General features: G+C 36.2%; 6 protein-coding genes across 7 annotated transcripts; 3 read left to right on the forward strand and 3 right to left on the reverse strand.

Annotated features, from left to right (window-relative positions):
* Positions 1–25,277: 25,277 nt before the first annotated feature.
* Positions 25,278–38,115, reverse strand: LOC132556199 (TATA box-binding protein-associated factor RNA polymerase I subunit B-like). The gene is made up of 14 exons (XM_060220591.1): positions 37,891–38,115; positions 37,346–37,457; positions 36,819–36,919; positions 35,463–35,569; positions 34,353–34,455; positions 33,431–33,592; positions 31,866–31,981; positions 31,322–31,418; positions 30,048–30,180; positions 28,654–28,807; positions 28,331–28,377; positions 27,908–27,992; positions 27,654–27,745; positions 25,278–26,047 (listed from the first exon to the last, which is right to left on the reverse strand). The coding sequence occupies exons 1-14, from the start codon at positions 37,975–37,977 to the stop codon at positions 25,278–25,280; spliced, it is 2,166 nt and encodes a 721-aa protein (XP_060076574.1). The 5' UTR covers positions 37,978–38,115.
* Positions 38,116–38,215: 100 nt separating this feature from the next.
* On the forward strand, positions 38,216–52,819 carry LOC132556183 (lipid droplet-regulating VLDL assembly factor AUP1-like). Its single transcript, XM_060220572.1, has 12 exons — positions 38,216–38,336; positions 39,601–39,735; positions 40,261–40,423; positions 40,684–40,795; positions 41,332–41,401; positions 42,601–42,637; positions 43,756–43,797; positions 44,186–44,259; positions 44,725–44,918; positions 45,437–45,577; positions 47,973–48,094; positions 48,326–52,819. The coding sequence occupies exons 1-12, from the start codon at positions 38,305–38,307 to the stop codon at positions 48,458–48,460; spliced, it is 1,257 nt and encodes a 418-aa protein (XP_060076555.1). The 5' UTR covers positions 38,216–38,304; the 3' UTR covers positions 48,461–52,819.
* Positions 52,820–54,706: 1,887 nt separating this feature from the next.
* Positions 54,707–58,490, reverse strand: LOC132556224 (L-seryl-tRNA(Sec) kinase-like). Its single transcript, XM_060220617.1, has 5 exons — positions 58,048–58,490; positions 57,427–57,697; positions 56,888–57,083; positions 55,533–55,705; positions 54,707–55,017 (listed from the first exon to the last, which is right to left on the reverse strand). Exons 1-5 carry the CDS (start codon positions 58,348–58,350, stop codon positions 54,827–54,829), a joined length of 1,134 nt encoding a protein of 377 aa, XP_060076600.1. The 5' UTR covers positions 58,351–58,490; the 3' UTR covers positions 54,707–54,826.
* Positions 58,491–59,773: 1,283 nt separating this feature from the next.
* Positions 59,774–72,915, forward strand: LOC132556177 (eukaryotic peptide chain release factor subunit 1). The gene is made up of 11 exons (XM_060220567.1): positions 59,774–60,100; positions 62,342–62,517; positions 62,942–63,081; positions 64,306–64,444; positions 64,681–64,871; positions 65,418–65,547; positions 66,095–66,250; positions 67,033–67,097; positions 67,338–67,410; positions 68,354–68,428; positions 68,947–72,915. The coding sequence occupies exons 1-11, from the start codon at positions 60,003–60,005 to the stop codon at positions 69,030–69,032; spliced, it is 1,329 nt and encodes a 442-aa protein (XP_060076550.1). The 5' UTR covers positions 59,774–60,002; the 3' UTR covers positions 69,033–72,915.
* A 1,298-nt stretch (positions 72,916–74,213) lies between these two features.
* LOC132556174 (bridging integrator 3-like) lies at positions 74,214–87,338 on the reverse strand. 2 transcript variants are annotated; one of them, XM_060220564.1, is made up of 10 exons: positions 87,298–87,338; positions 86,227–86,278; positions 85,589–85,629; positions 85,020–85,081; positions 84,668–84,804; positions 83,607–83,647; positions 83,163–83,223; positions 82,228–82,308; positions 78,856–78,990; positions 74,214–78,080 (listed from the first exon to the last, which is right to left on the reverse strand). In XM_060220564.1, the coding sequence occupies exons 1-10, from the start codon at positions 87,306–87,308 to the stop codon at positions 77,934–77,936; spliced, it is 768 nt and encodes a 255-aa protein (XP_060076547.1). In that variant the 5' UTR covers positions 87,309–87,338; the 3' UTR covers positions 74,214–77,933. The 2 variants fall into 2 exon arrangements, with proteins under 2 accessions (XP_060076547.1, XP_060076546.1); XM_060220563.1 differs by lacking the exon at positions 87,298–87,338 and adding an exon at positions 87,043–87,078.
* A 43,855-nt stretch (positions 87,339–131,193) lies between these two features.
* On the forward strand, positions 131,194–133,018 carry LOC132556200 (uncharacterized). The gene is made up of 3 exons (XM_060220592.1): positions 131,194–131,289; positions 131,778–131,889; positions 132,738–133,018. The coding sequence occupies exons 1-3, from the start codon at positions 131,194–131,196 to the stop codon at positions 133,016–133,018; spliced, it is 489 nt and encodes a 162-aa protein (XP_060076575.1).
* Positions 133,019–136,043: the final 3,025 nt, after the last annotated feature.

Here is a 136,043-nt window from a genome sequence, read left to right on the forward strand (position 1 = left end):
AGGACACAAAAGTGCATTTGTTTGTGTATGAAGAAATACAAGATGTTAAAAGAAAATATTTGTTTGAATTTCAAGTAATATGTTTCCATTGGACAAGTGAAACAAATACTTCCAGTGCAACCACCGATGTAGAGACATGTCTGTTGAAGGATGTGACATTCATTGTGTAATCAAAGACGGCCAACTCTGTGATGATATTTGTCCGTATATAATAATTGATATACACATATGGACTTTCCTAGTGTTAGCAAGCATTAAAGTGTACATGTATTGTGTAGATGCAATGCAATGGGAGAGACAAGATGGGTGACTGGAAATCTGTGTGAATGTTTGACTATTCAAAGTGAGAAAATTGCCAGTGTGCTTGCATGTGTATGGGAGATATCATAAGTAAAATAGGATTAAGAAAGTGGTATAGAAATGTAGTGGATGAAAGTAGGACAATCACTGGAGATCTTTTCTCTGTATCACCATTCTAGAACAAAGAACTGGGCATGCTCAGTAAGCTTCATTCTAGAACAAAGAACTGGGCATGCTCAGTAAGCTTCATTCTAGAACAAAGAACTGGGCATGCTCAGTCTGTGTCATTCAAGAACAGAGCAGAACTGGGCATGCTCAGTAAGCTTCATTCTAGAACAAAGAACTGGGTATACTCAGTCCGTGTCATTCAAGAACAGAGCAGAACTGGGCATGCTCAGTAAGCTTCATTCTAGAACAAAGAACTGGGCATGCTCAGTAAGCTTCATTCTAGAACAAAGAACTGGGCATGCTCAGTCTGTGTCATTCAAGAACAAAGCAGAACTGGGCATGCTCAGTAAGCTTCATTCTAGAACAAAGAACTGGGTATACTCAGTCTGTGTCATTCAAGAACAGAGCAGAACTGGGCATGCTCAGTAAGCTTCATTCTAGAACAAAGAACTGGGTATACTCAGTCTGTGTCATTCAAGAACAGAGCAGAACTGGGCATGCTCAGTAAGCTTCATTCTAGAACAAAGAACTGGGCATGCTCAGTAAGCTTCATTCTAAAATAAAGGAGAACTGGGCATGCTCAGTAAGCTTCATTCTAGAATGAAGAACTTGGTATGCTCAGTGAGCTTCATTCTAGAACAAAGAACTGGGCATACTCTACTTTACATTTTAAACTACTATATATAAGAATATCAGTAGAGACAATTTTTTGGAATTTGTTAATTAATGCGTCGTAAATCCTTGTTCCTTATTTGCAATGCTGAAACAAATAATTCATAGTGCACTTTTTTTTATATAAACTTTTCTCTCAGATTATCTTTGAATTCTAAGATCCAAAACAGAAGTATCTTTTTTCTAGTTTTCCTTTTTCAATTCTTTATGTTGTATGTGAAATGCTTTGGTCTTCTAAATTTGATAAAACTACATACATTTTTCATAGAATTTACTTTGTGTTGTAAAGTTTTCAATAAATACATTAACCTTTCCTTAATAAATTAAGTTTTTTCAGTGGCATGTTTTTATATTACAGAAATATTAGTGTTTCTTTGAATTTTCTCTTTCTATTGTATTTATGTCTTATTGTCATAATGAAGCATGAAGTGCATGCCTTTTTTTAAATGTTAGATTTCAATATTTCCAAAGTGATGTGCAAATTTGAGTAAAAAATGCTACTCTGACTCAATGTAAGCAGATGGAAGTAAATCTCATGTTCTCATACCATATGATAAATTGATAACCTTTGACCTTTAACCCTAGAGTAATGACCTTAAATGATAACTTGCAATTCCAAAAGCTAATCAGCTGGTACACTAAGTGCCTCATAGCAGTTTAAAACTGAAATCAGTCTGTCACTATAACATGTTTGTTTATCAGTCCATTTAAATGAGGAAGTTTATGATTTCAAAATTATATTTATATGTATAATTACCTTCAACAATAGGTTATTGTTCTGGAGGGTTTTTTAAGTGTGTCCCTGTATAAATTTGTCTATGTATTAATAATATTATTCAAATTAAAACAGGACAATGGTAAAGGGAAAACTGGTTTTGACAGTTATATCCTGTCTAATATATAGGATGGCATCTATAGGTGTCAACACCACTAATACTTCATCAGGTTAGTAGCATTTCACCTTAATTGGGCAAATTACCCCATAAAATAGGTCAAACTTAGTTCAACATGTTGGGAAACAGTGCTGGTTCAACAACATGGTAGGCAACGGTACTGAAATCAGTTTAATCTGACAAAATATGAGGTTTAGCATATTATGTGTACATCACTTCTGGAAGGAAAAATTCTGATTTAGGGACATATGAAGGTTTTTGGTGATTGTATTAAAATCTTTAGTGAGTGTTAACTGATCACAACTGTTCATATCAATAAGGACCAGATAAAGAAACATTTTTTTACGGTGATCATTGAGTGGATGTTTGATGTGTATAATTGTTGGTTGGATCTTCATCACTTTGGACATACTTACCATATTCATCCCGTAAAAAGCCCAGGGAGCCAATGCAAATACTCCTGACTGAAATCATGTCTGTTTGCATTTTAACTGAAGTGCAATAGACGTGGGTTCGCTTATTACCAGGCTCATTGTAAGATAAACACAGTATCTTGAAAAAAAAAGACCTTTAATCAACTAAGTGCTAATGACCTTTCTCAATCTATTTCTGCTTTTCTCTTTAAAATCTTGTGAGTTAAATTGTGAGTGATTGATGTTTTACCTAGAGGGCGCTATATAGTATTCTATTTTTCTAATGTTTGGAAGTAATACCAAAGAGAGTCGATAACTGTAGGAAGCATTATAAAGTATTAATATTGTTGATGTTTGTTTTTCTGTGCAATACTATGTCAGCTGTCTGAGTGAGGCATGAGGAGGGTTGTTTTGTTAGCAGTTCAGTAGATCTTACATGCAAAGGTGGTATACATATTTATAAATAACTTCTCATTTGCTATATCTGTAACACATATCACACTTGTATTGGTGAATCTACCCTTAGAATACTCTACATTATTTTGAAACTCTTCCACTATTTTGAAGACTTGTATGTTTTGTTGAAGTTAACAGGGTTTTCACAAAATTTAATGTTTGTTATTATTTGGTAAACAGAAATGTATGCAAAAAGATGAAAATCAAAGTTTGATATTTGATACAAGCAGCATATGAAAAAAAAACTGAAAATGAAAGTTAAATGTTAAATTGAAATGCTTATCTCCCTTTGTACGTAAAAGAAGACTGGACGTAGGATGTCTACAGGAAGTAGATGTTTGTTATGGATTTGGTCAGATGTTTTGTAGAAAAAAACATTTCCATGCAGTGCTTTCATGTAAATATGGCATTAATCATTTGTAATTTATTTTCATTAATTTCTATGTATTTCACAGAGAATGTTAAGTGATGGTGATTGTGAACTGACAGTAAAACACAGAATGTGTTTATATAAACTGAAGACTTGTGTTGTTTATTTTCCTAAAAACAGAAAGAACTTTATAGGCAATATTTGTGTTTAATTGTCAGAAACTTCATCAGCAGAATAAGTGTTCCTCTGTCACATGACAAACTTCATCAGCAGAGTTAAGGTTTCTTTGTCACATGACAAACTTCATAAGCAGAGTTAAGGTTTCTTTGTCACATGACAAACTTCATAAGCAGAGTTAAGGTTTCTTTGTCACATGACAAACTTCATCAGCAGAGTTAATGTTTCTTTGTCACATGACAAACTTCATAAGCAGAGTTAAGGTTTCTTTCTCACATCAAATAAGCAGAGTTAGTGTTTCTCTGTCACATGACAAACTTCATCAGCAGAGTTAGTGTTTCTCTGTCACATGACAAACTTCATCAGCAGAATTATTGTTTCTCTGTCACATGACAAACTTCATCAGCAGAATTATTGTTTCTCTGTCACATGACAAACTTCATCAGCAGAGTTAGTGTTTCTCTGTCACATGACAAAATTCATCAGCAGAATTATTGTTTCTCTGTCACATGACAAACTTCATCAGCAGAATTATTGTTTCTCTGTCACATGACAAACTTCATCAGCAGAATTATTGTTTCTCTGTCACATGACAAACTCCATCAGCAGAGTCAGTGTTTCTCTGTCACATGACAAACTTAACAGCAGAGTTAAGGTTTCTCTGTCACATGACAAACTTCATAAGCAGAGTTAAGGTTTCTTTGTCACATGACAAACTTCATCAGCAGAGTTAATGTTTCTCTGTCACATGACAAACTTCATAAGCAGAGTTATCACATGACAAACTTCATAAGCAGAGTTAAGGTTTCTTTGTCACATGACAAACTTCATAAGTAGAGTTAAGGTTTCTTTGTCACATGACAAACTTCATCAGCAGAGTTAATGTTTCTCTGTCACATGACAAACTTCATAAGCAGAGTTAATGTTTCTCTGTCACATGACAAACTTCATCAGCAGAGTTAAGGTTTCTTTGTCACATGACAAAATTCATCAGCAGAATTATTGTTTCTCTGTCACATGACAAACTTCATCGGCAGAGTTAGTGTTTCTCTGTCACATGACAAACTTCATTAGCAGAGTCAGTGTTTCTCTGTCACATGACAAACTTCATCAGCAGAGTTAGTGTTTCTCTGTCACATGAGAAACTTCATCAGCAGAATTATTGTTTCTCTGTCACATGACAAACTTCATCAGCAGAGTTAGTGTTTCTCTGTCACATGACAAACTTCATTAGCAGAGTTAGTGTTTCTCTGTCACATGACAAACTTCATCAGCAGAATTATTGTTTCTCTGTCACATGACAAACTTCATCAGCAGAGTTAGAGTTTCTCTGTCACATGACAAACTTCATCAGCAGAATTATTGTTTCTCTGTCACATGACAAACTCCATCAGCAGAGTCAGTGTTTCTCTGTCACATGACAAACTTAACAGCAGAGTTAATGTTTCTCTGTCACATGACACACTTCATAAGCAGAGTTATGGTTTCTTTGTCACATGACAAACTTCATCAGCATAAGCAGAGTTAAGGTTTCTTTGTCACATGACAAACTTCATCAGCAGAGTTAATGTTTCTCTGTCACATGACAAACTTCATCAGCAGAGTTAGTGTTTCTCTGTCACATGACAAACTTCATCACATGTCACATGACAAACTTCATCAGCAGAATTATTGTTTCTCTGTCACATGACAAACTTCATCAGCAGAGTTAGTGTTTCTCTGTCACATGACAAACTTCATCAGCAGAATTATTGTTTCTCTGTCACATGACAAACTTCATCAGCAGATTTATTGTTTCTCTGTCACATGACAAACTTCATCAGCAGAGTTAGTGTTTCTCTGTCACATGACAAACTTCATCAGCAGAGTTAGTGTTTCTCTGTCACATGACAAACTTCATCAACAGAATTATTGTTTCTCTGTCACATGACAAACTTAACAGCAGAGTTAATGTTTCTCTGTCACATGACAAACTTCATCAGCAGAGTTAGTGTTTCTCTGTCACATGACAAACTTCATCAGCAGAGTTAATGTTTCTCTGTCACATGACAAACTTCATAAGCAGAGTTAGTGTTTCTCTGTCACATGACAAACTTCATCAGCAGAGTTAGTGTTTCTCTGTCACATGAATACGTTATCAGCAGAGTTCATGTTTCTCTGTCACATGACAAACTTCATCAACAGAATTATTGTTTCTCTGTCACATGACAAACTTAACAGCAGAGTTAATGTTTCTCTGTCACATGACAAACTTTACAGCAGAGTTCATGTTTCTCTGTCACATGACAAACTTCATCAGCAGAGTTAGTGTTTCTCTGTCACATGACAAACTTCATCAGCAGAGTTAGTGTTTCTCTGTCACATGACAAACTTCATCAGCAGAGTTATTGTTTCTCTGTCACATGACAAACTTCATCAACAGAATTATTGTTTCTCTGTCACATGACAAACTTAACAGCAGAATTATTGTTTCTCTGTCACATGACAAACTTAACAGCAGAGTTAAGGTTTCTCTGTCACAGGACAAACTTCATCAGCAGAGTTAGTGTTTCTCTGTTACATGACAAACTTCATCAGCAGAGTTAGTGTTTCTCTGTCACATGAGAAACTTCATCAGCAGAATTATTGTTTCTCTGTCACATGACAAACTTCATCAGCAGAGTTAGTGTTTCTCTGTTACATGACAAACTTCATCAGCAGAGTTATTGTTTCTCTGTCACATGACAAACTTCATCAGCAGAATTATTGTTTCTCTGTCACATGACAAACTTCATCAGCAGAGTTATTGTTTCTCTGTCACATGACAAACTGTCACATGAAAAACTTTATCAGCAGAATTATTGTTTCTCTGTCACATGACAAACTTCATCAGCAGAGTTAATGTTTCTCTGTCACATGACAAACTTCATCAGCAGAGTTAAGGTTTCTTTCTCACATGACAAACTTCATCAGCAGAGTTCATGTTTCTCTGTCACATGACAAACTTCATAAGCAGAGTTAGTCTTTCTCTGTCACATGACAAACTTCATCAGCAGAGTTAGTGTTTCTCTGTCACATGACAAACTTCATCAACAGAATTATTGTTTCTCTGTCACATGACAAACTCCATCAGCAGAGTCAGTGTTTCTCTGTCACATGACAAACTTCATTAGCAGAGTTCATGTTTCTCTGTCACATGACAAACTTCATCAGCAGAGTTAGTGTTTCTCTGTTACATGACAAACTTAACAGCAGAGTTAATGTTTCTCTGTCACATGACACACTTCATAAGCAGATTTCATCAGCAGAGTTTTGTTTCTCTGTCACATGACAAACTTTCACTTCATCAGCAGAGTTAGTGTTTCTCTGTTACATGACAAACTTAACAGCAGAGTTAATGTTTCTCTGTCACATGACACACTTCATCAGCAGATTTAGTCTTTCTCTGTCACATGACAAACTTCATCAGCAGAGTTAGTGTTTCTCTGTCACATGACAAACTTCATCAACAGAATTATTGTTTCTCTGTCACATGACAAACTTCATCAGCAGAGTTATTGTTTCTCTGTCACATGACAAACTTCATCAGCAGAGTTCATGTTTCTCTGTCACATGACAAACTTCATCAGCAGAGTTAGTCTTTCTCTGTCACATGACAAACTTCATCAGCAGAGTTAGTGTTTCTCTGTCACATGACAAACTTCATCAACAGAATTATTGTTTCTCTGTCACATGACAAACTTCATCAGCAGAATTATTGTTTCTCTGTCACATGACAAACTTCATCAGCAGAATTATTGTTTCTCTGTCACATGACAAACTTCATCAGCAGAGTTAGTGTTTCTCTGTCACATGAGAAACTTCATCAGCAGAGTTAGTCTTTCTCTGTTACATGACATGACAAACTTCATCAGCAGAGTTAGTGTTTCTCTGTTACATGACAAACTTCATCAGCAGAGTTAGTGTTTCTCTGTCACATGACAAACTTCATCAGCAGAGTTAGTGTTTCTCTGTCACATGAAAAACTTTATCAGCAGAATTATGACAAACTTCATCAGTTTCTCTGTCACATGACAAAAAGCAGAGTTATTGTTTCTCTGTCACATGACAAACTTCATCAGCAGAGTTATTGTTTCTCTGTCACATGACAAACTGTCACATGACAAACTTCATCAGCAGAGTTAGTGTTTCCCTGTCACATGAAAAACTTCATCAGCAGAGTTAGTGTTTCTCTGTCACATGACAAACTTCATCAACAGAATTATTGTTTCTCTGTCACATGACAAACTTCATCAACAGAATTATTGTTTCTCTGTCACATGACAAACTTCATCAACAGAATTATTGTTTCTCTGTCACATGACAAACTTCATCAGCAGAGTTAGTGTTTCTCTGTCACATGACAAACTTCATCAGCAGAATTATTGTTTCTCTGTCACATGACAAACTCCATCAGCAGAGTCAGTGTTTCTCTGTCACATGACAAACTTAACAGCAGAGTTAATGTTTCTCTGTCACATGACAAACTTCATAAGCAGAGTTATGGTTTCTTTGTCACATGACAAACTTCATCAGCAGAGTTAATGTTTCTCTGTCACATGACAAACTTCATAAGTAGAGTTAAGGTTTCTTTGTCACATGACAAACTTCATCAGCAGAGTTAAGGTTTCTTTGTCACATGACAAACTTCATCAGCAGAGTTAAGGTTTCTTTGTCACATGACAAACTTCATCAGCAGAGTTAATGTTTCTCTGTCACATGACAAACTTCATCAGCAGAGTTAAGGTTTCTTTGTCACATGACAAACTTCATCAGCAGAGTTAATGTTTCTCTGTCACATGACACACTTCATCAGCAGATTTAGTCTTTCTCTGTCACATGACAAACTTCATAAGCAGATTTAGTCTTTCTCTGTCACATGACAAACTTCATCAGCAGAGTTAGTGTTTCTCTGTCACATGACAAACTTCATAAGCAGAGTTAATGTTTCTCTGTCACATGACAAACTTCATACGCAGAGTTAATGTTTCTCTGTCACATGACAAACTTCATAAGCAGAGTTAGTCTTTCTCTGTCACATGACAAACTTCATCAGCAGAGTTAGTGTTTCTCTGTTACATGACAAACTTCATCAGCAGAGTTAGTGTTTCTCTGTCACATGAAAAACTTCATCAGCAGAATTATTGTTTCTCTGTCACATGACAAACTTCATCAGCAGATTTATTGTTTCTCTGTCACATGACAAACTTCATCAGCAGAGTTATCGACAAACTTCATCAGCAGAGTTAGTGTTTCTCTGTCACATGACAAACTTCATCAGCAGAGTTAGTGTTTCTCTGTCACATGAGAAACTTCATCATCAGAATTATTGTTTCTCTGTCACATGACAAACTTCATCGGCAGAGTTAGTGTTTCTCTGTCACATGACAAACTTCATTAGCAGAGTCAGTGTTTCTCTGTCACATGACAAACTTCATCAGCAGAATTATTGTTTCTCTGTCACATGACAAACTTCATCAGCAGAGTTAATGTTTCTCTGTCACATGACAAACTTCATCAGCAGAGTTAGTGTTTCTCTGTCACATGAGAAACTTCATCAGCAGAGTTAGTCTTTCTCTGTCACATGACAAACTTCATCAGCAGAGTTAGTGTTTCTCTGTCACATGACAAACTTCATCAACAGAATTATTGTTTCTCTGTCACATGACAAACTTAACAGCAGAGTTAATGTTTCTCTGTCACATGACAAACTTCATCAGCAGAGTTAGTGTTTCTCTGTTACATGACAAACTTAACAGCAGAGTTAATGTTTCTCTGTCACATGACACACTTCATAAGCAGATTTAGTCTTTCTCTGTCACATGACAAACTTCATCAGCAGAGTTAGTGTTTCTCTGTCACATGACAAACTTCATCAACAGAATTATTGTTTCTCTGTCACATGACAAACTTAACCTGGTTTCTTTGTCACATGACAAACTTCATAAGTAGAGTTAAGGTTTCTTTGTCACATGACAAACTTCATCAGCAGAGTTAATGTTTCTCTGTCACATGACAAACTTCATCAGCAGAGTTAATGTTTCTCTGTCACATGACAAACTTCATCAGCAGAGTTAGTGTTTCTCTGTCACATGACAAACTTCATCAGCAGAGTTAGTGTTTCTCTGTCACATGACAAACTTCATCAGCAGAGTTATTGTTTCTCTGTCACATGACAAACTTCATCATCAGAATTATTGTTTCTCTGTCACATGACAAACTTCATCCAGAATTATTGTTTCTCTGTCACATGACAAAATTCATCAGCAGAGTTATTGTTTCTCTGTCACATGACAAACTTCATCAGCAGAGTTATTGTTTCTCTGTCACATGACAAACTTCATCAGCAGAGTTATTGTTTCTCTGTCACATGACAAACTTCATAAGCAGAGTTAAGGTTTCTTTGTCACATGACAAACTTCATCAGCAGAGTTAATGTTTCTCTGTTACATGACAAACTTCATAAGTAGAGTTAAGGTTTCTTTGTCACATGACAAACTTCATCAGCAGAGTTAATGTTTCTCTGTCACATGACAAACTTCATCAGCAGAGTTAGTGTTTCTCTGTCACATGACAAACTTCATCAGCAGAGTTAGTGTTTCTCTGTCACATGACAAACTTCATCAGAGTTATTGTTTCTCTGTCACATGACAAACTTCATCAGCAGAGTTATTGTTTCTCTGTCACATGACAAACTTCATAAGCAGAGTGAGGGTTTCTCTGTCACATGACAAACTTCAGAGTTATGTTTCTCTGTCACATGACAAACTTCATCAGCAGAGAGTCACATGAAAAACTTTATCAGCAGAATTATTGTTTCTTTGTCACATGACAAAATTCATCAGCAGAATTATTGTTTCTCAGTCACATGACAAACTTAACAGCAGAGTCAGTGTTTCTCTGTCACATGACAAACTTAACAGCAGAGTTAGTGTTTCTCTCACATGACAAACTTCATCAGCAGAATTATTGTTTCTCTGTCACATGACAAACTTCATCAGCAGAATTATTGTTTCTCTGTCACATGACACATGTCACATGACAAACTTAACAGCAGAATTATTGTTTCTCAGTCACATGACAAACTTAACAGCAGAGTTAGAGTTTCTCTGTCACATGACAAACTTCATCAGCAGAGTTAGTGTTTCTCTGTTACATGACAAACTTCATCAGCAGAGTTAGTGTTTCTCTGTCACATGACAAACTTCATCAGCAGAGTTAAGATTTCTATGTCACATGACAAACTTCATCAGCAGAGTTAATGTTTCTCTGTCACATGACAAACTTCATCAGCAGAGTTAAGGTTTCTTTGTCACATGACAAACTTCATCAGCAGAGTTAAGGTTTCTTTGTCACATGACAAACTTCATCAGCAGAGTTAATGTTTCTCTGTCACATGACAAACTTCATCAGCAGAGTTAATGTTTCTCTGTCACATGACAAACTTCATAAGCAGAGTTAAGGTTTCTTTCTCACATGACAAACTTCATCAGCAGAGTTCATGTTTCTCTGTCACATGACAAACTTCATCAGCAGAGTTAGTGTTTCTCTGTCACATGAGAAACTTCATCAGCAGAATTATTGTTTCTCTGTCACATGACAAACTTCATCAGCAGAGTTATTGTTTCTCTGTCACATGACAAACTTCATGACAAACTTCATCAGAGTTAGTGTTTCTCTGTCACATGACAAACTTCATCAGCAGAATTATTGTTTCTCTGTCACATGACAAACTTCATCAGCAGAGTTAGTGTTTCTCTGTCACATGACAAACTTAACAGCAGAGTTATTGTTTCTCTGTCACATGACAAACTTCATCAGCAGAGTTAGTGTTTCTCTGTCACATGACAAACTTCATAAGCAGAGTTATTGTTTCTCTGTCACATGACAAACTTCATCAGCATGTTTCTCTGTCACATGACAAACTTCATCAGCAGAGTTATTGTTTCTCTGTCACATGACAAACTTCACAATTGTTTCTCAGTCACATGACAAACTTAACAGCAGAGTTCATGTTTCTCTGTCACATGACAAACTGCATAAGCAGAGTTAGTGTTTCTCTGTTACATGACAAACTTCATCAGCAGAGATAATGTTTCTCTGTCACATGACAAACTTCATCAGCAGAGTTAAGGTTTCTTTCTCACATGACAAACTTCATCAGCAGAGTTCATGTAGAGTTAATGTTTCTCTGTCACATGACAAACTTCATCAGCAGAGTTAGTGTTTCTCTGTTACATGACAAACTTCATCAGCAGAGTTAGTGTTTCTCTGTCACATGACAAACTTTATCAGCAGAATTATTGTTTCTTTGTCACATGACAAAATTCATCAGCAGAAGTATTGTTTCTCAGTCACATGACAAAGTTAACAGCAGAATTAGAGTTTCTCTGTCACATGACAAACTTCATCAGCAGAATTATTGTTTCTCTGTCACATGACAAACTTCATCAGCAGAGTTAGTGTTTCTCTGTCACATGACAAACTTCATCAGCAGAGTTAGTGTTTCTCTGTCACATGACAAACTTCATCAGCAGAATTATTGTTTCTCTGTCACATGACAAACTTCATCAGCAGAATTATTGTTTCTCTGTCACATGACAAACTTCATCAGCAGAGGTAGTGTTTCTCTGTCACATGACATCAACAGCAGAGTTATTGTTTCTCTGTCACATGACAAACTTCATCAGCAGAGTTACATGTTTTGTTTCTCTGTCACATGACAAACATGACAAACTTCATCAGCAGAGTTTGTTTCTCTGTCACATGACAAACTTCATCAGCAGAGTTAGTGTTTCTCTGTTACATGACAAACTTCATCAGCAGAGTAAGTGTTTCTCTGTCACATGACAAACTTCATCAGCAGAGTTAATGTTTCTCTGTCACATGACAAACTTCATCAGCAGAGTTAAGGTTTCTTTGTCACATGACAAACTTCATCAGCAGAGTTAATGTTTCTCTGTCACATGACAAACTTCATCAGCAGAGTTAAGGTTTCTTTGTCACATGACAAACTTCATCAGCAGAGTTAAGGTTTCTTTGTCACATGACAAACTTCATCAGCAGAGTTAATGTTTCTCTGTCACATGACAAACTTCATCAGCAGAGTTAAGGTTTCTTTCTCACATGACAAACTTCATCAGCAGAATTATTGTTTCTCTGTCACATGACAAACTTCATCAGCAGAGTTATTGTTTCTCTGTCACATGACAAACTTCATCAGCAGAGTTATGTTTCTCTGTCACATGACAAACTTTTCAGCAGATTTTTTGTTTCTCTGTCACATGACAAACTTCATCTGCAGAGTTAGTGTTTCTCTGTCACATGACAAACTTCATCAGCAGAGTTAGTGTTTCTCTGTCACATGACAAACTTCATCAGCAGAGTTAGAGTTTCTCTGTCACATGACAAACTTCATCAGCAGAATTATTGTTTCTCTGTCACATGACAAACTTCATCAGCAGAGTTCATGTTTCTCTGTCACATGACAAACTTCATCAGCAGAATTATTGTTTCTCTGTCACATGACAAACTTCATCAGCAGAGTTAGTGTTTCTCTGTCACATGACAAACTTCATCAGCAGAGTTAGTGTTTCTCTGTCACATGACAAACTTCATCAGCAGAGTTATTGTTTCTCTGTCACATGACAAACTTCATCAGCAGAGTTATTGTTTCTCTGTCACATGACAAACTTCATCAGCAGAGTTATTGTTTCTCTGTCACATGACAAACTTCATCAGCAGAGTTAGTGTTTCTCTGTCACATGACAAACTTCATCAGCAGAGTTAGTGTTTCTCTGTCACATGACAAACTTCATCAGCATTGTTTCTCTGTCACATGACAAACTTCATCAGCAGAGTTATTGTTTCTCTGTCACATGACAAACTTCATCACAGAGAGTTATTGTTTCTCTGTCACATGACAAACTTCATCAGCAGAGTTATTGTTTCTCTGTCACATGACAAACTTCATCAGCAGAGTTAGTGTTTCTCTGTCACATGACAAACTTCATCAGCAGAGTTAAGGTTTCTTTGTCACATGACAAACTTCATCAGCAGAGTTAATGTTTCTCTGTCACATGACAAACTTCATCAGCAGAGTTAATGTTTCTCTGTCACATGACAAACTTCATCAGCAGAGTTAATGTTTCTCTGTCACATGACAAACTTCATCAGCAGAGTTAGTGTTTCTCTGTCACATGACAAACTTCATCAGCAGAGTTAGTGTTTCTCTGTCACATGACAAACTTCATCAGCAGAATTATTGTTTCTCTGTCACATGACAAACTTAACAGCAGAGTTAGTGTTTCTCTCACATGACAAACTTCATCAGCAGAATTATTGTTTCTCCGTCACATGACAAACTTCATCAGCAGAGTTAATGTTTCTCTGTCACATGACAAACTTCATCAGCAGAGTTAAGGTTTCTTTCTCACATGACAAACTTCATCAGCAGAGTTAGTGTTTCTCTGTCACATGACAAACTTCATCAGCAGAGTTAGTGTTTCTCTGTCACATGAAAAACTTTCTCAGCAGAATTAGTTATGTTTCTCTGTCACATGACAAACTTCATCAGCAGAACTTCACATGACAAACTTCATCAGCAGATTTATTGTTTCTCTGTCACATGACAAACTTCATCAGCAGAGTTATTGTTTCTCTGTCACATGACAAACTTCATCAGCAGAGTTATTGTTTCTCTGTCACATGACAAACTTCATCAGCAGAGTTAAGGTTTCTTTGTCACATGACAAACTTCATAAGTAGAGTGAAGGTTTCTATGTCACATGACAAACTTCATAAGTAGAGTTAAGGTTTCGTTGTCACATGACAAACTTCATCAGCAGAGTTAATGTTTCTCTGTCACATGACAAACTTCATGACAAACTTCAGCTGTCACATGACAAACTTCATCAGCAGAGTTAAGGTTTCTTTGTCACATGACAAACTTCATCAGCAGAGTTAATGTTTCTCTGTCACATGACAAACTTCATAAGCAGAGTTAAGGTTTCTTTGTCACATGACAAACTTCATCAGCAGAGTTAAGGTTTCTTTGTCACATGACAAACTTCATCAGCAGAGTTAAGGTTTCTTTGTCACATGACAAACTTCATCAGCAGAGTTAATGTTTCTCTGTCACATGACAAACTTCATCAGCAGAGTTAAGGTTTCTTTGTCACATGACAAACTTCATAAGCAGAGTTAATGTTTCTCTGTCACATGACAAACTTCATCAGCAGAATTATTGTTTCTCTGTCACATGACAAACTTCATCAGCAGAGTTAGTCTTTCTCTGTCACATGACAAACTTCATCAGCAGAGTTAGTGTTTCTCTGTCACATGACAAACTTCATCAACAGAATTATTGTTTCTCTGTCACATGACAAACTTAACAGCAGAATTATTGTTTCTCAGTCACATGACAAACTTAACAGCAGAGTTCATGTTTCTCTGTCACATGACAAACTTCATCAGCAGAGTTAGTGTTTCTCTGTCACATGACAAACTTCATCAGCAGAATTATTGTTTCTCTGTCACATGACAAACTTCATCAGCAGAATTATTGTTTCTCAGTCACATGACAAACTTCATCAGCAGAGTTATTGTTTCTCTGTCACATGACAAACTTCATCAGCAGAGTTAGTGTTTCTCTGTCACATGACAAACTTCATCAGCAGAGTTATTGTTTCTCTGTCACATGACAATCTTCATCAGCAGAATTATTGTTTCTCTGTCACATGACAAACTTCATCAGCATCGGCAGAGTTAGTGTTTCTCTGTCACATGACAAACTTCATCAGCAGAGTTAGTGTTTCTCTGTCACATGAGAAACTTCATCAGCAGAATTATTGTTTCTCTGTCACATGACAAACTTCATCAGCAGAATTATTGTTTCTCTGTCACATGACAAACTTCATCAGCAGAGTTAATGTTTCTCTGTCACATGACAAACTTCATCAGCAGAGTTAGTGTTTCTCTGTCACATGACAAACTTCATCAGCAGAGTTAGAGTTTCTCTGTCACATGACAAACTTCCTCTGTCACATGACAAACTTCATCAGCAGAATTATTGTTTCTCTGTCACATGACAAACTTCATCAGCAGAGTTAGTGTTTCTCTGTCACATGACAAACTTAACAGCAGAGTTAATGTTTCTCTGTCACATGACAAACTTCATAAGCAGAGTTATGGTTTCTTTGTCACATGACAAACTTCATCAGCAGAGTTAATGTTTCTCTGTCACATGACAAACTTCATAAGCAGAGTTAAGGTTTCTTTGTCACATGACAAACTTCATCAGCAGAGTTAAGGTTTCTTTGTCACATGACAAACTTCATAAGCAGAGTTAAGGTTTCTTTGTCACATGACAAACTTCATCAGCAGAGTTAATGTTTCTCTGTCACATGACAAACTTCATCAGCAGAGTTAAGGTTTCTTTCTCACATGACAAACTTCATCAGCAGAGTTCATGTTTCTCTGTCACATGACAAACTTCATCAGCAGAGTTAGTGTTTCTCTGTCACATGACAAACTTCATCAGCAGAGTTAGTGTTTCTCTGTCACATGACAAACTTCATCAGCAGAATTATTGTTTCTCTGTCACATGACAAACTTCATCAGCAGAATTATTGTTTCTCTGTCACATGACAAACTTCATCAGCAGAGTTAGTGTTTCTCTGTTACATGACAAACTTCATCAGCAGAGTTAGTGTTTCTCTGTCACATGACAAACTTCATCAGCAGAGTTAGAGTTTCTCTGTCACATGACAAACTTCATCAGCAGAGTTATTGTTTCTCTGTCACATGACAAACTTCATCAGCAGAGTTATTGTTTCTCTGTCACATGACAAACTTCACATGACAAACTTCATCAGCAGAGTTATTGTTTCTCTGTCACATGACAAACTTCATCAGCAGAGTTATTGTTTCTCTGTCACATGACAAACTTCATCAGCAGAGTTAGTGTTTCTCTGTCACATGACAAACTTCATCAGCAGAGTTAGTGTTTCTCTGTCACATGACAAACTTCATCAGCAGAATTATTGTTTCTCTGTCACATGACAAACTCCATCAGCAGAGTCAGTGTCATGACAAACTTCATCAGCAGAGTTGTTTCTCTGTCACATGACAAACTTAACAGCAGAATTATTGTTTCTCAGTCACATGACAAACTTCAACAGCAGAGTTCATGTTTCTCTGTCACATGACAAACTTCATCAGCAGAGTTAGTGTTTCTCTGTTACATGACAAACTTCATCAGCAGAGTTAGTGTTTCTCTGTCACATGAAAAACTTTCTCAGCAGAATTATTGTTTCTTTGTCACATGACAAACTTCATCAGCAGAGTTAATGTTTCTCTGTCACATGACAAACTTCATAAGCAGAGTTAAGGTTTCTTTCTCACATGACAAACTTCATAAGCAGATTTAGTCTTTCTCTGTCACATGACAAACTTCATCAGCAGAGTTAGTGTTTCTCTGTCACATGAGAAACTTCATCAGCAGAATTATTGTTTCTCTGTCACATGACAAACTTCATCAGCAGAGTTAGTGTTTCTCTGTTACATGACAAACTTAACAGCAGAGTTAATGTTTCTCTGTCACATGACAAACTTCATCAGCAGAGTTAGTGTTTCTCTGTTACATGACAAACTTCATCAGCAGAGTTAGTGTTTCTCTGTCACATGACAAACTTCATCAACAGAATTATTGTTTCTCTGTCACATGACAAACTTCATAAGCAGAGTTATGGTTTCTTTGTCACATGACAAACTTCATCAGCTCTCTTACATGACAAACTTCATCAGCAGAGTAGGTTTCTCATGACAAACTTCATCAGCAGAGTTATTGTTTCTCTGTCACATGACAAACTTCATCAGCAGAGTTATTGTTTCTCTGTCACATGACAAACTTCATCAGCAGAGTTAGTGTTTCTCTGTCACATGACAAACTTCATCAGCAGAGTTATTGTTTCTCTGTCACATGACAAACTTCATCGGCAGAGTTATTGTTTCTCTGTCACATGACAAACTTCATCAGCAGAGTTAGTGTGTCTCTGTCACATGACAAACTTCATCAACAGAATTATTGTTTCTCTGTCACATGACAAACTTCATCAGCAGAGTTATTGTTTCTCTGTTACATGACAAACTTCATCAGCAGAGTTAGTGTTTCTCTGTCACATGACAAACTTTATCAGCAGAATTATTGTTTCTCTGTCACATGACAAACTTCATCGGCAGAGTTAGTGTTTCTCTGTCACATGACAAACTTCATCAGCAGAGTTATGGTTTCTTTGTCACATGACAAACTTCATCGGCAGAGTTAAGGTTTCTTTGTCACATGACAAAATTCATCAGCAGAATTATTGTTTCTCAGTCACATGACAAACTTAACAGCAGAGTTAGAGTTTCTCTGTCACATGACAAACTTCATCAGCAGAGTTAGAGTTTCTCTGTCACATGACAAACTTCATCAGTAGAGTCAGTGTTTCTCTGTCAGATGACAAACTCCATCAGCAGAGTCAGTGTTTCTCTGTCACATGACAAACTTCATAAGCAGAGTTAAGGTTTCTTTGTCACATGACAAACTTCATCAGCAGAGTTAATGTTTCTCTGTCACATGACAAACTTCATCAGCAGAGTTAGTGTTTCTCTGTCACATGAGCAAAGTGTTTCTTCACATGACAAACTTTCAGCAGAGTTATTGTTTCTCTGTCACATGACAAACTTCATCAGCATTGTTTCTCTGTCACATGACAAACTTCATAAGCAGAGTTAATGTTTCTCTGTCACATGACAAACTTCATCAGCAGAGTTAATGTTTCTCTGTCACATGACAAACTTCATAAGCAGAGTTAAGGTTTCTTTCTCACATGACAAACTTCATCGGCAGAGTTCATGTTTCTCTGTCACATGACAAACTTCATCAGCAGAGTTAGTCTTTCTCTGTCACATGACAAACTTCATCAGCAGAGTTAGTGTTTCTCTGTCACATGACAAACTTCATCAGCAGAGTTATGTCACATGACAAACTTCATCAGCAGAGTTAGTGTTTCTCTGTCACATGAGAAACTTCATCAGCAGAATTATTGTTTCTCTGTCACATGACAAACTTCATAAGCACAGTTAAGGTTTCTTTGTCACATGCATGACAAACTTCATCAGCAGAGTTAAGGTTTCTTTGTCACATGACAAACTTCATAAGCAGAGTTAATGTTTCTCTGTCACATGACAAACTCCATCAGCAGAGTTATTGTTTCTCTGTCACATGACAAACTTCATCAGCAGAGTTAGTGTTTCTCTGTCACATGACAAACTTCATCAGCAGAGTTAGTGTTTCTCTGTCACATGACAAACTTGATCAGCAGAAGTGTCTCTGTCACATGACAAACTTCATAAGCAGATTTAGTCTTTCTCTGTCACATGACAAACTTCATCAGCAGATTTAGTCTTTCTCTGTCACATGACAAACTTTATCAACAGAATTATTGTTTCTCTGTCACATGACAAACTTCATCAGCAGAGTTAATGTTTCTCTGTCACATGACAAACTTCATCAGCAGAGTTAGTGTTTCTCTGTCACATGACAAACTTCATCAACAGAATTATTGTTTCTCTGTCACATGACAAACTTAACAGCAGAATTATTGTTTCTCAGTCACATGACAAACTTAACAGCAGAGTTCATGTTTCTTCACAAAGATATACCCCCATCCCCAATATTGCAAAATTAGAATTTTTTTTTTTTTTTTTTTGTAAAGCGGTCAAAGGAGTCATTGACCTTTAGTCTTAACCTATGACCAACAATGTTGTGATGTTATGGCATGAATCATAACTAAATCTGTTTGGGGATTCATGAGATAACATGTACACAAGCTGTTTATTTTGAAAAAAAAGTGGTCATTGGTGACCTTTGACCTTTAACCTTCACCAATGACATAGATTTATTTAGATGTTGGTTGTATAATGCTTTAGTGTGAATACAAACTAAATCTGAGATATCATGTACGCATGTTTATCACAGACACACATATATGTATTTACACATAGACAAATGGATTATGATTTACCGACCTTTAAAAGGTGGACCTCAGTTGGTGGGGGGAATTCTGACCTTTTAGTTTATTATTTTTAGCATTTTACATGGCAATGACACTGACTTTGACAAACATTAAAGCTGAAGTTGAGACAACCATGACCTTGACAGCAATTGGCAGTGCATGACCTTCACACCAAAGGTTAGAAAAGATCACCATGGCTTCTACAGTGACTCTTTTCAGCCAATCATCTGAAAATGACTGGCAAAGACTAAGTATTACAAAATGAGTTTCTAGAATACTGATGGTCATTTCCCCTTTGTAACCTATTCTGGCATACTGGTTAGCAAAGTAATACATAAGAAAGATCAGATCTATTTTACACACAGAAAACTTGGTAGCCTCATGTGTTGGATGGGCAAGCAAATATATCATACATTTCTAAATTACAAAAATATGCCAGACACATATACATATTTTATATAAAAACAATCTGTCACATTTTTGAGGCAGAATAAAAGATACTGTAACACTACTATCAAAGAGTGGTGTTTAAAGAAAGATAACTCTTCATGTATTCAACAACAGCTTACGAAGGGAGACAATTCATGTATGTTAGTCTGTAAAGTGAGAGAACCTTACATCAGTATTGATGTGATTTGAAATATATTAAACATGTTTCATAATTTGACTTTCCATATCAAATTATTAACAAGTTTAATAAATTCAATCTCACCCTTAGCACAAGTGTAAGATTCTATTTATCATCTAACCCATATTTCTGAAAAATAAGTGAAAATACTCTGATGAATTTGACATAGACGGCATGTTTTTTTTACTATAGAGACAGTCAGCTATCTATAAAGACCTATATATAATAGTTGTAGGAACATTTACAGATAATTTAGCAGTAAAATTAATAAACACATTTCATTTTAGTTTCTCAACATTAAATTCCTACAAAATTACAGCTCTATGGCACCAATAGAATGGAGAATTTTTAGAACATGTTTATCAGATTGGCGACCATAATGGATTTCATGCCAACATAGAAAATAAGGACACTTTGGAGAGCTTCTTAGGATCATTTCGGCACGATGACAGAGGAAATGGGATGGCTACAGGTCATCCTGACCCTTCAGGTCATATGACATAATAAAGCTATACCTAAGCACCATTAAAACATACCTGACACATGGGTGTTAAGCATTCCCTAATCACCTGACACATGGGTGTTAACCATTCCCCGCAACACTTAAACATACCTGACACATGGGTGTTAACCATTCCCCGCAACACTTAAACATAGCTGACACATGGGTGTTAACCATTCCCCGCGACACTTAAACATAGCTGACACATGGGTGTTAACCATTCCCCCGCAACACTTAAACATACCTGACATATGGGTGTTAACCATTCCCCGCTACACTTAAACATACCTGACACATGGGTGTTAACCATTCCCAGCGACACTTAAACATACCTCACACATGGGTGTTAACCATTCCCCGCGACACTTAAACATACCTGACACATGGGTGTTAACCATTCCCTGCAACACTTAAACATACCTGACACATGGGTGTTAACCATTCCCCGCGACACTTAAACATACCTGACACATGGGTGTTAACCATTCCTCGCGACACTTAAACATACCTGACACATGGGTGTTAACCATTCCCCGAAACACTTAAACATACCTGACACATGGGTGTTAACCATTCCCCGCAACACTTAAACATACCTCACACATGGGTGTTAACCATTCCCTAATCACCTGACACATGGGTGTTAACCATACCTGAAACATGGGTGTTAACCATTCCCCGCAACACTTAAACATACCTGACACATGGGTGTTAACCATTCCCCGCAACACTTAAACATACCTGACACATGGGTGTTAACCATTCCCCGCGACACTTAAACATACCTCACACATGGGTGTTAACCATTCCCTAATCACCTGACACATGGGTGTTAACCATTCCCTGCAACACTTAAACATACCTGACACATGGGTGTTAACCATTCCCCGCAACACTTAAACATACCTCACACATGGGTGTTAACCATTCCACACGACACTTAAACATACCTGACACATGGGTGTTAACCATTCCCTAATCACCTGACACATGGGCGTTAACCATTCCCTGCAACACTTAAACATACCTGACACATGGGTGTTAACCATTCCCCGCAACACTTAAACATACCTGACACATGGGTGTTAACCATTCCCCGCAACACTTAAACATACCTGACACATGGGTGTTAACCATTCCCCGCGACACTTAAACATACCTGACACATGGGTGTTAACCATTCCCTAATCACCTGACACATGGGCGTTAACCATTCCCTGCAACACTTAAACATACCTGACACATGGGTGTTAACCATTCCCCGCGACACTTAAACATACCTGACACATGGGTGTTAACCATTCCCCGCGACACTTAAACATACCTGACACATGGGTGTTAACCATTCCCCGCGACACTTAAACATACCTGACACATGGGTGTTAACCATTCCCCGCGACACTTAAACATACCTGACACATGGGTGTTAACCATTCCCCGCAACACTTAAACATACCTGACACATGGGTGTTAACCATTCAACACTAAACACCTGACACATGGGTGGCGACACTTAAACATACCTCACACATGGGTGTTAACCATTCCCTAATCACCTGACACATGGGCGTTAACCATTCCCTGCAACACTTAAACATACCTGACACATGGGTGTTAACCATTCCCCGCAACACTTAAACATACCTGACACATGGGTGTTAACCATTCCCCGCGACACTTAAACATACCTGACACATGGGTGTTAACCATTCCCCGCAACACTTAAACATACCTGACACATCGGTGTTAACCATTCCCCGCAACACTTAAACATACCTGACACATGGGTGTTAACCATTCCCTAATCACCTGACACATGGGTGTTAACCATTCCCCGCAACACTTAAACATACCTGACACATGGGTGTTAACCATTCCCCGCGACACTTAAACATACCTGACACATGGGTGTTAACCATTCCCCGCAACACTTAAACATACCTGACACATGGGTGTTAACCATTCCCCGCAACACTTAAACATACCTGACACATGGGTGTTAACCATTCCCCGCAACACTTAAACATACCTGACACATGGGTGTTAACCATTCCCCGCAACACTTAAACATACCTGACACATGGGTGTTAACACATGGGTGTTAACCATTAATCACCTGACACATGGGTGTTAACCATTCCCCACGACACTTAAACATACCTGACACATGGGTGTTAACCATTCCCCGCAACACTTAAACATACCTCACACATGGGTGTTAACCATTCCCCGCGACACTTAAACATACCTGACACATGGGTGTTAACCATTCCCTGCTACACTTAAACATACCTGACATATGGGTGATATCCTTTCCCTTATCACCTGACACATGGGTGTTAACCATTCCCTAATCAACATGCAGCACGTAAAAGTAAGCATCAAAAGCAAGTTAACAAATAATACCCCATCTATCTGCCCTATTATTTTCAAGAAGAAACTGAAACCAGATTTATTTTTCAAGTCTAATGGGTTTATCTTTCTAAATGAGATCCACTAATGTGAAGATCATGCCTCTATAAAGTACAACACATTCTGTTTTCTTACTCAAATTTTGACTGAAATAACAAAACATCCACCACGTAAGGGTTTCAACGGTGTTGGGAAAATATATTTGGTACTGTTTGATGCTTTAATGATCACTTTTTCTTTCGGCATCAAGACAAATTTATTCTGTCCTTGAAACTATGTCCATTCATTATGATAAGAAAAATATAAAAATTCTGATATTTCAAGACAGGCGATTCTCAGGAGAAATTTGCAAAATTTGTCCATTTGACATTGAATGTGGCCTTTTGATATTTTTATAGGCTTTCATCCCTGCCAACTTTTTACGCTAAAAGCCATCTCAACTAATTTAAAGTTCTTCAGACAAATGTAAATAAATGGTAAAGTATTTTCTGGATGAGTTAATACTAGATAACAATTCAATATATATTCATAGACTCCCCATGTCACTGTAGCCAGATATAATACAGTGTGATAGAACACTAGGGCATTCAAAGACTCCCCATGTCAATGTAGCCAGATATAATACAGTGTGATAGAACACTAGGGCATTCAAAGACTCCCCATGTCACTGTAGCCAGATATAATACAGTGTGATAGAACACTACGGCATTCAAAGACTCCCCATGTCAATGTAGCCAGATATAATACCGGGCATTCAAAGACTCCCCATGTCACTGTAGCCAGATATAATACAGTGTGATAGAACACTACGGCATTCAAAGACTCCCCATGTCAATGCAGCCAGATATAATACGGTGTGATAGAACACAAGGGCATTCAAAGACTCCCCATGTCAATGTAGCCAGATATAATACAGTGTGATAGAACACTACGGCATTCAAAGACTCCCCATGTCAATGTAGCCAGATATAATACCGGGCATTCAAAGACTCCCCATGTCACTGTAGCCAGATATAATACAGTGTGATAGAACACTACGGCATTCAAAGACTCTCCATGTCAATGCAGCCAGATATAATACAGTGTGATAGAACACTAGGGCATTCAAAGACTCCCCATGTCAATGTAGCCAGATATAATACAGTGTGATAGAACACTACGGCATTCAAAGACTCCCCATGTCAATGTAGCCAGATATAATACCGGGCATTCAAAGACTCCCCATGTCAATGTAGCCAGATATAATACAGTGTGATAGAACACTACGGCATTCAAAGACTCCCCATGTCAATGTAGCCAGATATAATACCGGGCATTCAAAGACTCTCCATGTCAATGTAGCCAGATATAATACAGTGTGATAGAACACTAGGGCATTCAAAGACTCCCCATGTCAATGTAGCCAGATATAATACAGTGTGATAGAACACTACGGCATTCAAAGACTCCCCATGTCAATGTAGCCAGATATAATACCGGGCATTCAAAGACTCCCCATGTCACTGTAGCCAGATATAATACAGTGTGATAGAACACTACGGCATTCAAAGACTCCCCATGTCAATGTAGCCAGATATAATACCGGGCATTCAAAGACTCCCCATGTCACTGTAGCCAGATATAATACAGTGTGATAGAACACTACGGCATTCAAAGACTCCCCATGTCAATGTAGCCAGATATAATACCGGGCATTCAAAGACTCCCCATGTCACTGTAGCCAGATATAATACAGTGTGATAGAACACTACGGCATTCAAAGACTCCCCATGTCAATGCAGCCAGATATAATACCGTGTGATAGAACACTAGGGCATTCAAAGACTCCCCATGTCACTGTAGCCAGATATAATACAGTGTGATAGAACACTACGGCATTCAAAGACTCCCCATGTCAATGTAGCCAGATATAATACCGGGCATTCAAAGACTCCCCATGTCAATGTAGCCAGATATAATACCGGGCATTCAAAGACTCCCCATGTCAATGTAACCAGATATAATTCAGTGTGATAGAACACTACGGCATTCAAAGACTCCCCATCTCACTGTAGCCAGATATGACACAGCGAAAGGTGTACTATATGTTTTATTACTGGTGTGGCCCATCCCTTTGCATCCTTTAAGGCAATATAATGATTCATCAAAAACTCTATCAGAAAAACTGATAATGCATTGTACAAAATAAATCAAAACATCAATTTTCCTCATTCATCACATAATTTACTTTTACGTACCATATGGTAAAGAAACCCTACAAAGCGTTCATTGAAATACTTCAATTGTGACCTCTGGCTTGGAACAAAGAACTTGAGTAAAATGTTCTGGATTTGATTGACATGCCTGTTGAGTTCTGTGTCTGAGGTTTCTATAAGTAAAGCACACTTGTGGACTAGCCATCTGTAACTACAGTTGCTAGTCAACATGGATTTCTTCCCAAAGTTCTTGTCTAACTGTCTCTCGCTTAATATCATTACCAATTTCTGTATCATTATATTATACTGTTCTTGATCCTTAACATTTAATATCTCTTCACCATCACCAAATATTCCTTCACTAGAATCCCCTACTGTTTTAGTGTGATTAGTAGAATGTACAACTGTAACATTTCCCAATGTCCCTTCCACTGTATCATTTGCACTTGTGTCTTCCACAGAATTGTTTCCAAAACGGTCTTCCCTGGCAGTATTTACAGTAGTATAATGTCTACTCTCACACAACTCCTGCTTTAGGAGGTCTAAAAAGTGTTCTGGCTGTGTGATGTGTTTCAGTCTGCAAGTCCTGTAGTTCCTGTTGTCATCTGATCTTAATTCTGATGTCTGATCCGTTGATTCATGAGAAGATGATCCTCCAGTCTCAGTATTGTCTTTCTCCTGATTAGCAGCATCCCTCACAGATAAAGCTGACTCTTCAACCTCTGATAACTTCTTCAATGGCAGAAGTAATGCACTCTGAGAGCTTTCCTGGAACTTCTTTACTACAAAAACCATACAACAAATTGTTAACATAGTCTTGGATGACTGACAAAAAAATTTATGGAACACTGAAAAAGGGTTATGGATGATTGCTGACTGAGTAAAGGATCATGAGTGACTGTGTTATGGAACATGAGTGACTGTGTTATGGAACATGAGTGACAGTGTTATGGAACATGAGTGACTGTGTTATGGAACATGAGTGACTGTGTTATGGAACATGAGTGACTGTGTTATGGAACATGAGTGACTGTGTTATGGAACATGAGTGACTGTGTTATGGAACATGAGTGACTGTGTTATGGAACATGAGTGACTGTGTTATGGAACATGAGTGACAGTGTTATGGAACATGAGTGACTGTGTTATGGAACATGAGTGACAGTGTTATGGAACATGAGTGACTGTGTTATGGAACATGAGTGACTGTTATGGAACATGAGTGACTGTGTTATGGAACATGAGTGACTGTGTTATGGAACATGAGTGACTGTGTTATGGAACATGAGTGACTGTTATGGAACATGAGTGACTGTGTTATGGAACATGAGTGACTGTGTTATGGAACATGAGTGACTGTTATGGAACATGAGTGACTGTGTTATGGAACATGAGTGACTGTGTTATGGAACATGAGTGACAGTGTTATGGAACATGAGTGACTGTGTTATGGAACATGAGTGACTGTGTTATGGAACATGAGTGACTGTGTTATGGAACATGAGTGACTGTGTTATGGAACATGAGTGACTGTGTTATGGAACATGAGTGACTGTGTTATGGAACATGAGTGACTGTGTTATGGAACATGAGTGACTGTGTTATGGAACATGAGTGACTGTGTTATGGAACATGAGTGACTGTGTTATGGAACATGAGTGACTGTGTTATGGAACATGAGTGACTGTGTTATGGAACATGAGTGACTGTGTTATGGAACATGAGTGACAGTGTTATGGAACATGAGTGACTGTTATGGAACATGAGTGACTGTGTTATGGAACATGAGTGACTGTTATGGAACATGAGTGACTGTGTTATGGAACATGAGTGACTGTGTTATGGAACATGAGTGACTGTGTTATGGAACATGAGTGACTGTGTTATGGAACATGAGTGACTGTGTTATGGAACATGAGTGACTGTGTTATGGAACATGAGTGACAGTGTTATGGAACATGAGTGACTGTGTTATGGAACATGAGTGACTGTGTTATGGAACATGAGTGATTGTTATGGAACATGAGTGACTGTGTTAAGGAACATGAGTGACTGTGTTATGGATCAAGAGTGGCAGAGTTAAGGATCATGAGTGGCCGAGTCAAGGATCATGGTTTACTGAGTCAAGGATCATGAGTTGCTGAGTTCAGGATCATGAGTGACTGAGTCAAGGATCATGAGTGACTGAGTCAAGGATCATGCGTGACTGATTTAAGGATCATGAGTGCTGATTTTCATGTCATAGGTGATAATCCTATTCAAGAAGTCATGTGCAAACACATTATTTGATCATCAAGTAGAAAGAATGTAAAACTGTGAAAAATGTTATGAATGTAAGATTCAGGAAAACAAAAGTTCCAAAATTAGCACAGATGTTAGACCACTTACAAGTTTGTTTGTCTGTGTGTCGTCCAACTCGTCTCCTAGCATGTCTGAATGATGTAGTAATTTGATCAACATTATCAAGGACCCGCATATCACTGAAAGATAAGAAAAGTTGATGACTTGTGTAAAATATCCACAGTTTAATGGATTATGTTGATAAGAGACAAGCTGGGTTCACGGCACGATGAACTCTATAAATAAACCAAACAAGTTTCATTATCTGATGAAGCCTTTTTCATGTATATTGGAATACTCACAAGGCGTTTGTCATTAGACGAGTCAAGGTCAGTTTCTGTTTTTTGTCATGATGGCAAACCCAATCATCCCAGACAAACAGTCGCACTACAAAGTAGAAACAGTCAATGACAATTCTTTCTGTAATATTAAATGCCATCATTCATACCAGACAAACAGCCACCATACAACACAGAAACAGTCAATGACAACACTTTCTGTAGTAAAACTCATGATATTTACACACTCAGTGCAATGGTGCCTGACCTTAAGTTTATATTTCTAAGGCAAGGTCAAATTTCACAATTCACATTTTCTTTTACACGCTAATATTTTGTAGGCCAAGATTTGATGTTTGCAGAAATCTAAGATTTTGAGCAGCAGGCAACAAACTAAAATCAGAATTTTTCATCAACCATCTTACATAACAAAGTAGAATCACATACCTCCTGGAAGCAAGGCTTCCATCTTCTTTGAAATCTTTGACAACTTCCTAAACAAAAGAACTATTATGTTAGGTTTTTATCTCAGATGTTTAAATATCACAATGAAATACAAGGTATATAAAAACTAGATGCGTGGGTATCATAAGCCTAAAATAAACAGATATATGTACAAGATGTCTGTTAATGAAATCACTAGTCATGGTCAATGACTGAAGCAAGGAAAATGACAAAAATATCTATATGCATGCACTTGGCACTGCATATCTGATTTTTTTTTTTTCATATTAAAGATAAGATATAATGTTATGATATACAATGTGTACCTTTCTGTGGAGCCATCCAGGCCCATCAGAGTCTCCACAGTGATGATTATAAATGCCATGGCTACACTGTCATAACTACGCAGAGTTACATTCTTATAACGTTTCTTGTACTCTGTAAGATCATGAATCTTGTGTACAAACCCGTGAAGATCACCTACAAATATACGTGTATAGGCACCAGTTTCATACAAAACAATGGAAAATGCTGAGAACCTTTAGAATGTGTATTATACAGAATTCTGTAAAAATGTTCAAATTAATCTGATATGTAAACTTCATAAAAAAACCACTCAAATCAAATGCAATGCAAATGCTTATTTTACATTCTTCATTGTTGCAAGTAAATGATGTCATGGAGAATTATTTAAAGTTAAAGCATCAGTGATGAACAGGATAACGTTTCTGACTTTCAGATTTACATATCCAAATTTAACAACTTGTTAATTTACTTTGAACAGAATCGAACCCAGGACACTTGCATGATAACCAACAGCTCTACCAACTGAGATTGCAAGCCCTAAATTTAGTATACTGCATATTTTCTTAGTATGACCTACACCAAGTTTCATGATCCTGGTTTTAATTCAAGCAAATAGATGCCATGGACACAAAATTTTAACGAAGGGCAATAACTCTGTAATTAAGGGGTTGAAGGCCCTGAAATTGGTACACTGCCCACGGTCAATGATCAATATATACAACAAGTTTCATGATCCTAGATTAAAAACAAGCAAAGCTATGCTCTAGACAAGATATTTTTAACAAATTTTGATAACTCTATAATCTAGGGGTCATGGGCCATGAATTTGTTACACAGCACATTGCTTTAGTATGATAAATGTATAAATTAGGTCTCATGACCATTGCTAAACTATGGTCAAAGTTATGCTCCAGACATGAAATTCTTAACAAAGGACAATATCTCTGTATTTAAGCAGTCGAGAGCCCTGGATTTGGTACACTGCATATTGTCTTAGTATGATCAATGTATCCACCAAGTTTCTTTATCCTTGTTTCAATGTAAGCAATTAAATGTTGTGATCTAGACACTAAATTTTAACAAAGGGCAATAACTCACTAATTAAAGTTTGCAGGGCCTGAAATTAATACACTGCACATCATCATCATAGCATGACTAATGTGTACACCAAGATTCATTATCCTAGTTTCAATGCAAACAAATCTATGTGCTGGACAAGTTATGCTCCAGACACAAAAGGCAGAATGGACAAGGCAATGAATATATGCTCCCTTCTGAAAATTTCTGGAGAGAATAAAATAGCTTCTCCATCAAATAAGTGACACAGACCATAAATAAGATTATGTACATCCCACACTGACCTGCACCACATTTACTCTATTATAACACTATAGTAATACTATGAGGGACCTACCTGGCAACTCGAGGGCGACCACATACTTATTAATGAGGTCTCTGATCGGGGTCGTGGGAACATCCTGGAGGTCAAGATATTTGATCATTTGACCAGCGTCCTTTCTCAGCATCTCTTCATATACAGGTAAAGGCTACATCAGAAAATTCAATTCAATTAAATTCAAGAAAACTTGGAAAGAAACAAGGAACCAGATCACTTTCATGAAGTACAGAAAAAAGTACACTTGATTAATCTGTACTCGCAGACTTTGTTGTTAGCATACAAAAAATTGATAGCATTAATTTCTTGGAATGAAAAGAAGAGGTAAGAAACAATTTGGTTTCCTTACTGGCAGTCAAACATAGACCAAGCATCCACGCTGCTTTAGACCAGATGTAATATCTCCAGTAATTCACATTACTGTATTTTCCTGGTTACAAATTGCACCGATACATAGGCCATGTGCAATTTTTATTAATATTTTTTCTTATTTGATCCATATATTAGCCACGTCTGAATAGAAGCCACATTCAATTTTTTATTGTTGACCTAAGGTTGTATATACAAGAGACAACGGCAGGCAATTTATCCAGATCATCAGTGAAAAATTCAATAAAGTTTGCAATTGAATTATATATGAATTATTCTTTATCTTATTGAATTTTCTACAAAATCATTCTGTTTATTCAAATTACATCAAATATTGAATTTGTTTGAGGCCTTCAGATATTGTCTACGTGTAGTATAAGGCCTAACATTATGTACGGTAGAACATTTTACTATAAACAACTCTCCAGCGGAGTCTGTACTGTTAGATATTAACTGGCCATTAAATGGTAACAAAGTTCCTATAATCCCATCATAATATTTCTCTGAGTGTGTAAAATGCATAAAATTCTATTCTCTCCATTCCTTTTATTCTCGTTCACACATAACTGACACTGGCACACATCTGACCAATGAGGAAAAAAAAAAAACATTTCCCACCTGTTGCTGTCATCAGTATATCTACCACATAAAATGTGTTGTTGTCATCAGTACATTTACCACATAAAATGTGATGCTGTCATCGGTATATCTACCACATAAAATGTTTTGTTGTCATCAGTATATTTACCGCATGAAATGTGTTGTTGTCATCAGTATATTTACCACATAAAATGTGTTGCTGTCATCAGTATATCTACCACATAAAATGTGTTGCTGTCATCAGTATATTTACCACATAATATGTGTTGCTGTCATCAATATATTTACCGCATGAAATGTGTTGCTGTCATCAGTATATTTACCGCATGAAATGTGTTGCTGTCATAGGGCCCAAACTTCATATCCTCAGGAAGGAGTTTAGATGCCTTCTCATATGGTAGGTCCTTCTGATGTACCCATCTGTAATAAAGAAAAAGTTACTGTAAGCTTAGTTCATGGCATCAGATGTGATTTTAAGAGTTTTGGCAGATCAATGGTCCCTTTTTTGGCAGATCAATGGTCCCTTTTTTGGCAGATCAATAGTCCCTTTTTTAGCAGATCAATGGTCCCTTTTTTGGCAGATCAATGGTCCCTTTTTTAGCAGATCAATGGTCCCTTTTTTGGCAGATCAATGGTCCCTTTTTTGGCAGATCAATGGTCCCTTTTTTGGCAGATCAATGGTCCCTTTTTTAGCAGATCAATTGTCCCTTTTTTAGCAGATCAATGGTCCCTTTTTGGGGCTTTTTTAGGAAAGTTTTCTAGTTCCACTGATTTTAGTTTTTGAACAGTGCAGAGATATTTCAAAAATTGGAAAAAAAAAGAAGCTCCTTGTTATTATAGTTACAATGTGGTGGACAACAATCTGACCTGACAATATCCACTGCAGTGGTGACGGGATTGGTGTACAAAAGACCAATATAACAGAATACCAACGTCTTCTTCACGTTCATGAAACCTGCATGTTGCGCATAAGACCGTCTTGTCTGAAAGTACAAAGAGACTAATAAGTTCTGGTAAAAAAAAAATAGAATTCAGAAATCTATGCTTTCATTAAAACACTAGTCAGCTACACTAGATGTAATGTTACTTCATACTCTAACATCTCTAACACTCTCTAAAGCTTCCTCTATAGAGATCAAAGTGCTAATTAGCTACACTAAGCAGTGATAAATGGTGTATGTACCTTGGTAATTTAACATCTCTGACACTCTCTAAAACTTCCTCTATAGGGATTAAATGCATTGGAGTCAAGGTATCAGAGATGTTAGAGACAAAGTTTGATTAAGGAATGCATGGTTTATCAGAATTTTAAAATTTTAGTATTTCAAAAAAATAGTCAGCAGTAAATGTCACAGTTATTGACATCATATATTCACCATTGAAGTATAAGCAAATGTAACATCAAATTGTCTGTTTCTATTCATATCTGAGGACTATTCCTAAATAAACATCTACCCCACCCCAGAACCCCAAAGTTTGTTTAGAGTACCATCCATAGAATTTGAGAGAGAATTTGCTTAGAGTAATAGGCAGGACACAAAACCACAAATAGAAGTGATTCATTTTGGAGTTCTGGGGTCAAGTAGATGTTTTACTGGAATAGCCATAATACTAATGACTTGAGCTACTGCAAATACAGAATACACAACTGCAGGACATAATAACCAATCAGAAAGCTTAAAACCTGGGTGTCCCAGACTGTGATGTCACAGATATCTACCAATGACATAATGAGATTTCAACACAACGATGCTTTCAAATAGTAATACAGAACAAGAGGCCTAATGGGCCTGCAGTGCTCACCTTTTAGTTCATGAAAATTATTTAAAGGTTTTAATAAATTTGACCCCTGTAACCTTGAATATAAGTCATTTGTTTTCCCAAGCTTTGTCAGGCTTCATCCTAAGAACAATTCAGCCAAATATTAAGCTTCTAGGCATTTAATTTCGTGAGAAGAAATCATTTAAATAATATAACAAATTTAATCCCTGTGATATTGAATATAACTCAAGGTCATTTCTTTACACAAAATTTTTTGGGCTTTATCCTAGCAACGTACCAACCAAATACCATGCCGCTAAGCATTTTCATCCATGAAAAGAAGCTGTTTAATGATTTTAACAAATTTGACCTCTGTGACCTTGAACATAAGTCTAGGTAATTTATTTTTGCAACTTTGTCGAGCTTCATAATAGAAACATACCAGCCAAATATCAGAACATTTGGTTCATAAGTTATTAAGAAGAAGTTGTTTAAAGGACAAAGTTGACGCTGGACGACAGACGGACATTGTGCCAAGGCATAAGCTCAATAGATTTGGTTTGCCGCTGAAATTATCATATTCATATTTCATTAATTTGTTAGAATACTTCAGTATCATTATGTTTAGTCATCAAAACATTCAGATTTTCTTTTTTTTAACATGCACATACCAAGGATGAAGAGGTTTGACCATCCTGTTCACATTCAATGTTGTCATCAGAGTCAGTATCATATTCATCATCCAAGTCATGGTTATCAGTGACACATTGGAATGGGTTGTCTTCATCATAAAAATCTTCATCTCGTAAAGAAAACTGCAGTTCTTGATTCTCCTGTAAATCAGAAAAATAAAATATGATTTATGTGGTCACTGAAGTGTACTTCAACACAGACAACACTATATCATACAAATCATGATGTCAACTTCCTAAGACAAACCACTCTCAGAAGGCATCAAACCACACACCTTCTACATTCACCTGAGTTTGAAAAGGCTGGTGCTCTATTTAATATAGCCATAATTTTTGTATTATGTTGGAACTGTATCGTTCAATGCCTCTTTGTCTATCTGGAATGATCATAATAATGAAATTGACACTACCTTAGTTATCTCGAAAAACCAATTGAGATCAAATTAGAGTGATGACCCAGTTTTATATACATAAGACCATATCAGAGTGACAACCCAGCTTTATATACATAAGACCCTATTAGAATAATGACCAAGTTTTATATATATAAGACACTATCAGAGTGATGACCCAGTTTTATACATATAAGACACTATCAGAGTGATGACCCAGTTTTATACATATAAGACACTATCAGAGTGATGACCCAGTTTTATATATATAAGACCCTATTAGATTGATGACCAGTTTTATATACATAAGATCCAATTAGAGTGATGACCCAGTTTTATATATATATAAGACCATATAAGAGTGGTGACTCAGTTTAAAATACAGTACCTGTAAGACCCTATTAGTGTGATAACCCATATTTATCTATACTTAAGACACTATTGAAACTACAGGATATCACCAAATTAAAGAGAGTTTTATCAGCAAATAAAAAGAACAAGTTACATACAATATTGGTTGTAGCATCAGCTACAGTAGACTTTTTCTTCCATATTTTGTGTAACTTTACTGGTTTTATGTCAGGGTCATCTGTGGTTCCAGGATACTTCTCTCTAAAGATAGAAGAAATCCAAGTTGAATCATCAACATCAGTGACATGAACCTTTATAAACATCAGTGACATGAACCTTTATCAACATCAGTAACATGAACATCAGTGACATGAACCTTTATCAACATCAGTAACATGAACATCAGTAACATGAACATCAGTAACATGAACATCAGTGACATGAACCTTTATCAACATCAGTAACATGAACATCAGTAACATGAACATCAGTAACATGAACATCAGTGACATGAACATCAGTAACATGAACATCAGTGACATGAACCTTTATCAACATCAGTAACATGAACATCAGTGACATGAACATCAGTAACATGAACATCAGTGACATGAACCTTTATCAACATCAGTGACATGACCCTTTATCAACATCAGTGACATGAACCTTTATCAACATCAGTGACATGAACATCAGTGACATGAACCTTTATCAACATCAGTGACATGAACATCAGTGACATGTACCTTTATCAACATCAGTGACATGACCCTTTATCAACATCAGTGACATGAACCTTGATCAACATCAGTGACATGAACATCAGTGACATGAACCTTTATCAACATCAGTGACATGAACATCAGTGACATGAACCTTTATCAACATCAGTGACATGAACCTTTATCAACATCAGTGACATGAACATCAGTGACATGAACCTTTATCAACATCAGTGACATGAACTTTTAACAACATCAGTGACATGAACCTTTATCAACATCAGTGACATGAAACTTTATCAACATCAGTGACATGAACCTTTATTAGCATCAGTGTCAAGAAGTTTAAAATGTGTTTTTTACTCTGATTGGGCAATTGTATCAAGTAAAACAATGGATATAAGTCATACTGACCCTCCGGATCAGCTCACCTAAAAATCCAGTTTGGGGCCAAAAATTTATCCGGAGATTGTTAAATTCACTATAGGGAACTAGAATCCAAAACTGCAGACTACACAAATACAAAATGTAAGACCTTTTCATTACCTGTGTCGCTCAAACTTCTTTAACAAAGGGTCAACCTTTTCCAAGTCTTCAGTGAAGGCTACCTTGATTTTGGCTAGATATTTACACCAAAGTCGGAACACAACATCCTGTCAATGGCAAGCAATGCTATTTACTATCAATCTGCAAACATGAGAACCACAGAGCACAACAATATGTGCCCATCACATGCCACAGAAATATTTAGAACTTATGCTGACATGAATACAAAGGAAAAAACAAAGTTATCTATTTTAATAATTAATCTAAGCATATCATACTTTAAAAGAATGTTAAAATGCTGAAAAAAATTAATCAGTTGAAATAGTGTTGAATCTAAATCTACAAAGTTTCAAAGAAATTAGTTAAAAACTGAAGGAGATATCCAGACAAGATTAAATACTAAATGCCCCGTCAAAATTGTTGACAGGTGAATAAAAATACATGGTAAATAAAATGAATTGATTATACCTCACTGACAGGATGTAGATTGATTTCATCATATACTGAAGGCAAAAGGATCAATTTCAAACATGTAACTATGGTTTTCTATTCACTAACTTTTAACTACTGGTATCTATTTTTTTTTGTTAAGAATTTTACTCAATTATCATTAACAAATTATCAATTTAAGAAGAAAGACGTAAATGACTTATATTTAAATTTGCAGGACATTACACTCACATAAATCTGTTAGATAAAGGTTGAATATTTCAGACAGGAATAATATTACTTGCATGACCACCATTATTACATCATAAGTGAGCAGCGGAGATGGCCAGGGAATGTATACCATCAAAATGTGTTACTCCCACAGGAGGTCAGTAATAAGCAACTTATTTTTATGTATGAACAGAATTTGTAAGTATATAATTCAACGAAATATGAAGATAGAGTAAAAAGTGTCTAAATTGGATATTCTGTGGCCAACAGAGTTATGGTTAGCTATTGATGTAGACACTACATGTGACATAGTCTAAGTTGAACAAAGATAATCATCTGGTCATGTGACATAGTCTAAGTTGAACAAAGATAATCATCTGGTCATGTGACATAGTCTAAGTTAAACAAAGATAATTATCTGGTCATGTGACATAGTCTAAGTTGAACAAAGATAATCATCTGGTCATGTGACATAGTCTAAGTTAAACAAAGATAATCATCTGGTCATGTGACATAGTCTAAGTTAAACAAAGATAATCATCTGGTCATGTGACATAGTCTAAGTTAAACAAAGATAATCATCTGGTCAGGCTGGATATGAATCTGGACTGAGTATTTTCTGGTTCTCACAAAGAATAGATAATTAACTAACAATATAAAAAGTGAAATATCAATTTCAATGTCTATTTCTTATACCTTAAGTTTTGGATCTGCTCCTAGCCTTATTAATGCTTTTACTTGCTCCTTTAAAATGATCTGAAACCCTTCATAGCAGCTCCATGGACGCCCCTTATCTCCTACAGAACAAAACAGTAGACTTTTCAATGTGATGACATGTATCCTCTTTTCAACAAACATACAGTTTATACTGAAAACAAAGGTTGGTAGTTACCGGTACCCAGGGTCAGAAAATTTTCATTATCCCTTCCTATTTTGTTTGAATGTTTTCTCAGTAAGCAACTAACTCTGCTTTATAAAGATGGCTGAAATCAAACAAGATGATAAAAAGAGTTAAACGTACATTTTAAGCAAAAAGATTTCACTCTCTTTGTTAACTCTGTGCTGCACAAGCAGCTCTAAAAGTATCCTGGCAATGACTTTACATCTATGTATTATAAACTTAATATGTTTCAAAATTGCTGTCATTCCTAAACATCAAAATCCTATTCTGCCACAATACATTAGTAAAATCTTTCATTGCTGTGGTACATGCAGTTACTAACGTTTGGTTCCCTTGTCTCCTTTCTTTTGATGCTCTTTGCTCTTTATCAAATGCTTGAATCCAGGATTTGACACATCCATGATAAATTCGGCAGCCTCCTCCTGTCTCATGTCCTTCAATTAAAACAAAAACAGTATTTACCATTAGACCTTTATTTGTGTTAACCTCAATGTAGTCGCCCGACAATAATATCACTTTGATAGAACTATACATCTAGATGCAAAAGAAAAGGTAGATTACCCATTTTTTATGTTCATCCCTCCAAAAATATAATATGCAGAGAAAAGTACTATGTAAAGTGTATACCCTATCAAGTCGTTTCAGACTGAAGCATTAATACCTGATTTGATAGTGCTACTATGGACAATTTATCGTTTTTCTATGCATGGTGCTATCCACTGAAAAGAGAAGTTATGATTCAACACTAGACCAGCGACATATTAGTATTTTATCCTTCTTAAAATCACACTTGTTCAAAAATGTGTCTAACGGTAGTTGAGACTTGAAGGAGGTCGTGTTGGTTTTCGATAAGTTTATCTCACTGACCTGTGACTGTGTCATGCACATGGAACAAAAAAACAGGCCATCTCTGGCTTCAAATTCGTTTTCTCCACATACAGTACAGGATGGCATCTTGTTAACTACAAACTGTCCTATCAACAAAATATTGTGTGTCACACAAGGATATCACAAAAAGAGATACTACTGGTTCATTTTTCCAGTTAACAACGACTGCATATAACAGTTACATTCAAAATAGAACAACTGTTTATCTTTGTTCCTGTGGTATTCACAACTTGTTTTGTGCAAATCAAAACCGGAAATCTCACGTGGAATTCCCATCATGCATTTTTCAAAATGGACGCATCCAGCAAAATGTTTCCGAGTGTCTGATGACTGTTTTTTCTTCGAGTATTTCCCCTTTTCTTTTTTAGTCTGTTTTGTTTTTTTTAATCAATAATGCATATAAGAAGACTATTCGACCATACCAGGTAATGAAACTTAAATATTAGTCTAAATGTTGAATGAAAAGTTGAAAATTAGTCCTGTAAAACGTTGCAAGCCTTTGACAGAACAGACCTATTCTGCTCAGAATGATTCTACCATGTTGGTGTTTATTTAGTTATACAAGTTATATTGCATATTACTTTGTTATGAAATACTACTATTAAGTTTTTTTCCGTGGCAATTATTTTCAAGGTTAATAAGTAATCTCTTTTTCAAGAACATGTTTCTGAAATGTCTTATGTTTACAGCTGAACATGTTAATATATTTATCGACTTTTTGTAAAATTAAAATGCAGGTATGTTACCATATATTGAAGCAGAACATGACTTGGCCACTAGCATGTGGGACCAACAGTAGCCTCTGTCAGATCACGTGTACCGCCCTCCTCTGTCAGTGCACCCTAAATCGCCTTAAATGTGTATTCATAATGGTCCTGCATTTGAGGGACAGTTACTGCTTTCAGTAATTAATTGGCAACTCAAATGAAAACTGTAATTCAATCGATCAGACCAGATGGTGTGAGGTCTTTATGTACTTTAGTTGGAAGATTTTGTTGAAGGAGGGAGTGTTGTAGGAAAACTTGTCAAGTCTGATCATGGTTGGTAGCTAGGTAGCACAATTACATATAGAAAGGTGGTTTATATTGAGTCGTTCAAGTACAAACAATCTGATCACTAGATTTCTTATTGCATAATCTATCTGTCAAAAATATACCTATGTATGAAAAATTATGTTATATTATGTAATGTCTTATTATAATATGCTAAAATGCTATTCCAGATCTAGGTCAGCATGATATTTCATGACAAGATGAATGTAAAGCCTTACTTAACAATGTATCATGAGCACTCAAAGATTTGTCTGTCCATGAAGGATTATAGACTTTTCATGTACTGTTTCTCTCAGTTTATCAGATAAAATCATGTTATGTAATTGTAATTGTGTCTGATCTGACTAACACTTGGTTCAAATCCATTACTTTGACAGTAGATGACAATCATAGCTTTAGTACCTTTATGATAAATATAGGTCAATATATTACTCCTCATTTCACAATTGTGGTTTGAACATTTTGATTTTACATTACTGGGTATGTGTATTTATTAAAGCATGATGTTAAGCTTTATCCTATGCTTCATCATTGTAAACCCACGGAACAATGCTCTGTATTCAGATGCAAAGGACAAAGCATGTCTTAAGGGCCTGTGCTTTCAATTATGTTATGAAAATTATTCATTTTTTCATAGATTTCCTGATGGAAGTTCTGTGGTGCTAACTACAGTCTTCTTTCCATTTGGGTTGGCACTGGTAATCATTCGAATATTCATCATGATGCATGCCTTACTGGTGTCTTGTATCCTACCCAAGTGTCAAGCTACAAGGTAAGTCACAGAGAACAGACTTAAACATTAAGTGTTAAAGAGATAGGGGTGACCTAAAAATTTTCAATATTTATCTGTGCTTAATTAGATAACTTTAATGTTTTATAAAAGTTAAGTCTTGCGATCTTGTAGCACTTGTAATATTGATGTGTTTATTCTGTGACAAATAGATGTAATACTCTTTAGTATTTGATCCATACATTTGTGATCTGAAAATTAATCCAAATAAAATGTTTATTTGCCAGATGTTTTCGAAATTACGATGTATTATGTCATAATGCTGTTGATGTACTTATCCAGGATCATGAATAAAAATTCCAACAGTAACAGTCAACCCATATCTATCCTGCAGAAAGCTTAGGAAACCAACACACTATCTGAATCTAAATCATGATGGGGTTAATACAGGCCAATAAACCAGTGGCAGGGTTTCCTACCAGACTTAATGTTGAATATATATGGTTTGCATGTCAAATATTTCAATATGATGCAGATTTCTTTTCTCATTTTTTTAAAATTCAATAGCTTTATCCTGAAATCACTGTTTGGAGTTGTGGGTATTCAAGTTATGGTTCAGGAGGATAAACGCAACAAACACCCCAACAAAATTAAACCAAAAATAGTTGTAGCCAATCATGTGTCTTATCTAGATCACATGGTCATCGATCTTATCCAGCCGAGTGTTGCAGTAAGTTATGACTCTGTTTTTGTTGTCTCAAATTTTATACATTGATCAGTGTTGTCAGAACAGTTTGATTTATATACTAGTTAACTCATTGCTGAATATGAACAATAAATCCTACTTTTTTATGATCAATCTTCAACATCATCAGTATTTCAATGCAGCAGTAATACATTCAGGAGATGCCATTTAATTCAGATTTGGATAAAAAAAAATCTCATCAAATAGACAGTTTTTACAAATAAATGCTACCTTTCTTTTTCCAGCCTGATGAAGTGGGTTTCTCTTCTTTCTACCGATGGCTGTTTTCTTACCGTGACTTTGGGATAGCTCAGGGAAAGGAACGTCTGGAAGAAAACATAAAGAAATATCTTCAAGGTATGATCAGATAAATTGTACACACAGGTCTTCACTGTATCAAAGTGAAATTTATGTATACTTCTGTAATCTGGACACCTGTATAAACGTGACTACAAAACTACCGGTAATTCTCTCTCTGTAATCTAGACACCTGTATAAATTAGACTGATAAACTAGGTCCCTCTCTGTAACTGGACACTTGTATAAACGTGACTACAAAACTACCGGTAATTCTCTCTCTGTAATCTTGACACCTGTATAAATTAGACTGATAAACTAGGTCCCTCTCTGTAACTGGACACCTGTATAAACTAGACTTATGAAATAGGTTCCTTTCTGTAAACTCATTGTCTAATCTTTTTCTCTGAGGAAAATGTACAGAATGCATATATATGTAGATATCCACAACACAATGATTATATGTTACCATATCTTATCTTTCTTCATGACTTTTATATGAAATAGCAGATATTTAGTATTCATCACTTTAAAGTCACCAACAGTATTATGTATGTATACAACATTGAATAAAATACTTTCATGTCTTTTCACAGATCAGAATATACCAGTATTGTTTCTGCCAGAGGGAACTCCTACCAATGGATCAGGAATTCTAAAATTTAGGTAAAATAACAACCCAGCTCTTATTGGATTAGAAATCATAGAGAATCAAAGTTTCCAAGTTTTAGTGTTAATGGAATCCCTTTTCATTCAAAAACAAAAGAGGTTTTAGCCACACTTTGATCTTCCAAATCTCTGCCATCATTTGAAACAAGAAACCAGTCATTCTCCACACCTTGTTTTATCATCCATTAAGTACTGATATAGGGAATCAGAGTTCCTATAGGGGTTAACTATCCCTTTATGGAGTGTGACTAAATGAATTCAAAAAAAAAAATAACAAAAAAACAAAAACAAAGACCTTTTGACATTCTCCACACCTTGTTTTATCATCCATTAAGTACTGATATAGGGAATCAGAGTTCCTATAGGGGTTAACTATCCCTCTATGGAGTGTGACTAAATGAATTTAAAAATAAAACAAAAAAACAAAGACAAAGACCTTTTGACATGTTTTTGATTTCTCCTTTTTATGTTTTGTAAAATATGAAGATTTTGATGCCAGTGTTGAAAGCCATCAGTGCATTACTTTATTATACTATTGTACTGATAATTATTACCAGAGTCCCTTTGAGGTTTGAGTCTCCCTTCCTAGTGTCTGTCTAAAAGATTTCATGTAATAGGGAAAAAGATATTGTTTAATATGTTTAAACATATCCTTGACACTCCTAGGATTATGATCACCTTTGCTCTCTGCACCCCTGGAACATGTCTTAAGCAAACTTGAAGGAAGTTGGATGTGGCTCCTTTGTGATCTTCAAAAGGAGGGTATCAACATGTGATTGGTCAGTTTTTTTTCTCTGGGAACCAGTCAAATTACTTAGCTTGTGCCTTCAATTTTGCCATGACATGTTCCAGAGGTGCAGAGGGCGAAAGTGATCATAACCCCTTTAGTATCATGGATGGTTTAAATGTGGAATTGTTTGTTTGTGCAAAGTCATACATAACATTAAAAGCTACGTAATTTTTTTACAAAGTTGGTAAAAATGCTGGCTTCAAAATTCATTAATGTTACCATTTCAGAGTAAATCAGTTTGCACTCTGGGTGCACAATAGGTGAAATCTTATCTTCATTGTTAGCACATGAAGTAAATAAAATAATGATAAGAATTGGATGTATTTGTATATACCAAGTGTTACAGGGTTAATCTGAATTTATTTATAGAAACAATACTAAAACAGACATTGTCTTTAATTTACAGAACATTTCCATTTTCACTTAAGGTTCCAGTGCTGCCTGTAAGTATCACTAAGTTTTCAAATTATCTTAATTTATTTTTTAGCCCACCATCTGATATTCAAATTGCCTTTCGTCCATGGTCCATTGTCTGTCTGTCTGGCCTTACATAGACAATTTTTGTTATTTCTATTTCTTGAGAAGTACTTAATAGATCTTTCTCAAATTTCATCTGTAGGTTCTCCTTTGTCCCTAGTTGTGCCTGTTTGATTTCGGGACTGATCAGAAAAACAAAAAGGCTGACAGATGGCCATCTTGATTTTTTTCAATGAAGTTTGTTATCGCTTGTGAAGTAAAGTACTTGATAGATCTCTCTCAAATTACATGTGTAGATTCCCCTTGGTCTCTAGTTAGGCTCATGTGATTTTAGTTCTCATCAGAAAAACAAAATGGCCAAAAGGCAACCATCTTGGATTTTGACTTTGAAAGTTTTTTATCACTATTTCTGGAGACATACTACATAGCTTTTTCTCAAATTTCATGTATAGATTTCTCTTGGGCCCTAGTTGTGCCTGTTTAAGTATGGGACTGATCAGAAAAACAAGATGGCATACAAGCAGCTATCTTGGATTTTGCCTAGTAAATATTGTTATCTTTATTTTTTAAGAAGCACTAAATGGATCGTTCTCAAATTTCATATGTAAGTTCCTTTTGGTCTCTAATTGTGCTGTTTGATTTTGGGACTGATTAGAAAAAACAAAATTGCTTCTGGGCGACCATAGTGGATTTTGAAGGTATATTCAAATTTCTTATCGTTGAGAGCAAAAGAAGAGAAGAGAAAAGATCAAACATAAGTGGGCACAAAGATTGGGATCTCTTGTTTTTCATTGTTCATATAAATATTGCTTCTCATTAGACAATGAAATTATTCAGTGGACACTGTTCTGTTTACAAGGAAATGAAGTAATGAAATTTATGAAATGTCTCATTTCGTTGTACTGGTAGTGTTGTTAACAGAAAAGTTCATACAGTTTTAATTACATTTCGTTGTTATTCTCAGTGAATTTTGCTATTCAATAAATCTCCATACCATGTGGTAGAATTTTTGTATCAAATATTTTAACTTAAAATTTATGACAAAATTTGTCTCGGATAATAGTTTCTTATTATTGAAATACAGGTGAGCATCTCTTACACAAGATGGCCTCTCACTATGCCAGTGGTAAGTAATATTTTATACTTAAGATGGCCTCAAACAATGCCTGTGGTAAGTAATATTTTGTTCTAGAGATTGCCAACAACAATGCCTGTGGTTAGTAATATCTTGTTCTAGAGATTGCCAAGAACAATGAGAATAATGAGAATTAAACTTAAGCCACAAGCCAGGGTCAACCATGTAAACAATCTGCCGTTGAACATGTAACATCACTGTTCATGTTGTTTCACAGATATGCATAAATCATTACTAATTTGATTGTATGTTGAGTTGCTTTAGGGACAACAAATGATCATTAACAAAAACTGCATGTAGATTTACTTATGACAGTTTATTACAACATTTCTTCTGTTATGTAAGGGTGTACTATCAGTGAGATTCTGTTCTATTTCAGTCTACTATTAAAAGTACAAGATTGAGTGAATGCTTCTGGATACTTTTCTACCCGTACACGATCTTCAAGCTCCGGTAAGTTTATACTCTTTTATACTTCATCAAACTCTTTATATAAATGACAAAAGAAAATGCATGTCGACAGAATATTTATTCAAACTCATATTTAATGAAACTGGGGCAAAATATGAACAAAAGAAAGACTTACATGGAAACCTGTGAAAAGTGTAAGGAGAATATGACCACGCACAATTTTGACAATGTATATTGATATATTATGTGACAAATGTTTAGCAAGAAAATTTTAACAAGAATATTTGAGATGTTGTTTAGAAATTTAAAAACAGATTGGTCATTTTGACAGTTATCTGCCTGGTTAATTAGTGACAATTTTGAGTTGAACAAATATATGATATGGACGAAATGCTGGAATCATAAGAATATGAAAGTTATAATAGCATTGAATTTCAAGTCTTTGACATTTTAAAAATTATTGAAAAGATATCAACTGTTCGCTAAGCATGTGGTATTGACTTTCAGGTTATTGGAGCCAATGGAACAAGAGGAAAAAGAAACAACAGAGGTGTTTGGGGAGCGAGTGAGGAAGAAGATTGCTGTAAGTTTGGGAGTACCTGCAACCAATTACACAGCTGGGGATAAAGTAGAATACCTTAAGAGACTCAGTGCTGATCAAGTAAATCAGGCCCAACGCATCAGACAGATAAATCTACAAAGTAAGTGGTGCTTGTATAGATTATACTGTTGCTTGAACTATAAAGGTGTTACTACCTTACAGTTTTCAATATTACAATATTCGTGGAATGGACAAGTGTATGTGATATGCAGATGGTATGTTATGTAATTGTGATCTCTATTTAAATTTTTTTTTGTTTATGAAGATTTAAAAAAAAGATTAGAGCTGTTATAGAAATTAGAAAGGTTTTTATGTACATACACTGTAAACATACATATTATAACAGTTATCATATCTTTTGTGCTTTCCCGCTGAAGGTATTCCTGAAAATAGTGATTGTGCTAATTGCCGTTTTGGAAATAGTGAATGTGCAAATACGTCATTGCTCTTATTGACCAAAAGGGGATAGTGAGCTAAAATTACATCTTGCCAAATTAAGTACTTTTACAATATCTCAATATTTTAGTATCTTAGGTTTTTCATTTGTACTGAAACCTTGGCATTTATCTTTCATCTATAAAGTACATCATTATCAGTAATTTCCCCCCACCCTGATAGGTCAAAGAGACAATGGCACCAAGGAGAGTCAGACAAATGGAGACAACTTTGTGAACACCAGCCCAGAAATTAGAAAGATGGCCCAGCAAGTGAAAGATGTGTTGCCTACTGCATCAATGCCTCAAATAATTCGAGAGCTTGGTACGTATGTCAGTGTGAGGTTGTCTTAAAAAACAGGTGATATCTTAATACCTCATTGTTTAGTGATGACAATACTGGCACAACATATTGCACAGTAAATGACCCCATTGCTAATTGTAAATGAAATAACTTGATTCCCATTTGTAAGCATGATTTGATCAAGAAAACATTAGTTGTCACATTAAATGCAATTGTTCATAGTAATGCATTAGATGCTATCGTTCATAGTTATCCTTTTGAATGCTGTTGTTCATAGTTGTCACATTAAATACTGTTGTTCATAGTTGTCACATTAAATGCTGTTGTTGTTCATAGTTGTCACATTAAATACTGTTGTTCATAGTTGTCACATTAAATACTGTTGTTCATAGTTGTCACATTAAATACTGTTGTTCATAGTTGTCACATTAAATGCTGTTGTTGTTCATAGTTGTCACATTAAATACTGTTGTTCATAGTTGTCACATTAAATGCTGTTGTTCATAGTTGTCACATTAAATGCTGTTGTTCATAGTTGTCACATTAAATGCTGTTGTTCATAGTTGTCACATTAAATGCTGTTGTTCATAGTTGTCACATTAAATGTTATTTGTTATCATGTTTTTGGGACTTATTTGTCATATGAGGCATAGAACAATAACATTTTCAGGTGGATTTTCTATTGTCATAAAAAACTTCAAATATACCAAGTAATATTTATTTACAAATCATGTGATGCATGCAATCATGTGTTTTTCCTTAAATTGATTTTTACTCCATCTCTTAATAATTACCTTCATTATCAATACTGTTTGCCGTGCTACATAATTGTCCCTGTTTCAGTTAAATTCATTTTATTTCAAATATTTTTATTGCACTGAGTATAGAAATAATGTCCATTATTATATTAACATTAAAATTTGATTGGATTATTAAACACACCATAATGATATCTGAGGTGGTACATTTTCTTTTGCTTAAACTAATTGTCGTAAATTGAAACAGCTGTGTTAGTGGAGATGTTGTCATTGTCGTCAACATTTCACACTATTTTACATTTAGAACATCAGAAACAAGAACTCCAATTTAACCAAATTTCATCTGAAGTTAGATCACATAATTGAAACTTCAACTTATCTATCATTCACAGAATCAACATCAAGATACAATGAACTCTTAAGATATCCAAGATTTTGATAAACTGAATTTCACATTTAGCTCTTTTTATTGGAACATAACATTTTACAGTGTATAATAGAAATCACAAAACCAAGAAATTATTAAAAAGAATTTTATTTTGGGTACACTAAAAATGTCTAGAAAAGGGAGAATTCAGACTACAAAATATATACCAAATTTTGTTAAATTCAGTTACAATGGAAACTTGTTATCTCAAATTCTAGGGACCATTGAAAATGTTATGATTTAATGCTAGTTTCATTGACAATATCAGTTTCATGACCTGGATTACTTTAGAACAAAGCACTTGCTACAATTGCACAGTACCCTGTGCTTCAAACAGTGTAAACTAATCTGTTATTTTAAAAGGGCTCTAAATTAACACAAGCAGATAGATTTCTACTTTCTCTCTTTTGTTTTTTGATTTATCTAAAATAATTTTGAATATTTTGCTTTTGATACACTTCTTGGAACGATGTTTAAAGTTACAGATCATGTTAAAACGACTTTACTAGAATAAATATATGAAATAAGCAGCACAGGTCAGAAAATTGTGTAGTAGGCCAGGTTGCATGCATCTTAAGGAGCAATCAAAATGAAAGTTTTTTTAATGGTGGTACAACAATAACATGAAGAAATTGACACAGGTAAAGGAATTTCAGTCTATCACATTGATTTTAAAACATGATAACTTTTTGTACAGGTAAGTCATTGCTACATTACAGTGACACTAATTAAGCCATCATTTTAATTTGATAACTGGTAACTTTTTGTCAGAGGTCAACTGTTGTGTATTCTCTGGATCAATACATTTTAGCCATGTGTTATGTACAGGTGACTTTCGATTCTTCATATGTGTTGATCAAACTCTTTAGAAGACATGCTAATGTTTTGACAAAAAATAATTTTGAGACAACGAATGATTTTTCACTTGCCTTATTTACAATTGAAGGGAATGAAAAAAAACTTAGACCCAAATGAAATTTGAGTCATCAGAACTAAAATTACATAGATGAAGAGGGGAAAAAAATCAGGACTTAAGATTATTTTGACTAAAATAGAATTTCAACTCAAGCGATTTTGAGACAACCATTTTCAACTGTATATCCAGCTTAATGCTGTAGTATATTGTATTTAACAGTAGATTTGCCTGAGTAAACTTTGTTTTGAAAACTAAGGGGTGCAAATGTGATGATAACCTGTAGTAAAATAAGTGCTCATCTTGAATTCTTTTCAGAAACAACTAAAGATGTAGATGCAGCAATAACTAATATACTAGAGGGAAGCACAGCAGAAGATACTAAAAAATCTGATACAAAAGACACCCCAAAAATGGAGGATATAAAAACAGGCATCTGTGTAAGTATGATTTCCTACTGAATTAGAAGCAATGGCTGTCTTCAGGTGATCAGTGGATACATGTAAACCTACATTGTATCCATCAATATGGTTAGGATTTCATACAATAACTAGAATTTAAGGCATATAAAATTGAAATATCATATCGAAAGTAGTTCTGTATTTCTTTCATGTATATCTTAAAATTCTGATACCACTTTTAGATGAAATTGTACTTTTTGATGTTTTCAGGCATCTCAACAAAAATACAAATCCAACATATTTCCACGTACAGCACCTGATCGCCAGCTATCACTGGATGAACGAAAGAAACTTATGATTGCAACAGCACGACAGCGCTATAAGGAAAAACATGGATTGTTGTGATCCTATAGCCTGTAAACTATTGTCTTCTGGTGCTTCTTGTTTTCTATCATAGATTTATATTGACCTAATGACCCAACAACTTAATTTGGTTGTATAAAAGTCACCTAAAACAATGGATTATGTGGCAGTCTCTACACAGAGTATGGTTTGCTGCGAACAGGAGGTATAGTGCTTGTGTCATGGAGTTTAAGTCTCTTTACTTGAAAACAGAACATACACTGTAATTTCACTGAAGTATAGGTCTGTATGATAGTACACATACAGTTCAAATACTGCTTGTAAATCAGCACAGAGAGTAGGCCACTTGTATTATAATCAAATACTGTATTACAGAGACATTTCCTCAACTTCTGAGATGTTCTTACGTGACTTGTTGTCATTGGTGAATCGTAGCTTTGTCAGAGGGCACCATTTTGTTTACTGGAGGATACTAGTGACCATTGACTTTGGTGTGTGAACCATTTGCACACAGGATAGTACAGAACACAGCTTGAATGTGTCAATTGGATTCCCTTCTTCATTTTGTTATTGTCAATGTGAATTAGGTCAATGAAGTACAACAGATAGTGTTACAGATATACTCTCAGTGATCATTGGCTTGTTTATAATTAATTATTCGCAATAATGACTGGTATTTGCCTTTCATTGTAACTTGTATAAGATATAGGTCACCATAACTTAAACAGGATATAGGTCACTGTGACTTTTACACTATATAGATCACTTTGACTTGTACATTAATATTGGTCGTTGATTACATTATATAAGGTTGGTGACATTCACAGGATAAAGGTCACTGAAATATACAAAATACTAGTAAATGTGACATGTGCATGATATTGGTCACAGTGACTTGTACATTATATAGGTCACTGGTCACAATGACTTGTGCATTACATAGGTCACTACAACTTTAACAGGATATAGGTGTTGCAGTTGCACAGGATATAGATCACAGCATACAGATACATTATGCTGGTCTCAGTGACTTGGACAGGGTAAGTTTTACTAAAACAGTTTATAGGTCACTGAGACTTGTACATGATTACAGAAATATGTAGAGAATAGGTCAATATGACTATAGAGGATATAGGTCACTTGACTTGTTTGCAAGGTACAAGTAATTGTTTGTAGAGATTGATATCATACAAAAACTAAATTTAGGAGTACAAAGACATCTTAGTTCAACAATACTTATCTTGTTCAGAAGATTACACTGAGGGAGCATAAAGCGAGTGTTGTAGACATCAGTGCTGCAATAGTGTGCTAGTGTTAACCTTGATCACTTATACAGGTAGGTACTTACTGTACTTCTGTCACATCAGCCAGTGATGTAGACATCAGTGTTGTACTAATGTGTGCGAGTGTTGACCTTAATTACTTATACAGGTAGGTAATTACTGTACTTCTGTCACATCAGCCAGTGATGTAGACATCAGTGCTGTACTGGTGTGTGTGAGTATTAACCTTAATTACTTATACAGGTAGGTACTTACCATACACATTATGCATGATCACAGTGCAGATGCATTAGTAGTGCTGTCTCGCAGTGACTGTTGAACTAAATTGGATTTCTTGAAGTTATTTTAGAGCTCTTATGATAGCATGTAGTAGATGTTGGAAAGAATGAAGTTTCCTGGGGACTTTGTTGGAGAATTTGATTCCTGGAGATGTTTGGGAGAACAAATTTTCTTGCGACAAAGGTGGAGAAATTGTTTTCCTTCCAACTTGTTCAGAAGTTGATTCCTGGGGAAAGTAAAACGTATCTATTTTTTCCCGAAGAGCATGAGAAGAATGAGATTCTTAAGATGTGAGTAGAATGACTTTAGGGACTGTAGAGAAATAGATTCCAAAGATATGAGAAGAATGATCCTGGGGACTGTATAGAGGCAGATTCCTAAGATATGAGAAGAATGATCCTGGGGACTGTATAGAGGCAGATTCCTGTGAGAAAAGTGATTTGAGGGCCTGTTTAGAAGGAGTTTCCAAAACCAAAGATGTGAGAAGAATGATTGGGGAGACTATATAGAGGCAGATTCCTTAGATGCAAGAAGAATGGTTTTAGGGACTCTATAGAGGCAGTTTCCTGTGGAAACTGTATGTAAAATACTTGGTGATTGTTAGAGTAAATCTGATTCCTGTTGAGAACAGATATCAATAAACAAATTTCTTCATTTTAGTCAGAATCATTTTAGTCATCACATATATAGGTGTTGTTCTTTTCTGAATTTTTGACAAGGTAACATATGTCTACAGAAGGACATTGGTCTCTAATCCATCAAGCTCTGTTTCTAATCAAAATCATGGAGTACAATATCAAGTCCTGGACTTTGATAAGACTGTTGACACAGTCTGGTGTTCCAGCTCTGCAATTTGGGTGTTTTGATAATGTTTCATTTCATATCAAAATGTTCATATTTCACACAGCTGTAATCCTGTTCTGTATTTTATTGGAAAATGACTTTATTTGTGTCTTCAATACATTTAATGTACAATGAACTTCAATTCACGGTTGTCTCCCTTTGCAAAATTTATACAATAATAAAAAGAAGTTTGTATTCATCTTTATTTTAAGCTTAAAAAAGCGTGTCAAATGATAGCAATACATTTGTACATAATTTATTATCATTGCTTAGATCAAGAACCATCTTCAATCCCCACAAATTCCTTAAAACTATGGTACCTATAGAGGGTTTCTACTGGTGCACCAGGATTCATTTTCATTCCTACAAATTCCTGTTCTTAAAACTATGGTACCTGTAGAGGGTTTCTACTGGTGAACCAGGATTCATTTTCATTCCCTCAACTTCCTGTTCTTAAAATTATGTTACCTAAGTTAAAGAACTATCTTACAAATTTCAAATTAATGATGCCTTGTTGATAAACATAATAAATTTTCAAACTCAGAATTTTTAATGCTTGAAGTTAAAAAGAAACTGGATAATGGGCCTGTGATTTCAGGCCTGATGAAGTCCCTGCAGTATTATAATAGTGTTTCACTCGGACATCTTTTAAGGTGACACCATATACATAATATTGTGTAAATGATGTCGCATGATTGTTTTGGTGGTGAAAAATGTATCGTCTGAATTAAAATTCAGTTGTCTGAAAGGGAAATCAGTGTGAGAGTTTATGTTGGATTTCTCAAAAACATGAGAAAGACATTTATATCAATGAAATATGGAATTTAATACATTTCATCAGACTACTTTTTGATAAGGCTTGGAACTTTTCAAAACATTGAACTTTTTGTATAAGCTTGTCGAAGTGATTCCAGTGACACACTGGTCTTGTTTTCAAAATCATTTGAAAGAATTGTTGGATTTCTGCAACATGTATAACAATATTGGTGTGACTTACCATTTTTAATTTTTATCAATGATATGGATAATTAGTAGATTTTTTTTGTCTTTAGTAACTTTGATTTGAGGATGGAGGTAAATATTTTACAAGTTCTAGTTTTTCTAGTACTTGTAGGTTGATGTTTCATCTGTTAGGGTATTGATTCACCACTAATTGATGAAGTTACGTATACTAGAACGGGTAATTACTTTATACATCTATACTAGTGTGTAATTATTACAGCCAGGAGTCTTCTTTTTTTTATGTATGTTACATATGTTACACAATTTCACAATGAAGTACTGGTATTTTGGTGAAGTATTTTGTTTTAAACCTTATTTAATTAAAGCAGTATTTTTTCCCCTAACAACGCTTTTGTTCTAAAGTGTTTCATGCTAAGACAAGAAGGCATGAAATCATTTTTAGATTCAGCCATCTTTGACAACCAAGGGACCTGCAATTGATATGCCAATTTTCCAATCTTATCTATATTCTTGTTAAATGTTTCTTAGCAAATTAAAATGTTCTACATCTTTAAATAGGCCTGTTAATTAAGCAGTGATACTGCAGTTATCATTATGAAAGACATCACAAGTAATTCCATAACATGTTCAAGACCTTTCTATTTGTATCATTGGCAGTTGTACACAGCCTTTACATTTACTTCGACATACTTTAGAATAGAAGGTAAGGCTATCAAGTGTGGGACCCATACTTTAGAATAGAAGGTAAGGTTATCAAGTGTGGGACCCATACTTTAGAATAGAAGGTAAGGTTATCAAGTGTGGGACCCATACTTTAGAATAGACGATAAGGCTATGAAGTGTGGGACCCATACTTTAGAATAGACGATAAGGCTATGAAGTGTAGAACCCTTGTGTATTGAAGATTCATGCTGTCTTTTTTCTTCTATCTGTAGCAATTTATTCAATACCACAATATCCATCTCTGTTTAGTTCCTTGTTCTTTCAGAACTTAACTATTTTTTGACAATAAATTGAATGCTATGAACTTGAATTTGGTTATTCCTCACTCTCTGTATGCTTACATTGATAATCTTTTGTAATAACTGACTTATTGTTTTAGCAACAGCCCAAGACTACTTCCATCATAATGGCATTAAACTAAACCTTTCAATTTGTCTACAGGTAAAACTTAACATGTATTTATATTCAGACTTTGCATTTTACAATCAATCATGTTTCAGGAGTAATGCTAAAGTTATTATTTTTAAGATGTTCTGTATCAAAATTGAAATTGTGAAAAATAGATACTTTAGAATAAAATGAAGAACGAAAAGAATACCTAGTCTGTTTTGGGTGGTCGGGAGGTGTAGTGGTAATTCACCTACATGTCCTGGTTCGATTCTTGGAGCAGACATGAATAGGTATGGGGTCACTTTTCCGACCACATGGATTTTACCCGGGTCCTCCAGTTTTCTTCCACAGTAAGACTTCCATATGGGACCACAGGAGTCAGTAATACAAGTATGAATGATGTGTTTTGCAATTGTAAAATAAACAAGGGCTATCAGAAATGGGTTATGCACCCCAAATGGGACAAAATTTTAGTATGAATAATTAACAAAGGGCAAAATGAGTGATTCTTGTGCACTGCCCTCCTACTCATTCAGATCTATTTCCCAAGGAAATTTCATGTTAATACCTCTTAATAGATTTAGCTTTGGACAAAACTTAAGTTTGAAAAATGACAAAGGCCAATAACTCCTAAATCATGCAAAGAGAGTGATGCTTCTTGTCCACTGCACTTCTCCTTGATGAGAACTATCTATGAAGTTTCATGTTGATGTTGATACCTCTTACAGTGTAATGCTCCAGATAAAATTTAAAGTATGAAAAATAACAAAGGGTAATAACTCCTAAATTATGCAAAAAAAGAGTAATTGTTCTTGTGCACTGCACTTCTCCTTGTTGAGATCTATCTACTTATGAAGTTCCATGCTGATACACAGTACCTTTTATATTTTCATGAAATCTAACGAAGTGGAAGAGAACCAAAGCCCTGGTTGTACAAATGACATAGAGGATGGAGCATCAACATCTGGATTCCATGGCTTTGTTATTATTAGTTGACATGTTTCGGCTAGCTAGGTGACGTCGTCAGAACAACGGTAAAGATATTTGAATAGCTGAAGTAAAAATTATGTCTTAGCCATGACGTAATTACAATTTTTACTTTAGCTATTCAATTATTTTTACTGTTGTTCTGATGAAGGCAAGTCTAGCAAGCCAAAACATGTCTACTTATAATAAAACTACAGAATCCAGATGTTTATGCTCTATCTTATATTTTTAGTGTAATGCTCCAAACAGAATTTAAGTATGAAATATAACAAAGGGCAATAACTCCTAAATTATGCAAAAGAGAGTGATGATTCTGGTGCACTGCACTTCTCCTTGTTGTGATCTATCTACCTATGAAGTTTTATGTAGATTCCTCTTATAGCATTTGAGTTATACTGCGGACAAAGTTATGACGGATGGATGGACAGACAAAGCAGCAACTATATGCACTGACTTTCGAGAGCATAAAAAAGGTTCAATTTTTTTCAATAGTCTGTACCATGACTTTCGCAGGAAAAAATATTTTTCACTGCATGCTTTTTATAAAATGTTAAATGTATAAACCATTAAAAACTCAATACAGTGTTGGGAGTGTGAAGTAAATTTTCAAAATCTTGACATGTTATGGAAACAAAGGAATGATAAGAAATTCTGATATTCAAATATAACCACTTCAGTCACCCACCTTTTTCCCACTTTTTCGGTCTTTGTATAGTCCTTCAATGTGGGATCTTTGCTGGATTATGGGTAATACTTTAGTAGGTAAGGTCCATTCAAAAGAGTGACTAAAGCAAAAAACCACTACAGAAACAACTTCAGATATACCTGTATATTTTAAAATAACTTGTAAACATAATGTAAAATAAATAGAAACGGCTCAATTTACATTAACATTCAGAAAGTAACTTGAATGTTAAAGTGTTAATTAATGACCTCTGTCTCAGGTCCTTTTGTTGAAAATAGTTTCAACAAATTTATAAAACTGACAGTCCTCCATCTTCGAGGCATCCATAGTTGGCATGTTTGTTGGCACAAGAATGGTCCCAGCTCGCAGCTCCTTGAGGATCTGTGATTTTAACATACTGCAGAATTTGGCAAACTGGCTCTTTTCCTGCTGTGACATGGCAGTGCCTGCAGAAAAGGAAGTACTGACTGTATTTATCTGACAATAAACCTAAGCCTGGTAATAAACTAATCTAATGTATATGGAAATCACCAGAGATCACCCATCCCTTCCCCTAATCAATTTTCCATTTTTACCCAGTGTTAAATGTGCTAAATTTATGTTTCAGTTTTAACATCAAATGTAAGCTTATTGGGAACAGATTACTGTAAGGCGGAACAATATATGCCCATCCCATGCCAAAGAAATATAATGAAATGGTAATAATGAGTCAAAATGTCAAGAGGGAAAATAGTGCTATATGTTTTACTGATAAATTAATCCACATCACATTTTAAAGAGATGGGCTGATAGCTCTGGTCAAACAGATAAACAAAACAGTCTCAGACACAGCCAGAAAGGTGAACATTGATAATTACTGAACTGTATTCCCCTATTTATTCTGCTATTGTAACACATAGCTACCACCCTTTCTCTAACTTGTACCCACATCTGTATGATATTTTAATATTTTGATGTTTACCTGTTTGTTTGATTCTACTACTGACAAGTTTGCGTAATATCTGGTCCGCCTGATGAAGCTGATTGACAGAACAAATCTGTCGACTCTCCTCTTTGCCCTGGCTGTCCTCTACAGGTGAATGTGGCGGGTTCAATATGGCCAACTGCAATAGTCTGTCAATGTCACACAGCTGACTGAAGGAAAATACAACCAATTTTAATCAGAAACCTTCTACCTGGCTCACCTTTTTGTTTGGCATCAGCTTTTTTTCCAATTTAAAAAACCTCTTCTCTACAAGCATGAGGTAAAAGATCATGATATTCGACCTGTTGCAAGCTGCGAGGGCTTCTGAATGACACTGTAACCTTTTCAAGGACAAATTGGTCAAATGTGTTAAAATCTATGATGCCCATTCCTCAACAACAAGATGGTCCAGTGCCATATTATTGGGTTTGTAGCATCATAGAAAGAAGTGCTACTAAGTAGTTTAAATGACAAACTTTCAATGCCATAGAAGTGAACTGTTTCAAAATTATAAAAAGGACTTCCTCACAATAATCATGTGGCCCCAGGTCATGATGTTGCACCAGTAATACTCTGAGATTAAGGGTTACTAAGTCTGACCAAATGAATAACCTTGGCATTCTTTCAAGGTCACAGAGATAATGTGTTAAAATCTTTATGACTTCTCACTAAACAAGAGGTCCAGGTTATGATATTCCACCTGTTGCTTGCTAAGGTGAACATCCTCGATACCCCAAGGGTTATGATCTGTACCCTAGAATATGTCATGGTAAAGTTTAATGTTCCTTATGCGATAAGTTGTGCATAGGACGAAAAGACTAGTTTGATCCTTTGATGTACATCAACAAATCTCGAGGTTACATAATGGTATATTATAATGGATTTGAAGCTGGGTGTTCTCCTTTGTAATGTTCAAAAGAAGAGTATCAGCCCATGATTGGTCAGTTTTGTTCACTTGGAACAAATCATGTTACTTCACTTGTGCCTTAAATTTTTCCATGACATGTTCCCAGGGTGCAGAGAGTGAAAGTGATTGCAATCCCTGGAGTATCGAGGATGTATGTTGGAGGGCTATCAAGTTTAACCTATTGGTCCCAAAAGATTACTTTTATTCACATGCCAGGTTACCAGAATCAAATCTGAATACAACCTCATTTAACTTTCATCTTCAACATAGATAAAAAAAACTGCAAAAGAACGGTAAAATGTTTGAGATAGTTACCAGAATTGCATGTACTTTTCCAATAATGTCAACTATTCAAAGGCAGTGAAACAGGTGAGTGATACAGACCCTTTCGACCTTTTGTTACATTATTTTAAGGATAAATGTACAACATTTCATTTACCATTACCTTTGAAAATCTGTAGAACCTTCTAACACAGCAAAATATTTTTCCCAAGGGTCAATGGAGGGATCTGGCACCTCCATTTTGGTTGCCATAGTAGTGATGACCTCATCTGTAACACGTCTAACTTTCCTCTTGCTATTTCGTTCTTTAGCTATGTTTTCTGTACAGTGAAGATGTACCTGGCAGAAACCCTGCTCAACTAAAAAAAATAAAGAGACTGACTTAATTGACAGCTGAACTTAACACATGTAAGTTCGGAGACATTAAACTTGTAAGAAACAGGATAATTGCACACAATTTTCCCCAAGTATTACGGAATCAATATCAAATGAAGGAGAGCAGTTATAACAGCTAATGAAAAGTCTGGGATGCTGCAAAGCACACAATAACCAGTTACAATTACAATCCTTAAAATATAAACACATTTCCAAGCAACCCATTAATTTAGGTTTGCTTAATCTAATGTCATAAGCTCAAAGTGCAAGCTCTCGACAAATTATTCTTGACAATGCTTTTTGTCACAATAGAGTACACATGCTTACATTTACGAGCCAACTGGAAATATCTATATCTCATACTCCTGTAGTACATGTTGTCATCAATGATTAAAACATATGAGCTGGATTTATCTCCCTTTTGTTCCATTGAATCATCTTCCTGATTATGTATAACATGACAAAATCTTTCCCATAATGCTTCATCATCAGTTGGTTTGACCATATTCTTTAGTAGTTTATTAGATAACAAACAGTGCACCAGACTTTCAACACAATTTACAATCTGCTCTCTACATGTCTTCCATTCTGAATCAATCTGTAAAATCAGTTAATAGAATATTAGATATAACATTTCAAATTATGCCTCTGTTTGTATTATCGCCTTGAACAATTGTAAAAGTCAATGTACATCAATTTCAGTCCTAAAACCAAGAAATTAAAAAGTTATTCTAAAATTGTTACTCTTGGATACAGTTGCAAAAACTTATAATTGTATTGTCACAGTGTTGTTGTTTTTGAGTATTTTTTTTAACCTAGACATATATGGATTTTACTAGAAAGACATGGCACCACATTTCACTAGGGATAAACAAGAAAGATTTGATAAATTTATGGTCCTGTATTGCAACATTAAAACATCCAGGATGATGATAACACAAGACTTACACCACTTTGAATCATCTGAGCCTCTTTTTCTTCTGGTATTAATTCATCATAAGAAATAAGAATCACATTGAAGTTTTCTTTCCTTGTGTCATGTGCCACTTCTTTGTCCAATGATGCTCTGCCCTCCAGTTTCCATGGCAATTCACCCGACACAGATTTAATGTTTTGAGGAATGCTGGGAGATGATGATTTAACATGGCTAGTCTTGAAGGATCTAGCTAATGATGATTTACCACTTCCAGGTAATCCAGAAAGAACAAGAATGCACACTGAAGGTGATGGAACATTTTCAATCTCACACATCAGGATTGTCTTCCTTGGTATTTTTCAAAACTTCAACCAGCTGATTGCCTGTCTCAATTATCTTCCTAATCGGCAGCACAAAATAGACTACACCATCAGTTCAAGTCATCATCCTTTGGTACTTTACACAATTGTTTCCTCAGAACCTTTTAATGAAATGACAAATAAATATCAAAACAAGTTATTAAATCACAAATTCTCAATGTTTTCTTATATGCTTACATATCATTGATACATAAGTGTAAGACTTTGATAGTGCTAATTACCTTTTATCCAATTCCATATTATTTATTGGTCTTTTTTATATTGAAGTTATGATATAACTTCCATAAACAAGACATACCATTATCAAGTAACCAGGGGATTTGGTGAGAGTCATGGTTTGATTGGAGATAACAGTTCACAGGAGTGGAACATTATGAATTCACTGAATGAAATAAACAATGAAGTAAATTCCATTGATATCTTTTGTTTTTTTCAACAGACATGTTGAGTATAGCCAATGATTTGATAGTGTTAAGTTCCAGACAAGATGATCGCCAAAATTAGCAATAGCTGTGAAAGGTAAATGCCCGAGGCATGAAGGGCACTGTGTAAACAATGATAAACAGCACCCATCAGATTACAAAATCCCAAGATGTACTTAAAAACAAGCCAACTGCTTATACGTGTGCTATTTCCCAGACACGAAAAAGAAAGGGCAAGTTTACTTTGTGAACTTTGGACCATATATAGATTAATCTCCTGACTGCGTCGTTCGGGAATGATGCTGGTGTCGAGAAGATCCCTTAAACATGTCAGAACGACAGCTTTATACAAAACATCATATTCTTTAGAGAAATCTTACACAATGTACAGCCAACTGACGTTTTTCAAATTATGATTTGTATGATGCTGTAGTAGGATTTTCCCTGTGTTGTTCACGTTCCAGATACAGGTGCCCGAAACCTAACTTATCCATAAAATTATCAATAAAAAAGTTATGATCAATCACATCACTAACAGCATTTATGACTGGTAACATTAATTAGCATGAATTGAAAATAATGATGTATATTGTAATTTTTAAAATCTAAAAGTTACTGAGCTATCGCAGCGATGCTTAAATCTTAAAATCATAAATATAAACACACAATAAACACTCACGTGCAACAGCTATTTTGATGGAAGCCGCCATTATGACCTATGACCTCTTGAATGAATCTTACACTGATTAGTTATTAAATTAAAGTAGGAAATGTTAAATAAATATCCTATATCGTTTTTGTTGTTCTGCACTAAATATTTATGTAAACGTATTTTCTGATCAAAATAATCTCGCTCAAAATTATAAATGCATTTTGATATCAACCAATGAAATAAGCACCAGGTTTTGCCCGGGCAGCGTTTGACGTCAGAAATTTCACATGGTCAATGGCGAAGAAGGAACCCACGGCTTTGATTGCACAATCACACAACAAAAAGTTCTATTTCGGGTTCTTACGATCTTAAACATAGAAATATAACACAAACAGTCTTGAAGTGTTTCGGTAGATCAAAAATATACTTGTGGACTTGAGATCTAGGATTTTAGAGGCGGGTTTCTGTGATTATTCCCGCCATACGGCAGATCATAAGACTTGGTTTCGGGGAAGTTTTCTAAGCCAACAGAGATGGCATCAAATGGTACAGAAGGAGAAAGCAGTGCTGATAGAAACGTCGAGATATGGAAGATCAAAAAGTTGATAAAAAGTTTAGAAGCAGCGAGGGGGTAATGTTTTTAATATCTTCTGTCAAAAAGTGTCTCGTATTGGACGATTATGTCTTGAATAATACGTGTCACGATATTGCGTGCTCGTTAAATACGTTACAGTTGCTATGTTCTTCAAATATGCAAAAAATAATTTTCTGTTAACATTTATTAGAAAGTGAGATATATAAAACATAATGATTTCAATGTGTTGTTTACATTGAAATCATTATGTTTTATATATCTCACTTTTTTGGGAAACTTTAAAATTCCTTTTAAATTCGGATGAGCAAAGATTTCCTCAAGCACACCCTAACCAATTTTTGCTAAGAACGATACAGTGCTCGTTTGTCTCGAAAAGGGTTCTTTTTATGGGCGTATCAGGAAAAAAAATAAACACACGTACAGAATAAATATCCAATAGGTGAAATATTTTTTCAGGGAATGTTTGAGATTGTAAGTGATGAAATGTTCATACAATGTTCTTCTTGAACATTGTGTTATTGTTAACCTCGTCTTTAAAAAAAAAAGTAATGGTACGTGGATAATCATGTTGGCTGGTTCATCCGTAAACCTGCCGATAAATATGCCATCAATATCTTTGTTTTCTACTAAAAACACATTTTTCTTTTCAATAGCAGTTGATTGTTGCCATTCAGTATCTTGTTTTCCACAAATTTCTATTTGAACAGCTGTTGATTATTTCTTTGGCAAACTCAAATACAAATTCATATGAAATGTTCTGATTAAGATTTGCAGATGGCCACTGTTAATCACATTATCTCCTATCTTTTGAGCACCTTTATAAAAGAAATATGAACATCTGAACGAATATGAATTTTGGGACTTTGGGGTATTCATGGAATAATGGTTCAAGGAATCTTAAGGTCCAGTAACAAGAAATTTATAAAACATGGTTGGGACTAAGTGATCAGTTTGACAAATAAGTATTAGAGTTAAGAGGTTTGAGAAAGTGGGGTTTTATAGATAGTTAAAGATTTGGTATATATTGGGGAGGAAGGGGGAGGTACATGAATTTTTGGAATATTTAAATGTGAACTTTGCTTTAAAAAGTGATATGTGCAAAGCAGAGGACAAACGAGACATATTATTACAAGTTTAAACAACGTATATTTTCATTTTATTGTAGCTTTTTATGAGTAAATTTATACTCATTCTCAATGCAAATAAATATTGCTTTTTACTTTCGTAATTAATCAGAAACTTTTTTCAATGTTTGATAACATTGTATTACATTTTTATGCATTATTGAAACTGTTACCAGATGGGGTATAAGGTTGATATGAAGCAAATCTGGGGAGAAGGAAAATAGAATAGGTGCCATGAATATTTATCTTTCACTTGTATGGACTTCATATCAACTGTATACCCCACCTGGTAGCAGTTTATTGTTTATATTTCCATTCTCAAATATCTATATAAAGGTCAAAACAAAAGACAGGAAAACATCAGTTAAGTTTCCTGCTTAACCAAATATTGACATCAGCATGTTCAAATCCAAGAACAGCTACAATTATATGGTCCCTTGTGTTGTCATAAATAGTAATTGTATGAAATAGTATAGTCACAAATTTTGCTTGCTTATTAAGATATAAGTGTAAACTATCCCAGTGTTTTTTTTTTTTTATGTTTTGCATCGTTTTGAAATAAAAGCAGTTCATTGTGTATTTATATTTCATTAAAAGGTGATGCTGCTTTCAATCAGATTTCACAAAACAATGTGTCTAGTGTTTCTTAAGATATAATTATGTTTGACTAAGAATTTGTTCTGTTATAATTTGTAACCAAGTAAAGTTATCTATTTTTTGTGAAGGCCTCTTACTTAAGTCCAACAACTTTGGATATGTCAGTACACTGTATAAGCTATTGATACTGAATGTAACCGGCAGCCAATTCTATTTACCTGAAAGACATAAAGATTTATTCATACCTATACTGAACAAATTACTGTAAATATTATACAGACTCAAATACTACAATTTGGCATAGTAATGATATTTAGCCAAATACAACACAGAATGTAAATATGATATTTGTATATCAACCAGGATTACTTTTTGACTGCTGAATGTGTAATCATATATATGAGATGGGTGTGTATAGCCTGATATACTAACATCTGGTTTAAATAGAATTAAATGGAAAACTAATGGTAGAATGGAAATATAGTACTGTATATGTATTTATGCATTTTAGCACTTTATACAGATATTTTAATTTAATTACTCCTTCTCTCCATAGCAATGGTACAAGCATGATTTCCTTGATCATTCCACCCAAAGACCAGATATCTCGGGTGTCCAAAATGCTGGCTGATGAGTTTGGTACTGCATCTAACATCAAGAGTAGAGTCAACAGGTTATCTGTTCTTGGTGCCATCACATCAGTACAGCAGCGACTCAAATTGTATAACAAAGGTGTGTATACACAGACTAAATGGGGCCAGTATCTTTGGAAGGATTTTTTATGCCAAGTCTGGACCACTATTTCCTGAATTATTGAAAGTTCTATTACTTCATATATGATGTGTTTTTAAAAAAATTGATTAATCCAGGACTCAGATATCCAAGCCTCAGATAATTAGTTGTTTTAAGATAAATCAACAAGATATTTGATGAAGACTTTAGGTTACATGTTGGTAAGTTTTGATTTTAAATTATACCATGTCCATTGTTTAACCATTGAAATTGAAATCAACGTAATCTCTGTTTTTGAAAATTTCTTATTTGTCCATATTTTCTTTGAGTTTTTCTTGATTAATTCTGTCCTGTTATTTCGATTTCAGGGTATTTTTTCAATTTATCGAGTGTGAATGCTAACACAATTTAATTGCTTCCTTAGTTCCACCGAACGGCCTTGTGATATACTGTGGTACCATTGTGACAGATGAAGGAAAAGAAAAGAAAGTTAACATTGACTTTGAACCATTCAGACCCATCAACACATCCTTATATCTCTGTGATAATAAATTTCATACCGAGGTAAATCAATTCTCACAATTTCTTTTTCAAAAATGAGTGAAAAAATCTAATAGTTGAAGCTGATGAATGTCAAATTAAGGTCATGGTGATTTTATAATGCAATTTCAAGTAGAATACGGTAATCTTCCGGTCAGTTAGAATAACTGGGTAGTCTGAACATGTGATTATTTCAATATAAACAGGGATCTTTTGTCTAGTGATTGTTTGAACCCTTTCTAGTTTGTTTAACTTACATTTTGAATTGTTCAAACATATTGCGAGACCGCATGTTTAACCATTGATAAAGACATTGGTGTCACAATAATCGCTCCATGTGGTCACTATTCATATTGAGGTTAAACATTGGGTAGCAGGTTGTAAATGACCACCATAAGCAATTGTTAGCATCAGATTATACACATCCATGTCATTTAATTAGCATTGATGTGTGTATGTAGTATGATTTCTTTCACATCTTGCCATAACATCTTGTGTGCATCAGCTGACGCAACTCGAAGCCCCAACTCTGTATTACAAGCTAAGTAATCACTAAATATATATACAGACCACTTGATGTTGCCATTTGTTTTGTGAAAGGATAACATGGTTTTCACTAAACATTTTGATAACTAATCATTCAAGACTATCTCAATAATTGTAAGATTCATACAGATTTTAACAGACTTTAATCATCTTAAGTCTCAATCCACACTCTGCATACAGATATGTCAGTGCTAACTTCCACCAATACACAAGCAGAAATGTGCGTTTTATAGGCTGATTTTGTCAGGGTATCCAAAAGTTATGAAAAATGAAACCTGTGATTTCTTAACAGTCAGTTAACATGTATTGCAGTACAGTAAGTGTTTCGAAAGATGATAATTCTAGAAACAACCTTCCACCCCTCTAGACCGATAGATTCCTGCCTTGCTATGACACTTTCAAACACTTCATCATGATTTTTGGCAATGTCAGCCCAGATAGTTTGAACTCTAATTTATCTTCACAAGCATAATTTTGTATAATTCAAACAGGTTCAACAATATTTTGATAATTTGTTCAAACTCACCAAAGGTTTACCATAACTCTTAATGCCCATTTATGTTTTGAAATGAAAGATTTGGGGTATAATGGTAATGATTTTTTTGGTCATGGGTATTTCAAGGCTTATTACTTCAAAAAGCAGTCAAATCTGATAAATTACCAATTAGAACCTATAAAGAAAATGTTTTATTGACTTTGTAGGCCCTAACGGCCCTGCTAGCAGATGACAACAAGTTTGGCTTCATTGTTATGGATGGAAATGGTGCCCTGTTTGGCACACTCTCAGGAAATACTCGAGAGGTTCTCCACAAGTTTACAGTCGATTTACCCAAAAAGCATGGTGAGTAGTTTTGTTTTGTGTTTATTTGCATATTTAGACTGGTAAGTGAAATTTTTTCAATTATGATGGAGTAATGGATTAAGAAACTCTGGTCTTTAACTGATATCTTAACAGCTTCTCTACTTCATTTCGAAAGTATTTTATTTGTAAAACTAAAAAACCATCTGTTTTGTTAATACAAAAAAGTTTTAATTTGAATGTAAAGTCATATGTCACATGATTACTTGTGTTATCAGGAAGAGGAGGACAGTCTGCTCTGCGTTTTGCACGTCTCCGTATGGAAAAACGACACAACTATGTCCGAAAAGTTGCTGAGGTTGCCGTGACGCTATTCATCACAAACGACAAACCAAATATTGCAGGCTTAGTTTTGGCTGGTTCTGCAGATTTCAAAACGGAACTGAGTCAATCAGATATGTTTGATCCTGTAAGTTTGTTGGACATGTAGTGCTAAAAATTCTTTGTTATACTATGTTAATTAATTCAATGTTGTCATTCATTTGTATAAATGTGATCGCTGTGTTTAATACTGTAAATGAAGGTCAACACCGCAGTCACCATGATCTGAACATGACTGTTAACTTACTGTCTGAATAACAATAGGCTAAATGTGTTTTGTCTTTGAAAGTAATTGTGAAACTATTATATGATATAACTTTTTATTTATTTATGTATATATATAGTTTACTATCTTATCACACTATTTTTGACCTTAGTTTACCTAGGATTATGGTACAGCCAAAAAAGTTGGTCATTTCTTTACCATCTGGTACACTATATATGCCAGTGCTAATATGCTTTACACTGGTCATTTGTCTGATAATGGTGAAAATGTAGTCATCAAAAGGGCACTATCAAATCTTCTACTATTTGTGTTAAAAGAACTTTTATTTTAACAAAATGCATCTTGTTTATTTCTTGGAAAGTAAGACGAAGAAGAATCCTTAACTAGATATTTTGATTGAATTTACAGAGGCTGCAAGCAAAAATCATCAAGATAGTTGATGTGTCATATGGTGGGGAGAACGGATTTAATCAGGCCATTGAACTGGCAGCTGATGCTTTGGCAAATGTTAAATTTATTCAGGAAAAAAAACTCATAGGTAAGTCATTAAACAGAAAAGAATTTCTGAAAGTTCTATTGAGAACATGTAAACTGTATAATGAAGTTTTAGACATTATGACCCCCGTGTGTTCACAGATGAAAATATCCTTCATGTAATGTTATACCTAATAATTGATCACCACCTTGATTCCTATTTAGTAAATGTTTCTGAGATAGAACACCTATTAGTGATTGGATAAAGGATATGGTGAAAAGTAAAAATTGAAATATATTAAGTTGCTTTGGTTAAATTCAGCCTTTTATTATTAAATGTATGTCCCAGGGGACAGAATGAAAAAGCATGGTGTGGTCTAGAGAAGAAAATTTTATTTTTGTGTGTGTTTCAAATGATGGGTCTCTTGTTAAACAAGACAAGCACCTATGAGAATTGTAGGGTAAATATATTACTTGAATTTCACTAAAGCAAGAGTTGAAGCCTTACATAGATTGAAAGTATACTACAATAGTTGATGATTTTGTAGACATTAACTCAGATATCCAAATTTTACTATAGATGTATTTTACATATTTTGCCTTGATTTCAGGGAGATACTTTGATGAAATCTCACAAGACACAGGAAAATACTGTTTTGGAGTGGATGATACACTTAGAGCTTTAGAAATGGGAGCAGTTGATATCCTCATTGTTTGGGAAAATCTGGATATTACGCGATATGTGTTGAAAAATCATCAGACAGAAGGTATAGGATGAAATTGCCCTTTAATAAGTCAAGGCACAGTTGTTTACTGTTTGAAAACATATATATGATTTTAGCAAAATTTTATGAATGATTGGGTATTCCTGATATTTTTGATAATCATTTAATATCTCTATCTCTAAAGTTCTAATATATTGATAAAATATGCATTTCCTACTACCTGGGCAACTTTCATCAAACAAATCAATTTTTGAGCGTCTTGTTACTAATGTAAGGATTTTTATTGCAAACCCTAGTTAATCAATAATTGTATAGAAAGTAGGTCGTTGTAACAGTCTTAATGATTTGATTACTTTAGACTATTCCTAATAGTACCATTTTGATTAGAAGCAAATATTACAGGCATTTTAAAATTATGTATAAGACTGTAAAAAACTCACTTTATCTTTGCATATGTTTTAAAGACTTTGATGTGATTGCCATTACACATTTCTATGTAAATTCATAAAAGTATATCGTCAGTGGAATGAGATGTAAGATAACAAACATAAGTTTATAGATCAGTAGTAGCTTCATTTAATTCATTTTCAGTGTGCATTAAAAAATGTTCCATCTGTCTGTCCCTCCACATTTGCATTCCGCTCATTATCTCAAGGACGACATCACCGGCGATCACCATTTTCGCTGGGCATGTTGGGTCTATGGACCAACACAACCCTATTGTTTTTCGTTGTTGCCCGATATCCAATATGTCGGTTACGGCCGCCATCTAATTTAATCTAATAATAAAACAAACTTCATAATTTTGAAATTTTATTTTGCAGTTGAAAATATTCTTCATCTGAAACCAGAACAAGAGAAAGATAAAACTTACTTTATAGACAAAGATGTAAGTAGTAACTTTTTTAAACTATTTTTTCCAATAGATATACAGAGAAATAAAACATTCTACTTTACAGAGACTTGACAGTGAGGGAGAGGCTTGTCCCTATCAGTATAGTCTGATGTAATGAAATGGGGAATGGGTTTCAAAAGATGAAACTTGCATCAAACAGTATTCAATATGATCCAATTTAATCTGCTACTGTCCTGTATGTTTTCTGTATTGTGTTTTATTGTTTTTGAACAGACGGGTGTAGAGTTGGAGTTGTCAGAACAGATGCCTCTTCTGGAATGGTTTGCAAACAATTATAAGAAGTTTGGTAAGTCTACACATTTCAATTACACCAGAAAAAAATTGATGTTTTTCCTGAAGCAAATATTGAAGAAAATTTTATACTGCACATCACTTCTCAATTTTAAATGCCTCTCAGGGGTAGAATTTTAATCAAATGATACTTGTACTTACAGGGGTTGGGAAAAGCACTCGTCCGGTCGTCATTGACGAGTGAAAATTGTCTCGGACAACCAGATTTATCTTTGTCAGTTGTCCATCGGACGAGTACTTTTTTCCAATGAAATCAATGTTACTAAAAATGCAAAGAAAATTTAAAACAAAGAAACATGTTTACGGTACTTCAAAAACAAAATATTCCAGTCTGCACTCTAACTTTTGATTACACCGGAACTCCCATGACATTAAATATAGCATTCGGAATACCTTAGTCATTTTCCCGCGGTCATACTGATGTCAGGTGCTCTTGGGCTGTACCATCATATACCGGTCTGTATTTAGCAGCACCTAGTCCGTAGGATAACTCAACAGCTAGGCCTAAGTCGCGCACAATGTCTGACACAAAGCAGCGATCACTGCAAAGTATTTTTTCACTAAAACTTAAAATAAAAATAGAAAATAAAGTCACATATCACATCCTCGCTGATTAAGTTGCCATTTCATGGCTGAATTTGGACAAGTAAATTTCCAATCCAGACGAGTAAAGTTTTCAGTCCACTAGTCCTGTGCCTAGTGCTTTAAAATATTTTTCCAGACCCTTGACTTATATCTTAAATCACCAATGTTTTATTTGGGAGAGGGGATCCCAAAAATACAAAGAATGTCTGAGACAAGGTGTAAAAGGTATTACATCTGCTTATTTTGGCCCTTCCGTACACAAGACCATTGATTTATGATAGACATACATAACATTTTCACACCTGTTTTGTTAACAAGCACTATGATCTCATACTTTGATCATTTTCTGACAGGTGCCACATTAGAAATTATCACAGACAAATCACAAGAAGGAGCGCAGTTTGTGCGAGGTTTTGGTGGAATAGGAGGTAGGTGGTTCAAAATATACTGATATCACAATTTCTTTTTCTTTTGGGATGGCTTAAAAATATTTTTCTTGGATTGGTGTATCGAAAGAAATCCAGATTGATTGATGTTGTACTTGATGCACTGTAACGTTATTGAAAATTCTATGTGATGATCGAAATTTTCTTCTACCCCGATGGTTTTTCTGAACTTTTAATTCATGGTCACTGGTGGGCATGAAGATGAATCTAGATATCTGCATAACCCTTATAATATAGCATGTTATGATGAAATATGGAAGGTGAAATTTGACTACTAAGCTTTTTGATCATTATGCTACACCATTTTTAATAATTCATAAAAGCTACGACAAGTATTGGTCCATTCCATAGACTTGGTCACTAGGTCAGCAGACAAACCAATCTGTGCCAATTCATACTGGAGGGCTTCTTGCGTTAATAAGAATCTAAGTTAGAGTATAACTCATTTGTCATTGAAGCTACAGATAGCTAATGAGTTTTTTTTGTACTTCCATTTTCAGGGATTTTACGGTATCAGGTCGACTTCCAGGTCTTTAACACCCCTACATTTGACGACTATGAGGATTTTGATCTTGATGACTATTAGACTGTGTCACTGCAAATCACAAATACTGTTGCCGGATAAATCCACATACAAGGCCTTTAACAAAGAATGTGTACATTTCTGTCTTCATCCCTGTGCAAGTGTTTGAAGATGAAACAATTCTCTGGAGCCAAATTCCTGTGTAGACTTTTTGACATATGACTGCAGGAAGGAGAAAGTGTTTTTCTGATTTTACAAAATACATGATTGACAAAATCGCCGTAGAGGATTTGACTTATTGCTACTATTCTACACTTTTTAAAGCATACAAGTAAAAAAAATTGAAGTCTGTTGAATGTGATCTTAATTTCTGATATCTGCTGTGGTTGAAATCTTGGTAGTATTTTTCACTATTGTATTGTATATTACAGTTTGACATCTACAATGGCTGAAAGCTAGATGAAGCTTTCATGTGTAAATGTTCTAAGCAATTTATTCTCCATTGCTTCAGATATCTGTCTTTCAGATGGCTTTCATTTTCATAACTGGAGTATGGGATAATGCTTCAACTTAATAGGCTGATTAGGGCAGTTCTTTATTCTGTTTCACAGTTATAGAATTAAATACCCCTATGCTTTGAAAGTAATTACAAACCACAAAATATAAACTTTAGTTCTAAAATATTTTAGAATCTCTACTTTTCTGGACAAACTTGTATTTTTTTCCACAGTTGAGCTGCCACTAGTTCCGATATGACACATGAATACTACATGAAATATTAAGTCTTTACAATTTTCTTATTGTTTCCACCAAAAGATCTCCACAGATACTTCTTGTATAAATTGTATTCAAATGTTTTCAGCTGCAAAGAAACCTGTTTCTAGATGTAACAGAAATGTTTTCTAGCTAAATTATATTTAATAGGCAGCTTTCCAATTTGACAGTTTCCAAAATACAGAGTAGACAGAATCAGGAAATTGATTTAAAAAAAAACATCTACAAAAAAAATCTTTCTTTGTGGAGAAGTAAACGAAATATTCTTGTCTTAACCTCAGGTAACAATGTCAAGGATATTACATTTGAGATTGATTTAATTATACTTAAATCATAACCAATTATTAGATTGCATACAAATTAATTTTTTTTTATTGAATCACAGCTCCCTCCAGATCTTGCACAACTTCTGTACATAGGAGATTTTCAGAGATATTAATTTAAATATGAGAGTTGAATTGTGTACGAAAGTGTTGATGCAGGGATTAACATATTTATTTCAAACTTTGTCAATCAAATCAGATCATTATTCCTTTATTTTGTGTATTAAGCATGCATAAATAAGGACTATCGGTAGCTACTGATCAATCACAACAGCAGTGTGTAGCCTTTAATCACTGTGGAGCTGCCAGATGATTTCAGAGTATACTATGTATACTAATCTTTTGATGTAGAAATATATTACAGCAAAAAATAGTATATAATGCCAGTAGCAGGGGAACTGGAGAAACAATTAACTGTGCAATGGTGTTAATGTAATATAATCAATTATAAGAACAAAATGTCTCCAAATCTGTGAAAAATGATACAAAAGTGCTGATGATTTTTGAGGGCATTTATTTTGCCTTGCTCTGGTTTACAGTCCAGAGTATTCACATTCTAAATCAATATTTACAGGACCTAGCAATACACTAAATATAAATGGACGTAAACACAAATGCCTTCGTCTTAAATTGCACATAAGTTTAAATTGTAAATACTGATGTTTATGCTCTGGTATGTTTTCATATCAATGCGAAAAGGGCTATGGTATCTTGATGCATTACGCAAATCAGTTTGTGTTTCAACTAATTGTTTGATGTCCTGTGAACACTGTGAACAGATGTAGCAGGAGGGTGTTGTTGTAATGTGAATGTTCTGTTTAAAAGGATGTTAATTATTGAGACTAAATGTGATTGGGCCTCCTCAGTCTGATTTCTAATGGCTTTGTCACACTGTTTTAAGCCATCTCCTGACACAAGTATCCCTTTAGACATGTTGCAGGTATTGTATGCCTAAGTAAAGGACAAAACTCCTGCAATATCTATATGACTATATCATATACAGTTACAAAATACTTTTAAAACACCAAAAGTAGCTCAACCCATTGAATAAGGATATAGAGAAGAGTATGACACTTTTTTGTGTAGTAAATTTTCCGTATGACATTTCCGAGTTTGTGATTTATACCAGAGATATCGGAGACTAGAGTGATAGACTGTTGAGGAGTTACCAAGTAGACTGAACAGCTTTCAAGCGCTCAAGTTTTCGTTTTTTTTCTTTTGTGCGGGGAGGGGGTGGGAGTGCTGGGGATATTTTGTATGTACAGTAAATGAATTGTGGTTGAACTATTACCGTGAAATGTTTGTATCCTATAAGTTTCCTATTAAAATATTCTTTATGCAGTTACTGATTGAAATATATATATATATATTAGGATTCAGTGAAGAGTCCATGTTGAAGATTTCAAACCAGGTCATACATATTGTACATGTATATGCAGGAAGTATGCTTAAGTTTCATTTTGTTTGAAGTTAATGTGATGAAATGTGATGAGAGATGGTACCCATTTGTCATCCTAAATCTTACGGTAGTGTTGTATGTCTTTACAAGGAGGTCCAAAGTCTCCCTAACCCTCCCTATCACTCTCTATAATCAAAGAACTTGAAGTCTTGATTCTTGATTGATTTAGGACATTTGATATCTTGTTCATGAATGAAGACATTTACAGTGTCATCTGACTGTCCATTGCTTGTTGATTCATTTGACAAGTTCAGAGATTTGCTATATTCTTTTTAACTTCAAACAGTATTTATAGATTTGATATCAAAACATCTAAAAAATCACATGATTTCTGGTATTTTACTAATGGTTAACATGAGTTTCTTTCATTCTAAAAAACAGCAGTTGATTTAAACACTGTAAGCCTTACCTTTTGTCAGTCTTGAAATTGATAAACATACAGGTGTATTTACTTCATTCATGTTGTAAAACATTGCTTCACAACACTCATACCATCATTGTGGTGACAATCCTCTCCTACCTTGTATAATATTATACCATCCATATCTTGGCAATTTCCTCATGCATTCTCCATATTGGGAATCCTACCAATCTTGTGGGGGCAGTCTCTTCCAGCTCTTTTCATATCAAGAATCCTACCACCCTTGAGGGGGCAGTCTCTTCCAGCTCTTAATATTGGGAATCCTACCAACCCTGTGGGGGCAGTCTCTTCCACCTCTTTTGATATCAAGAATCCTACCACCCTTGAGGGGGCAGTCTCTTCCAGCTCTTTTCATATTGGGAATCCTAACAACCTTGTTGGGCCAGTCTCTTCCAGCTCTTTTCATATCAAGAATCTTACCACCCTTGAGGGAGCAGTCTCTTCTAGCTCTTTTCATATTGGGAATCCTGCCATCCTTGTGGGGACAATCTCTCAGCTCTTTTCATATCAAGAATCCTACCAACCTTGTGGGGACAGTCTCTTCCAGCTCTTTTCATATCAAGAATCTTACCACCCTTGTGGGGACATACACTTCTGTATGACATATTCAGGTAGCCATATCTATTTATGCTTGTTCAGCTATGTGAATTAACAAGTTTTATTGTCTAAATACATTTGTTTGACACTTTCTTTAGAAATCAGAATTTAAAGTACTTCACAAAATATAATGGCATAAAAAAAAAATTTGAAAGGAATTAATCAAATTGATATGCCAACATTAAATTTGATTTTTTTTTGACTCAGAATATTTGTTGTGTTTGTACCATCTTTCAATGATGAAGATTACCTCAGTGTACTGAAAATATATTGTATGAGCTAAAAAAATGAGGAAAAGTTTCAGTTTTGTTCAAATGTTTTGAACTAAATGTACTTTAAGCCACCATAGGAATAAAAATGTAATACAAGAAATATTCTGTTATCTTGTTTGCTACCTTGTTAAGCAGATCTTGAATGTATCAAATCCTGTTAATTTGCTATCATACCAAAGGGACATTTCTTCCTAATAAAATGGAGTATTTGATGTTGACAGATTAGAAGTACCTTGTTACAAATACATACAAACTTTGACACCAGCTGTTATACTTTGCTGAGTATACATTGAGTTTATATTTCTGTAGTAATAAAGATATTGATAGTGCATTGTAATGTTGAAATTTCCAAAAGATGCCTGCCTGTCAGCCATTTCATCTCAAATCAGTCCTAAAATGGGCCATACATTATCAGAAAACTGCAACTTATCAAATTTGGGAATGATCCTATCACCACTTTTTAGTAGCAAATTAAATGAGCAAAATCCCAAATGACCGCCTTATGGCTATTTTCTTTCTCCAATCAATCCCAACTTTGAGCATGTACAACTAGGGACACTGGGACACATAGTCTACGTAGGAAGTTTGAGCAAGATAAATTGAGCACTTGTGATAATAAATATCAGTCGTCAAAATCCAAAATGGCTGCCTTGTGGCCATACTCAAACTCAAAATGCAAAGTACAAGGAGAATAAGACCAGGTGTTCTGGAAGAGAGGCGTCTCCTGTTTCATTGACGACATTTGCCATGTAAATATTGGTTATTCCCAGTAAGTAATGTTGCGACAACAGGCACACTTCTGAGCTTCAAACACACCCATCTTTATATCTCGCAAAGAAACAGAACATATCTATGAGATAACTATAATGACTGTAAAACTTCATCATAGAAATCCAAGATGACTCACTTCATAGTTAAGAGTATTATTAACAAATGAGTCGAGAGGTAACTGGCTAGGCAGATTCAAGACTGTGTTCTCCATATAGAAGCTGCTGGAACAGTCTACTGTCTTTCTATGTGACATCACGGAAAGTCCATGTGGCTTAAGCTTTCAGCAGGGGAGAGTACATGCTGCACAGACCAATTTGAATCCAGATTTCTATTCATCAGATACTCTCTTACCATCTTGCATGGAAAAAGTCTTCAGCAATAGCACAGCTGAAAGTGGTCAAGCTCCTTCAAATGTTGTCTGTTTATAGACAGACCAGCTCTCTCTGGCATTCCGAAGGGTTCTGAATTAGACCAATTAAGAAGGAGTCCCAGTACATAAAATTTGAGAACGATGAGTTAGTACTTCTGAAGAAATAGCAAAACAAAAGTGTGAGACAATAGACCCTGAACAAAGGGCAGATGGAAAAGTCATGTGATTATCTGAAAATCAGAAAAAAAATTGTCTAGTTTGTTTTACCTTTACTTTATTAGCAGTACTTTATATATATTGTATTAATTTCAAGACATAAAAATATAGTTGTAAATAGCATGAAAACCAGGTATAGGTGCTCTTGGCACATCAAACAAATAGGAACAAACACTCATTACATCAAACCAAAAAAGCAGATAAGTTTTTTCTCCTAAAACTAATACAAAAATGTTTAAAATTATTTGATATTCACACTTCTCAATAACTACAATGAGTCTAACTTTCATTTTTAAGAGACAATTGCCAAGAAACTACCTCAAGATGGACCAACTGACAAGTTAAAACCAAGACGCTCACATTCCCCGATACTGAGGTATATGTTTCACTTGAAGCTTCAGCATCTTTTATTTGAATTTTTATCAACATAGGCTTTATATAAAACCTGAATAATGCTATATTTACATCATTACAAGTTATTTGCAGGAAGCTCAATACACAATATAAACTAAATGTAAATAATTTTATCACATACAAAACTCAATAGTGTAAGAAAGACATTTCATACAAAAACTGATATTACAATCTAAATTATTACAACCATATAAGGGTGACATGCTTTGATCTTTACTTAAAACCAAATGACCCTTAATTACTGTTATGCAACCTATGTAACCTAGAGTATTTATATGATGGAAAAAAATGGTGTCTCTTGCAAATTCTGAAAAGTTTACAATACAGAAATGATCAGCACCATTTCACCAGACAAGAATTTGTAGATTATGTCACACTGATACTGAAAAACAAAGAAAACATACAAAACTATTGAGCTGATTAAATAAAGAAATGGATTATTAAAGATCACTTCAACAGAAGTCACAAATAACATCAGCAATGTGTATCCCAACAGATACAGGTATCAGTGATGTGTATCTAACAGATACAGGTATCAGTGGTGTGTATCCAACAGATACAGGTATCAGTAGTGTGTATCCCAACAGATACAGGTATCAGTGGTGTGTATCCAACAGATACAGGTATCAGCAATGTGTATCCCAACAGATACATGTATCAGTGGTGTGTATCCCAACAGATACAGGTATAAGAGGTGTGTATCCCAACAGATACAGGTATCAGTGGCATGAATCCCAACAGATACAGGTATCAGTGGTGTGTATCCAACAGATATAGAACAGATACAGGTATCAGTGGTGTGTATCCAACAGATACAGGTATAAGTGGTGTGTATCCAACAGATACAGGTATTGGTGATGTGTCCCCATTAGACACATGTATCAGTCAGGTGCAGAAATAGATACAGGTATCAGTGATGTGTATCCCAACAGATACAGGTATCAGTGGTGTGTATCCAACAGATACAGGTATCAGTGGTGTGTATCCAACAGATACAGGTATCAGTGGTGTGTATCTTACTGATACAGGTATCAGTGGTGTGTATCCAACAGATACAGGTATCAGTGGTGTGTATCCAACAGATACAGGTATCAATGGTGTGTATTCAACAAGAACAGGTATCAGTGGTGTGTATCCAACAGATACAGGTATCAATGGTGTGTATCCAACAAGTACAGGTATCAGTGGTGTGTATCCAACAAGTACAGGTATCAGTGGTGTGTATCCTACTGATACAGGTATCAGTGGTGTGTATTCAACAAATACAGGTATCAGTGGTGTGTATACTACTGATACAGGTATCAGTGGTGTGTATCCAACAGATACAGGTATCAATGGTGTGTATCCAACAAGTACAGGTATCAGTGGTGTGTATCCCAACAGATACAGGTATTAGTGGTGTGTATCCAACAGATACAGGTATCAGTTGTGTGTATCCAACAAGTACAGGTATCAGTGGTGTGTATCCTACTGATACAGGTATCAGTGGTGTGTATCCAACAGATACAGGTATCAGTTGTGTGTTTCCAACAGATACAGGTATCAGATATGTGTATTTACCAGATACATGTATCAGATGTGTGTATTTACCAGATACAGGTATCAGAAATGTGTATACAACAGATACAAGTATCAGAGTTGATACAGGTATCAGATGTGTATTTAACAAATACTGGTATCAGATATGTGTATACAATAGAGACATGTATCAGTGATGTGTATCAAGAAACATGGCAGCCCTATAGGTATTGGAATGGTCTCAGCAACACTGATCACAGTAGATTTTGTACAAACAGAAATCTTAACGACAGTTAGATAATACATCAACATTCACTTCTCTTGTTCCTCATCAAACTTACATTTAATCTAAGGTTAATTGTTGCACATTTACAACCTTCTCTCAGTCTTTAACAATTTACCTCCTTTACACAAACTCTAATCTTTTGTATAACTTCCACTCAGCTTTGTAAGACACACATTATTTAAATAAGCAGATTTGTACAGTTTTTAATTTACATAACAGAGCTACTGTTCTGTTCTACAATCTCGTTGGGATAAGAACAAACATGGGATCATAAAAACCCTTCTATAATACGAGTATATTAATATTAATAATATAGATGTTTATAATGCTACTAACATCATCATTAAAAGATTAGCATACAATACACTACACTTATAAACTCTTTGTGTTCTCTCCATCCCTCTTTCTTTTTCCCTCAGTCACTTTCTCATTCCGCCTCTCCCTCATCCTCTCTTAACTTGATTATATCTAACATATATTTCATATTTAAGATATATTGCAAATTTACAGCAAATCTAATTCATAATCAGTTTAATATTTGATTTTCTTATTTCTATAATTCTACCCTGTACTTATATCTGTGTGTCACTTGTGTAGTGTTATATATCTGTGTGTCACTTGTGTAGTGTTATATATCTGTGTGTCACTTGTGTAGTGTTATATATCTGTGTGTCACTTGTGTAGTGTTATATATCTGTGTGTCACTTGTGTAGTGTTATATATCTGTGTGTCACTTGTGTAGTGTTATATATCTGTGTGTCACTTGTGTAGTGTTATATATCTGTGTGTCACTTGTGTAGTGTTATATATCTGTGTGTCACTTGTGTAGTGTTATATATCTGTGTGTCACTTGTGTAGTGTTATATATCTGTGTGTCACTTGTGTAGTGTTATATATCTGTGTGTCACTTGTGTAGTGTTATATATCTGTGTAACACTTGTGTAGTGTTATATATCTGTGTGTCACTTGTGTAGTGGTATATATCTGTGTGTCACTTGTGTAGTGTTATATATCTGTGTGTCACTTGTGTAGTGTTATATATCTGTGTGTCACTTGTGTAGTGTTATATATCTGTGTCACTTGTGCAGTGTTATATATCTGTGTGTCACTTGTGTAGTGTTATATATCTGTGTGTCACTTGTGCAGTGTTATATATCTGTGTGTCACTTGTGTAGTGTTATATATCTGTGTGTCACTTGTGCAGTGTTATATATCTGTGTGTCACTTGTGTAGTGTTATATATCTGTGTGTCACTTGTGTAGTGTTATATATCTGTGTAACACTTGTGTAGTGTTATATATCTGTGTGTCACTTGTGTAGTGTTATATATCTGTGTGTCACTTGTGTAGTGTTATATATCTGTGTATCACTTGTGTAGTGTTATATATCTGTGTATTACTTGTGTAGTGTTATATATCTGTGTATCACTTGTGTAGTGTTATATATCTGTGTGTCACTTGTGCAGTGTTATATATCTGTGTGTCACTTGTGTAGTGTTATATATCTGTGTGTCACTTGTGTAGTGTTATATATCTGTGTATCACTAGTCCAGTGTGATAGATAGGGCTTTTATACTATCCAGGCTCTGTTGGATCTTACTGGCTCTTGTGTCCTTGGTACTTTTCTCACTGCCCTGCAACTGGTCTGACAGTTCAGTACACATACGATAAACTTCTGAATGGTAAGTCACCTGAAAAAAACAATCAATGATCAGAAATGTTCTGTACTTCAAATGAGAATAGGCAAAAATCATCTTGACATTTGCATTTACATATTGAGAATTACTGGATCTAAATGTTAGATTGAGCTAAGCTAGCTGAAATCCTCCAGACATTAAACAATTATTGAAATGCTATAGATGAACAATGTGTTTAGAGTTAAGCCCTTGATCATTTTCTGTTGAAAACCAGAATTCTGTGTTTGACCTTGTAAGCTGGACAAAATATCAACATAAGTGTATTGCTATTGGAAGTAAACAAAGGGCAATAACTCTGTACACAATGTATAATGTAATGTGTCTTATCTATGCCTCAGTATAGCACTTAAATAATTGTCATGTGAATTCAATCATTGACTAGTGTATTCACTATAGTCAGACTGTTCCATCCAATGCAGAAATCTACACCAATAACCATCAACCTATCACTGCATCACTGTCATGTTTCAAAATGATTGGTCTGGTTCAACCAAAGTGAGATGAATCTTACCATAGTGAAACCAAAACCACCATAGTTGGTGACTGAATTCGGTGGACATGTGAAGTGTAAATTAAATATTACAATTTATTTGAAATAACACTGGTATTTCAATGGCCATGTCAGAGGAACATGCCATTTTAGATAAGTTAAGGACATACAGGTCAGTAATGGGGTTGAATTTGGAGTCTATAGAAGATCAGTCACTATTGGACTAGCCAGATAATGACATTTCTTAATAATCAACTCACAGCTAATGACGAATAATACCTGAGATTTGATGAGGGCTTCTAAGCTTGGCTGAAAATAATCCATCCGACCATCAATCATCTTGGGGAGATCCTCAGTCAAGGCACTGTTCTGTGTCTCAAATTCATCCTTAGCAACCCGAAGGGATTTCCTACTCTATAATAGAAATATACACAACTGGTAGTCGTTGGCTAACATTGTCTCAACAAGGTGGACCATATCCCAAGTATGAAGTTCCCATGGTTACTTGTGTAGAAGATAGTAGAATAAAAGTTCTTATAACACAACCAGTAGAAGATTAGGGTGTACTAGCACTGATGTATGTAATGAAGGAGATGGTAAGGCATCAACCAACTGTTTTGGCTTTACTATAATCCAATATGCACTTAGGTAGTAAATAGTGTAACGAGATGGTAAACAGATTATAGACCCCAAAAAATACACAAGATCGTAATAATGTGCTGTAGCCAATTCGCCTACACTTTGTTTAACACTTGGTCACAGATGTGGGAGAGTTTGTAGCCCCTCTCGTCCCTGTTTAGTACTGGCGAGCTGCAGTTTACCAAGATCTGCTTACCATCTTGTTACACTATCATTGACTAAATGATATCATAAATGAACAAAAAACTGTCTACTAGGAAATTGTTTTCAAAGCAAAAGAAATGCATTGAAACCGTTAATAAAAAAAAAATATAAGTTTCCCAGAAATCTACAAGAAATACCAAGAAACCATTCTAGCTGGAAAAACAGGACACAGGAACATGTAAAGTTGGGAGTCTTCCACCATTTTTAATTATGGTCAATTTTTACAAACATTGCTCTGAGAAATATCATGGAGCATTTACATCTGTCAGCATTATATTCTCTGTAGCATGTTCCTTGTTTACCGTCATTTTAACAGAAATTCATTATCAGTGAGTTATTAGTAGATATATGGGGAAAAAAAGAGCAAAGACAAAAAATGTTAGATAATTGGAATTAACTGGAAAAATTGTGAGTACTTTACAGATTAAAGACAGGAAATGTTAAATTCAAATAGATAGGGACTTACTGAAATAATGTGAGTACTCTACAGAGTAAAGACAGAAAATGTTAAATTCAAATAGATAGGGACTTACTGAAATAATGTGAGTACTCTACAGAGTAAAGACAGGAAATGTTAAATTCAAATAGATAGGGACTTACTGAAATAATGTGAGTACTCTACAGAGTAAAGACAGGAAATGTTAAATTCAAATAGATAGGGACTTACTGAAATAATGTGAGTACTCTACAGAGTAAAGACAGAAAATGTTAAATTCAAATAGATAGGGACTTACTGAAATAATGTGAGTACTCTACAGAGTAAAGACAGAAAATGTTAAATTCAAATAGATAGGGACTTACTGAAATAATGTGAGTACTCTACAGAGTAAAGACAGGAAATGTTAAATTCAAATAGATAGGGACTTACTGAAATAATGTGAGTACTCTACAGAGTAAAGACAGGAAATGTTAAATTCAAATAGATAGGGACTTACTGAAATAATGTGAGTACTCTACAGAGTAAAGACAGGAAATGTTAAATTCAAATAGATAGGGACTTACTGAAATAAGAACAGGAAATGTTAAATTCAAATAGATAGGGACTTACTGAAATAATGTGAGTACTCTACAGAGTAAAGACAGAAAATGTTAAATTCAAATAGATAGGGACTTACTGAAATAATGTGAGTACTCTACAGAGTAAAGACAGAAAATGTTAAATTCAAATAGATAGGGACTTACTGAAATAATGTGAGTACTCTACAGAGTAAAGACAGAAAATGTTAAATTCAAATAGATAGGGACTTACTGAAATAATGTGAGTACTCTACAGAGTAAAGACAGAAAATAATTCAGATAGGGACTTACTGAAATAATGTGAGTACTCTACAGAGTAAAGACAGAAAATGTTAAATTCAAATAGATAGGGACTTGCTGAAATAATGTGAGTACTCTACAGAGTAAAGACAGAAAATGTTAAATTCAAATAGATAGGGACTTACTGAAATAATGTGAGTACTCTACAGAGTAAAGACAGAAAATGTTAAATTACTTACAGAGTAAAGACAGGAAATGTTACAGAAAAACAAGAAATGTTAAATTCAAATAGATAGGGACTTACTGAAATAATGTGAGTACTCTACAGAGTAAAGACAGGAAATGATTAAAGACAGAAAATGTTAAATTCAAATAGATAGGGACTTATTCTTACTGAAATAATGTGAGTACTCTACAGAGTAAAGACAGAAAATGTTAAATTCAAATAGATAGGGACTTACTGAAATAATGTGAGTACTCTACAGAGTAAAGACAGAAAATGTTAAATTCAAATAGATAGGGACTTACTGAAATAATGTGAGTACTCTACAGAGTAAAGACAGAAAATGTTAAATCTATATTCACAGAAACTGTCTTGGTCAATATCAGTACTTTATAGAGTTCTGATCAGAAACATTCAATCTAGAAAGACAGGAACTATCTTGAATTATAAAGAGTAACTTAGAAATCGATGAAGATGCCAAGCACATACAAAACAGACAGTATTTTACATGCAATTTGCAGCCCGCTCAATCTCTCAATTTTGGTAATAACAAAAACATTTAACTGAAGCTGTGATAAGTTCTTCCTAATAAAAAATGTTACATGTTTAACACTACAAAATATTGGGATCTAAAATGTATAAACACACTCTCCAAAGTAGCTACAAGTAGTGGTGTTTTGATTATACTATACTACAATTTCAGTATTCAGTGAAAATCCTGAAACAGTGATGGGTCATTTACAATATCACTTAGTGTGTTGCACAGATAAGTGGTGTCAATCCATCAATCAAAACAAAAACGGAACTTTGGAAAGGTAATTTTAGTGTCAAGAGTCTCATGCCCATCTCCAGGAATATTCCTGTCACAATTCACAGATTTTCATGTCTATTACTTGGAGATCACAGCTTCAGTTTTTAATGAACCTATGAAACCATTCCAAATGCAAAGCAATGAGTTTTAAAAATGAAACAATCCTCTCTACCTTGCTAAGGACCTGAAATTGAAAAATCGTGAATTTAAGACTCTGATACCTATCCTTAGTTTGTCTCCCTTTGCAAAGCTATCACTGTCAAGAGTAGAAAAAGCTTGCTCCTAATATGTAGATATTAATAAATGTAATGCAATGGTATATGAAAATGTTCAATGGTTATACTGAAAAACAGGTTGGTTGGTATTGTTAATTACACATACAAATAAGGTTTTAAAAATTATGAATGTGAAAAATCATATTGAAATGGATATACCTAGTGACAAAATTGTTAAAGTAGCGAGGAAATCACACAGGCAAATTCAATGGAAAATAATAAAATTCTAAAAAGTTACTAACTGCGTCCAGTTTGACAACATTTTGTCCAGTTCTTTCACGACTTTGATGTTTTTCAACCTTGGCTTGACATCTATTATACTCCTGAAACAAATTGAAATGCACAGCATAATCTCTACCGAAGTTTATTGTGGTACATAATACCCTCATAACCTTTCAAGATTTTAAAAACATACGTGGTATACATCATGAGCTAAAATCTTGCATTGATATTTTGATTGGAAAGAATGATGTTGATTACATTAATTATTACCATGTAAGATTATTTTGGTGGAAATATTTTTGAGTCTGTCGAAGGATTTATTCGATACACAATTCTTTGGTCAGTCCAATTAATGATTGTTGTTTTAATTGATTTATTATTTCAATTTGTCTAAAATTTCAATTGAAAGAAATGAAAAACAAGAGGCCCAAAGGGCCTGCATAACTCACCAGCTATATATACCAACCCAAATATCATGCATCTAGGCCTTTTAGTTTATGAGAAGAAATTGTTCAAATGTTTTAACAAATTTGACCTTGTGATCTTGAATATGAGTCAAGGTCATTTCTTTACACAAATTTTGTCAGGCTTCATCCTGGGAACCTATCTCCCAAATATCATGCTCCTACGTCTTTTAGTTAGCAACAAGATGTCATTTAAAGGTTTAAACCATTTGATCCCTGTTATTATTAAACATGGGTCAGGGTCATTTCTTTTTGCAAACTTTGTCAGGCTTTATCTCAGTAACCTATCAACCAAATATCATGATATTTGGGTTGCTGGTTATTGAGAAGAAGTCATTTAAATGGAAAAGATGATGAACAGGTTACAAATGCTATGTCACGGCATAAGCTCACTCATCCCTTTGGGCAAGGTTAGCTAAAAGACTCTTACATAATAATCATGTTTCTGATCTAAGATATTGGTTAGTTCTATAGTACCATTAAATACAAACCTGAAGACTCTGTTCCCTTTTCTTCACTGCACTTTGTATACTAGGAAATATACTATTAAATCTATAAAAAAGAATTAAGAGAAATCCTAATTAACTATGAAAATAATTAAAAGTAACCTGATGATATGAGAATTTTCACATCTTAAATATCTTAGTTGATGATTCTTCAAATATATCCTATGTATTATCAACTTCATTGGTGTTAACCAACATAAAAAAAGGGATAGATTTATAGACCATACCAACAAATTGTCAAAGCATCATCGACAGCTGAAGAAATTTTAAGTACACATACAATGCAATTGAAAATTATGTCCTTTACAAACTAATTGGTGCTAAGAATTTTTTTCATCCCATCAGAAATCTTGAATTTCTTCTCAATCTTGAATGGCTGCCTTGTAGATAACCTCAATACAAGGGAGTTTACTAAAACAAAATACTCACTTTTTCATTGGCTCCAGAACAACTTTTTGGACAGTGGTATTCTGTAATAGAAAATGTCAAAATACATTGTTTCAAAAGCAAATGAACTTTCATCTTAATTATCTTGCGTTTAAAAGACTGGATAAAAACTATATAAAGATAACTCAAATCCAAAATTATTTTTAAGTTCCTCAACACTTTACAAGTTCTGATAATGATGAGCTCTGTAGTAAGAAGTTATCATAACTAAGATAATTGGGATGAATTGAGCAATGCAATTATTGCCAATATTCGAAATAGAATTCTTAGCTGGAGTTGGAGATTTTTAAGCAGGATTTAATGTTACTTGGGATTCCCCTGAATCTTACTTATATTCTACAACAGTGTAAAATAACCAAAACAGTCCAGCAGAAAGCATCACTGCCCGGCTGGTGTATGCACATCCTATGGATTAGTGGACTTTTAGCATTCCTAAGACTGTGGATGTAAAAGTATAAATAAGGGCCAGGATAAAGAGCCTGTATCACACACCTGCTGATAGGTATATATTTAATGGTATAATAAGCAAGTATCACTTACCTTTGGACTACCTGCTTGTGTACATATAATATATGCACAAATGGGCCTATATCACACATCAACTGGTATATATAACTAGTGGCCAGATGGGCCTGTATTACACACTATCTTGTGTACATATGTTGTATGGCCAGATGGGTCTGTATCATACATTAGCTGGTATATATATCTAAATGCCCAAAGGACCTGCATTACACACCAGCTCAGGTATATATATTTAATGGCCCAATGGGCCTGTATCACTCTCTAGCTGAGTTATATATATTTATGGTCCAAAATGCATGCATCCAGTCTATTGGTTTGATTTATGTCCTTCATAAACAATATTTTTCTGAGTATGAACAGCAGCAAGTAATAAAAAGTTCACACAACATCCACTTCATAGAACCTATATCATATGTAAGAAGATGTACTACATAAAAGCCAGAACATAAATAATTGGATATCCACATATACCTTACAGAAGAGTGGACATAAATTTGTGTATTATCAGACAAACATACCAGTTCTTTCATGTAGAGTTCCTGTTTGTCCAGTGAGCGATCCCAGTCAGCAATCTGGGTAGAGAATTGTGGCTCTGCCTGACATAACTGACTGGCCAGTAGGTTCTGTGTTATCTTATGTTCACTGGATATCACACCTACATCACATAATAAAGACTGTCAAAAGTATAGAGTTGTTACCTATCAAACCATCAAATGCAGCAATGCTGATGTTCTGTGTTATTCTCTAAGATATCAATTTGTTTTGTAGTACAAAAAATCTTGATGTTTTCCCAATCCCATTGTCCTCATACACACTTCATTTACATAGAAATGATCATTATATATGACAGTTCTCCAGCTGATGTCTAACCTTGGTTTGACTCCACCCATCTTTTCGTGTCTTTATAGAGTTTCCTACTTGTTTCTTCTAGTCTGAAAAAATATATATACATGAGTTATTTTGATTTTAAACTTACTGTTTTCAAAAGATTTAGTTCATAGACTGAAAAATAGGCTGAAAAAATCCATTACCTAGTAAACAGTATCTAGAAATTGTACATCCATTAAAACAATTTGACATCTTTCTTTATTTATGTCAAATTGTATGTTTATACAGACTCAGTACATGTATACATGTCATTTAAACTCTGTCCAAAATAAAAGAAAATTATTTAAGACCAAAAACTCAGACCACCATTAATCTTTCTGTAACGACCAATGAGCAGAAAATGGATATTTATTGATGTCTTCAAAAAGAGGCTTTACTTTGTGTCTAGATTTTATGAATCAATGACACTATTTGCTATCTTAACTCAAAATTTGATATTAAAATTTGTTGGTTCAGTAGTTCATCAATACAGCTAGAGGTGTTTGAAACAGTATATTTGTCAGTGTCATTCTTCTAATACACAGACATTACATTAGCTATCACAAAGTTACCTTTCTGCTTTCTTGACCTCCTTCTCCAATTCTCTCTCAGCCTACAAAATGGGATAAAAAATTTCTAAAATAATCAAAAGGATAACTTTGGATCAAGATTTCAGAACTCTACAGAAGTTATCAAAATTCACTAGACTATGTAAAAAATGTTTTTAAACTTCCATTCACAACCCAGAATTGGCTTGTCAGTGCCCATCTAAATCTAATGAATAGATTCAGGTACATGAAAATATTTTTACAGATAGAATGATTTAATATTTATTCTTTCATACACATATTACACTGGAACACTAAGTCACTTGCTCCCAAAATCTTGCAGTATGTTGAACTGACTGACATCTTCATAACTCAGACACACAAGTTTCAAAGAAGGGAAATGATTCCTTCACAATTGCAACTACTCCTGTTGGCCTTGGGCATGCACAAATGATATCAGACAAAAATCTGCAAACACATTCATTAAATCAGAGTACAGAATTAATATTGGTATGATTACAGTTACATACAGATTCTTGGTATATTTTAATTGGTAATATGCATTCAAGAAAATGTTTTACTTTATCCTTTCATGACTTAGTAAAATCATAATATCTTTGTATAATACATTTGTATATATATGTGATATATTTTATACTTACAATCCTTGATACTACATTCTTTTTAGGTACAGAATGACGACTAAAAGGATTCCTGCAAAAAAAATGTAAGAAAAAATGTAAAAACAAGAAAAGAACATTTCCATCTGTCAACAATTTTTTTTTCTTGGAGTATCTAATCTATAATTAAATAATTGCTCAGTTAACATTTCATCAACATATTGATCTTTCAAAAATTCATTTTGATTATATGAACTCATCACATATTACTTTTAGATCGATGATCTTTCAAATATTGTATTGATGGTAATTAATCGTAAAATCATGGGTATCAAGTTTTTAGTTTGTTTTTTGCTCTTATGAATTACTGTCATATAGTTCCTGCGTGTATCTGCTTCACTAAGCTCAGGTTAAGTTGGTGTTTATCTATTGTTCTTAAAGCTACAGGTATACATCGCTATTATAGCTAATGGCTATATAAAATAGAAGAAAAAATAAACTGTTTTAGAGGTAAAAATACATGTGCACAAAACTTGAACTTAAAACTTACTAGGGATGTTTACAAATAACCGAGCATGTTGCAACTAATTTTGATACAAAAGAATATATCTATTACTGAAGCAATCAACAAAATAACTCAATTGTCATTTAAAGATGAGCTATTTTTAAGGGCACACGAGAAAAAAAGCCAAACACACATACCGAATAAACATGTATATGGTCACATGTCATTGAACGGTTATTTAGGGAATGAATGTGTTTGGCATATTTTCTGAGTGTGTGTGGGAAAGGGGGGAGGGGGTGAGTACGCCAGACACAGGAAGTCAGTATTTCATGTAAGGCACAAAGACAAAATACCTCATCATATTTTCAGGATACATTTGGAAACAACTGTTATCATTGAATTATATATGATATCGTATGATACTAACCAAGTAAATAATACCAAGCATGATCAAGTCAAACGAAACGAAACTTAAAGCGAAAGTCCGGCGAGGGAGGGATGAATTTAAATCTGATTACACGCATGTAATACATATAATTTCGGAAATTTTTGAAGCAATTGAGTAAAATGTTTACGAAAGTTGTCTTCGGGATTTTTTTAATACATACCAACTCATCATGAAGCGGTGATGACTTCATGACGCTCAGCAAAAAATGTCAACAAAAATTCGTTGTGTGACAGACTCAGCGTTGCAGCAGTACTTAAAATAGGCGGCACTTGCAAACACCCCATTGACACAGAACGGTTTGTTCGATAAGGAATACACAGCCGAGTGCGTTCGACACAAGCAGAGACGTGGGACCAATTTTTAACCATTTTAACATAATTTATGCCGGACATTCTGATAACACATATCTTTGTTAGTATTTATCAAGAATCACCAGAAAACAGAATTCCGTGATCAACTTTGGATGAACCGGTTAACGATTTTAAAATTACAGCGAAATACAAGATTTTCTTCTCCATATTCACTTTGTGATTATATACTAAAGGGATAAGGAAACGCAGGGTGGCATTATTTTCAATATCTTGTGAACGCGTTGACATAGGTCTGGACGTCCGCGTGTGACTTCAAAACGTCAGGACAGGGTTCGCGCATTTGCACAATCGGCACGTTACTGCCACTGAATCTACCCTTCATACCACAGGTACTCATAACCGTCATATCCATGCAAAAACTGTAAGGAAGCGATTGCGGAAAGCTGGTCTGCGGGAACATCACCCGTTTCTATGTCTGCGCCTTACCGCTGCTCGTCGCCAACGTCGTATGGCCTGGCTGGCGGCACATGCCCCCAGAATATTTTCATTGAAACAGTGGAGACGGGTCTTGTTCACTGATGAGTCCCGATTCACCCGTTTCGAGCAGACGTTCGACGTCGTGTATACTGACGTCGTGGAGAACGTTTTGCCGACTGTTGCGTAGTAGAGACGGATAGGTTTGGGATGGATCGGTTATGGTGTGGGGAGGAATCTCACACGGAATTAAATCACCTCTGGTTGTGGTAGTGGATAATTTAACTGGCGCTAGGTATAGAGATGAGATCCTCCGACCCCATGTTGTCCCACCAACAGGATAATGCTCGGTCCCATGTCGAGGATCTGTCGCGACAATATCCATCCACTGGCCTGACCGCCATACAGCCCCGAGTTATCCCCTATTGAGCACTTGTGGGACCAGACAGTTTCGACGACCCCAGCCTACCCTGTTACTCTGGCCCAACTGAGAGCGACCCTCTTGGAAGAATGGGCCAACATCCCAATGAGGAGAATAAACCTTCTCATGAACTCCGTGCTGAGGAGAATCAGGACTGTGGAGAGAGCGAATGGGGAACATACCCGGTGTAGTATGGTAAAGTGAAGCCCATGGTAAAGTGAACTGCGGTTCATTTCATCATTATTGTGGTAATGTGAAGCCACTTTATATTTTGTTTTCAAATGCTGAATCTTCACTTAATTTTTTATTAGTTTACTTAATTATGTTCCCCAATACGCAATAAAACAAAAAAAAACCTAATTACTAATATTTTTTTCACCAATTGTTTTGCAATTCATGTTGATTCAATCATATAAACACATATATGGGTGGGAAAATTTAGGGGGAGGGGGGGTTTCACTTCACCATGGCCATAGTTAAGTATTACACTATTTTCTCACTAAGATTTTTCACAAATATTTTGGCTATTCACCCTGATGCAATCATATAAACACATGGCCATGGTGAAATGAAACCCCCTGCCCCACCCTAAATTTCCCCACCCAGACCTATTTTTTGTTATTTATGTGTTTATATAATTGAATCAAGATGAATTGCAAAACAATTTGTGAAAAAAGTCAATAAGTAAAAAAATAGTGAAATGCTTCACTTTAGCATGGCCTAGCCCCACCCAACTATTGTTATTTTTCAGTTTTATTAAGTATTGAGGAACATAATTAAGTAAACTGGTAAAAAATTAAGTGAAAACAGCAATTGAAAACAAAAGATAATGTGGTTTCACTTTACCATGGGGAGTTCATTTCACCATAACGGTGAAGTGAACCGCGGTTTATTTCACCATTATGGTATTTTGACCCCGGTTCATATCCCCATGCTCCACAATACCATGCTACACCGGTAATGACTAGCCAGCTCCCACAATCAGTCCATTTCGGTTTCAGATTACAGAGTTCTCTCTCACTTCCCAGATCAAATCGTTGATTTTGCAGTTTGTTCTGTATGGATTAATCTTTGTTCTTACCTTAATGTATTGAACATTATCCTCTACGCCTTGCCTTGAATCATCTTCAAATTTTAATCTGTGTTTATGCCGGTCATAATACCAAATCCATTCCATAGAAAATGTTTGCATGCAAAGCAAGTCATTCGATTTAGCTTTAACATCCATTACATGTCTACAGTCTAGTGTCGTCAACACACCCGATTCGTCAAGTCAACCTGATATCGGCAGTATTATGACTTCTGACCCAAGTGCTAAAATCGTGGGGAGGGGGGGGGAACTAGAATCACCTGATATTTCTTTATTTTGACCAGTGTTTAAACTTTCAAAATACACTTTTTTTTGGATCAAATAAAGTCAAACTAACATTTAAACATATATTTGAACATCATCTCAATACCAACAGTTGTAATAACTATACAATAAAATTGAACATAAAGTATTCTCTTCCCTTGATGTCCCTTAAACATCCTGTTGTCCTTAATTTTGATGGCCATGACATGATATGACTAGGAGTTACCGACACTGTAATCCATCCTCTTATTGGCATTCCGCAATCCATTACTTCATTGCCTTTAAATTCAGCATAAACTCAATTATCTTTCATATAAAAGTTTAGCACACAATTAAATCTCATGAATAAATAATCCTATGTACAAAAGTTGACCACTGTATCAATGATTAAACATCTGTTGTTATTTGTCTTTCAATTTCTAAGGATTTGGATGGATTTAATTGATTCGTCGTGCGATATGACAACGTCGGTAAAAGTTATTACATGTACGATCTCATGGCAAAACCATCCAATAAGAAACGATGGCTGTTTGGCGACATTTTTACTTCGAGGCGAGGAAATTGATTTTAAATGACAAAGTATAGTCGATAGTATTGGTATATAAGTAGAGTTTGCACGCTTTCTGAACTGACCCACATTGCCAAAACAAGATATCCTATTACCGGCACCACAGACACCACTGGCACGCAGCCAAGAGAGCAAGTCGTTGTAATCCAAGATCTATATAATAGTCCTTCTTGGTACTGGGATACTTCGGTATTTAACTTGAATTAGATTTAAAAGAAAGATAAGAGGTAGTTAAAAGACATCAACTTCAAAAAACAAGGCGGATGATCTCTTGATTTCTGATATCTTTGTTATGTTGTAATGGCGTAGGCCAGTTGTTTGCCTGCGACAAAATTTACAATAACGTGGCAACGATACCAAATTGATGACAAAATGTCTACCTGTAAAAACTGATTGTCCACACACACGTGAAGAAACGGCAATCTACTTATCATCGGGTTGGTACACTGTCACCATCATCAGGGTACACACTGTCATCATCATCAGTCAGTACTGTCATCATCATCCGTGTCATCATCATCATCAGGGTGACTACACTGTCATCATCATCAGAGTGACTACACTGTCATCATCATCATCATCATCATCATCATCATCATCATCATCATCATCATCATCATCAGGGTGACTACACTGTCACCATCATCAGGTAGACTACACTGTCACCATCATCAGGGTGACTACACTGTCACCATCATCAGGGTGACTACACTGTCACCATCATCAGGGTGACTACACTGTCACCATCATCAGGGTGACTACACTGTCATCATCATCAGAGTGACTACACTGTCATCATCATCATCATCATCATCAGAGTGACTACACTGTCATCATCATCAGAGTGACTACACTGTCATCATCATCAGGGTGACTACACTGTCATCATCATCAGGGTGACTACACTGTCACCATCATCAGGGTGACTACACTGTCACCATCATCAGGGTGACTACACTGTCATCATCATCAGGGTGACTACACTGTCACCATCATCAGGGTGACTACACTGTCACCAGGGTGACTACACTGTCATCATCATCTGTCATCATCATCATCATCATCATCATCATCATCATCATCATCATCATCATCATCATCATCATCATCATCATCATCATCATCATCATCATCATCATCATCATCATCATCATCATCATCAGAGTGACTACACTGTCATCATCATCAGAGTGACTACACTGTCACCATCATCAGGGTGACTACACTGTCATCATCATCATCAGGGTGACTACACTGTCATCATCATCAGGGTGACTACACTGTCATCATCATCAGAGTGACTACACTGTCATCATCATCAGGGTGACTACACTGTCATCATCATCATCATCATCATCATCATCATCATCATCATCATCATCATCATCATCATCATCATCATCATCATCATCATCAGGGTGACTACACTGTCATCATCATCATCATCATCATCATCATCATCATCATCATCATCATCATCATCATCATCATCATCATCAGGGTGACTACACTGTCATCATCATCAGGGTGACTACATCATCATCATCACACTGTCATCATCATCAGGGTGACTACACTGTCATCATCATCAGGGTGACTACACTGTCATCATCATCAGGGTGACTACACTGTCATCATCATCAGGGTGACTACACTGTCATCATCATCAGGGTGACTACACTGTCATCATCATCAGGGTGACTACACTGTCATCATCATCATCATCATCATCATCATCATCATCATCATCATCATCATCATCATCATCATCATCATCATCATCATCATCATCATCATCATCATCATCATCATCATCATCATCATCAGGGTGACTACACTGTCATCATCATCAGGATGACTACACTGTCATCATCATCATCATCATCATCATCATCATCATCATCATCATCATCATCATCATCATCATCATCAGGGTGACTACACTGTCATCATCATCAGGGTGACTACACTGTCATCATCATCAGAGTGACTACATTGTCACCATCATCAGGGTGACTACACTGCCATCATCATCATCATCATCATCATCATCATCATCATCATCATCATCATCATCAGGGTGACTACACTGTCATCATCATCAGGGTGACTACACTGTCATCATCATCAGGGTGACTACACTGTCATCATCATCAGAGTGACTACACTGTCATCATCATCAGAGTGATTACACTGTCATCATCATCAAAGTGACTACACTGTCATCATCATCATCATCATCATCATCATCATCATTAGGGTGACTACACTGTCACCATCATCAGGTAGACTATACTGTCACCATCATCAGGTAGACTACACTGTCACCATCATCAGGGTGACTACACTGTTATCATCATCAGGATGACTACACTGTCACCATCATCAGGGTGACTACACTGTCATCATCATCAGGGTGACTACACTGTCACCATCATCAGGTAGACTACACTGTCACCATCATCAGGTATACTACACTGTCATCATCATCAGGGTGACTACACTGTCACCATCATCAGGGTGACTACACTGTCATCATCATCAGGGTGACTACACTGTCATCATCATCAGGATGACTACACTGTCATCATCATCAGAGTGACTACACTGTCACCATCATCAGGGTGACTACACTGTCACCATCATCAGGATGACTACACTGTCACCATCATCAGGTATACTACACTGTCACCATCATCAGGATGACTACACTGTCACCATCATCAGGTTGACTACACTGTCATCATCATCAGGTAGATTACACTGTCACCATCATCAGGTAGACTACACTGTCACCATCATCAGGTATACTACACTGTCACCATCATCAGGTATACTACACTGTCACCATCATCAGGTATACTACACTGTCACCATCATCAGGTATACTACACTGTCACCATCATCAGGTGACTACACTGTCACACTGTCACCATCATCAGGTATACTACACTGTCACCATCATCAGGGTGACTACACTGTCACCATCATCAGGTATACTACACTGTCACCATCATCAGGTATACTACACTGTCACCATCATCAGGTATACTACACTGTCACCATCATCAGGATGACTACACTGTCACCATCATCAGAGTGACTACACTGTCATCATCATCAGAGTGACTACACTGTCACCATCATCAGGGTGACTACACTGTCACCATCATCAGGGTGACTACACTGTCACCATCATCAGGGTGACTACACTGTCACCATCATCAGGGTGACTACACTGTCATCATCATCAGGTATACTACACTGTCATCATCATCAGGTATACTACACTGTCACCATCAAGACAGTATTTAACACTATGTGTAATGCGGTGTACAGACCACGCTGACAAGCTCCTTTTACAGTATTTTCCATAGTCAACTTCTGAAAATGATAAGCTGTGTGAGTTAATTGACATTCATTAATTTTTCAGCGCTTGTTGGGTCCGGTTTAAGTTCTCCAACGTTCTCACTAAATTAGACTGTCCCCTGTCTCTAGAATATCTGAATAAATAAAAATTGGGTTTTATAATTCTAGCTTGTTGAGAGATGTCTGATCCTTCGTTTTAAAATAAGTGGAGCGATAATTTTGTAAATGCAATTTTCCAGTGGATGGTAGTCTGTCTACATCTGAATGTATACACTATAAGGAAGAAACAGCTATGTAAAGAAGGACGAAACATTTGTGAAATGGTTTTTCATTCATTCTTTGTCAGATGTAAAGGTGCTATTCACATCTTATTTATACAACCTTGAGAGAAAAGTGGTCTCGTAAACATTTTGACCAATGCAAAGAGATCAAAAACGTGTTTTTTAAATTGAACGGTATAATAATTCAATTGCATGTGGCACATTGCTTATTATACAGTTCTGTGTGTTTATTCATGATGTGATAATTGTCTTTGAATGAATCAGACAAGACTAGGAAATGTATCAAGGTATTTTTAACGGCCACCATCAACCCCTCCAGCTTTCTAAATCCTGGACCCGTCCCACTTGGCCTGGCCACCATCAAGTTGCAGGGTCAAAACTGTGCTTTATTTAGGTTTTCTTACCTTAACGAATGACATGTCACTCCGGGGTAAATTTCTAATGTCGCGAATCGTGGGTGAGATGTGTAAGTGATCAAACCACAACTCGGACGAACTGTGTTATCATGACAAAGTACAGCTGTCGGACATTGTATGACACGGACACTTTTATATCGCGACTGGACAGTTCGTATTGATGATATAAAAGACAAAGGATCAGTTTCTCTCCTACACAGGTCATGTATCAGTCCCCCACAGGTCATGTATCAGTCCCCACAGGTCATGTATCAGTCCCCCACAGGTCATGTATCAGTCCCCCACATGTCATATATCAGTCCCCCACAGGTCATATATCAGTCCCCCACAGGTCATGTATCACTCCCCACAGGTCATATATCAGTCCCCCACGGGTCATGTATCAGTCCCCCACGGGTCATGTATCAGTCCCCCACGGGTCATACATCAGTCCCCCACAGGTCATGTATCACTCCCCACAGGTCATATATCAGTCCCCCACGGGTCATATATCAGTCCCCCACAGGTCATGTATCAGTCCCCCACAGGTCATGTATCAGTCCCCCACGGGTCATATATCAGTCCCCCACAGGTCATGTATCACCCCCCACAGGTCATATATCACTCCCCCACAGGTCATATATCACTCCCCCACAGGACTTGTTTGTGTTGAACAGACCATGACACAATAAAGGTAGGACTTGATTTATTACACAGACCATGACACAGCTAAGGTAAAACTTGTATATGTCATGACACAATAAAGGACTTGATTTATTATCCAGACCATGACACAGCTAAGGTAAAACTTGTATATGTTAAACAGACCATGACACAATAAAGGTAGGACTTGATTTTATTACACAGACCATGACACAGCTAAGGTAAAACTTGTATATGTTAAACAGACCATGACACAATAAAGGTAGGACTTGATTTATTATCCAGACCATGACACAGCTAAGGTAAGACTTGTTTGTGTTAAACAGACCATGACACAATAAAGGTAGGACTTGATTTTATTACACAGACCATGGCACAGCTAAGATAACACTTGTTTGTGTTAAACAGACCATGACACATTAAAGGTAAGACTTGCGTATGTTAAACAGACCATGACACAGCTAAGGTAAGACTTGTTTGTGTTGAACAGACCATGAAACAATTAGGTTGAATTGCATCCCAAAGCCACATTTGAGTTTCAAAACTGTTATAAATATTAAACGCCATCGCACTGAGTTTGATAAACATCCTGGCTATATAAACTCGTGAACTTTGTGCAAGCATGAATTGTGTCGCTCTGAACACTTTTTCCCCGGCCATCAAACTCCACGAGACCTATGCCACCCTGACAAGTCCTTCACTTGACCACCGTCAAGGTTCGGGGTCAATAGTGTAATTTATTCACTACCTGTCCTTTTATCGTATTGCATTAATATTGACTGTTGTATGACCCATAACAAATCCTGAATGGATTGAAAACCATCGTAACTGTGAGACAATTGAAGTGTATCGTTAATATCAAACAGAAGTGAGATTGACACTTTGGATGCTCTTGTGATATATTTCTAGTGGTAAAACTACCCTTATATTTTTTAGATTACAGAAAACAGTTCACATAAGTCTACTACGACTGCTCTCGTCATATATCTTCGAGATATATATTTTTTTCATTGAAACAGGTTTTTCCGAATGTTTTTATATTGCTAGATGGTGGGTGGTGGTCTTTAGTAAGTGCTGTCTTTTTAAAAATTTTAAATTTTCAACTTGCAAATTATCAAAATATCGCTGAAGTTCGCTCCTCCCTCCCATCCTGCTCCGTATTTCATCTCTGTGTACACCGCATTTTGAATATCGTAAAGTTACACCTACTGGATTGTTCACACCTTTTGCCAAGCTTCGCAAAAGATCTGTACAATCACATAGATTAATGTTGGCAGAGGTAATTTTTATGGCTGTACCTTAGTGCACGTGTAAGCTTTTCATCATCTTGACAAAATGTCTTTACAAACAATTGCATGACACTTTAATAAGAGACCCCCGACATAAATTTGTTTGTCTTTACAAACAATTGCATGACACTTTAATAAGAGACCCCCGACATAAATTTGTTTGTCTTTACAAACAATTGCATGACACTTTAATAAGAGACCCCCGACATAAATTTGTTTGTCTTTACAAACAATTGCATGACACTTTAATAAGAGACCCCCGACATAAATTTGTTTGTCTTTACAAACAATTGCATGACACTTTAATAAGAGACCCCCGACATAAATTTGTTTGTCTTTACAAACAATTGCATGACACTTAAAATAAGAGACCGCTAACCTTTATTTGTTTGTTTCTACTAACAACTGCGTGGTCATTTAAAAAGGAGACACCTCTACATTGATGTGAATATGTTGACGAACAACTGCGTGGTCATTTAAAAAAGAGACACCTCTACATTGATGTGAATATGTTGACGAACAACTGCGTGGTCATTTAAAAAAGAGACACCTCTACATTGATGTGAATATGTTGACGAACAACTGCGTGGTCATTTAAAAAAGAGACACCTCTACATTGATGTGAATATGTTGACGAACAACTGCGTGGTCATTTAAAAAAGAGACACCTCTACATTGATGTGAATATGTTGACGAACAACTGCGTGGTTCATCAAAGAAGTTCACATTTAATTATGTGTTATTTAGCGTCATATAAAATCAGTGTTTCTTCATCAAATTCTTCATCAAGCTTCATTTAAAACTGACAGATATTTGTAATAATACCCGTTCTTTTTTATTTTTTACCTAAATCAAAATACTATTCTTAGTTATGTAATCTTGTTTCACCTCTAGCAATTTAAGTTTTTTAATATCATGTAGGAGACCTAAATAACGCGGAACATTTACAGTATTACTTATAAGAATTCTATCAACTACACTGAGAACTTTAAACTGCAAGCGTCAATATTTCATGTCGATTGTACTATAATACATAAACACGAGAAGAGTAAGCGTTTTCTCTATCGGCGACATCCCTCCATGTAAATCTTGGTCAATCCAAGTAATGTCACATTCCCAGCATCTCAATGCGATCACGATGACGACCGTAAAACTTCCCTATAATTTTCGTCAGCCGGCATCTTTTGAAACCCTGTCAGTTGATGACTTCTTGCGTGAAAATCGTCATAACTAGAACAGGCTCAAGATAATGTAGGCATAGTAGAATTTCATATCGCATTGGTTAACATGGCCCCGAGGCCACTGGAATATGAACAGGTGGCATAGATATGCAATGTACAGGATACTTATATTTACCTTTAGTAACTAATAGCAAGTACACACAAATACTGTGAACGTACAGTATCTAAGCGGTAATTTGGTATTAGCGCATTGCGCCAAGATATAACTGCACTTCTTACAGTCAGTAGTTTCTGAATGCTATTTGTATATCAAACATAGTAGACGCTCTATTTTGCTAAAAATAGAGTAGGCCAAAATTTGACTGTCCCTAATAGCAGTACGTTTACAGTTTTATAACTCGTCACAATCAGTCGAGGTTTCTCACTGAATAACTAGACAAAATGAATAAATTTCGTTTTGTAAATCACCTAAAGTGAATAAGGACAAATAACCAAAAATTAAAAAAATCTGCAAATAACAGCTATAAACACATACCAACTATTCCGGTTTGCTATTTCATGATATCGGTATTTTGTCTAGATAAGGACCATATGTTTATGAGCGCCAACAAAAAACATCAAGAAGTTACCAACATATTAACAAAATCATAATCCAAACTCAAATTCCTAGACAAATTCTGGAGCGAAATATTAACAAAATCATAATCCAAACTCAAATTCCTAGACAAATTCTGGAGCGAAATATTAACAAAATCATAATCCAAACTCAAATTCCTAGACAAATTCTGGAGCGAAATATTAACAAAAGAAAGATTACTCAAAAACTCCCGAAAAAGTACAAAAGAGAATAAGACCGTGTGTTCCGAAAAAGTAAGCGTCTTCGGCTTCATCGACGACACCTACCGTGTAAACCGTGGACAATTCAAGTTAGTAATAGCACGTTCTCAAATCAAACCATGGTATACAAGAGCGGCAAACACTTCCAGCTTTATATCGCACAACAAAATAGAATATTTCTCAATGCGGTCATTAAGTGGACCGTAAAACCCCCCATAATTTCCATTAACTGCATCTTATGAAATCCTGTGTTACGAGTTTGTCAGTTGACGACTTCTTGCACGAAAATAGTGAACAAGCCCTTGAATACCGAATCAACTGTGACATGTAAATACCATATGTAGGGAATGCAGGGATAACGCTATTCAGAAAATGAAAAATTCACAACAGGAAAATTGAAATCATCACATCTATTACACAGCTTGGCTTGTCCATGTTGGTTTCTCTGAAGGAAAAGGTCGAGATAAGCAGCTGATGTAGAAGGGTCTGTCGTGTCTTTGATTTCCAATTCTGGTTGATATACGAAGTGTGAAATGCCGCGATATAGTGAAGTCGATATGGGTAAGGTCGTTGCTCTGATTATGCAAGGGAATTCGCAACATCATGCAGCACAGTAATATGGTGTATATGAGACAACAATATCCCGTTTACTTGGGCGTCTCAGAGCAACAGATTGGGTGACCGTCCCAGAAGCGAGTGCTCGCGCGTTACGTCGCGACGTCAAGATAGAGGCATACGTCCCTTGCATCTTCGTAATCGATTTCAGACTACGACGGAGACGGCACGCCAAGTTGTCGACAGTCATTGTCGCCCAGTGCTCTGAAAATCGAGAGTTTCTTTTACGGCATGATGTCCCTATGTTGGTCCGCCACCAACGCTTCACGCTTCATATGTCAGATGGACGACAACGTGTCTTTCGACGTCATGGTGAGCGATATACTGACGCTTGCGTAATAGAAAGCGACAGATTCGAAGAGGGCCTGTTATGATATCGGCAGGGATAACTCGAGGCGTGAAAACACCTCTCGTAGTTATCCATGGCAATCTTACAACAGTAAGCTTTGGATCAAGAAACGGCGTAGGGTACCTTTGTTTTAACGATATTCACGCGAACGTCGTCTGTGATAGGACAACAAAAATCATAAAAATATACTAAATAATAAGGAAATAATCGAGAAATCCAGACAATGAACTAATCGTCAATGTATCACATAAAATAATAACTATCGAAAACAAAGCGTAGTTTCTTTTTTCGCTGGTATATATTGCATTGTAATATATGATATATAACATATCTGCTTGTAACTTACTAACTCCATATTCCAGCCACTTCCTCTAATCAAATATAAATGCTCGTACCTAATACCCTTGCTCTAATATATATTCTCGTGTCCCTTAGGTATGGTTTCATTGTACCAAGCAGAAAAATATACACATTGTATACAGTTTATGTTACAAAGAAAAACTTCTAGAAAGGGTCGTGATAGGAATGGGTAGGCTGGACAGAAAGACAAGGGATGAAAGGACAGACTTGTAAAAGCGTATCCAGATGTAACGGTTGTTACTGACACAGCTTAATTAAAAATTTCATTTCTTAATGCTATTATAAAGTGGACATGACAATAAAAATCATATGAACAGGGATAACTACAACCACACATAGATCAGTTAAATTTACAGGACAAAGATAATTATTTAATGTACTGCATTTTAATTTAGTAAGCAGAAAATCAAGATAACGAGGCCCGTGGTAACATAGAGCGGAGGATTCATGTTTTTTTTCATATATATTTTTAAGGTATTCAGAGTTGACTGTTTCGTGATTATGGGTATGTGTCTCCAACTAAACCTGGTATAATGTATTATGGTGTCAGTTTATTACGTATTTTGTAAAAATAAGTTCTCGTCTAATTATCAAGGCTTCCCATCCAGTTTTGAAATACAAAGACTGATTACTTTCATACCTAGGTCCAGTAACAAATCTAGCTGCTTCCAGTTAAATCTTTTCTAGGTCGTCGTGAAATTGGGAACAGTAGCTCTAAACTCCAAAGTACTTTTCTATTTACTAAGAATTTTAATTTTCTCAAAGCATTTGCCTTTTCAATGCTGGCCAATATAAATTTTCTATATAGTCACCCTATTTAGCATTAGAACTTTTAGACACACCCGAATGCATATGACTATGAGAATTGCAGAATTTTCTCGTTAGAATACAATTCAAAATAACAATCATTTGTATTATTGGAGATAACTGATACTGTAGTTTTACAGGGATGAAATGCAACTAGCCATTGTTTAGACAAATCGTCTATGCATTTTAGGCAATGATTAATTACACATTCAATTTCTATACGGGAAGAGGCATGTGTCATAGGTACAGCGTCTGCGAAATGCCGCGACACATTCAATTACATATACCATTGATAAAGATTAGAAACAACACTGAACCTTGAGGCAAACTTGCTTCCAAAACCTGATTATCAGATTAAGATTCGTGGATGAAACTGTTTTTTTTCTGCATTGAATGTAATTTTCTAGCCATTTCAGAATACGACCTGAAACCATATGTTTTCAGCTTTGCTATTAGACCTCTGTGCCAAACTCGATCAAAGGCCTTAGAGATAGCAAATAATACAGGAAGGTTTTCCTTTTTTCCATATTCGAAAAAAATTATGATTTATTGCAGTTAACTGCTGAACTATAGAGTGACTTGGTATGAACACTGACTGCATAGTATAAAACAGATTGTTTTCATAGAAAGAGTGTACTTTTTTACAATAACACGTTTGAAGACTTTGCTTACTGTTGATAGTAAGTCATTAGACGGCGTGTCTTTCTCGCCTTTTTAAGACTGGCATAACTATAGTTTGTTTCTACAAATTTGGATAAATACATTCCGACAAGGATCTATTGAATAAACTTGAGATTTACATATGGTTTAAGCTGTAAAGGTTTACATATGGTTTAAGCTGTAAAGGTTTACATATGGTTTAAGCTGTAAAGGTTTACATATGGTTTAAGCTGTAAAGGTTTACATATGGTTATAGCTGTAAAGGTTTACATATGGTTTAAGCTGTAGAGGTTTACATATGGTTATAGCTGTAAAGGTTTACATATGGTTTTCGCTGTAGAGGTTTACATATGGTTTAAGCTGTAAAGGTTTACATATGGTTATAGCTGTAAAGGTTTACATATGGTTATAGCTGTAAAGGTTTACATATGGTTATAGCTGTAAAGGTTTACATATGGTTTAAGCTGTAAAGGTTTACATATGGTTTAAGCTGTAAAGGTTTACATATGGTTTAAGCTGTAAAGGTTTACATATGGTTTTCGCTGTAAAGGTTTACATATGGTTTAAGCTGTAAAGGTTTACATATGGTTTAAGCTGTAAAGGTTTACATATGATTATAGCTGTAAAGGTTTACATATGGTTATAGCTGTAAAGGTTTACATATGGTTATAGCTGTAAAGGTTTACATATGGTTTTCGCTGTAGAGGTTTACATATGGTTTAAGCTGTAAAGGTTTACATATGGTTTAAGCTGTAAAGGTTTACATATGGTTATAGCTGTAAAGGTTTACATATGGTTTAAGCTGTAAAGGTTTACATATGGTTTAAGCTGTAAAGGTTTACATATGGTTTAAGCTGTAAAGGTTTACATATGGTTTTCAGCTGCAACTTTTTGGGTGGTTTGTTATTTTAGGTGTTTCAGATCTGTAATTTTATGGATGGTTGGTTATTTTAGGTGTTTCAGATCTGTAGCTTTCGGGGATTGTAAACGTTTTATTGAAAAGTGTTTTCTTAATTTTTTTGGTAAAAACTATCACTGTGGTAGTTATCACCGATCAAGGTAAAGAAACTGCTCTAGAGGTACCCACGTCACAACAAGACACACGTAACATAGCGTTAAATGATACATCTTATTTGGTGATCGCGGTTGAAGTCGTAAATCTGCCAGGGCTATGTGGTGACGTATGCAAATTAGGACTTGTGGTCAGTTAGAGACACTGGGCACAGGTATAAGTGTCATACGAGACTTGAGATAGAACTTACGATTATATCGGTTCCACAATATCTGCTAACTTTCCATTAAAACGGCGTCTAACTTATTTAGCTTGCCTCAGGGAAATTTAGCAAAGATTCGTTTGATTAATTGCCATGTTGTAGATATAATCAGCAGTTATTAATAGTATCAGGATGTAGATATTCTTTTCCCGGTTTCAATGTCCCCGTAACACCTTACAGGTATATGCTTTGTACATACGCTCCTTACTATTAGGGAATTAATTAAGGACGAATTTAAGTTTAGGAAGCTCCGTAAAAACCCATATTTTTCAAGTTAAGGAAATTCTTAAATTTAAGAGAAAAGCCGGCTTAAGGATCTCCTTAACGTTAAGGAATGTTCGTGAAGCCAGAGCCAAGTTTACTCTCTTAAAAGCTTCCAATACAGAAAATTATCAAAAGGTTAAACCTTCCTAATTTCATTCCGACATCTGTTATGGTCTAGTTCAGTCCTCTGACATCACTAACGAGTACCAGAAGGACGAAACAGATGTACAATGTATTCACTACTGTATCAAAATCAGCTGTCCTTTTGTACACGCTTTCACTGAATTCATATTCTTTACTAACTGATTTTGATCAGTGGCGTAGCGTCCGTGCATGCTTGCATGCTCAAGCATGCAAGAATAAAATTCGAGAAAACATGTTTTCTTTTTCTTGTTTATTAATCTATTTCCATAATGTGCATGATTCTTTTCTCGCGATTTGTTTTATATACCGTTGCGACGATATATTCCGGAAACTTTCCAAGTGAGATTAAAATCTTTATAATCTTTATATATGCTGGTCTTTTTAATAATTTCGAATGATTACAATGCTGTAATCAAAATACCTTCAGCTGCCGCCCCTGCACCCCCAAGCATGCAATTGAATGAAGGCCTCGCTACGCCACTGTTGATGTTATTATTTTGTTCACTAAAATAAAGTCATTGGAAATGCAATTTTCTTCTAATAAGAATAATAATAAATGAGAAAAAATGGGCATAGAAATGTCCTTGTATGGTGAACCGTATTACACTGAATAACTTTTCAAGAGTTTCTATTTCCTTCGTTCGTAAATTTTTTCCCTTGTTATATCGAACTAGGTGTTTATTCTGGTTTGTATTTCAGTACAAACGTAATCATACTCGTCACATACGAGAAAACTTGAAACATGGATCAAAAGAAAGCTCCCTGTGTGTTTCTTTCGGATCCCCTCGAAAGCAAACAAAAAATCATCTTCAAAATACAGTAAACTGAAAAGCGAGGACAATTATAAAAACATCCGATCTAACGAACAGGGAGAGAGAGAATAGAAACAACTTCAGAGAAGGAACAAAAGTGAAAGAAAGTGGGAATTGCAGGAATCTGTGAAGCTATGATGCTAAAAACAGACAAATAGAATCAGTAAGGAAGTTAAATGATGAATATGTCACACCAGAAACGGCAAACAAAAGACGGTTAAATTGTGAATACAGGACCTCAGAAACGGCAAACAAAAGACGGTTAAATTGTGAATGCGGAACCTCAGAAACGGCAAACAAAAGACGGTTAAATTGTGAATACAGAACCTCAGAAACGGCAAACAAAAGACGGTTAAATGTAGAATACGGAACCTCAGAAACGGCAAACAAAAGAGGGTTAAGTCGTGAATACGGAACCTCAGAAACGGCAAACAAAAGAGGGTTAATTGCTGAATACGGAACCTCAGAAACGGCAAACAAAAGAGGGTTAATTGCTGAATACGGAACCTCAGAAACGGCAAACAAAAGAGAGTTAATTGCTGAATACGGAACCTCAGAAACGGCAAACAAAAGAGGGTTTATTGCTGAATACGGAACCTCAGAAACGAAAAAACAAAAGAGGGTTAAATCGTGAATACGGAACCTCAGAAACGGCAAAAAAAGAGGGTTAAATATAGAATACGGAACCTCAGAAACGAAAAAACAAAAGAGGGTTAAGTCGTGAATACGGAACCTCAGAAACGGCAAACAAAGAGGGTTGAATTGTGAATACAGAACCTCAGAAACAGCAAACAAAAGACGGTTAAATTGTGAATACAGAACCTCAGAAACGGCAAACAAAAGACGGTTAAATTGTGAATACAGAACCTCAGAAACGGCAAACAAAAGACTGTTAAATTGTGAATACAGAACCTCAGAAACGGCAAACAAAAGACGGTTAAATTGTGAATACGGAAGCTCAGAAACGGCAAACAAAGAGGGTTAAATTGTGAATACAGAACCTCAGAAACGGCAAACAAAAGACGGTTAAATTGTGAATACGGAACCTCAGAAACGGCAAACAAAAGAGGGTTAAATGTAGAATACGGAACCTCAGAAACGGCAAACAAAAGACTGTTAAATTGTGAATACAGAACCTCAGAAACGGCAAACAAAAGAGGGTTAAATGTAGAATACGGAACCTCAGAAACGGCAAACAAAAGACGGTTAAATTGTGAATACAGAACCTCAGAAACGGCAAACAAAAGACGGTTAAATTGTGAATACGGAAGCTCAGAAACGGCAAACAAAGAGGGTTAAATTGTGAATACAGAACCTCAGAAACGGCAAACAAAAGACGGTTAAATTGTGAATACAGAACCTCAGAAACGGCAATAAAAGAGGGTTAATTCGTGAATACTGAACACCAGAAACGGCAAACAAAATTCCCACGTGATGGTCAAGCGAAGATGAGCGGTGTTTCTCGTGTGGTGATTAATTTATAATATCTACATTTATAGGACATATTTTGCTGGAATTATCTGTGTCGTTCATGTACAAGGGCCCAAGAAAGACGAACTTCATTTACATTCTGGATTATTTTCGTGTTTTGTGGCAAAAACAGACATTTTGCATCTGAGTGTTGTTACATTGTGTGTATACCTGGATTCTATATATAGCCTCTACGTAATGTCATTCACAAACAAGACTCTCAAATTCGGTATCTGTCTGAAACTGTTGATAAACTATTGGTCGAATGTGACGATCAGCAGCAATATTCGAGGCGGACTATTCTGAGATTCCACAATGTCCTCATATCAGGTCCTATTCGGGAGTTGGACACTAACCGGGCTATTCTCGATATATGTAAGGACATTGGAGTGTTATTATCAGAGAGGGACCTTTCCAGAAGCCATACCCTCGGTAAGGTTAGGAACAACAAAGTTACCATACATGTTCGCTTCTTGAGGTGTACTGACCGCCAACAGGTTTATAAGGCCAAGTCGAATCTGAAGAACAATCCGAGTGGAATATTCATAACGGAGAGCCTTACTCAGTACCGCCAGAGTCTAGTCAATAGACTTAGTGAGCTATGGAAACGCAAGTCTATACACTCCCACTGGACATTAGATGGTCGGATTTTCCTCAAGTCGACAGCGGAGTCACCCAAACATCTTATAACGTCTCATGCCTGTGTAGATCGTCTTTGTGACCCCATTACTCAATCTCTGCAGCCCATTCCGTCTGGTCCGTCACCAAAGTCGCCCTCCCAGGCACCCAAACCACTAGAGTCCTTCACATCCTCGAAGCACCAGCATTCCGATTCGTCGCAAGCATCCCAACGTTCTGTATCATTCGTGCCATCTCAGCCTCTGGACCAGTCCCATGGAACATTGTCCCAGTGTACTGGCCCGAGCCAATCGAGTAACGATTACGCGATCGTGTGTTGCTACTTGTGTTGACATTTAATCCTGTTTTGACATTTAAGTAAAATTACACCATAACACTTTGATTTTTTTTTCAAACTATCAGTTACGCTTAATGTTATACATGATGTACCGGTTTGTATTTGTAAATCGTCCCTTGATAACGTACCGATGTTTGTTCAAATGTATGATACAATACATGTACGTTCGATTGATAAGTTGGATAACAAAACACCCAACAACCGCTTTCATTTGCTTCAAATATGTATGTTATCTGGTTATTCTATTATCACAACTTAAATTTGTACTCTTTTTTGTACCATATTAATATATTTTAAGTCATGTACAGTTGTACACCAACGTACAACGACAACATCAATATGCTTGCTATGTATATGGTTCATAAGTGTTTCTTTGCGTACTAATTTTCTCCTCCTACCGATAATTTATACATTCCATACCTTTATATGCAGGAGTTCTATGAGAAATCTTATGTTACCCGTGCCATTTTGTGTATGGGGTACGGGTGTAAATGTAAATATGTCTGTACTCTCGTGTATTATCAGTACTTTTAACTAAGGCATTCAATACCTTTGTATCAGGATTCACGTTCATAGTAATGTGTAAGTGTGTGGCCTCATATACACTGGTGTGTGTTCTCGATGAGAAATCAAATTTTACCCGTGATATCGTGTATGGGGTATGTTCACGTGTATAGGAGGGGAGATTGTGCGGTCACAGGTACTTCGCTAAACACGCTTGCAAGAATCGCTCATTCACTCTACCCCTCATCATCCATTGAACGCCTTATAATCCATATTTATCATAATTTATGTCGAATCTATTTATAGTCACCACACGACCAATACGGTGACAATATGTTATCGTTTTCATTCATGTTGGTCTCGTTAACAATTCACGTGATCTCGCTCTTTTCAGTCTTTTTCGACAGTACAATCTTTTTTGTGTACAAGATATGTCCTGTTTGTTCGCTGAATTATGTCGTGATAAGTTTAGTCAATTTCTATTGCTGGTTTGCACATTGTAATTTCTTTATGATATTAGTGGTACCGATTCGCTGTTCTACATCTTGTCTGTGTTACATACTTGACAATGGATAATTCTTTTGTGCGTCATAGAATAGTGATCGGTATTTTTTATTCTAAGGTCAACGGAAGATGTTTGATGAAATCATTTATCACTTTCTGTTTTGGTGTAAGTTATTGGTTAAAATTACTCCATCGTTTGTACAGTTACCTTTGCTGGTTAATTATTCAGTTAAATATTGTATTTAGTCATTGTTTCCGAAACTTCGAGTTTTCGGTGGTTTTGTTGATGCTCCTACTACATTATATGGACATTGAGTCCAATCCTGGTCCGAGACTTGGCGAACTTTCTATTTTTCATTTAAACGTTAGGAGTGTTAGGCATAAATTAGACTACATTGAGGACATAGTTAACGAATATGATGTTGTGTGTTTAACAGAAACTCATTTAGATGATCAGGTTACTACTACTGATTTATGTATTGAAGGGTTTCATTCTCCATTTCGTTATGACAAATTTTGCAGGTGGTGGTATTTTAGTTTATATAAATAATCTCTTGAAAGTTTATCGTTTACCGGAATTAGAATATCCTGGTGATGAGATACTATGGTGTAAAATTAGCTTACCCAACTCGATTTATATTATAGGAACGGCTTATAGACCAGAAAACTCTACAATACCGTTTTGGGAAAATTTAAGGTTATCTATAAATAACGCTCTGGATATGTCTCATAATGTTATTGTTACTGGGGATTTAAATGTTGACTTCTTGCCTGCCCCCAGTAACCATGTTATATTTGATATCATTAACTCCTTTTCAATATCTAACGTTATAAATGAACCTACTCGTATTGGACGTACTAGATCTAGCTTACTAGATCCTATACTATTATCTGACTCCATTTCTTGTATTGACTCTTCCGTAATTTCTATTGATAGATTAGTGACCATGGTGGATGTACGGCTTCCTTAATCTTCCTTGTTTTAAACCTGTGTATAAACGTAAGATCTGGCAGTACAAGAGGGCGAATTTTGAGAAATTTAATGACCTTATATCTAATCATAATTGGTTCGACATTTTTTCTAATTGTGATTCTGTTAATTTAGCCTGTGATCGGTTTACCGATATTTTTTTTATCTTTTGCTGATGAATGTATTCCCAGTAAAGAAGTAAATATTTAACCTAATGATAAACCGTGGATGACCTCAGAACTAAGGAAAAACTTCAGAATAAGAGATAGGCTTCATAAAATAGCGAGGTCAACCACACTTTTGGTAGATATTAACAAATTTAAATTTCAGCGAAACAAAGTAAATAATATGAAAAAACATGCACGTGCTACTTTTTATGAAAATGTTTTTGATATCATTGACGGGTTCTCTTCTTCAGATCCAAAATCTTATTGGAAATTGATTAAAAGGTTAATTAAAACGTCTGATACTTCACAACCTATTCCTTCTTTAATTGATCCTGTTAATAATGATATAGTTACTAATGACGAAGACAAGGCTGAATTATTAAATAAATATTTTTTGTAGTTTTACTAGAGTTGAAGACAACAACACTGACGTTCCTATTATTGAGCCTAAAACAGACAAACACTTTAGTTCAATTAGATTAAATTCAACTGAAATACGTGATACAGATATTGAAGCTCGGCAAGGCCTCGGGTGGGGATGGAACAGTCACCATATGCTTAAAAATACAGCTCTCACAGTTTGTGTTCCGCTCGAAATATTATTTAATATGTCCTCATCAACAGGGGTCTACCCAAATAAATGGAAATTAGCTAATATTATGCCATTGTTCAAAAAAGGTGACAGACATTCTCCTTCTAATTATAGACCAATTTCCCTTCTGTCTACTGTTGGTAAAGTTTTTGAAAGAGCGGTTTTTAAACATTTGTACAACTACTTTATAGATAACTCATTGTTTTACAAGTTTCAGTCTGGTTTTATGAATGGACATTCCACTGTGTATCAACTTATTGATATTTATCACCAAATTTGTATTGCACTTGAAAAAAAACAAACTTGTACTGTATTCTGTGACATATCGAAAGCTTTTGATAGGGTTTTGCACAGGGGTCTGGTGGAGAAGTTAAAAGCGTATGGAATTTCAGGTGAATTACTTATATGGCTAAAAAATTACTTATCGGGTAGATATCAGAAGGTATTTCTTAACAGCACATATTCTTCTCAGGGTCTTCTTGAGGCAGGGGTTCCGCAAGGCTCCATTCTTGGACCGCTCTATTTCTTATTTTTATTAATGACGTAGCAGATATTTTCGAATCGACGTCCCGTCTCTTTGCGGATGATACATCCTTGCTCAAGTCATCTTCTTCTTGTCAAGAAATTCAAGTAACTCTAAATAGAGACTTGGAGATTTTAAATACTTGGTCGAAAACTAGGTTGGGTAATTTTAATCCTGATAAAACAGATGTTCTATTTATTTCAAATTCCACTGATATCCAAGAGGACATAGATTTAGAATTTGATGGGAAGGTTTTAAATTTTACAGATTGTCGTAAACATTTAGGGGTAACATTTAATTCTAATGCTTAGTGGGGGGATCATGTTAATGGAATTTACTCTTCGGTTATAAAAAAAATAATGTATTACGAAAACTGAAACATTTGTTAAGTAGGGATGCTCTTTCAAAAATTTATAAGACTTTTATCTTACCTATTTTGGAATATGCCTGTGAGGTGTGAAATGGTTGCAATGTTATTGAATCGGAAAAATTAGAAAAGGCCCAATGTGAGGCCATCCGTATTATTTTAGGGCTGCCTTCTTACACCTATTAATTCCTTATATTTTGAATCTGATCTTGAAACTATCTTCTCACAGGAAAAGAAAAAAAACTTCAGCTATTGTATAAGATGCACAATAACTTAACTCCTGAATTCCTAAATAATCTTCTTCCACCATTACTTGATGAAAATAATCGTTATAATTTACGTAACAATAACAACTATAGGATTCCTCTTTTCACACTCTTACTAACTCTTCTTTTCTTCTTCTACTCTCAACTGTTGGAACAACTTAGAAAATACTGTTCGATCCCTACCCTCGCTTAATTCATTCAAATCATGTTTAAAATCTAACACTCAGTCTAGTCCTCCAACCTACTTTAATATTGGAAATCGTAAACTTAATATTTTGCATACTAAGCTCCGATACAAGTATAGTTCCCTTAACTATGACCTATTTAGAGTTAATCTAGTTGATAATGCATCCTGTAATTGTGGTCATCCTTGTGAGAATGCCTATCACTTTTTTATTGAATGTCCCCTGTTCTCCATTGAAAGGCGTATTTTGGTACATAATCTTAATATTTTGAATGTTCCGTTTGATGTTGAACTTCTTTTATATGGTAATTGTAATTTTTCTGTGGACCCTTAATTCAACCATTTTTAGACATGTGCAAAATTTTATTAAAACCAGCAACAGATTTTGAGCTAATATATATCAACATTTGTATTATCAGTATTGTATTGTATTGTCAGTATTTTACTATATTGTCATATTGTTTTGTATTGTCATATGTAATGTATCTTTGGAGAAGGCGTTAATAAGTTGTAATAACTTGTGCCTAATCCACTGTCTGTATTTGACAATAAATATGTTTAAACTTAAACCTAAACAAAAGAGGGTTATATGTAGAATACGGAACCCCAGAAACGGCAAACAAAGGCCACAAACTGTTAGTAAAATAAGATAAATGTTCACGCCGTCATACCAACACACAAACTAATGAACTCATTCGTATAATTATACAGGAAATATTCCATGTTGTGGGGGTAGTAGAGACTTTCTCAAAATACTCGAGACATATTGACTGGAAGGATATTGTTGAATTACTGCAAAATCAAACTATACCGGCAATAGAGTGGAAACACAGTTGCTGGCATGGAGACACGCAAAGAAAAAGCACAGGCATAGTAAATTCCAACCAGTAAAATTATTGGTGAAAAAAAGGAAAAAGTAACATTAAAAAGAATGTTACTAGATGTCAACCACAAGAACTTTTGAAAGTACGCGGCCTCCAAAACTAAAACCACAACCGGATTACCAGAATTATACGTGATGAAATATTTCAAAATAGATAGATGTAACTACTGCAGTTCCTAGGGGCAGTCTCCTCGGACCGTCGTCATTTGTGCTTTATATCAATGACTTACCGGAAACAATAAAATCATCTGCATACATTTTACACTGAACTTTAGAGGAAATAGTGACCTACAGGAAGATCCCAGCTCCACAAATGGTCAGATATACGGTTGTTGAAACTTCATTCAGATAAATGTACTCACAATAGAAAACATGTAGATATTTTATACTATATCTGTATCGTGAAGGAAAGTTAAATTGGAAAAGTTTAACAAACAAAAAAATTAACTCGGAGTAATTACAGAGAGCAAACAGATTTGGGACCTGATACATTAATCTGTCTATAAAACAAACAGAATAACTGGAACAGTTAGAAGATCAAATACATACATACAACCACTCGTGGATCTGGTCAGGCCATTAGTACGTTATCAAGATCGATCAGGGAAACTATGTCAACTTTGAGCCATCAAATGTTATACGGAGATATGATACAAAAAGGTAAGCTAACATTTAGGAATTACGACATGTCTATAACGGGAGGATTCATCAAAATAAACGAAAACAAAAGAACTGTCACAGTCTGCAAACTTCAAAGGGAAGCGTGTTAATTAAACTAAAAGAAATACCCACTTACAGGTAGCGTGGTTAACCAGTAGAACTCCTTAGCAAATCACGCGGTCACATCACCAACAGTGAAAGCCTGCCAATTCCCAACCCCCAACAAGGTGACAGAAATAACAAGATCTTGATGGGAAAGTGCACTGACCCAATTATTCAATAAATGTCTCCTCGTCATATATCTGCTAATTTAAGAAGAACAAGTACATGTATATGTTCAGAACTGTGTCACATGATATGTAATTTACGGCAAACCTCGTGGACTAATAGTCCACCTGCAGTGTCTACCAACTGCAATCTTCAATATTGTACAAAAGACACACAAGTGAACAGCACCTTTTAATACAAATTTAAACTTAGGTACAGTGAAGACAAACAATGAACTGAACTGCATCATACAACGGACGTTAAGAGATATAATGTAATATTTAAGCTTAAGACATCAAGCTTCTAAAAACCATTTAGCCTGACAGATCAATATAAATCCTAACTGTTCTCGACACAGTTTAAGTAAATAAGAAACATATCCCGACTCAACTGTTTAAATTATTCCGAGATGTAAGAAAATTGATTTTTTTTCATCTTTTACAGAAGATATGAGATATTAGTTTTCACGGACATCGTGACGACAAAAACTTTTAAAACTGTTATAGAATTTATAAAACTTTGACAAAAGAAATAGCATTATGCAAAGCGAGTATGACTCTCAGTAATTGTGATAAGACAGTCAGTGATAATGGTAAGACAGTCAGTGATAATGGTAAGACAGTCAGTGATAGTGATAAGACAGTCAGTGATAGTGATTAGACAGTCAGTGATAGTGATTAGACAGTCAGTGATAGTGATAAGACAGTCAGTGATAATGGTAAGACAGTCAGTGATAGTGATAAGACAGTCAGTGATAGTGATTAGACAGTCAGTGATAGTGATACGACAGTCAGTGATAGTGATAAGACAGCGATAGTTACAAGACAATAGGTGATAGTGATTAGAGAGTCAGTGATAGTGATACGACAGTCAGTGATAGTGATAAGACAGTCGGTGATAGTGTTAGACAATCAGTGATAGTGATTAGACAATCAGTGATAGTGATTAGACAGTCAGTAATTGTGATAAGACAGTCGCTGATAGTGATTAGACAGTCAGTGATAATGGTAAGACAGTCAGTGATAATGGTAAGACAGTCAGTGATAGTGATAAGACAGTCAGCGATAGTGATAAGACAGTCAGTGATAGTGATTAGACAGTCAGTGATAGTGATTAGACAGTCAGTGATAGTGATAAGACAGTCAGTGATAGTGATTAGACAGTCAGTGATAGTGATAAGACAGTCAGTGATAGTGATAAGACAGTCAGTGATAGTGATAAGACAGTCAGTGATAGTGATTAGACAGTCAGTGATAGTGTTAGACAATCAGTGATAGTGATTAGACAGTCAGTGATAGTGATTAGACAGTCAGTGATAGTGATACGACAGTCAGTGATAGTGATAAGACAGCGATAGTTACAAGACAATAGGTGATAGTGATTAGAGAGTCAGTGATAGTGATACGACAGTCAGTGATAGTGATAAGACAGTCAGTGATAGTGATACGACAGTCAGTGATAATGATAAGACAGTCAGTGATAGTGATAAGACAGTCAGTGATAGTGATTAGAGAGTCAGTGATAGTGATAAGACAGTCAGTGATAATGGTAAGACAGTCAGTGATAATGGTAAGACAGTCAGTGATAGTGATAAGACAGTCAGCGATAGTGATAAGACAGTCAGTGATAGTGATAAGACAGTCAGTGATAGTGATTAGAGAGTCAGTGATAGTGATAAGACAGTCAGTGATAGTGATAAGACAGTCAGTGATAGTGATACGACAGTCAGTGATAGTGTTAGACAATCAGTGATAGTGATTAGACAATCAGTGATAGTGATTAGACAGTCAGTGATAGTGATACGACAGTCAGTGATAGTGATAAGACAGTCAGTGATAGTGATACGACAGTCAGTGATAGTGATTAGACAATCAGTGATAGTGATTAGACAGTCAGTGATAGTGATACGACAGTCAGTGATAGTGATAAGACAGTCAGTGATAGTGATTAGAGAGTCAGTGATAGTGATACGACAGTCAGTGATAGTGATACGAGAGTCAGTGATAGTGATAAGACAGTCAGTGATAGTGTTAGACAGTCAGTGATAGTGATTAGACAGTCAGTGATAGTGATTAGACAATCAGTGATAGTGATACGACAGTCAGTGATAGTGATAAGACAGTCAGTGATAGTGTTAGACAGTCAGTGATAGTGATTAGACAATCAGTGATAGTGATTAGACAGTCAGTGATAGTGATACGACAGTCAGTGATAGTGATAAGACAGTCAGTGATAGTGATTAGACAGTCAGTGATAGTGATACGACAGTCAGTGATAGTGATAAGACAGTCAGTGATAGTGTTAGATAGTCAGTGATAGTGATAAGACAGTCAGTGATAGTGATTAGACAATCAGTGATAGTGATAAGAGAGTCAGTGATAGTGATTAGACAGTCGGTGATAGTGATAAGACAGTCAGTGATAGTGATAAGAGAGTCAGTGATAGTGATTAGACAGTCGGTGATAGTGATAAGACAGTCAGTGATAGTGATAAGACAGTCAGTGATAGTGATTAGACAGTCGGTGATAGTGATAAGACAGTCGGTGATAGTGATAAGAGAGTCAGTGATAGTGATTAGACAGTAGGTGATAGTGATTAGACAGTCGGTGATAGTGATAAGACAGTCAGTGATAGTGATAAGAGAGTCAGTGATAGTGATAAGACAGTAGGTGATAGTGATAAGAGAGTCAGTGATAGTGATTAGACAATCAGTGATAGTGATAAGACAGTCAGTGATAGTGATAAGACAGTCAGTGATAGTGATAAGACATTCGGTGATAGTGATAAGACAGTCAGGTATAGTAACAGTCAGTGATAGTGTTAGACAGTCAGTGATAGTGATTAGACAGTCAGTGACAGTGATACGACAGTCAGTGAGTGTTAGATAGTCAGTGATAGTGTTAAGACAGTCAGTGATAGTGATAAGACAGTCAGTGATAGTGATAAGACAGTCAGTGATAGTGATACGACAGTCAGTGATAGTGTTAGACAATCAGTGATAGTGATTAGACAATCAGTAATAGTGATAAGACAGTCAGTGATAGTGATACGACAGTCAGTAATAGTGATAAGACAGTCAGTGATAGTGATACGACAGTCAGTGATAGTGATTAGACAGTCGTTGATAGTGTTAGACAATCAGTTATATTGATAAGACAGTCAGTGATAGTGTTAGACAGTCAGTGATAGGTATTAGACAGTCGTTGATAGTGTTAGACAATCAGTTATATTGATAAGACAGTTCGTATATGTTATTGTATATTATATATATTATAAATATATATTATTGTAACCAATATATTGTATACTGAACATATGTGACCTTGTTACACACTTTGGTGTGTCGTGGCTAATCATGGTAAAAAATGTCTTGAATCTTGAAGTCCGGATATGTCGGTAAAATGACCTAATAATACCTAATACCTGACACAGGTATTTGTTGAATCATTCGCTGAAATAGCACTACCTTCCTTGTTGCAAGGCAATTGGACGTGACACTTTACTGGAGGTGGCGTAACTAACTATACACGGTTTGTATGGAAGGCTAACAGGTAAACTTTATACACAGGAACAACTCCTCACGTAGACCGTATTGATGTGTGTGTTTATGTTACTCTTTATACCTTTTACTTTTCTTTTTTTATGGAATGATTTTTGATAAATGATGACATTTTTTTTATATTTTAGCGCTTTGTCGTGCTGAAGGTAAAAATATGGTAATAACACTTTTGTGTATGTTATAAATAGTTATCATTGTGGGTATGGAAATTCATCATTGTACTAATTTGCCAAAAAGTGATAATATGTGACTGCGCTAAATCAAAGGAGTACCCACTATCTCCACTGATTACCTACATATGTGATCAACAATAACACTACATAGCTAAATTGAAAGGTACATTGACCATAGGCTAGTATACTACCCGGAAGTCACGCTCAAGTGGTCATAGTCCCAAGGCTACATCACCGGATTACCGAAACACGGGTCATTTCGTTAGAAATCATCGGACCAGGATACACGTCAGCCGTAAACGTAAGTTTTCTCTCTAGTTTTCATTTATTTTGTTAAACATTTCAAACGTATATATGTGCCCTATGACCCCTTTCGAAGGAAACATCGGCATAATTGTTGAAGAAATTTGCAGATATTTGAAAGATCTATCAATCGGTTTAATGGGATTTTCTATTCGATAAATACACTGACGTAACACATCTATTGCTTCCCGCTCATCAAGAGTTTCATTCTTGAACCATGAAAATGAAAAATGGTAGTAAATGTTCAACCATTCAGACACCGACTAAAATCACTGTCAGATTTATATCGGTGTTTTTAACATTTGTCTCTATTTCCATCAAAAAGTTATCACCAATATGAAATTGTTTTGAGCAACATGAATGAAACAATTTAAAAGAATATGAAGTTTCGCAATTAATAATCACAGATAAAGGCTGATAACAAATAAACCTTATTGTCAAATAAACATCACTGCCAGTATATCGATATGAAAACATGTTTGTCATATAAACCTCTTTGTCAAATCAGCGTCTCTTTCAAATAAAAGTGATTGCCAAATAAACATCACTGCAACATGTCAAAAACAATTGTCCAATGAATGTCTTTTTCAGCTTTCAGATAATGACACATACGGCTATCAAACAGCTGCCAAATAGTGGTTACTCTTTGTTTCTTAACGAATAACATTGTACACATTATACACGATAAAATACAACTATTGTTCATCAAGAAACAGTGAAGACGTTAGTTCGAGTCCCTGTCTGTTTCTGATATCCATGCGCTATTTTCATCACTCCGTTTCAAATTTAAGACACATATCATCTAATCATTTAACATTTCATTTCACAAAAAATTTATTGAAAAAAATGGACAGAAGGCTAAAGTCAACATAAGCCTTCTCCTTAGAATGTACAAAAGGATACAAATAGATAATACTGTACACATTCACTGCAACACGAACAAGTTGGTTAAGTAATCACAGTTTGACACGCCCTATTTCTAGGTGTTGTCTCACTGATTAACGTCATTTTGAACAACTGGCTGTTTATTGTATAACAGACAAGTCACCTCCCTTATATCGTGTTTCTGAGAAACTAGTTCACTATCAAGTATTTAATTGAATACAGATTGACCCCGACCAATGCAAACATTAAAGTGCGAGTTTCTATTATTTCATAGGACTAGCTCTACCAGAGAGTTGTCGTTCCTGAAGCAATAAGACGAAAATGTGATATTTTCACCATGAAACCTTACATTTCAATGCGAAAAATGTAACAAGATATCTGCTGGGCAATTTTTATTTTAAAAAAAAACTGTGAAACTAGTGTAACTGTCAATAAAAACAGATTACTGCCTAAAACCTCTCTGGCAAACCAATATACTAAAACAAAACAAAAAATGGCGAAACCGGTGTTACTTGTATAAGATAGAGATCTCTACCAAACCAGATCTACTGCAGATGATGAGATGTTGATACCAGAGTGGACACATTAAGGATCAATGTAAGTGAAGAACATATTTATACTTGTGAAATTTAATCGCCTCTGGCAATATAGAAGTCAACTACACTATAGATAAATTCAAAATCGATAAATAAATACAGTCGAAACTCGACGTTATCTTTCAAATTCAAAGGAGCGTGGAAAATATTTCGACTGAAAGTGTCTAAATGAGTTTCCTGGCGTTGATTACGATAGCACGGTACGCCGTGTCACATACCGCATAGTTAATGTATCATTTGAAATGGCAGTAAATAAACAGAAAAAATATATTTCTACTTTCTCCTTTCCTTGTTTATTCATCAAAATAACAAAACATAATGTAACAGGGTTCTCAGCTCATTTCAATAGGTAAATGGTTGTTGAGGGTCTTAAAAGTATATATATATATATATATATAAAACAACACACACGTCGACTCTCAATGATATATGATTTATGTACAGATGATACAAAGACCCTGAAATTACACAAATACGTCCTATAAAACTACGGACGGATACACCAATGCAATTCTACATCAATTTCAATTATTACCATTTTACGCTACTTCAGGTATACGTAAGTTACGTTCAGATTTCAAATATATACGCAGCTATCCATTACCATAACGGCTACGAACTATACGTATGCGACATGTGCTAAAGATCATGTCCTGCACTGATATTATCCAGAATATCTGTCGACATACACACCGATTCCACATAGGGCGTTTGCTCCACCAAAGCACTACACACGGCACTAATACTTTCCTTGGATATATGACCTGAGTACCTTGACAAAGCGTCTGCTTCTAAATTGGTCTTACCGGGCTTCTACTTGATGTCAAAATCATACGTTGCCGAAGTTGATAGCCAACGGTGACCCGTCGTATCCAACTTTGCTTTCGACAATACATATTGTAAGGGGGATTGTTGTCCGTATATACCGTAAATGGGTGTCCATAAAGATAATCGTGGTACTTGTCTGTAACAGCCCACTTTAACGCCAAAAATTCCATTTCATTTCAGTAATAATTACCATAACTTTAGTATGCAAATATGGTACCTACACCCATCTTTGTATCCCAAAAACAAAAGATTAAAAAATCCCGCCCTCCCTACGACCATGAGCCTTCACGTCATGAACATAGAGTTATCTCTCTTCCTCTTATCTTTATGGCTACCGGAGCGGGCGGACGTGCTATAATCCAGTTGAGTGCCTTCCTTTTCCTTATAACTTAAGTCTAGTATTTATATATCGGCTTGTTGCTTAAACCCATCGTTAACTTTAACAGTCTTTTGCAGACTTTTATTTGTTAATATATCCTGCTTTTAGGCCTTTATTCGGCCGGCTTTGTTCGGCCTTTGTTCGGCCATTGTTATACTCCACGTACCGAGCGCGTATCCACGTGTTTTGTGCCGTTCGGTTTTTCATGAAGTTTTTTCGCTATTTTTCGGTCGTATTATTTATTCGACCGCATTTTTGTTTATTTTTTTTACGTTTCGTTTGCTTTTGCTTTCGTTCGTATTTGTTTGTTGGAGTTGTGTTTTTTCACTCCATTTAGTTTTGTTACGTTTATTTGTATTAATAACTGTTATTTGCTTATTTATTATCGTAACAATTATGGGTAGTTCAGGGCTGCGTCTTGGTTCGGCAAATGGGTGTTCTCATTTCTATGGAGAGCAGGACCCCCATGATGCCTGTCCCTTATGCCGGCCTTGCAGCGAGACCGCGCCGTGCGAACTTTGTTTGCACGCCGGGTCCGCTGTAAAGGTTCCCCTGTCCAGTCGGCGAAATTCTCGCCGGAAGAGGAATTCGTTCTCATCTTCCGGTAAGAGAGGTAAGCCATCAAGGTCTTCTACCCCCGGCCCTGAGCCGAGGGGTGAGGTTGTCACTGCTGGGGGTGTTCTCGTTCTGAGCTCCGCCCTCGAGCAGGGGGTGGCTTCCCCTGTCCAGGAGCGTCCTGGTGTAGGGGGGGAGCAACCCGACCCTGACTCGGCGAAGTCTAGGGTCGCATCGGCCGGTAGCTCCCGACAGCCGGCGGTGCTACCGTCGGAAAGGGACTTCTGGTCACAGGTCTCTGATTCTTCCAGGGACCTCAGCACGCCAGGTGGCGTCGGACCGGTACCTTCGGGTATGAGGTCAGGGGCCACTGACTTTTTGTCAGGGTTGTCAGTGGCTACGGGGATTAGTGACACTGAGTTCACTAATCCTAGTGTCAGTGCGGGGCCTGGGTTCCTACCCTCACAGGTCTCTGGATCTTGGGCTTTTCGCTCAAGTCCAGATTTTCCGGTGCAGGGTTTCCCAGGGGGCTTCCCCCAGGGATTTGGGGCCCCAGGTCAGGCTTTCGGTTTCCGGTCGTCTTTTCCCCCGGGCTCGGGGTGTAGGGGTGCCTGCGGGCACTCAATCCCGGGCCGCCCAGGCCCACCTGCGGATGGTCATGGGTACCAGCAGTTACGGGCTCGGCCCGTACATGGCTGGGTTTCCACCTGGTGGAAGTAGAGGTTCATCCTGGTCCTTTAGACAGGGTGTCCAGCCTCAGGCTCAGGCAGGCCAGTTTGGCCAGTTCTGGGGTCACTCCTAGCCCGCGGGACTGTTCCCATTCCCTCAGGGGTTTGGGTTCAACCCCATGGGTCTTCCTTCGTGGAACCCTTGGGGTATGGTTTCTCCCTCTGGGAGACGTTTTAGCAGTGCTGAATCCCCCCAACGCTCTGCTACTTCAGGGGCCGTTTCGGCCGAGCCTAAAAAGGTTCGCCGGACCTTTAGGACTTCCGCCTCCCGCGCGGACCCGTCGGTCTACTGTCCTCAGGGGTTGGCTTCCAAACCTACAGCTACGGCTGTTAGACGTTCTACGTCTAAACGCCGTATAGAGGAGTCCCCCTCTCCGGAGAGGGCTCCTCTGGCGGCCCCTGTTCCTCCCAGGGCGACTTAGGTCGCTAGCAAGGAGGAGATGGACGCTGAGGGCGTGGGCTTGGCAGAGGATGACGATGTTATCCATATGTCTCCTGGGTGCTCGGCGATTGATCCGTCCAAGTCATCTGAAGATGACCCTTCCGACCAGGAGGGTTCCCAGTGGGTAGGGGGCTCCGAGATTGCTGAAACCGAGGCTCAGCATGTTCTTTCAGGGATGCGGGCCCTACGGGCCGACATCTCTCGGATTATCGGGGCGGAGGTATGCCCACCGCCTTATGCATCGTCGGTGCCTGAATCCACCACCCTTCTAGGTTCTTTGGTGGCTCCTCGGGATTCTGTTCGAACTGATCGGACTCTGCCAGAAGGCACCATTGTGTCTTCGGCTCTGGCCACCGCCCGGGCACGGGTTTTAGAGAAGAATTCTTAATCTACCCGCACCCCAGGGTTTGCCGGTCTGCAGCTCGGTGTTGGCGATTTGTCAGATGCTTCTACCGCTGACTACGCCACACATGATGGGCAACTGGCCCCTCAACCAGCACAGCTGGAGTCGAGGGAGCTGGCTGCCTGGCCCGGCAAATTGGTGGACCAGGTGGTGCTCGAGGCTAGAGAGCACCACAGGATGGAGAGGATGTTGCTCCTTTCCATCCAAGTTCTGTCATATATAGACTTCCTGACAGTGAGTCTATACAAGGTATCTGACTTGCCCGAGGGTCGGGTACCAGAGACGGAACAGGCCGACATTCAGGACAGGCTCACAGCTGCCCTGAACGCGGCATTGAGGGCATCGGCGGCCTTACAGGTCTCCCTGCTCGCCAACGTCGTGTTGGCTAGGCGATTTTCAGTTTTGAGAAATCGCCCAGTCGAGGAACCTTATCTTTCCCGTCTGTTGACTGCCACCTTCTCTGGCTCTACCCTGTTCGGGGGAGCTCTCCCTTCTGTCCAGAGGGATATGAAGGAGGACTCAGCTCTCTTGGTGAAGAGGTTTCGTTCCAAGAAGGCCAGCGCCTCGCAGAGGTCAGCGCCTCCCAAGAAGAGGGCTAAGTTTTCGGCTGGGCAGTCTTCTGCCCAGCCCAAATCACAGCCACGCTTCAAGGGCAATACGGGGAAAGGTAAGAAGGGTAAGAAACCTCCCGACTCTTTCTTCTCCTTGGCCGAGACAGAACAGGGGTCTGGTGGGGTGGACGGCGGTCCTCCCGTTCAGGTCTCTTGTCCTTCTCCCGTAGGCTCAGGCTCCGGATGGGCGGACAATTCGCTGGTTTGGCAGGGACTCGATCTACCCCATCCGGAACTTCCTGTGGGCGGGCGTCTCTCCGCTTTCCTGCCCCAGTGGCAGGAAATTACGGAGGATGCGTGGGCGTTGTCGGTGGTCAAGGAGGGTCTAGGTATCCCCCTTCTTCGGGCAACTTCGGTAGATGTGAAGGATGCCTATTTCCATATCCCCATCAAAAAGTCGGCACAGAAGTTCCTACGTTTCACTTGCAACGGCAAGGTCTTCCAATTCCGTGCCATGCCCTTCGGGCTGACGATAGCTCCAAGCTGCTGCAGGTAGTCGTGGGATTCCTTCACTCTCGCGGAATAGACGTCCACATCTATTTCGATGACTCCCTCATGCTTCACAGGGTGAGGGAATCGCTAGTGAAGGATACCCTGCTGGTCCTAAAAGTCTTGCTCAGAGTTGGCTTCATTCCTTCCAGAGAGAAGTCAGAGGTTTCCCCATCTCAGGACTTTGTCTTCCTGGGGAATCGTTTCGATACGATTCTGGGTATAGCCCTACCACCGGTGGAGAAGTTCAAGAAGGCCAGGGCTCTAGCTCTCTCTTTCATCGAACGGTCGCAGGTCCAGGTGCGTTGGTTCCTCAGTTTTCTGGGGTATCTCAACACCCTGGCAGATGTGGTCCCCCTCGGGAGGCTTCACATCAGACCTCTCCAGATGTTCCTCCTGTCCAACTGGGTTCCGTCATCCAGGAAGTGGGAGGTCTGGATAACTCTCACTCAGTCGGTCAGGGAGTTCGCTCGCTGGTGGACCAATCGGGAGAACGTTCTCCACGGGGTTCCTCTGACTAAGCCTGTCCCCTCTATGACCCTGTTCACGGATGCTTCCATGACAGGATGGGGAGCTTACCTCGACGACCTGGGGATCAGCTCTCGGAGCACATCAATGTGCTCGAGATGAGGGCAGTTCTTTTGGCACTGCAATCCTTTCGGGGGTTCCTGCAGTCCAAGGCGATTTGTGTGGCTACTGACAACTCTACAGTTGTCGCGTATCTGGAGAGACAAGGGGGCACCAGGTCTCACATCCTGTGTGTCCTCTCCATCCGCATCCTTCTCCTCTGTCAGGAGATGCAATTGTCCATTGCGGTAAAGCATCTTCCGGGCAGGTTGAATGTGTTGGCGGATACCCTCTCCAGGCGCCGCCAACCAGTGTTGACGGAATGGCAGCTGTGGCCCTCGGTCTTCCGGGGAATTTGTCAGGTGTGGGACAGGCCTTTGCCACTTCTCTGAACAATCAGCTGCCAACCTTCGTCTCTCCGGTCCCAGATCCGAAGGCTTGGGCTGTGGACGCCCTTTCTCTGGACTGGGATGAGATGCATGCCTATGCATTCCCTCCCTTCAACCTGGTGGGCAGGGTGCTTCAGAAGTTCAGGGAGCATCACTGCTCCTTACTTCTGATAGTCCCCCTGTGGACGAGGCATCCTTGGTTTCCGGAGCTCTTGTCGTTTCTGGTGGAAAAGCCCCTGGCTCTCCCCACCAGACCGAATCTCCTTCGCCAGCCTCGGTCCAGGACGACACACTCTCGACCAGAGATCCTCAACCTTCACACGTGGAGGCTATCTCTGAAAACCTCGCCAAGGCAGGCTTTTCTCGAGAGGTGTCAGATCGCATTATTTCCAAGTAGAACAAACACTACCGAGTTATAATTACTTTCAGGCACAACTAATAACAAACATGCCAGTTTATCACACAATGTTGGTATTGTAATGTCCTCTTCCAAATATCCTATGTATGGTAACAAACTACCACCTGCGCACTCCACGTTAAGCAAACGGTCAATAGGTTGTATAGGTATATGACTCAAATAATTCCGAAATATTTCCGCCACTGTTGACACTGTAGATCCGGTATCTAACAAAGATTTCACGGAAATGTCAAATATCATAATGTCGGCCTCGTTCGGTGCACCAACTCACTCATCAGTATTTTTTTTACCATTTTTAGGTCCTGGTTGGGTCTGTCGCAAGTCCGACTCCGAGTCTACAAGTGACACTGCCTTGCAGACTGATTGGAGTTTAAATTCTGTGACGGTTTCCTCATATGCTCTTAAGTTTACCCGACAGCCTCTTCTTAAATGTCCAATCTGCCCACATTTATAACAAACATGTTCTCTTTTGGGGTACTGCTGCTGCGATGAACCTTGACCTTGTTATCGCTGCTGTGGTTGCGATGACTGCTGGTATGACTGTTGGGGCGGCTGATATGCTTGTTGTTGCTGGAATTGTGGCTGGTTCCATTGGCCCTGTTGTCTTTGGTATGGCTTGGAATTTCCATCAGTTTTTCCTTTTTGACCTTGATCCTTGGAACTCTTGATACTGTTAGGGTTTGCATTACCAGCCTTCAACTACTCCATATCTGTGGTCAGTTGTTTAATCATACCCTTCATCTCACTTAGCTCATCTGTCGCAGACGCCATATGTGCAGGAGACGGCTTGGATTTTTCTGAAGGCTTAGATGTAGTAGTATCATCTTGCTTCAAGTCTCATCTCTATGGTTTCGTACTTATGACCCGTTATGACCTAAGATCCCTTCTTCAACCTGTCCAAATCATGGTTCTCAACATGGTGTCCATGTGTGCTGGGCTCACCTGGTTCTGGTTGACTGTTTATTGAGTATATCTTCCAGCCGACATCTCCAAGTGGACACATCCTCCCCCTCTTTCTGTCGAGCACTGCAAAACTGTGCTAACAAAGCTTCATCCTTCTCCACAGCACCAAAAATACTATCCAGCTTATCAAGGATCTCAAGTCACAGAAGCTAAACGTCCTAGGTGCATAACTGACTGAGCCGCTCTTCCCTTCAAAGAATGTCTTAAGGCCATCAATACCATCTCCTCAGGGTGCGTATCTTTTAACGTCTCAACTTCATACTTCCATAAGTCATACGAAGTGTCCTTGTCGTCACCAGATAAAACATTAACTCTAATGGATGGATTAAGTGTCACACCTGATATGGCTGAAGCTTCCTTCTCAATAGCTTTACTTGCGCGATAAAATCTTTCAAGACGTCTGCGTTCAATTGGCCCGATCCTATATTAAAACCCAAATCCTTAAGTGTCTCGGCCATCACATTAACATTCTCTTTCGTAAAGTCTGCCATGATGTTTTGAAGTGTAGTAACTAACAATGCACACGCTATAAACTTACCACACACTATGAAAATACGCACAAGTACAATATTTAACCAATGGATAAACAATATAAAAGTCAATAGATAAATAACGTTGAATCTGCAAATGTGAACACATGAAAATATGTAAACACAAAACAGGGGACGGGGAAAACAGGTAAAAATAAAACAAATGTCGGGGAATTGTCTAAATGTCACCGACAAAGCATATTGAATGTCGAACTGTTGCGGGATATCGTATCCTAAAGTCGACAAAGTATAAGTAGACTAAGTGTCAAATGATCAGAGTCCTAGTGCACAAAAAGCTTGAATTAAAACTAATCAATTAAAGTTTTTTTAAAAAAAACCCGAAAATCAAGAAGTTTCACAATGATCCAAAACTAGAAAAAAACTATGAAAGCAAAGTTAACAAACCAAAGTAATTTGCAAAAATAAATCAAAGTATACCAGTAAATTTCAAGGTAGAGGTATACTGTCGCTTCAAAATTTTCAAAACAGCAAGCGAAAATTTTCAAAAAAAAAATCAAAGCAAATTCAAAGTTGAAAAAGTTTTTAAAAAAAAACTTGCCAAAGTTCAAAATAAAATTAAACTATAGCTACATGGCTGTACTCGCAGAAATTTACAAAGTTTACAGACCACCTGTGCACCAAGTATAAACTTCGAAAAAGTAAAGTCACATTCTGTAATTTGTTTGCAGAAATAATATCAAGTAGTTATCAACCTAAGTCATTTTGAAGTTTCAAGTCCGACTCGTTATAGCAATAGATATTATAATACCGTATACCTGAACATCGTAAATTTATACCAAGTATTTCTGAAAAAGAAATCCCTAAGTATTATGTTCCTTGACTGCAAATTATTTATGAAATACCAAAGGCAAAGAAAGTTCACTGTAATAAATTATAAATGTCTACGTAATATAGTAAACGGTTCCGTCAGCTCCACTTCCAGGAAAATTTTTTTTTGTTTTAGGTGTGACGACTACACAGTGTATGCGAGTCGATAAAATGTTCAGTCACACACAGTTAATGCTACTGATAAATTACGGTCTCTTAGAAAACTTAAAGTTCTAATATTTAGAGTTACCACTCGACGTCTTCTGATCTGTACTGTAAAGCTGATATGATGAGAAAAGTGTTCATCGTCTGCAGAATTTCGACGAAAATTGCACTAAACCATGAACCGGAAGTTAAGTCACATGGGTTGCGTTCGATTCACTACCAGCCGTGTCTTCAGACGAGGGTTCCAAAGCTGTAACGTCGAACGTCAATGTCATGCTGATGCTGAATAGTCCCTACATGGGCGCCAAAATGTAACAGGGTTCTCAGCTCATTTCAATAGGTAAATGGTTGTTGTGGGTCTTAAAAAGTATATATATATATGTAACAACACACACGTCGACTCTCAATGATATATGATTTATGTACAGATGATCCAAAGACCCTGAAATTACACAAATACGTCCTATAAAACTACGGACCGATACACCAATGCAATTCTACATCAATTTCAATTATTACCATTTTACGCTACTTCAGGTATACGTAAGTTACGTTCAGATTTCAAATATATACGCAGCTATCCATTACCATAACGGCTACGAACTATACGTATGCGACATGTGCTAATTATATATATGACTTCACATAAAATACATTATCGCTATGACATTATAATAATTGTTATATTAGACTAAGAACATTAGCACATGTTTAGCAGATAAAATAATGTTACTTATCAAAATTACACTTTAGTACACTGTACCTACCCTATCAATGTGACAGGGGTCTTTTTTCACTAATTACTAGTCCATCTTTCTGATAGACTCCACAGGCCAACACTGTAGCAGAACAATAACTATCTTTACCAAAAAGGTCCAATTACGGTTAAAACCAATTTAGATATTCCTCATCTCGCACTATGAAAAAATATAGTGGGACAATAACCAAATTACCAAAATGCCAAAGTACTAACTTTAGTAAATTATAAGTTCCAGTTAGACGTAAATTGAAACTAAATCACCAAATAGTATTTTATAAAACAAGTATACATAACCTAAACTGGTATTTTAAACACTTACATTATCTTCCATTCGGCACTCTGAAAACTTCTAGTATTCCTAGTATCTTCGTTACTCGTTGACAGTCTTTGGAGAGAGTGACCAGGGCGGAGTACAATAAGCGCGTGCACGATCCCAAAAAAACGCAATGCGACACCTCAAGTGACGAGACATTTACATGACAATACATTACAAGTACACCACAGGTGACAGGACATGTACCCAACCCCCAGGCTACACGGCCAACCGGTTTTCTGACTACAATAGTAACACTGACAAACGCATAGACACAAACGTGTACAATACAACACATACATAACACGCACGCATAAGATAGTTTATACGTAAAATAGATAATATGTATGTACAAAAATACGAGACTACCACAATAAAATGACGAGAGGACAAGTGGGCATGCACCGCTCACCTGATATATATATACCAACCAAATATCATGCTTCAAGGCCATTTAGTTCCTGTGAAAAGGTCGTTTAAATTATTTAAACAGTTTGGCCCCTGTGACGTTGAATAAAAGTGAAGGTCATTTACTTTCGCAAGCCTCGTCCAAGGAACATGCTGGCCAAATATCATGTCTCTAGGCCTATTAGTTTATGAGAAGAAATTGTTTAAAGGTTTTAACAAATTTAACCCTTGTGACCTTGAATATAAGTCAAGGTCATTGTTTTAACCAAACTTTGTCGGGCTTCATCCTAAGAACATACCGGTCGTTTATTAAAACATTTGGTTAATAGGTTATGGAGGAGAAATTACTTCTAGGGAAAAGCTAACAATGCAAGCCATCTACATTTGTTCCCATTTCCTTCTGTGTACACTTCCATTTCCGACAAAGAACATGTAGATCATTTATTTTACGGAATCATTATAATACGAAACTAAAATTTGCTTTTGTTACGCTACAGGAAACGGTGTATGAAACTACAGATTAACATGACTTTACGATGAATAAATAAACATATAAAAAGGGCGTCACTGGAAAGTTTTTACCTGTTATAGAAAACATTATAAAAGCACTAGACTTAACCAATCACACAGACATAGACTCTATCGATAAAATATACTTTCAACAGTGCGTTGTCCGAGCACTATACTTAGCAACAAGAACAAAACTAAGTTTCTTTCTGAATCGTTGGGATAAATGTTCTTCAAAAAGTTCGTATTGGTATGACAGTTTCGTTTTTATCGTTCCGGAAGATGCACGCAACCACGCTAACTTTTCATGTCTTGTTTAAACACGCTACTGGCTTAACATATATATAAGTCACTACCACAGGATGGTGACAATAATTAAGAAGCTAACATTTAACAGGATAATTAAACTGGTAATTAATCCTCAGAGACCAAGTGTTGTGCGTACATATACGTTTATGAGGTAATTAGCCGAGTGTTACGTATAGGCGACAATTTACTATGTGTACGTATTAACAGATTTCTTCAGAAGACGTGCCACGTTTTGACAAAACTTAATTTTTAAACAACGAATTACTTTTCCCTTGCTTTACAATTGAAAGGACAGTAAAATGGCTTCGACTCTTTTGAAATTTCTACTCAGTGAAATTCGAGTCATCCGAACTAAAATCAAAAAGAGATATAATTATTTTTTAAAAACCCATAATTTTTGTGGTATTTATTTTCTTTGAATTTATGTTACTCTGAATCCGCGAATTTATAGGTCCACGAAATGGTGTACATTTCAACATTGAAATGGATCATAGTTCTGGTGAATTCCATGAGCAAGATTTACCCGAGAAATAAAGTACAAACGAAAATTCATATTTTTGTAAAACCACGAAATCTATATATAGCAAATATAGTATATGTGGCAGCTACAACGTAATGCATTCCTCTTTCAAGAATGAATTCATGAAATAGTTTTCTGCGGCAAAAAATAAGTTAACATTCTGTCGATGTCATGTCCTTAAACATCACTAAATCCCAAAGAATAAATTAACGTTCATTTGATGTCATATTTTTAAACATCACTAAACCATCGGTATTGTTGACGATTTATACAAAATACTTAAATATATCAGCCTCATTACAGACTACAATTAGCTTTCTACAGTACACGGCGGTTTAAATGTAATAAACCATGGGCAAACTATGAACAACAGGAATATTCCCATGGAGACTCATAGAGACATGTTGTTTAAAGTTATTTTGATATATTTCACCGGACGCTGTGAATTAAACCTTTATGTTTGAAAATATATAACGCTTATAAAATAGCCAGTTCACTGACAATTTAAACCAAACATACATTTAAATGTATATCAATTCAAACAGTGCTATCTTATCTCACCGTTATTGTAATTAAACTACTCAGACAGATTGCCTCAATTATAGCCGAGATTGTAAACGGCGAATTTTGAGTACCTGAAGTAACTTTATAAAAAAACTGTAAACACAGATTTTTTTTACACTTGCGTGAAACTGTCCATTCTCGCGCAGTGTTAAATTCTTACTAAAACACACACATATATATACATTTCAGATTTAACATTCCACCCATCATTTAATTAAAGATTTGAGGTGGATGGTCGAGGCTTTCTGCCCGTGGCGGTTTGTAATTTTCTGAAAGCTGACAAAACGGACCACCTGTTTTTGATGTCGTGGTTTTGTCCTTGAGTAAGATATTTTACCCTTATTGCACTAGATGGCATGCGACGGGTCTCTTGTATGTTGTTCAGTGATGTAGTCATCAGCTACTACAATGGACCCCTATTAAAATGACACTGAATGTCCACGAGGCAATAAACCTAGCAAATTCAGTAACTCGGTAGACATATCATCCTGTCTTATCCTGTTATCTGTTTCACTGTTGATCAGTTTTGTTACTTAGGATTTTTGCTAAGGTTTAATAACAAATATAGTAGTATGGTAAAACATTTAGCTGACCAAGGTCGTAAAGCACTTTTTGCTCTGAGCTCTGAGTACAATAATTTTAACCTGAACATTAAAACTATGTACCATCTATTCGACACGTACGTTGGTAGTGTACTACATTATGCTTGTGAAATATGGGCTGTTTGCAAGGCTATCGAAGTCGAAAAAATTCATTTGAAATTTTGTAAAAGTATCTTATGCGTTAAAAAATCAACATGTAATGCGATGGTTTATTTTGAGCCGGGTCGATTACCTCTTGTTAACCAACTTTTATTCAGAATATTTAAATATTGGTTTAAGCTGTTGAATTGTGATAATTGTATATCGAATGAAGTATATCAGTTTATGCTGAAAGAAATGGAAATAGATAACCCAAAGCAAACTTGGTTGTTCTTTGTAAAGCAGAAATTATTCGAACTTGGTTTAGGCTACATCTGGATCAGGCAAACTCCTTGTGATATCATCCTATTATCATCAATTAAGCAACGCATAGACGATCAGGCCAAACAAATTTTATTTAATTCTCTTATTATGTCTAGTAAATGTGATCTCTACCGGTTCATGGTAGATGATTTGTCACTTCAGTTTAATTTAACCAAATATTTACCAAAACAGCGCAGAATTGTTATCTCTAAACTTAGTTTATCAACTCATAACCTAGCTATAGAAACTGGTAGATATAGAAATAGTGATAGGAATAATAGACTTTGTAATAATTGTGACCTATTAGAAGTAGAAGATGAATTCCAATTTCTTTTTACCTGTCCCATACATTCCGATCTTAGGAGAAAATACATTAAAATATTACTGGTATCAGCCATCTGTTTTCAAAGTTATAGAATTATTGAACACACATGATTTGAAAGATTTGACTTTACTGGGCAAATAAATTATTGAAGCGAACAAACGTAGATGTATCTGATTATTAATTACAGTGACATTGTACATTTCTTATGTTTTTTGTTGTTGATGATGATTTTTGATGATGATTTTTGATGATGATGATGATGATGATGATGATGATGATGATGATGATGATGATGTTATTATTATTATGATGATGATGATGATGATGATGATGATGATGATGATGATGATGATGATGATGATGATGATGAATGATGATGATGATGATGATGATGATGAATGATGATGATGATGATGATGATGATGATGATGATGATGATGATGATGTAGTTGGGTTGTCTGTACGTCTCATCATCAGGTATTAATGAAAATTATTGTAACAATGAAAAAATATAACTGACTGTTTGTGTCTAAATAGTGTGTATGATGTTGTTCCCGTGTTTGTACTATGTATTATATATATTATCATGTGTGTTATTATATGTTACCGATAAGTTGTATAACTTAAGGAAATCAACTTGATTGATATGCACTGATATATCGATGTACCTCACTACCTTCCCCCAAACCTCAACACACACATAATGAAATATTATCGGGTTTTTTTTAGCCATACTTAATAGATATGTGTTTCTTGTTTTTTGACAGTCGAGGCATGTCGGTGAAAGTGTGGATCGGCGTCACGGTTAGTCTCCTTGTTGGGTTGATCTGGGTGGCTGGTCAGGATCTGGTTGACCCATTCCAGATACAGGTAAGCCACTTATTGCATTATATATCAGTATACCACAGTTTATACAAGTTAGTGCAACCAAGTAGCACAAATATATGTGTACCACAACATTGATGTTGTAACATTAAACCACAAATAAATATGTTCCACAACATTGGTAGTGTAACAATGTACAACAAATACATTGTGGTACTATGTACCACAAATATGTGTACCACAACATGGACAGTGTAATAACGTACTACTAACACGTTTACCATGACATTGACAATGTAGCTATGTACCACAAATACATGTGTACCAGAACATTGGTATTGTAACAATTTACTACAAATACACATATTTTCAGAATGTAACGCGTATAAATAAATATATGTTGTATATTATGTAAATACATTTTAATACAATGAAAAACATATACCAAATTTGTGTCACTACCTTATGATAGACCATTTAATTGTTGGCAATTCCTCTTCTTTTTCGTGTAACTAAGATACTTTCCATTGCAGGCGATAGAAAACCGCAATAACCTACTTATCAACGAGCAACAGAGACGAATTGCAGGCTGGCGTCAGTATTATATTAATCGACTACCATACGAGTTCCTCATACCAATATACGGTATGTTTTTGGTACTAATTATACCACAAAATTATCCATGGGTAGTATTCATGGAAACAATATACCAGGTAGAAAAGTGATGTTTTTGCCCCCGGGCCGACAGATCGCAACTTATTGTTTTTAAGTCGTTTGTTTGTTTGTCAGTATGTTTGTTTGTTTTTCAGTATGTTTGTTTGTCTGTTGTCTACTTAACTCTTGCCCATAACTATTGCACCGTATGAGGTAGAGCTTTCATATTTGGTATGTGTGTTCCTTATGACAAAACCTTTTCCATGGTACTTTTTTTTCACCGTGTGACCTTGATAGTGACCTTTGACCTACATTTGAACAAATTGTGTATGCAATTAGCACATGCTTTACACAGTACCGTTTTAATGCCCCGCCCTCCCCCCCCTTAGAATTTTGTTGCAACAGGGGTCAATGTTTCATAAACACGTCTTGTTTTATTTTATTCTACTTTCTTATTTCACGTCACAATGAAAATGTTGCTGTGTATAACGTTGTGATGTCATAATTGAAATCTATAGACGTAATGTTTGGCGGCACCCTGATCCTAAACTCCCAACAAAAACCTGAAATTATTTCAAAGAGTCAGTAAGAGAAAGACGTCCATATTAAATAATAACAGAATGAGATATATATTTACCTCTAGTAACACAGTTATTGATTTCACATGCGTTCATAGCTCTTTGTCAAAGTTGATACATTTGGACGAATATATTATCCGTTATACTCCATGAGCTGAAATCACATCAATCTTGATACATTAACATATTGCTATCGATGTAGCATAACGCTATTGTTTTCCCCGATGTCATGTTGACAATGTCTTCCTTTCGTTTACATAGTTTTGGCGTTGTTGGTTTTACGAAGACCCACTACTACTACTACTACCACCGAAACTTGTCCCAGTTTACCGACGGCTGACTCTCTTGGTGTTTTCTGCTGTGGAAATTTTTTGACATCAGCGACCTGTCAGGCATCGCCACAAAACGCACAATGTACTTGGGATTCAGGTTCGTGTTTGTACGAATGCCAAGCTGCAGCGTTCAATACCCAGGCCTTGTGTGAGGGAGTCGGGTGTTCATGGACTTCTCTTTTTGGTAATGTAGGAGTCTGCGCACAATGAGCAATAAAGCATGGATTTTATAGCAACTACTCTGGATGGCTGTTTGGTTTTTCAATGAATAAAAAGATGGAAATATAGTTAAACGCAAAATAAAGTTGTTTTTATTTATGACTGTTATGACTTTCATCGTAGTCTTGTGACTAATGTTAAAAACTACAAACAAACTACAACAAAAAGATGGGGTACAAATTATCGGCATACAAACATAAGTTTGAATTTAAAAAAAAAAAAACCAAAAACAAACATGGATATATAAGCTGGCTCAAGACAAAATGTGGGAGTGTGGTATGGGTGGGACTTCGAAAGATATTAAACGTAATCACAGCAGCAGAAAAATTATGAGGAGTGATGAAGATATGACGCGGTCAAAATCACGAAGGGGTGCGCGCCTCGCTGATTGGTCAATCCAGGCCCTGACCGCCTAGCATCACGGCTACTGCCGCTGGTCACGTGAACAGCCCCTCTGACTGGTCAAGCTAAAACCGTGACCGCATAGCGAGTTGCCCTACACGGCCCTCTTAGCTAACACGTGCGCACACATAACATCCAAATAACAAGAGATACAAACTACATAGGGTAACAGATGGTCACCGGGTGGTCAGAGTTCAAGATCTTATTCCAAATAACAAAATCATGCAAGAGCCAACTTACATAACATTATAATGTGAAGAACATCTGTAGGATTATGACACTTATACATGCATATGAATATATAAAGTAACCATCTAACACAAATGTATTTATTTCATGAAATAAATTATATATATATATATAAGGAAAAAAAAGTTAAGATTTTTTTTAAATTTTGTATTTCATACTATGAAGTCGAAACACTGTGACAGAACTGTCCCTATTTTTAACATTACATCCGATTTCTGATTTGCGCAGCCAAATAACGGCACTCCAGGGTGTCTACTTGTGACATATAAGCAAATAAAATAATTGACGATAACACGCCGATTATGCGTTATATAATTATAGATAATTAATTAACTGTTTCAAATAAAAACGAATGTTTTACAAAAGACCCAAACGAATAGCGCATTTCAATACAAATTTCAATTCAGATAAATATATAGATCGACAGCGATAACATGGAAAATTCCTAAATATTCTCGAAGTTTGTATGAAAATAAGTAATTAAAAAGCTGGTCAATTGAAAATAATCACTCTAGCTTACCGATGTAAATATTTAAACAGTCTGACATTCATTTACGGGCATTTCGCAGCAATATTGTTAGTTTAAATTGGATAGTTATATAAGTTTGCCAAATTACCTTTGCTGTTAGTGATAATACTGATTGAAATAAGTCTAACCCACAGCTTAACCTATCTACAGTATTTACTGTAGACAACAAAATATACGAAAATCAAGGAAACATAATTAGATTTAAGACCACTTGAATTGAAAAGGAGGGGGAAACCAACAAAATATTTCTGTGAGGTTAGAAAAGAAATTTTAAAGTAACTTTTATGAAACCTTGTATCTTTCCGACAACAATATAAAAAACACAGCTTTAGATACAACTTTTGAAGGAAGCAAAATTTCGAAATGAAATGTATTGAAATCAAATTCACTCGGAGCCCTGGGTCAGATGGCTCTACCGAAGAATTCTTTAAATGTTTTTTTTAGGGAATTTTGCAGTAAGATCAATTAATTATGGATATTTTATAAATAAACACTTTCAGTAACTCAAAAGCAGGGCATAGTTACATGTTTACCAAAGGCAGGCAGATTTTAATGTTTAAACATTCTTTGCGGCCATGTTTGATGTCCAATAAAATAAATACTGATTGCATCGTTGTGATACTTGAATAAGACCACTCTTACTTATAAATTTTCATCAAAATTGGATATTTAAATCTCTCGTCTTGCGCTGGGGGACGAAGCAGTTTTGAAATGTTCTGTCGATGAAGGCTATGCTTATGACGAGGAAGAAAATACAATTTTTACGATGCTGGAGATACAAAAGTGGACCAGAGACATAATGCTGATGCGCAAGTGGATTGAGACCGAGACCCTCCCTTATCAAGACATTCCCGCTCATAACTTCTTTGTGAAGTGTTTACGGAGCCAATGGAAGTTGTAATCCATACAGTAGAGTTTGCCCTGTCGAACATAGACACCACAAGGGAGCCAATGGAAGTTGTAATCCATACAGTAGAGTTTGCCCTGTCGAACATAGACACCACAAGGGAGCCAATGGAAGTTGTAATCCATACAGTAAAGTTTGCCCTGTCGAACATAGACACCACAAGGTAGCCAATGGAAGTTGTAATACATAGAGTAGAGTTTGCCCTGTCGAACGTAGACACCACAAGGTAGCCAATGGAAGTTGTAATACATACAGTAAAGTTTGCCCTATCGAACATAGACACCACAAGGGAGCCAATGGAAGTTGTAATCCATACAGTAGAGTTTGCCCTGTCGAACATAGACACTACAAGGAGCCAATGGAAGTTGTAATCCAGATAGTAGTTTGCCCTGTCGAACATATACACAATAAGGAGAAAGACAGTGAACAGCAGGTCAATGATCATTGTGCCATGTTAGCAAGACGATAGAAAAAAACCGACAGAGATGCTTTTTGACCAAGTCTTCAAAGGGACGTTCAATCGGTCATCGCTGGCTGTGCAAAATTGATCTAACGCATAAGACGAAATAAGCCCCATGTACATGTAACACATGCCTATGGAGAGAATTGCTCTCGATATCATGACAGACTGTGCGGAAACTGAAATCAGGAACAGACATATTCTGGTCCTACCTAATTATTTCAGTAAATAGCCCTATGTCCGGTATGATAGCGAGAGCATATGAAGACAATCACCACTGGAATCAACACTTACGAGATGGCATATAATGCCTCCTTTCATCAACGGTACTGTTTAAAACAGAGGACTCGCTTATGGTTTTGGTTCCACAACTGTGACATTTTTCTTTTATCACATTGTTCTATTTTCCTCGAGCCTAATTTTTTTATATAAAACTGGTGAATACGAATTCATTTTTACAAACATCGTT

Source organism: Ylistrum balloti, unplaced genomic scaffold, assembly GCF_031769215.1.
Source record: "Ylistrum balloti isolate Yb309-2 unplaced genomic scaffold, AGI_CSIRO_Ybal_v1 Utg370554, whole genome shotgun sequence".
In the NCBI taxonomy this organism is placed as follows: Eukaryota; Metazoa; Mollusca; class Bivalvia; order Pectinida; family Pectinidae; genus Ylistrum; species Ylistrum balloti.

Bases quoted from the DNA above. Each gene is read 5' to 3' on its own strand.
- LOC132556200 (XM_060220592.1), top strand. From the start codon at position 131,194: ATGTCGGTGAAAGTGTGGATCGGCGTCACGGTTAGTCTCCTTGTTGGG. The intron at 131,290-131,777 runs GTAAGCCACTTA...TTTCCATTGCAG, and splicing joins TTGACCCATTCCAGATACAG to GCGATAGAAAACCGCAATAA. The intron at 131,890-132,737 runs GTATGTTTTTGG...TCGTTTACATAG, and splicing joins GTTCCTCATACCAATATACG to TTTTGGCGTTGTTGGTTTTA.
- LOC132556199 (XM_060220591.1), bottom strand. From the start codon at position 37,977: ATGCCATCCTGTACTGTATGTGGAGAAAACGAATTTGAAGCCAGAGAT. The intron at 27,746-27,907 runs GTGAGTATTCCA...CTTATCTTTCAG, and splicing joins CGTCTAATGACAAACGCCTT to TGATATGCGGGTCCTTGATA. The intron at 26,048-27,653 runs GTAAGTGGTCTA...TGGTTTTTGTAG, and splicing joins ACACACAGACAAACAAACTT to TAAAGAAGTTCCAGGAAAGC.
- LOC132556174 (XM_060220563.1), bottom strand. From the start codon at position 87,065: ATGTATCCTGAAAATATGATGAG. The intron at 83,224-83,606 runs GTGAGTATTTTG...TCTTTTTTATAG, and splicing joins GTTCTGGAGCCAATGAAAAA to ATTTAATAGTATATTTCCTA. The intron at 82,309-83,162 runs GTTTGTATTTAA...AATTTGTTTCAG, and splicing joins AAAGGGAACAGAGTCTTCAG to GAGTATAATAGATGTCAAGC.
- LOC132556177 (XM_060220567.1), top strand. From the start codon at position 60,003: ATGGCATCAAATGGTACAGAAGGAGAAAGCAGTGCTGATAGAAACGTC. The intron at 64,445-64,680 runs GTGAGTAGTTTT...TTGTGTTATCAG, and splicing joins CGATTTACCCAAAAAGCATG to GAAGAGGAGGACAGTCTGCT. The intron at 67,098-67,337 runs GTAAGTAGTAAC...GTTTTTGAACAG, and splicing joins CTTACTTTATAGACAAAGAT to ACGGGTGTAGAGTTGGAGTT.
- LOC132556224 (XM_060220617.1), bottom strand. From the start codon at position 58,350: ATGTGTGAGATTGAAAATGTTCCATCACCTTCAGTGTGCATTCTTGTT. The intron at 55,706-56,887 runs GTAATGGTAAAT...ATTTTCCTTCAG, and splicing joins GGTTCTACAGATTTTCAAAG to TCAGCTGTGTGACATTGACA. The intron at 55,018-55,532 runs GTAAACATCAAA...CCTTTTCTGCAG, and splicing joins TAGTAGAATCAAACAAACAG to GCACTGCCATGTCACAGCAG.
- LOC132556183 (XM_060220572.1), top strand. From the start codon at position 38,305: ATGCATATAAGAAGACTATTCGACCATACCAG. The intron at 39,736-40,260 runs GTAAGTCACAGA...AAAATTCAATAG, and splicing joins CCCAAGTGTCAAGCTACAAG to CTTTATCCTGAAATCACTGT. The intron at 44,919-45,436 runs GTAAGTGGTGCT...CCACCCTGATAG, and splicing joins CAGACAGATAAATCTACAAA to GTCAAAGAGACAATGGCACC.